Genomic DNA, 144,179 nt, shown 5'->3' with positions numbered 1-144,179 from the left:
TGAGGTGATTTACAAATGCATGATACATTACCTCATTAGCATTTAGATGAACTACCCATGTGGAAGATGTGCCTGAGTAGGTGAAGAAAGAGGTGGGACAGATCAGTAAAGAAGCTATTCCACCAGTTCAGTTGAGAGGAGGAATAAAGTAGAGGAGTACATTTAAAATACATTAAGTTGAACCATATAAAATTGCTGTTATCTCTGATCTACACAAATAGGAAAAGTACCCAGACGTGATATTGGCCAGATGTGGCAGGAGTTAAGAGAGTAAGAGAGAGAGCAACAGGAGTCAAGCATGCATTCCATTTTTTGTGGCTTGGGTGCCTGGCTGAATGGGGTGGTACCAACTATAGGGAGAGATGAGGAGGATTAGTTTGGGAAGGGCTGTGAATGTTGACTTTTACTTTGAATCAGTTGAGGTGGAGATACTTTTAGATACCTACAGAGAAATGTTGAGTCAACTAGGTCTTGTACGGTAGCCACATATGACTATTTAAAACTTAAAAATTCAGTCCCTCAGCCACTCTAGCCACATTTCAAGTGCTCAAGAGGTGCATGTGGCTACCGGTCACCATTTTGGAAGTGCAGATATAGACCATTTCCATCATCACAAAAAGTGCCATTGGTCACGGTGGGCTGCAGAGCCTCATTTGGGAGACTAGCAAATACATCACTGTTAAAACCAGAAATGGGATGAAATGAGTCAAGGAGAATAGTTAGAAAAATAGTGAGAAGGAACAGAAACTTGTGGAGGAGACATGTGAAAGGGCAGGAGAAGGAAGATGACTCCATGAAAGAAACAAGAGGCAGGACAGTGGCAGAGGAGGGTGTCACACACACTAATGCAGGAGACCTTCCAGAGACACAGAGAGGGGGGAGTCAGGCACTGAGACAGGTCTAGTGAGGTAAGGACTACACAAGACCCATTAGATTTGACTGTAATTAGGTCACTGGTGAGTGCAGGTCACAGGCATATGAAGAGAGACACCAAGGCTTCATGCAGTGGACTGAAGTATGAATGGAAAGTGTGGTAACATTTGCCAAAGAACAGGACTTTAAACTGTCTGCTAAACAACTTGTTTATGACAGGTACTTGAGAGGAATATTTATGGAGAGCTATTTTTAAGGACATGAACATACAGCCATTCATACTGACCTCTAGTTAGTCTAAGAATTATCCCTGGATCCAACAGGATAACTCAACTTCTGTTTTACTTATCCGAACACCTGTGTTAACAAAAGCCCTGCTTTGGCAATATGCCCTTTACTTTCAGTGGAATTCTTTTCAGGGTTGTCATTGGAAAGATCTGCACTATCACCTACATGAAGACCAACAAAGACATTTCTCCTGACTTTAATGACTTTAAATTCTATGAGGAATGTCTGGTTTAAGCTTCCACCAACGCAATTCTTTAAACAAATATTGTTTGTCTAACTCTCTGCCATGGCTATCAGAAAGGTCAGAAGAAATATGAAGCTGCACTTTGGAAAATCTGTAATATCAGAGGACCTTTATCTATCCACATGACAACTCTGCTGTGCTATTCATCTGCTTTTCTATTATCTTCCTTGAATAATTCTGATCCGTTTCTATATCTACTTTGCCATGTTAATTAACCATCTATACAATCCATTATAAAAAAAGGTGTTAATGAACAACTCACCTGAGATATGTTCATTTTCTGCTGCTCCTGGGAGAATGCAGAGAACTGTGAAGAATAAGCTGGGGGTAAAGAAAAGAGGGATGGAGTCAGGAAAGGTCTGGTGAGCTTCTGTATTCACTTGCCTAATCTCATCACACCAGTTGGGAAAAAAGTCTCTCTATGGAAAAATGTTCTGTTGATCCTTGAGGAGCAGGAAGCACCACATAGAGACAGCACTCCCTGAATATGTACATTTCTGATATGATCATGTGGATATAACCCTACTGTTTTTCACTGGGTGACTGTAAATTATTTTCCTATTGATTTAAAAAAACGTATGTCCTCTCTGACTAATTCACAGAAAACTAAAACAGAGGATTAATATTAATATCTTTTTATACCTTGAGTTAGAAAATCAACAGAAAACTCTGAACAAAAAGATAATGACAAAATATTTTTAAATCTTTTTGTTCTAATTTGTTGCAATTTCTCAGAAAGACTTTTGATAAGACATGTGACTTACCTGTGACAGAATGAACAGTGCTGTGCTTTGAACAGCACTGAGCTTTGCTCCTAGCTCTGTCCTGGGTGACCAGGGGAAATACATCTCAAGCTCAGTATTTTGTTTTAAGGTTTTAAGAGTCAGAAGTAGAAATCTTTTCCTATATTATCATTTTGTGATTCTATATGTTCAGGATAAAGGAAGCCACAGTCTACCTCTAGATGCCATGTGTGATGAACATGGCGTGAGAGTGGCTCAGAATCTGGAAAGAATGAGAGAAGAATGAAGAAAGTGGGGGGTTATTTAAGGACTGAAGACAGAATTTCCTTGACTCTGGCTGTGGCTTTACCTGTGCAGTCTATCAGTCACCCATCCCTATCCACCCCTGCTCACCACCTTCGGCAAGCTGATCCACAGTTTCCATGGTCACACAGTCTGTGACGGTTTCTGGATGTGGTGACATCACCAAGTCTGGCTCTCTCTGCGCAAGGTGATTAAGACCTAGTTCTTAATCACCTTGGAGCGAATCACAACCTGCTCCTTTCTGGGTTTTTCGGCATCTGTTCTGAAGCTCTGATGAGGGTGGTCCCTCTGAGATGGGACTCCTGTCCCCGCCTTTCTGCCACAAAAGAACTGCTTTGTTCCAGAGATGCTGAGACTTACGCCTAGGAAACAAATGCATTTTAGTTGAAACTTTCATATAGAGCAGTGTTTCTCAACTTCAGCACTAATGATATTGTGGGCTGGATAACTCTTTGTCATGGGGGTGAGGGGTGCTGTCCTGTGCATTGTAGGATGTCAAGCAGCATTTCTGGCTTCTACCCACCAGGTGCCAGTAGCACTTCTCCCAGTTGTGACAACCAAAAGTGTCTCTGGACATTTCCAAAGGTCCTCTGGGGAGCAAAATCACCCTGGTTGGGAACCACTGGTGCAGGGCCTTAAACTTGATTCTCCTGGAATTCATTAGAACTGTTTTATCCATTATGGTAGCCACTAGCCACATCCCACTATCGAGCACTTGAAATGTGGCTCCTGCCACATGTTGAAGTAACATTTTTGATATATTGAGACAGACACAATGTGTTCTTACAATTAATTTCACTTGTTTCTTTTTAGTTTCTAGCGTGGCTATTAGAACATTTAAAATTACATACGTGGCACACCTTCTCTTTCTATTGGACAGCACCGCACTAGAACATCAGACTGTGCTTTCTGAAGACAGAGACAGCCTGGACAGTGCAGAAGTTTCCAGGAGCCTTAGTCTTAACCCAGAGGCTCTGGAAACATTCCACAAATCCCAGAGTAAACACACCTGTCACAGAGTGAGATTCAGTTCACACTGACTTTACAATCACAGTCCTGGGGATTTGGGGACAAGTCACTCTGCTAGTGCTGTGATAGCTGCAACACTGGGTTTTGGGTAGGCAGGATATTAGGAACAGCTTGAATTTGGGAGGAAAGTATACCTTTTTTTACATCCTAGCTTCCTCACCTTTGTGACCTTGGGTCTGTTATTCCACTTCTCTGAGACCATTTTCTTCTTCTTTTTTAATGATAGAGTTATACCTATAAATAGGGTGGCTGTGAGGATTAAATACTAAATGAAAAAAAGTGTCTCCTAACTATGATGCGAGCCAACATTATATGTTGGCTTATTAACTACTACTTATTAGTGCTTATTGCCTAGCACCTGGCTGAATGCTTTACCGGTGAAGATTTACCTCTCTGAACAACGCCACGAAACAGTTATTAATAATCTTATTTTTAGGTGAGAAACCTGACTTACGCCCAAGTAACAGAGAAGGAATTTACTCGATCTGTTTGGCTCCTAAGCTCGGGAGCTCAACGCAGACCCACCGCCCGTGCGCGCTTCGTGGCAGGTTCACGGTCAATATTATAAACGTGCATTGCCCTTCCACTGCTGGCAAGGGACATTCCCGGGTCCGGCTGCGGTCAGCTCCCACACCCGTGCCGCACCGAGCATTTCTGACCAGCACTCAGCCCCACCTACGGCCCCGGAGCCCGCCCCCATTCACCTTTCCCAGGTTTACCCACCGGCCGGGCTCGGAGACAGGCGGTGGGAGTCCCACGTTGGGGCACGAGGGGTTTCCAGGACTTGCTGTTCCTGGACCCTGGGCACAAGCCTACCCTTCCAAGCTGGATGTCCAGACCTAAAACGTCCTCACCTCACGCGCAAAGCCTCCGCGCCCGCCAGTCGGGAAAGGGCGGAAGTAGAAAAGTTGGGTTGTCTCACCAGCACGGAGAAAAGCCCAGGACATCCGTTCCCAGAATGCTGCGCGATAACCGGCAACGTTCAAGACTACGTTTCCCATAAGCACTGCAATCACTCGCAAATTTTGGGGGTGGGTGTGGGTGTGTGTGTAGAGAGGGTGGGAGTTAGGGAGCAATAAGATATTGTTAACAGTCTGTACTGATGAATGGCGCTCAAATTCTACCTAAGCCCCAGAGGTTATGGGTTAAACTCTGATAGTACAGCAAATCCAGTGTGTGGTCCTCGATCAGTGATCCTCTTTGGAGAAAACAGGCCGTTTGGGAACAACTGTGGAAACTTGTATATGGACAGGATATTGGAAACATTAAGGGAAGTTATCATTACCTTTGTTAATTGTTATAATATTGGGATTATGTAAGTTTACTTTTTTTTTTTAGAAATGCATGTTAAAGTACTTAGCATTGTATTATATATTTGTAATAAAAAATAACTAGAAAAGGCAAATATAGTAAAATGTTGAGAATGTCTACCTCTGGATACAAGCAGTGGAACACTATTCTGAGGGGTTTTGGGCAAGAGGCAGCATAGAAACAGGACATCACTGTCTAGGAGGTCGGAGATTTTCGTATAAGGCAGGTCCTATTTTCTAGGTTAAAGTAAGCTAGTCAAAGCTGAGTTGGAGGATTGTGATTGGTGCATGTTAAGTTTCCTCGACTGTGATATGTGTCCCATAAGTGCAGGCCAACTTAGGTTTAGATTTGTAATGTGGGCCCCCATTTTGTGGGTCCTGATAGACAATTAACTTTATCATATATAAACAGATTTTGTAAATAAAACTGAAAATGTAACAAATGCTGGAAAACAGAGCCTATGATTAACATAAAAGAATAGGATCTGTAATCCTCAGAGTTTATTTCTGAGGAAAAAAGAAAAAGCAATACCTGAAAGTACACATAACTCAAATAAGGAAATGATTATCATGCAAATTATGCATCTCCTAGGGATGAACTTGCTTAAAATTTGTGTGCACACTTCTGAAATTAGAACCAAATTAGAAACCTCTGCTTATACTTGTATATAAATACACACACGCACACTTTTCTTGGTTGATATTTTGTAACACTGATTATTTTATATGGCAATGATAAAATGTGGTTAAGTTTTGATTAGCAAGAAAAAAGGATTAATGTTATCAGTAAGTGCAATTTTGTGAATCAAGTTATAAAACTTTAATCTGTTGACACTTCAGAAGCTTTAATAAGTAGTATTTCCCTAGATGAAAATAATAAAATTAAAGTTCCAATCAGAATGCTAAAGAAGTTTTTTTGGTGTGTTTTTCTCTGTGACATTTGTATTTTTTGTTTGTTAAACCTAAAGGAAAAATTGTGACTTTCATCACAATAAAAATATTTAGTAATGATTAGAAAAGAATTGAAAATGCATAACAATGTGTCCATATTAACATGTATGCTACTGCTAAAATATTCAACAACTGATCCTTGTGCAATAAAAGTTCAGGTCCAGGAAGAAAAGAAAGTGAGAACATATTGTGTATCAGAGCTGGTTTCAATAGTGGAAAAAGGACATTCAGTAACCTCGTTAGAACAATGAGGTAGGTGCCAGAACAAAGTAAGTCCATATCCATGGCATTCATATTACAATAAATAACTTTCATAGGGATTCAAGCTATAAGCACTTAAAAGACAATTTTAAAGTTGTTGGTTTTTAAAAAATTAGTTATTTATTTATTTTTTATTTGGCTGTGCCAGGTATTATTTGTGGCACGTGAGATCTTTGTTGCGGCATGTGGGATCTACTTCCCTAACCAGGAATCAAACCCGGACCCCCTGCATTGGGAGCGTGGAGTCTTAACCACTGGACCACCAGGGAAGTCCCAATTTTGAAGTTTTAAAATTTAAATTCTAAATTTCTTAAATTCTTAAGGAATACAAGCATTTAAAAAATATAAGGCCTTTCAGCTCCTTTCCTTGGAAACCCTTGCCCTTCACTCCTATCCCATGCCTAGGACACTGCGCCAGACTTGGGAACACAGCCTTCGTGTCCTGAGAGGGGCCACGGACACGCTCCGTGCTCCACCTCTTCCAAGTCCGGTGCTACCAGTGTAGATGCGGCACCACTACAGTTACTAATAAATATTTGCAGAAGAATATTTTGAGGCTGTAAAACATTCTGTGTCTCCTTATAGTATCATCCACCAATTTAGCATTCATCCATGGATCTTGCCTGCATCAGTGATTACTCTGGTGTTCTAACCTTTGAGAAACTATAAAGCAGCCTCTGACATTAGGGAACTGGCCTGACACTTAGAGCCTGGCTGTCCATTAAAGCTGTCTTGGTGCTCAGAGCTAAACAGAGCTGTTTGCCTGTTGGACATAAACAATCTCACTGAACACCAAGTGGATAAGGTCGTTTTGTGACTATGATGATGTAAGACAAGCAAGACCAGTTTATAATTTTGCATAAGTAGGGACAAAAACAAGGCTGTTCTGCTACTCTCAAAATTAGAAATATCCCTCTCAGCTGATATGAGTGACTGCTGCCTTTTTTTTTTAACAACACCCAATCCAGACTAAATTCAGCTGCCTTTGAACCTCTGCAAAATGAACTAACCAAAGCTCAAATCCAGTAATTCCTTCCTAATACCCTTTTACTAAAACAGTTTATGGTTCCCATATGGTGTGCACTCTGCCTCATTGCAACGACTATTAAAGTCCAAATTGTTCAACTACAAGTGTGTTGCTGGTGATATTTGGCTGAAGTACATTAACGTCTGCTACTGTTATTAATTGGACTTCTGTAAGGAGGATTTGTCCCTTCTCCCAATTTATTTATTCAACCATTTGTTTTTATCTGTATAGACAGGTGAAGATTTATGTCATTCGTTGGGCTATAATCCGTTACTGTGTTTTTTGCTAAATATGTTCTAGCTCTTGCCATTGGGAGATCCTTCAGCTTGCTCTGTGTCCTTTTTCCTCTTTTTTTAATAGGCTTTATTTTTTAAATTATTTTTCTGAAAAATTTATTTATTTTATTTATTTATTTTTGGTTGCGTTGGGTCTTCGTTGCTGCGTGTGGGCTTTCTCTAGTTGCGGCGAGTGGGGGCTACTCTTCGTTGTGGTGCGCGGGCTTCTCATTGCGGTGGCTTCTCTTGTTGCGGAGCACGGGCTCTAGGCGTGCAGGCTTCAGTAGTTGTGGCACACGGGCTTAGTTGCTCCGCGGCATGTGGGATCTTCCCGGACCAGGACTTGAACCCGTGTCCCCTGCATTGGCAGGTGGATTCTTAACCACTGTGCCACCAGGGAAGCCCTAGGCTTTATTTTTTAGAGCAGTTTTAGGTTCACAGCAAAAATGAGAGGAAAATACAGAGAGTTCCTATATACTTCCTGCCCCTTCAGACATACAGCCTTCTGCACTATGAACATCCTGCACCAGAGCCATGCATTTGTTACACTCAATGAACCTGCATTGATGTATCATTATTACCCAAATCCATAGTTTGTATTAGAGTATGCTCTTGGTGTTATACATTCTGTGGGTTTTAACAATGTAGCCACCATTACAGTATCATACAGAATAGTTTCACTGCCTTAAAAATCCTTTGTGCTTCGCCTGTTCATCCATCCCTCCCCTCTAACCTCTGGTAACCATTGATTTTTTACTGTTCCCATAGTTTTGACTTTCTCATAATGTCATTATAGTTTGCATCATACAGTATGTAGCTTTTTCAGATTGGCATTTTTGATTTAGTAATATGCATTTACTAATTCATGTCTTTTAATGGCTTGATAGCTCACTTCTTTTTGATACTGAATAATATTCTATTGTCTGGCTGTACCCCAGTTTATTTACCCATTCACCTACTGAAGGTCATCTTGGTTATTTCCAAGTTTTGGAAATTATAAATAAAGCTGCTATAAACATCCATGTGCAAGTTTTTGTGTGGACATATGTTTTCAACTCCTTTGAGTGTTTACCAAGGAGCATGATTGAAGGATCATATGTATGAGTATGTATAGTTGTGTATGAAATTGCCAACCTAACTTCCAAGTGGCTGAACCATTTTGCATTCTTACCAGCAGTGAATGAGAATTCTCTTCAGCATTTGGTGTTGTCAGTGTCTTTGATTTTGGCCATTTTAATGGGTGTATGGTTGTATCTCATTGTTTTTGTTTGCAATTCCCTAGTGACATATGATGTTGAGCATCTTTTCATATGCTTCTCTTTGGTGAGGTGTCTATTCAGATTTGCCCATTGTTTAATTGGGTTGTTTGTGTTCTTATTGTTTAGTTTTAACAGTCCTTTTTCAGATATGTCTCTTGCAAATATTTTTTCCTAGGCTGTGTCTTGTCTCCTCATCCTCTTGTCAATGCCTTTTGTAGAACAGAAACTTTTAATTTTAATGAAGTGCAGCTTATCAATTATTTCTTGCATGGATCATGCCTTTGGTTTTATATCTAAAAGTCATTACCAAACCCAGGATCATCTAGATTTTTTCCTATGTTATCTTCTAGGAGTTTTATAATTTTGCACTTTACATTTAGGCTTATGATTCATTTAAATTTAATATTTGTAAAGGATGTAATGTCCAGATAAATTTTTTTTGCATGTGGACATCCCATTATTTCAGCATCATTTATTGAAAAATCTGTCATTTCTCCATTGTGTTACTTTTGCTCCTTTGTCAAAGATTAGTTGACTGTATTTGTGTTGGTCATTGTTGGGCTCTGTATCCTGGTGCATTGTCTGTTCTTTCACCAATACCACATTGTCTTGATTACTATAGCTTTATAGTAAGTCTTGAAGTTGTGTAACATCAGCCCTCTGACCTGATTCTTCTCTTCCAATATTGTGTTGGCTAGTCTGGGTCTTTTGCCTCTCTGTAAACTTTAGAATCAGTTTGTTTATATCCACAAAATAACTTGTTGGGATTTTTTATTGGGATTGCATTGAATCTATAGATCAAATTGGGAAGAACTGACATCTTGGCAATATCTAGTCTTCCTATCCATAAACATGGAATACCTTTCCATCTATTTAGTTATTCTTTCATTTCTTTCAGTTTTGTAGTTTTCCTTATACATATTTTGTTAGATTAGTTGCCAAAAGTTCAATTAACAATCAAGTTAAGAAGAAAAAAGGGAATTTTATTTGAGCCAAACAGAATTATAACCTGGGAGACAGAATCTTGGAAAGCTCTGAGTACTTCCTGCCTGTTAGAAGTTGAAGGCACAGTCATATACATTTTTGAGACAAAGGATCATACATGACAATGACATACTGATATTTTATATACAATTCACCAAAGATACATAGTCCAGGTAAGTACATACAAAGCAAGAAGCAAGTCACCATGACCCCTTACAGAGTTGGGAACAAAGGCTATTTTTTTCTTTTTTCTTTATTTCTGGCCACACCATGTGGCTTGTGGGATCTCAGTTCCCTGACCAGGGATTGAACCCAGGCCATGGCAGTGAAAGCCCGGAATTCTAACCACTAGGCCACCAGGGAATTCCCCAAAGGCTATTTTTTAAAAAGTTCCATTGTTAGTGTCAGAAGAAAGAAAACAAAGTTGATCTTTATGGTTGAGCAAGCTCTCCCATCTTTGAGGAGGTTTGGTTAATGTGTAATGCAGATGCACACTACACATTAGGGAGGGAGGGAGGAGGTCCAAACAGACACAGAGAATTTTATGTTTAATTTTTTCTTGTCTGGCCTTAAAATACAAACTTTATTTCACCATTTCCCCCCTTCTGATCATTAATCATTCAATAGAAAACATTAGGTGATTAAATATTTGGTCCTCCAATGCCAGGGTGGTTGCTTACCTGCCCTGAATCCATTATGTCCCCTAATGCCAGGTTTTAATAGTCTGATTCTTTCTTTCCTTTTAGGGGGTTAGGCTAGTAGAATGCTTAGCAAGGACTGATAGTCAATTCTAGGTTGTCCAATAGGATTTATGCCAATTTTACCCTGTATGTGCATTGTGCATGTCCATTATTTTATCTAGAACTATAGATATGATCAATAGTTTCAAGTCATTTAGACACCATTATTTTAGTTGGAGTTTTGAATATACATTGAGAAGCACAAGAGATTACTCTATAAATTATGCAGAACACAGTCAACAGAGCCAACAGCCATAACAAAGTCATAAGCAGAGTATTTAAGCCATAAATCCCCAGAGATGAACCATCTACCCAAGATTTCACCTAGACTAGGAAGGCGATCCTTTAATACAGGAATTTTACTTTATATGTGAGTCATTAGATGAGTTATATTAGAAGATTCATTCAGTATGAAAGCACAACAGTCTGTCTGGATTATAGCACAAGTTTCTCTTTGCAAAGCAGTTTAAAAAACCAAGAGCCATTCAGTTTTGCAAATCACTTTCCTATCATAGAAACTTCAGAATTGAGTAAATTAATCTAAGGTAGTAAAATAACATGGAGGTATACGCTGATGGGGAAACATTTTATAGATTATAGGAATATCTGAAAAATGTCAGTGACAGGAGTTATGAGGGACCTATATTGGCCGTGTATTGACTGAGGAATTTGATGGCAGATCCAACAAGCAGTCAAATTGCCTCCGGTAGCTATATTTTGTGACAACTTTACTAAAGAATTTTTCTTCCATCTTAAACACTGAGGCAAAAGTATAACTTGAAGTAAAACAATAAGTTTCAATTTTGGCAGAGAGATATTTGGTAATCAGTACAATTGAACTAGTAGGATAGGTCTTAAAGTTCTGGTTCAGACTCTTGGGTTAGCTGTCTGCTATTGCTGTCATCTTCTGGTCCTAGCTTGGTGATGCTTGTCTTAGTTAGTTGAAGGCAGGTGTTACAAACAGAGGCCAAAGTCCATTCAGGTCGGGGGGACTTTTTAAAATGAGAGATGTGAATCCAAGAATTTATGTCTTTCAGTTTGGCTGCACATGGATTAGTTAATAATACCTGATACGGTTTTTTCCATCATGGCTGCAAATAATCTTTTATTTGTTGTCCTTTCCAATAAACAAAATCTTTAGTTTGCAATTTAAAATCCTTAAAGTTTTCATCTCTTGGGAACTTGCTGTAAATGGAGTTAGTTACCAACTTTTTATTTTCAGTGCCTCAATAAGACCCTGACAATAATATAATATATTCCTCTTGAACACCATGGGTGAAAGTTTCTAAAAATATTGTTTTCCCCATAAAACCATTTTTTCAGGTAAGAAAATGTGTTAAAGAATACACATGCTGGAGTAATGGCCACAGTGCTCCAAGAGACACTATCAGTTTCGTTTTGTTTTTTAAATCAGGTCTAAACCATGTTTATGTGAAAGGTTAAAAATTCCCCCTTTTTGCTGCTATATTTGTTTCTCTTCTTTGGTGGCAATTTCTTGAGCCTGAAGAAGGAAATCTTTTACTGGGTTAGCAGAGTTAATGGAGAGCAGTGGACGTTCTTGAGGCTGGACAGGATGAGTATTTTTAAAGCTACCTGTTTGGCTGCAGCATCAGCAAGCTGATTTCCTGTAGCTTCCATAATATCAGATTTGGAATGCCCTGCTGTTTTAATATTTGCTAACTGCTTAGGCAGTTGTATAACAATTCATAACTCTGTAACCTGTTTTCCATTTTTAAAATAGGTTGTCTGGAAGAGGTTAGAAACCTCATTATTTTCATAGCATTCCAAAGTTGTGTGCCACTCCAAAGGCATAGTGACTGTTAGTATAAATATTTGTTACCTGGTCTTTAGCTAGCTGACAAGCTCAGGTTAAGGCAATTAATTTGGCTTTTTGTCATGACTTTTTTTATGTCTACTGTGGGAGTTATCGCATATCCAGCTCAGTAAATCCCTACTCATCCTTTAAGGAAGTCCCATCTGTAATTAAATTAGATCAGCATTATCAATAGAAGTTTCTTATAAATCATTCCTGGGAGGAAGAACCTAATCAGGGGGAGGAGAAGATGGCAGAAGAGTAAGATGCGGAGATCACCTTCCTCCCCACAGATATATCAGAAATACATCTACACGTGGAACTGCTCCTATAGAACACCTACTGAACACTGGCAGAAGACGTCAGACCTCCCAAAAGGCAAGAAACTCCCCCACGTACCTGGGTAGGGCAAAAGAAACAAGAAAAAAACAGAGACAAAAGAAGAGGGATGGGACCTGCACCAGTGGGAGGGAGCCATGAAGCAGGAAAGGTTTCCACACACTAGGAAGCCCCTTCGCGGGCGGAGACTGCGGGTGGCGGAGGGGGGAGCTTCGGAACCACAGAGGAGAGCGCAGCAACAGGGGTGTGGAGGGCAAAGCGGAGAGATTTCCGCACCGAGGATCAGTGCCGACCTGCACTCACCAGCCCGAGAGGCTTGTCTGCTCACCTGCTGGGGCGGGCGGGGGCTGGGGCCTGAGGCTCGGGCTTCGGCCGGATCGCAGGAAGAGGACTGGGGTTGGTGGCATGAACACAGCCTGAAGGGAGCTAGTGCACCACAGCTAGCCGGGAGGGAGTCTGGGAAAAAGTCTGGACCTGCCGAAGAGGCAAGAGACTTTTTCTTCCCTCTTTGTTTCCTGGTGCGCGAGGAGAGGGGATTAAGAGCTCCGCTTAAAGGAGCTCCAGAGATGGGCGCAAGCCGTGGCTATCAGCGCAGACCCCAGAGACGGGCATGAGATGCTAAGGCTGCTGCTGCAGCCACCAAGAAGCCTGTGTGCGAGCACAGGTCACTATCCACACCTCCCCTCCCGGGAGCCTGTGCAGCCCGCCACTGCCAGGGTCCCATGATCCAGGGACAACTTCCCCGGGAGAACGCACAGTGCGCCTCAGGTTGCTGCAATGTCATGCCAGCCTCTGCCGCCGCAGGCTCGCCCCACATCCGTACCCCTCCCTCCCCCCGGACTGAGCGAACTAGAGCCCCCGAAGCAGCTGCTCCTTTAACCCCGTCCTCTCTGAGCGAAGAACAGACGCCCTCAGGAGACCTACACGCAGAGGTGGGGCCAAATCCAAAGCTGAACCCCGGGAGCTGTGTGAACAAAGAACAGAAAGGGAAATTTCTCCCAGCAGCCTCAGAAGCAGGGGATTAAAACTCCACAATCAACTTGATGTACCCTGCATCTCTGGAATACCTGAATAGACAATGAATCATCCCAAATTGAGGAGGTGGACTTTGGGAGCAAGAGATATTATTTTTTCCCCTTTTCCTCTTTTTGTGAGTGTGTATGTGTATGCGCTTCTGTGTGAGATTTTGTCTGTATAGCTTTGCTTTCACCATTTGTCCTAGGATTCTGTCTGTCCAATCTTGTTTTCGGTTTTTTTTACTTCTTAAATTTGTTTTTAATAATAATTATTCTTTATTTTTTATTTTAATAACTTTATTTTATTTTATCTTACTTTATTTGATTTTAATTTATGTTATCCTTTTTCTTTCTTTCTTTCTATTTTTTCTCCCTTTTATTCTGAGCCATGTAGATGAAAGGCTCTTGGTGCTCCAGGCAGGAGTCAGTGCTGTGCCTCTGAGGTGGGAGAACCAACTTCAGGACACTGGTCCACAAGAAACCTCCCAGCTCCATGTAATATCAAATGGTGAAAATCTCCCAGAGATCTCCATCTCAACACCAAGACCCAGCTTCACTCAACGACCAGCAAGCTACAGTGCTGGACACCCTATGCCAAACAAATAGCAAGACAGGAACACAGTCCCATCCATTAGCAGTGAGTCTGCCTAAAATCATAATAAGGCCACAGACACCCCAAAACACACCACCAGATGTGGACCTGCCCCCCAGAAAGACAAGATCCAGCCTCATCCACCAGAACACAGGCACTAGTCCCTTCCACCAAGAAGCCTACACAACCCACTGAACCAACCTAAGCCACTGGGGACAGACACCAAAACCAACAGGAACTACAAACCTGCAGCCTGTGAAAAGGAGACCCCAAACACAGTAAGATAAGCAAAATAAGAAGACAGAAAAACACACAGCAGATGAAGGAGCAAGGTAAAAACCCACAAGACCTAACAAATGAAGAGGAAATAGGCAGTCTAACTGAAAAAGATTTCAGAATAATGATAGTAAAGATGATCCAAAATCTTGGAAATATAATAGACAAAATGCAAGAAACATTTAACAAGGACCTAGAAGAACTAAAGAGGAACAAAGCAATGATGAACAACACAATAAATGAAATTTAAAATACTCTAGAAGGGGTCAATAGCAGAATAACTGAGGCAAAAGAACGGATTAGTGACCTGGAAGATAAATTAGTGGAAATAACTACTGCAGAGCAGAATAAAGAAAAAAGAATGAAAAGAACTGAGGACAGTCTCAGAGACCTCTGGGACAACATTAAACGCACCAACATTCGACTTATAGGGGTCCCAGAAGAAGAAGAGAAAAAGAAAGGGATTGAGAAAATATTTGAAGAGATTATAGTTGAAAACTTCCCTAATATGGGAAAGGAAATAGTTAATCAAGTCCTAGAAGCACAGAGAGTACCATACAGGATAAATCCAAGGAGAAACACGCCAAGACACATATTAATCAAACTATCAAAAATTAAATACAAAAAAAAAAACCATATTGAAAGCAGCAAGGGAAAAACAACATATAACACAAGGGAATCCCCATAAGGTTAACAGCTTATCTTTCAGCAGAAACTCTGCAAGCCAGAAGGGAGTGGCAGGACATATTTAAAGTGATGAAGGAGAACAAATCACAACCAAGATTACTCTACCCAGCAAGGATCTCATTCAGATTTGATGGAGAAATTAAAACCTTTACAGACAAGCAAAAGCTGAGAGAGTTCAGCACCACCAAACCAGCTTTACAACAAATGCTAAAGGAACTTCTCTAGGCAAGAAACACAAGAGGAGGAAAACACCTACAATAACAAACCCAAAAAACTTAAGAAAATGGGAATAGGAACATACATATTGATAATTACCTTAAACATAAATGGATTAAATGCTCCCACCAAAAGACACAGACTGGCTGAATGGATACCAAAGCAAGACCTGTATATATGCTGTCTACAAGAGACCCACTTCAGACCTAGGGACACATAGAGACTGAAAGTGAGGGGATGGAAAAAGATATTCCAAGCAAATGGAAATCAAAAGAAAGCTGGAGTAGCAATTCTCATATCAGACAAAATAGACTTTAAAATAAAGACTATTACAAGAGACAAAGAAGGACACTACATAATGATCAAGGGATCGATCCAAGAAGAAGATATAAAAATTGTAAATATTTATTCACCCAACATAGGAGCACCTCAATACATAAGGCAAATAGTAACAGCCAAAAAAGGGGAAATTGACAGTAACACAATCATAGTAGGGGATTTTAACATCCCACTTTCACCAATGGACAGATCATCCAAAATGAAACTAAATAAGGAAACACAAGCTTTAAATGATACATTAAACAAGATGGACTTAATTGATATTTGTAGGACATTCCATCCAAAAACAACAGAATACACATTTTTCTCAAGTGCTCATGGAACATTCTCCAGGGTAAATAATATCTTGGATCACAAATCAAGCCTTCATAAATTTAAGAAAATTGAAATCGTATCAAGTATCTTTTCTGACCACAATGCTATGAGACTAGATATCAATTACAGGAAAAGATCTGTAAAAAATACAAACACATGGAGGCTAAACAATACACTACTTAATAACGAAGTGATCACTGAAGAAATCGAAGAGGAAATCAAAAAATACCTAGAAACAAATGACAATGGAGACACGACGACCCAAAACCTATGGGATGCAGCAAAAGCAGATCTAAGGGGGAAGTTTATAGCAATACAATCCTACCTTAAGAAACAGGAAGCATCTCAAACAACCTAACCTTGCACCTAAAGCAATTAGAGAAAGAAGAACCAAAAAACCCCAAAGTTAGCAGAAGGAAAGAAATCATAAAAATCAGATCAGAAATAAATGAAAAAGAAATGAAGGAAATGATAGCAAAGATCAATAAAACTAAAAGCTGGTTCTTTGAGAAGATAAACAAAATTGATAAACCATTAGCCAGACTCATCAAGAGAAAAAGGGAGAAGACTCAAATCAATAGAATTAGAAATGAAAAAGGAGAAGGAACAACTGACACTGTAGAAATACAAAGAATCATGAGAGATTGATTACTACAAGCAACTCTATGCTAATAAAATGGACAACCTGGAAAAAATGGACAAATTCTTAGAAATGCACAACCTGCCGAGACTGAACTAGGAAGAAATAGAAAATATGAACAGACCAATCACAAGCACTGAAATTGAAACTGTGATTAAAAATCTTCCAACAAACAAAAGCCCAGGACCAGACGGCTTCACAGGCGAATTCTATCAAACATTTAGAGAAGAGCTAACACCTATCCTTCTCAAACTCTTCCAAAATATTGCAGAGTTAGGAAGACTCCCCAACTCATTCTACGAGGCCACCATCACCCTGATACCAAAACCAGACAAAGATCTCCCAAAGAAAGAAAACTACAGGCCAATATCAATGATGAACATAGATGCAAAAATCCTCAACAAAATACTAGCAAACAGAATCCAACAGCACATTAAAAGGATCATACACCATGATCAAGTGGGGTTTATCCCAGGAATGCAAGGATTCTTCAATATACGCAAATCAATCAACGTGATACACCATATTAACAAATTGAAGGAGAAAAACCATATGATCATCTCAATAGGTGCAGAGAAAGCTTTCGACAAAATTCAACACCCATTTATCATAAAAACCCTACAGAAAGTTTGCATAGAGGGAACTTTCCTCAACATAATAAAGGCCGTATATGACAAACCCACAGCCAACACCGTCCTCAATGGTGAAAAACTGAAACCATTTCCACTAAGATCAGGAAAAAGACAAGGTTGCCCACTCTCACCACTATTATTCAACATAGTTTTGGAAGTTTTAGCTGCAGCAATCAGAGAAGAAAAAGAAATAAAAGGAATCCAAATCGGAAAAGAAGAAGTAAAGCTGTCACTGTTTGCAGATGACATGATATTATACATAGAGAATCCTAAAGATGCTACCAGAAAACTACTAGAGCTAATCAATGAATCTGATAAAGTAGCAGGGTACAAAGTTAATGCACAGAAATCTCTTACATTCTTATACACTAATGATGAAAAATCTGAAAGTGAAATTAAGAAAACACTCCCATTTACCATTGCAACAAAAAGAATAAAATATCTAGGAATAAACCTACCTAAGGAGACAAAAGACCTGTATGCAGAAAATTATGACACTGATGAAAGAAATTAAAGATGATACAAATAGATGTTGAGATATACCATGTTCTTGGATTGGAAGAATCAACATTGTGAAAATGACTCTACTACCCAAAGCAATCTACAGATTCAATGCAATCCCTATCCAACTACCACTGGCATTTTCCACAGAACTAGAACAAAAAATTTCACAATTTGTATGGAAACACAAAAGACCCCGAATAGCCAAAGCAATCTTGAGAAGCTCCTAATTTTAGTCAGTCTTGACCATGCATAAAACTCTTGACCATGCATAAAACTCTTTCTCTTTTAAAAATTAATTTCTAGAAATATATGCCATTTCCATAGTACAATCTTTCAATAAAACACAAAATATGTTAATAGTGTCAAACATATTTAGTCTCTCTGTAATAAGAAGTCAAAAGTAGGTAAGCATAGACTTCTTTAGTGATTAATATTTCAGTACTTTATCTTATTAAAATTATCCAGACATTCAATGAATGTCCATCATTTAACTTAATTTAGCAGAACTCTAACGTTTCAAGTTACTAAAAATCTGGAGAAACTGTTTTTAGTTTCTCCATAAATGAAACATAAATTATGTTTTATGTCTGCCATAAAGGAGAGTTGTTTTTAAAGTGTTCACCCAAAACATTTTATCCATTTCTCTCTATTTCATTGTTTATGAAAATATCAACATACCAAGTTAATTTTCTTATTGACGAATTTTATAACAAAAATAACATGAGTGTATTGGCTTTCAGGAAACCTAGGTATGATAAAAATGTTATACCTAGAGTTTAGACTCTGAAGACATGTATATATTAATTAAGTGAATTTAACCTTGTTTTTATTCATTAAAGATTAATCCTAGATCACGTGATACTTTAAAAATTTGGGTTAATTTAAGTTACATTTAGAGATATTTTATTTGTAAGCACTTACTTTTAAGTCAATTAAATAAAACTCTTTTAAAATTAATTTTGATAGTATCATCCAGAGGTAGAGACATATATTTATAACATACACATAGACATACATATCTCCAGATAGACACAGATCTCATAGTTTTCCTTCTTGAGTTTAAAAAGGCTTCCACCTCCCTCTTATTTTTCCTTTCAAGTTTTAGATTCTTCTAATTGAGTCAATGCTGTAGTCACAGGTGACATGGGGTGTGTTTACATTTCAAGAACAAAATACAAGTTATAACTTCAGATTTTCTCCTAGAAATATTTTTGTTCTCTCAGGGTCAGAATTTTGAAAAGATGTTTTATCAAGCTGGCTTTCTCTACAGTTTGGAATGTCAGAGGATCTCCATCCTGGCCATTTAAGAGTTAAGGTCAGTACTTGCAAACATTGCCTTCTTTCCAATTGTACATGAAACCAGCTGGGGTTCCAGTGAGTAGCTGTCCATCAGGGAGCTATTTGGTCTTTGAGGTATGGTTTCCCATTATTAATTTGGTAGCCTAATTCAGATATGATCTGAGCAACTTTCTGAGGGTAGTATGATGGATTGAATGTGTGCTGCTTCTAAGTCTAGCTCCTCAAGGAATTAATCTTGGGTTGATTTGACTTTCTTATATGTCTTAATTTCTCCCTCTGACATTGTAAAACTGCCTTGGGTGCTTGGAGCACTAGGTGGTCGGCCTTGTTGTCCCCTGGTGAGCAGAATTTACTTAATGGTTGTAGTGGGATCCCCTGTGGGAGCACTGCATATCATGAGAATTGATCCTCAGATACTTACACTAGGTTCTAAGTTGCCTGAGAATTCCTGTGGCCAGAAGGAGCAAATGTCCCTTTTCTTTGGAGCTGAGCAGGCTCAGTCTCTCATTTCACTAGCAAACAGTTTGTTCAGACTGTACATCAACTTGTTTTCCAATTTAAGCCAAAATTTTAGAAAAGCCCAACCAACTCCAAAGTTCCCCCTATGTCCCTGCCTAGGAAATGTACCAATACCCCCTTAGGGTTCCAAGTCCTAAGAAAAACAGCTTGACTAAAATTCAGGATGCCATTTATAGCAATTACTTCTGGATATCAGGAGAACTCACATAGCACCTGAGTAATACTGAGAAGTGGGTGGGGCTCAAAGGGCCCATGCTGGTACCAACTGCCAGTTTAGGGTAGACTCCAGGTGTCCTCTGGTGGGTGTCTCTGATATACTGCCAGTTATACCAAGGAAATGTCAACAAAAGTTCAACTAAAGTTCAATTAAAAATCAAGTTAAGAAAAAAAAGGGAATTTTATTTGAGCCAAACTGAGGATTATAACCTAGGAGATAGAAGCTTGGAAAGCTCTGAGAACTGTTCTACCTGCTAGAAGTTGAAGGTACAGTCATATACATTTTTGGGGCAAAGGATTGTACATCAAAATGACATTCCAATATATTATATAAAGTCACCATGACCCCTACAGAGCTGGGAAAGAATGCTATTCTTTTTTACTGTTTTACATTGATTTTTAGATCAGTTTTATTTTATTTATTTATTTTTACATTTTTATAGGAGTATAGTTGATTTATAACGTTGTGTTAGTTTCAGGTGTACAGTAAAGTGAATCACGTACACACTCTTTTTTAGTTTCTTTTCCCATATAGGTTATTACAGAGTATTGAGTAGAGTTCCCTGTGCTATACAATAGGTCCTTATTTGTTATCTATTTTATATACAGTAGTGTATATATGTCAATCATAGTCTCCCAATTTATCCCTCCCCTCCATCCCCCCAATAATCATAAGTTTCTTTTCCACATCTGTGACTCTGTTTTGTAAATAAGTTCATTTGTACTATTTTTTAAGATTCCATATGTAAGAGATATCATATGATATTTGTCTTTCTCGGTCTGACTTACTTCACTCAGTATGACAATCTCTAGGTGCAACCATGTTGCTGTTAATGACATTAATTCGTTCTTCTTTATGGCTGAGTAGTATTTGTTTTTCTCTTTCTGACTTACTTAACTCTGTATGACAGTCTCTAGGTCCATCCACCTCACTACAAATAACTCAGTTTCATTCAATTTTATGGCTGAGTAATATTCCATTGTATATATGTGCCACATCTTCTTTATCCATTCATCTGTTGATGGACACTTAGGTTGCTTCCATGTCCTGGCTATTATAAATAGAGCTGCAATGAACATTTTGGTACATGACTCTTTTTGAATCATGGTTTTCTCAGGATATATGCCCAGTAGTGGGATTGCTGGGTTGTATGGTAGTTCTATTTTTAGTTTTTTAAGGAACCTCCATACTGTTCTCCATAGTGGCTGTATCAATTTACATTCCCACCAACAGTGCAAGAGGGTTCATTTTTCTCCACACCCTCTCCAGCATTTGTTTGTAGATTTTTTGATAATGGCCACTCTGACCGGTGTGAGATGATATCTCATTGTAGTTTTGGTTTGCATTTCTCTAATGATTAATGATGTTGAGAATTCTTTCATGTGTTTGTCGTCAATCTGTATATCTTCTTTGGAGAAATGTCTATTTAGGTCTTCTGCCCATTTTTGGATTTGGTTGATTGTTTTTTTGATATTGAGCTGCATGAGCTGCTTGTAAATTTTGGAGATTAATCCTTTGTCAATTGCTTCATTTGCAAATATTTTCTCCCATTCTGAGGGTTGTCATTTGATCTTGTTTATGGTTTCCTTTGCTGTGCAAAAGCTTTTAAGTTTCATTAGGTCCCATTTGTTTTTATTTCCATTTCTCTAGGAGCTGGGTCAAAAAGGATCTCACTGTGATTTATGTCATAGAGTGTTCTGCCTATGTTTTCCTCTAAGAGTTTGATAGTGTCTGGCCTTACATTTAGGTCTTTAATCCATTTTGAGTTTATTTTTGTGTATGGTGTTAGGGAGTGTTCTAATTTCATACTCTTACATGTACCTGTCCAGTTTTCCCAGCACCACTTATTGAAGAGGCTGTCTTTTCTCCACTGTATATGCTTGCCTCCTTTATCAAAGATAAGGTGACCATATGTGCACGGGTTTATCCCTGGGCTTTCTATCCTGTTCCATTGATCTATGTTTCTGTTTTTGTGCCAGTACCATACTGTCTTGATTACTGTACCTTAGTAGTGTAGTCTGAAATCAGGTAGCCTGATTCCTCCAGCTCCATTTTTCGTTCTCAAGATTGCTTTGGCTATTCGGGGTCTTTTGTGTTGCCATACAAATTGTGAAATTTTTTGTTCTAGTTCTGTGAAAAATGCCAGTGGTAGTTTGATAGGGAGTGCATTGAATCTGTAAATTGCTTTGGGAAGTAGAGTCATTTTCACAATGTTGATTCTTCCAATCCAAGAACATGGTATATCTCTCCAAATATTGGTATCATCTTTAATTTCTTTCATCAGTGTCTTATAATTTTCTGCACACAGGTCTTTTGTCTCCTTAGGTAGGTTTATTCCTAGATATTTTATTCTTTTTGTTGCAATGGTAAATGGGAGTGTTTTCTTAATTTCACTTCAGATTTTTCATCATTAGTGTATAGGATTGTAAGAGATTTCTGTGCATTAACTTTGTATCCTGCTACTTTACCAGGTTCATTGATTAGCTCTAGGAGTTTTCTGGTAGCTTCTTTAGGATTCTCTAAGTTTAGTATCATGTCATCTGCAAACAGTGACAGCTTTACTTCTTCTTTTCCGATTTGGATTCCGTTTATTTCTTTTTCTTCTCTGATTGCTGTGGCTAACACTTCCAAAACTATGTTGAATAATAGTGGTGAGAGTGGGCAACCTTGTCTTGTTCCTGATCTTAGTGGAAGTGGTTTCAGTTTTTCACCATTGAGGACGATGTTGGCTGTGGGTTTGACATATATGGCCTTTATTATGTTGAGGAAAGTTCCCTCTATGCCTACTTTCTGCAGGGTTTTTATCATAAATGGGTGTTGAATTTTGTCAAAGGCTTTCTCTGCATCTATTGAGATGATCATATGGTTTTTCTCCTTCAATTTGTTAATATGGTGTATCACGTTGATTGATTTGCATATATTGAAGAATCCTTGCATTCCTGGGATAAACCCCACTTGATCATGGTGTATGATCCTTTTAATGTGCTATTGGATTCAGCTTGCTAGTGTTTTGTTGAGGATTTTTGCATCTATGTTCATCAGTGATATTGGCCTGTAGTTTTCTTTCTTTGTGACATCTTTGTCTGGTTTTGGTATCAGGGTGATGGTGGCCTTGTAGAATGAGTTGGGGAGTCTTCCTCCCTCTGCAATATTTTAGAAGAGTTTGAGAAGGATAGGTGTTAGCTCTGCTCTAAATGTTTGATAGAATTCGCCTGTGAAACCATCTGGTCCTGGGCTTTTGTATGTTGGAAGATTTTTAATCACAGTTTCAATTTCAGTGCTTGTGATTGGTCTGTTCATATTTTCTATTTCTTCCTGGTTCAGTCTCGGCAGGTTGTGCATTTCTAATAATCTGTCCATTTCTTCCAGGTTGTCCGTTTTATTGGCATAGAGTTGCTTGTAGTAATCTCTCATGATCCTTTCTATTTCTGCAGTGTCAGTTGTTACTTCTAGTTTTTCATTTCTAATTCTATTGATTTGAGTCTTCTCCCTTTTTTTCTTGATGAGTCTGGCTAATGGTTTATCAATTTTGTTTATCTTCTCAAAGAACCAGCTTTTAGTTTTATTGATGTTTGCTATCATTTCCTTCATTTCTTTTTCATTTATTTCTGATCTGATCTTTATGATTTCTTTCCTACTGCTAGCTTTGGGGTTTTTGGGTTCTTCTTTCTCTAATTGCTTCAGGTGCAAGGTTAGGTTGTTTATTCGAGATGTTTCCTGTTTCTTGAGGTAGGCTTGCATTGCTATAAACTTCCCTTTTAGAACTGCTTTTGCTGCATCTCATAGGTTTTGGGTCGTCGTGTCTCCATTGTCATTTGTTTCTAGGTATTTTTTGATTTCCTCTTTGATTTCTTCAGTGATCACTTCGTTATTAAGTAGTGTATTGTTTAGCCTCCAAGTGTTTGTATTTTTTACAGATGTTTTCCTGTAATTGATATCTAGTTTCATAGCGTTGTGGTCAGAAAAGTTACTTGATACGATTTCAATTTACTTAAATTTACCAAGGCTTGTTTTGTGAACCAAGATATGATCTAACCTGGAGAATGTTCCATGAGCACTTGCGAAAAATGTGTATTCTGTTGTTTTGGGTGGAATGTCCTATAAATATCAATTAAGTCCATCTTGTTTAATGTATCATTTAAAGCTCACGTTTCCTTATTTATTTGCATTTTGGATGATCTGTCCATTGATGAAAGTGGGGTGTTAAAGTCCCCTACTATGATTGTGTTACTGTCGATTTCCCCTTTTATGGCTGTTAGTATTTGCCTTATATACTGAGGTGCTCCTATGTTAGGTACGTAAATATTTACAATTGTTTTATCTTCTTCTTGGATCGGTCCCTTGATCATTATATAGTGTCCTTCTTTGTCTCTTGTAATAGTCTTTATTTTAAAGTCTATTTTGTCTGATATGAGAATTGCTACTCCAGTTTTCTTTTGATTTCCATTTGCATGGAATATCTTTTTCCATCCCCTCACTTTCAGTCTGTATGTGTCCCTAGGTCTGAAGTGGGTCTCTTGTAGACAGCATGTATACAGGTCTTGTTTTTGTATCCATTCAGCCACTCTGTGTCTTTTGGTGGGAACATTTAATCCATTTACGTTTAAGGTAATTATCTATATGTATGTTCCTATTCCCATTTTCTTAAGTGTTTTGGGTTTGTTATTGTAGGTGTTTTCCTCCTCTTGTGTTTCTTGCCTAGAGAAGTTCCTTTAGCATTTGTTGTAAAGCTGGTTTGGTGGTGCTGAACTCTCTCAGCTTTTGCTTGTCTGTAAAGGTTTTAATTTCTCCATCAATTCTGAATGAGATCCTTGCTGGGTAGAGTAATCTTGGTTGTAGGTTTTTCTCCTTCATCACTTTAAATGTGTCCTGCCACTCCCTTCTGGCTTGCAGAGTTTCTGCTGAAAGATAAGCTGTTAACCTTATGGGGATTCCCTTGTGTGTTATTTGTTGTTTTTCCCTTGCTGCTTTTAATATGGGGTTTTTTTGTATTTAATTTTTGATAGTTTGATTAATATGTGTCTTGGCATGTTTCTCCTTGGATTTATCCTGTATGGGACACTCTGTGCTTCCAGGACTTGATTAACTATTTTCTTTCCCATATTAGGGAAGTTTTCAACTATAATCTCTTCAAATATTTTCTCAGTCCCTTTCTTTTTCTCTTCTTCTTCTGGGACCCCTATAATTCGAATGTTGGTGCGTTTAATGTTGTCCCAGAGGTCTCTGAGACTGTCCTCAGTTCTTTTCATTCTTTTTTCTTTATTCTGCTCTGCAGTAGTTATTTCCACTATTTTATCTTCCAGGTCACTTATCCGTTCTTCTGCCTCAGTTATTCTGCTATTGATCCCTTCTAGAGTGTTTTAATTTCATTTATTGTGTTGTTCATCATTGCTTGGTTCCTCTTTAGTTCTTCTGTATCCTTGTTATATGTTTCTTGCATGTAGTCTATTCTATTTCCACGATTTTGGATTATCTTTACTATCATTATTCTGGATTCTTTTTCAGGTAGATTGCCTATTTCTTCTTCATTTGTTAGGTCTGGTGTGTTTTTACCTTGCTCTTTCATCTGCTGTGTGTTTTTCTGTCTTCTTATTTTGCTTATCTTACTGTGTTTGGGGTCTCCTTTTTGCAGGCTGCAGGTTCGCAGTTTTTGTTGTTTTTGGTATCTGTCCCCAGTGGCTAAGGCTGGATCAGTGGGTTGTGTAGGCTTCTTGGTGGAGGGGACTAGTGCCTGTTTTCTGGTGGATGAGGCTGGATCTTGTCTTTCTGGTGAGCAGGTCCACGTCTGGTGGTGTGTTTTTGGGTGTCTGTGGCCTTATTATGATTTTAGGCAGCCTCTCTGCTAATGGATGGGGCTGTGTTCCTGTCTTGCAAGTTGTTTGGCATAGGGTGTCCAACACTGTAGCTTGCTGGTTGTTGAGTGAAGCTGGGTCTTGTTGTTGAGAGGGAGGTCTCTGGGAGATTTTCACCGTTTGGTATTACGTGGAGCTGGGAGCTCTCTTGTGTACCAGTGTCCTGAAGTTGGCTCTCCCACCTCAGAGGCACAGCCCTGATGCCTGGCTGGAGCACCAACAGCCTTTCATCCACACGGCTCAGAATAAAAGGGAGAAAAAATAGAAAGAAAAAAGAGGATAAAATAAAATAAAGTAAGATAAAATAAAATAAAGTTATTAAAATAAAAACTAAAAAATAATTATGAAGAAAAAAGATTTTTAAGTAAAAAAAAAAAAAAAGCAACCACAACAAAGAAATGGACGGACAGAACCCTAGGATAAATGGTGAAAGCAAAGCTATACAGACAAAATCTCTCACAGAAGCATACACATACACACTCACAAAAAGAGGAAAAGGGGAAAAAAAAATATCTCTTGCTCCCAAAGTCCACCTCCTCAATTTGGGATAATTCATTGTCTATTCAGGTATTCCACAGATGCAGGGTACATCAAGTTGTTTGTGTAGCTTTAACCCGCTGCTTCTGAGGCTGCTGGGAGAAATTTCCCTTTCTTTTCTTTGTTGGCAGAGCTTCCCGGGTTCAGCTTTGGATTTGGCCCCGCCTCTGCATGTAGGTCGCCTGAGGGCATCTGTTCTTCACTCACACAGGCCTGGGTTAAAGGAGCAGCTGCTTCGGGGGCTCTGTCTCGCTCAGGCCTGGGGGAGGGAGGGGTACAGAAGCGGTGCGAGCCTGTGGTGGCAGAGGCCGTCATGACGTTGCAGCAACCTGAGGCGCACTGTGCGTTCTCCCGGGGAAGTTGTCCCTGGATCATGGGACCCTGGCAGTGGTGGGCTGCACAGGCTCCCGGGAGGGGCGGTGTGGATAGTGACCTGTGCTTGCACACAGGCTTCTTGGTGGTGGCAGCAGCAGCCTTAGCGTCTCATGCCCGTCTCTGCGGTCTGCGCTGATAGCCGTGGCTCACGCCCGTCTTTGGTTCTCCTTTAGGCGGCGCTCTGAATCCCCTCTCCTCACGCACCAGGAAACAAAGAGGGAAGAAAAAGTCTCTTGCCTGTTTGGCAGCTCCAGACCTTTTCCCGGACTCCCTCCTGGCTAGCTGTGGTGCACTAACCCCTTCAGGCTGTGTTCATGCCGCCAACCCCAGTCCTCTCCCTGGGATCTTACCGAAGCCCGAGCCTCAGCCCCCAGTCCCCGCCCGCCCTGGCGGGTGCGCAGACAAGCCTCTTGGGCTGCTGAGTGCTGGTCGGCACCGATCCTCTGTGCGGGAATCTCTCCGCTTTGCCCTCTGCACCCGTGTTGCTGCGCTCTCCTCCGTGGCTCCGAAGCTTTCCCCCTCCACCAGCCGCAGTCTCCGCCCTTGAAAGGGCTTCCTAGTGTGTGGAAATCTTTCCTCCTTCACAGCTCCCTCCCACTGGTGCAGGATCCCTCCCTATTCTTTTGTCTCTGTTATTTCTTTTTTCTTTTGCCCTACCCAGGTACGTGGGGAGTTTCTTGCCTTTTGGGAGGTCTGATGTCTTCTGCCAGCATTCAGTGGGTGTTCTATAGGAGCAGTTCCACGTGTAGATGTATTTCTGATGTATCTGTGGGGAAGAAGGTGATCTCCACGTCTTACTCTTCCACCATCTTCTCCTCTCTCCCCTGTATTTAATTTCAAATTCCACTTGTTCATTGGTAGTGTATAGAAAAACAATTGGTATTTATATATTAACCTTGTATACTGCAACCTTGCTATAATTGTTTGTTAGGTCCAGGAGACTTTTTTGTCAGTTCTTTCAGATTTTCTACATAGACAATCATATCATCTGTGAACAAAGATAGTTTTATTTCTTACTTCCAAATCTGTATCTTTTATTTCCTTTTCTTGTCTTATTGTATTAGTACGACTTCCAGTCGTACAGATGTTGAAAAGATGTGGTGAGACGGGACATCCTTGCCTTGTTCCTGATCTTAAGTAGGATCTTGCTATTAGGTATGATATTATCTATACGTTTTTTTTGGATGGTCTTTATCAAGTTGAGGAAATTCCCCTGTATTTCTAGTTTGCTGAGAGTTTTTATCATAACAGTTATTGGATTTTGTCAAATGCTTTTTCTGCATCTGTTGATATGATCATGTGATTTTTTTCTTCCTCAGCCTGCTGCTGTGATAGATTTTGTTACATTGCATTGATTTTTCAAATGTGGAATCAGCCTTGCATAATTGGGATAAACCTCACTTGGTTGTGGTGTATAATTCTTTTGATCCGTTATATGATTCAATTTGCTGATATTTTGTTGAGAATTTTGGCATTTGTGTCAATGAGAGAGATTGGTCTGTAATTTTCTTGTAATGTCTTTGGTTTTGGTATTAGGGTCATAGAACAAATTAGCAAGTATTCCCTCTGCTTCTATCTTCTGGAAGAGATTGTAGAGGATTGGTATAATCTCTTCCTTAAATGTTTGATGGAATTCATCAAGGAACTCATCTGGGCCTGGTGGTTTATGTTTTGGAAGGTTAGTAATTATTATTTTTAAGAAATTTATTATTTATTTATTTTTATTTTTGGCTGCGTTGGGTCTTCGTTGCTATGCACAGGCTTTCTCTTTGTTGCAGTGCACGGGCTTCTCGTTGCCATGGCTTCTGTTGTTGTGGAGCACGGGCTCTAGGTGCATGGGCTTCAGTAGTTGGGGCTTGTGGGCTCTCGAGCACAGGATCAGTAGTTGTGGCACGTGGGCTTAGTTGCTCTGCGGCAAGTGGGATCTTCCCGGACCAGGGGGAACCCATGTCCCCTGCATTGACAGGCGGATTCTTAACCACTGCACCACCAGGGAAGTCCCGTTTAGTAATTATTGATTTAATTTCTTTAATAGACTTAGGCCTATTCATATTGTCTATTTCTTCTTGTGTGAGTTTTGGGCAGATTGTGTCTTTCAAGGAACTGGTCCATTTCATCTAGGTTATCACATTTGTGGGCATAGAGTTGTTCGTAGTATTCCTTTATTATCCTTTTAATGTACTAGGGATCTGAAGTGATGTATCAACTTTTATTTCTGGTATTAGTAATTTGTGTCTTTTTTTTCCTTAAACTGGTTAGTGGTTAATCAATTTTATTTATCTTTTTAAGGAATCAGCTTTTGGTTTCATTGTTTTTCTCTTTTGACTTCCTATTTTTAACCGCATAGATTTCTATTTCTTTTCTTCTGCTTACTTTGTTGTTGTTTTTTAATTAAAAAAATTTTATTTTGGCTGCACGGCTTGCAGGATCTTCCCCGACTAGGGATCAAACCCTAGTCCCCACAGTGAAAGCACCGAATCCTAACCACTGGACTGCCAGGGAATTTGTTCTTCTGCTTACTTTGGATTTAATTTTTTCTTCTTTTTCTTGTTTCCTAAGGTGGAATCTTAGATGATTAGACTTTTTTTCTTTTCTAATGTATGCATACAAGGCTATAAATTTTCCTCTGAGCACCATTTCCACTGCATTCCATGCAGTGGAAGTTGTATTTTCAATTAGTTCAAAATATTTTGAGCTTTCTCTTGAGATTTCTTCTTTAACTCAGGCGTTATTTAGAAATGTATTGCTTAATCTTCAAGTATTTTGGAATTTTCCAGCTATCTTTCTGTATTGATTTCTATTTTAATTTCATTGTGCTCTTAGAGCATACATTGTTTGATTTCTGTTCTTTTATATTTGTTAAGGTTTTTTTTATGACATAGAATATGGTCTATTTTTTCAATGTTCCATGTGAGCTTCAACGAATGTGTATTCTACTGTTGTTAGATGAAAGAGTCTATAGATGTCAATTACATCCAGCCAATTCATGGTGCTGTTGAGTTTAACTATGTCTTTACTGATTTTCTGCCTGCTAGATATGGTCATTTCTGATAGAGGGCTGTTGAAACCCGCAACTATAATAGTGGATTTATCTATTTCTCCTGGCAGTTCTATCAGTTGTTGCCTCATGAATTTTAATGCTCCTTTGTTAGGCACATGCACATTAAGAATTGTTATGACTTCTTGGAGAATACACCTTTATTGTTATGTAAATCCCCGTTTCATTCCTTATAATTTTCCTTGCTCTGAAGTCTGCTCTGTCTGAATTAATACAGCTACTTCAGTATACTCTTGATTAATATTAGCATGGTATATCTTTCTCCATCTCTTTACTTTTAATCTATATGTATTTTTATATTTTATTTATTTATTTATGGCTTCTTTGGATCTTTGTTGCTGCGTGAGGGCTTTCTCTAGTTGCGGCGAGTGAGGGTTACTCTTCATTGTGGTGCATAGCCTTCTCATTGTGGTGGCTTCTCTTGTTGAAGAGCACAGGCTCTAGGCATGTGGGCTTCAGTAGTTGTGGCTCACTGGCTCTAGAGCACAGGCTTGGTAGTTGTGGGGCACGGGCTTAGTTGCTCCGTGGCATGTGGGTTCTTCTAGGACCAGGGCTCAAAACCATGCCCCCTGCATTGGCAGGCAGATTCTTAACCACTGCGCCACCAGGGAAGTCCATATGTATCTTTATATTTAAATTGTTGTGAACAACATATAGTTGGATCTTATTTTTTGATGTATTCTGACAATCTCTGTCTTTAAAATGGTATATAGGCCATTGACTTTTAAATTGATTATCAATATAGTTGGATTAATATCTACTATATTTGTTACTGTTTTCTATTTATTGCCCTGTTCTTTGTTCCTATTTTTGTCTTCCATTCTTTTTCTGCCTTTTGTGGTTTTAATTGAGCCTTTTATAATTCTCTCCTTGTTAACACATCAATTATACTTCCTTTATAACTTTTCTAAATGGTTGCCCTAGAGTTTGCAACTAATTGACATTTACAGCTAATTTTACTACTACATTTTACAACTAACTCACGTCCACTTTCAAGTAGTGTTGTGTAACATCATGGGTAGTTCAAGTACGTTATAATAACAAAATGTTCCCAATTTCTCCCTCCTGGCCCTTGTAACATTGCTGTCATTCTTTTCACTTATATATAAGTTACAATCATTGAGTATATTGCTGCATTATTATTTTGAACAAACTGCTATCTGTTAGATCAAATAAGAATAAGAAAAAGAAAGGTTTTTATTTTAACATTACCTATTCCTTTTCTAATGTCCTTCCTTTCTTTATGTAGAAATGAGTTTCTAACATATATAATTTTCCTTGTCTTTGAAGAAATTTAACATTTCTTGCAAGACAGGTTTTCTGGCAACAAATTTCCTCAATTTTTGTTTGTTTGGAAAAATCTTTATTTCTCCTTCACTTTCGAAGGATAATTTTGCAGGATACAGAATTCTAGGTTTCTGGTTTTTTTCTCTCAACACTTTAAATATTTCATTTCACTCTTTTCTTGCTTGCATGGTTTCTGAGAAAGCAGATGTAAATCTTATCTTTGCTCCTTTATGGGTAAGGTATTTTTCTCTCTGACTTCTCTCAAGAATTTTTATTTATCTTTTATTTTCAGCAGTTTTAGTATGGTATGCCCAAGTGTAGGTTTTTGGAATTTATCTTGCTTTGTATTCTCTGAGATTTCTGGATCTTTCAGTGTCTGACATTAATTTGAGGAAAGTTTCACTCATTATTACTTCAAATACTTCTTTTGCCTCTTTTTCTCTTTCTCCTCCTTCTGGTATTCCAATTGTTGATATATTATACCTTTTGTAATAGTCCTACACTTCTTGATATTCTATTTCATTTGTTCAGTCTTTTTTTTTTTATCTTGGCTGTTTAGTTCTGGAGGTTTCTATTGATATATCCTCAAGCTCAGAGATTATATCCTGAGCCATGTGTAGTCTATGAATGAGTCCATCAAAGGCATTCTTCATTTCTATTACAGTGTTTTTGATCTCTTGCATTTCTTTTTAAATTCTTTCTTAGAATTTCCACCTCTCTGCTTACATTATTCATATGAGCTTTTATGTTGCACACTTTTCCCATAAGAACCCTTAGTATATTAATTATAGTTAAATTGCTGGTCTAATAGAAAATAAAATTATGGTTACCAAAGGCAAAAGATTGGAGGGAGGGATAAATTAGGAGTTTGGAGTGAACATATACAGACTACTATATATAAAATAGGTAATCAACAGGACCTACTGTATAGCACAGGGAGTTCTACTCAATATTCTGTAATAAACTATATGGGAAAAGATTCTGAAAAAGAATGGATATATATAATTAAATCACTTTGCTGTACACCTGAAACTAAGACAATATTGTAAATCAACTATACTCCAATATAAAATAAGAATTTAAAAAATTGCTGGTCTGATAATTCTAATAGTCCTCCTGTATCTGACTCTACTTCTGATGCTTTCTTTTTCTCTTCAAGCTGTGTTTTTTTGTTTTTTGTTTTTTTCCATTTAGTATGCCTTGTAAATTTTTGTTGAAAGCTAGACATGATGAACTGCGTATAAAGAACTCTGGTACATAGGCCTTTAGTTGTGTTGTAGTGAAGTGTAGGGGAAGGGGAAGTGTTCTAAAGTCCCATGATTAGGTCACCGTCTTTCTGTGAGCCTGTACCCCTGAGCTGAGTGTTTCACAAGTGCTTATTAGTCCCTTTCTCCACCTTAGGTGGGTCAGAATGACTAGAGGAGGCTGGAGTTGGGTATTTCTCTCCCCTCAAGGCAGTTAGATTCTAATAGAACTTCAACAGGTGAGGCTCTGGCAAAATAGTTTCCCTTGAGGGAAGACCTTGTTAAGAAGGACAGAGTGCTCTGGCTTATTTCAAAATGGCTACTTTCTCCCTTTCACTTCCTGAAAGATGAGAGGATTTTTCTCCAATCTTCACTGTGAGGTAAAACTTACAAAAGTTTGGGCACAGTCTCCTAAAACTGAACCCCCTGACCCTGGAAGTTTTTAAACTTGCAGACTTGTCTATCCTTAGCCTCTAGCAATTTATCATTTACAGTTCAGATTTTTCTACCCCAGTGTTGGTTCCCACAGAAGTTTCTGCTCATGGGTCTCTGTTCTAGTAAGTTGTGATTCTCTGTATCCATCTGTCTGTCTCGTCAATTTAGGGGGCAGTGGCTTGTTCTGTGACTTCAATTCTTTGATGTATTCAAGGAGGGTTGTTGTCTTTCAGCTTCTTCATCTTCTTACTTGTTGTTAAGATGGAGTAATAGCTTCCAAGCTCTTTACATTCCGGACTTAGACATATCTCCGTATTTTTTTCTTTCTTTTTTTCTTCCTTTCTTCCTTCCTTCCTTCCTCCCTCCCACCTGCTCTCTTTCTTCCTTTCTTATTCAATTGCTCTCTGGCACTACAAGATGTTCCAGGCTAATCTTATATTTCACCTATATTTCGAACTCTAATCTAGCACCACATGGTCCATTATACCACTTCCCTTCTTGCCAATTTGTAACTTGTTTCTCTGACAGAGAGAAACCTCTTATAACCTACAATATATTACTTATTTGTTAAACTTTCTTATACATATAGCTTCAGAATTACTAATCTGTACTCCTGTTAAAAACAAATTTGCCAACTAAAGTACATTGATGGAATATGGTTCATTTTGTCTTTCACCTTATCTAGACAAAACATTGTTTTCTAGAGTTATATAGATCAGTTCCTTCCTTCCACATCATGTCCATTGTGGTTATGTCATTTGTCATAGTCTACATTCCGTCCTAAGTTCCCTTGACTCCAGGTTCATTTTTAAAATTTGCAAATAGTAAAAAGTCACTCTTAACTTGTGTACAGTTTTTTAAAATTAATTTATTATTTATTTATTTATTTATTTATTTATTTTTGGCTGTGTTGGGTCTTCGTTTTCTATGCAAGGGCTTCCTCTAGTTGCTGTGAGCGGGGGCTACTCTTCATCGTGCGGGCCTCTCACTGTCGTGGTCTCTCTTGTGGCAGAGCACAAGCTCCAGACGCGCAGGCTCAGTAGCTGTGGCTCACGGGCCTAGTTGCTCTGCGGCATGTGGGATCCTCCCAGACCAGGGCTCAAACCCGTGTCCCCTGCATTGGCAGGCAGACTCTCAACCACTGCGCCACCAGGGAAGCCCTTGTGTACAGTTTTATGAGTTTTCAGAGATGCATAGAGTCATGTATCCCCTACCACAGTACCATGCAGAAAAGTGCTATCACACTAAAAATTCCCTTGTGTGACACTTCTCTTGTCAATGACTCTCCATACTGCCAATCCCTGGCAACCACTAATCTATTCTTTATTTCTCTAGTTTGTCCTTTTATAGAATGTCATGTAAATGAAATCATAGAATATATAGACTGCGGTGTCTGGCTTCAATCATTCAGTAAAATTCATTTAAAATTCTCTCATGTTGATAAATCAACTATACTCCAATAAAAATTAAAAAATAAAAAATAAAATAAAATTCTCCCATGTTGGGAATTCCCTGGTAGTCCCGTGGTTAGGACTCTGTGCTTTCATTGCTGAGGGCCCAGGTTCAATCCCTGGTTGGGGAACTAAGGTCCTGCAGGCTGCACAGCCAAAAAAAAAAAATCTCCCATGTTGTATCTATCTGTAACTCATTTTTATTGATGAATAGTATTTCATGGTGTAGATATAACAAAGTTAGTTTGGCTGAAGGACATTTGGTGGTTTCCAACTTTTGACAATTATGAATAAAAACACTGTACTGTAACAGTCACATACAGGTTTTTGTGTGATAATAAGTTTTCAATTCACTTATTAAAATATTTTCTTTTAGTTGCCTTATATGTCTATTCTTTTGCAGATATACTGTTTGGACTACTCTAACTTGAAGTCTTGTAGTGTGAATCTCTCAATTTTGTTCTTCTTTTGCAGAATTGTTTTGCTATTCTAGTTACTTTGCTTTTTCGTGTAAATTTTAGAATCAGCATGTTACAAAATTGACGAGATTTGGGAGAATTGGCATCTTAACATTTTAATCCATGGAAATGGTATATCTCATTTAGATCTTTGATTTCTTTCATCTGTGTTTCGTAGTTTTCAACATACAGATCCTGCACATATTTAGATAGTTTTGCACATAAATATTTTCTTCCTTTCTTTCTTTCTTAATGTTATTGCAGGTAGATTTAAAAAACATCAAATTCCTGTTGTTCATTGCTGGTATATAGGAATAGGATTGACTTTTGTATATTAGCCTATTATTCTGCAAACTTGCTTATGAGTTAGAGCTTTCTTTCCTTCTTTCTTTTATTTTATTATTTATTTACTTATTTTTGGATATGTTGGGTCTCTGTTGCTCGCAGGCTTTCTCTAGTTGCAGCGAGCAGGGGCTACTCTTTGTTGTGGTGCACGGGCTTCTTATTGCGGTGGCGTCTCCTGTTGTGGAGCATGGGCTCTAGGCACACAGGCTTCAGTAGTTGTGGCTCGTGGGCTCTAGAGCACAGGCTCAGTAGTTGTGGTGCATGGGCTTAGTTGCTCTGTGGCATGTGGGGTCTTCCCAGACCAGGGATCGAACCCGTGTCCCCTGCATTGGCAGGTGGTTTCTTAACCACTGTGCCACCAGGGAAGTCCCTCCTTCTTTCTTTCTTGGTAGATTATTTGGCATTTTCTACTGACATTTTCTACATACACAATCATTCCATCTGCAGATAAAGACTTTGTCTCTTCCTTTCCAAACGATATTACTTTTATTTCTTTCTCTTGTCTTCATGGCTAGGACTTGGAAGATAATGTTGAATAAGCGTACTGAGAGATCATTGCCTAATCTCTGATTTTAGAAAATTTTTAATCTCTCACCATTGAGTGTGATGTAAGCTATAGGTTTCTGTAAATACCCCACATTAGAAGTTCCCTTCTATTTTTAGTTTGCTAACAGTTTTTAATCATGAACAATGTTGAATTTTATTAAATACCTGTCCTGCATCTATTGATATAATCATATAGCCATTTTTATTTAGTCTATTCATATTATGAATTACATTCATTGATTTAAAATATATTTTGTTGTTGTGGTGAGGTATACAAAACATATAACATAATTCTAATTACTCAGCCATAAAAAAGAATGAAATAACGCCATTTGCAGCAACATGGATGGACCTACAGATTATCATACTAAGTGGAGTAAATCAGACAAAGACAAATATCATATGATATCACTTATATGTGGAATCTAAAATATGATACAAATGAACTTATTTCCAAAACAGAAACAGACTCACAGACATAGTAAACAAACTTATGGTTACCAAAGGGGAAGGGGTCGGGGGAGGGATAAATTAGAAGTTTGGGATTAGCAGATACAAACTACAATATATAAAATAAACAACAAGGTCCTACTGTATAGCACAGGGAACTATATTCAATATCTTGTAGTAAACTATAATGGAAAAGAATATATATATATATATTCTTTTCCATTATATATATATATATTATATATATATATATAATATATATATATATATAATATATATATATAATATATATATATATATATATCTGTATCTGAATCACTTTGCTGTACACCAGAAGCTAACGCATTGTAAATCAACTGTACTTCAATTTAAAAAACTTGCAATTCTAACCATTTTTAAGTGTACAGTTTAGTACCAATAAATATATTTACACTGTTGTGCAACCATCAGCACTATCCATCTCCAGAACCTTTCATCACCCCAAACTGAAACTCTGTACCCATTAAACAATAACTTCCCATTCCTCTCTTTGCCTAAGTTTTTGTAACCACTATTCTACTTTCTGTCAGTGTAAATTTGACCATTCTAGGACCTCATATGAGTTGAATCATACAATATTTGTCTTCTTATGTCTGGCTTATTTCACTTAGCACAATGTCCTCAAGATTCATCCATATTGTAGCATGTATCAGAATGCCCTCCCTTTTTAAGACAGAATAATATTCCATTATATGTATATGCCACATTTTGTTTATCCATTCATCCATCGATGTATGTTTGGGTTGTTTCCAACTTTTGGCTCTTGTTAATAATGCTACTATGAACATGGGTGAACAAAAATCTGTTTGAGTCCCTTTCAATTATTTCAGGTATATATCTTGAAGTGGCATTGCTGAATCATAGAATAATTCTATGTTTAGGTTTTTGAGGAACTGCCATACTGCTTTCCACAGTGGCTGCAGCATTTTACATTCCTACCAGCAATGTACAAGAGTTTCAGTTTCTCCACATCCTTGCCAGTCCTTGTTATTTTCTTTCTTTCTTTCTTCCTCCCTCCTTCCCTCCCTTCCTTCCTCTCTCTCTTTCTTTTCTTTTCTCTTTCTTTCTTTCTTTCATCTTCTTTCTTTCTCATATCCATCCTGATGAGTGAAAAATTGTATCCCATTGTGGTTTTGATTTGTATTTCCTTAATGATTAGTGATGTTTAAAATATAGTGTATTAAGAGAAAATTTGAAGTATAGTAAGACCAACATATCACAAAACAATTGTCCTTGAAAAGATAGTTTATTACTCAAAGTTCCCAAGAGGAAGGGGCAGGTCATGCCATGGCAGGGGTCACATGGGGAAGCACCAGCGTCAGTCAGAAGGCAGAGGGAAAGGAGTGAAAGTGGGCAAGAGCATTTATTGTGGTTTCCAAAGGAAGGAATGAGAAGACAAGGTAAGCAGGTTTAGGATTGGCTAGTTTGAATAATTTCAGAAAGCTTTGGGGCATAGGGGCTGCCCCTAGTTGTCTGATACCTGGTCCTGGGGTGATTAGTATAGGTAGATAGTGGCTCAGAGTGTGAGAGCCTGTTTAAGGAAGTGGTTGGAGATTGGTTTGTGTTTGCAAAGTGTGCTCCTGAGCAAGTTGTTTACTATCTCAAGGAAACGGCTAACCCTGGAGGGTTAGTCCCTCCAGGGCCAGCAAAGTCCTGGATGCCAAAACATAAAAATACAGAAAATAAAAGACGTGGTTATTATAGATGTTGAGCATCTTTTCATGTGCTTATTAACTATTTGTAAATCTTCTTTGGATTAATGTCTATTCATGCCCTTTGTCCATTTTTAAATTAGATTGTTTTCTATATTGTTGTTGAGTTATAGGAGTTCTCTGTATATTCTGGATATCAATTTGCAAATATTTCTTTCAATTTGTGTATTGTCTTTTTACACTCTTGGTAGGGTTTGATGCACAAACATGTTTAGGTTTTATTGAAATTCAGTTTATCTATTTTCCCTTCTTTTGTCTGTGCTTTTTGTGTCATATTCAGGAAATCATTGCCAAATCCAATGTCATGAAGTTTTTTTTTTTTTATGAGAAGTTTTGAACATCCTCCTCTGAGAACTTAAGATTTTTATTTACATAAGATTTTTTTTTTTTTTTTTTTGGCTTTGCCATGCAGCTTGCTGGATCTTACTTCCCCTACCAGGGATTGAACCCAGGGCCCCTTCAGTGGAAGTGTGGAGTCCTAACCACTGGACCACCAGGGAATTCCCATGGAGGTTTTTCCCTATATTTTCTTCTAAGAGTTTTATAGTTTTAGCTTTATGTTTATATCTTCAATTCATTTTAATATTTGTATGTTATGTAAGGTAAGGGTCCAACTTCATTCTTTTGTATGTGGATATCCAATTTTCCCAGCAACATTGTTGAACATTAATTTTTTTAGTGTTGAACTAGATTGCATTCCTGGGATGAACTCTATGTCATCGTGAAGTATTCAGTTTGCTAATATATTGAGGATTTTGCTCATGAGAGATATTGGTCTATAGTTTCCTTTAAATGTCTTTTACCAATTTTGTTACAGGGTAATGTTGGACTCACAGAATGAATGAGAAGTATTTTCCCTCTTCTGTCTTCTGAAATAGATTGTGTAGGACTGCTTTATTTCTTCATTAAATGTCTATCAGAATTCACCAATCTAGTCTAAAACTATTTGGGTTACCCATTTCTCCTTCAGTGATTTTTGGCAGTTTCTGTCTTGCAAGGAATTCATTCATTTTATCTAAGTTGCTGAATTTTGGGGCATGGAGTTCATGGCATTCTCTTATTATCCTTTTAATTTCTGTGAGGTTAGTCATGATCCCCCTCTTTTATTTTTGATATTGTTAATTTGTGCCATTTCTCTTTAGGTTGTTTCCATGTCTTGGCTATTGTGAATAGTGCTGCTATAAACATAGGGGTGCATGTATCTTTTTGAATTATAGTTTTGTCTGGATATAGTGTGCATCCAGTTTTCACTATTATAAAGTGCACCAAATATATTTGTTATATGAATTTGCTCACAGAATTAGTTCTGTGCTGCAAATTCCAAAATTAGAGAATTGCTTGATTAACATGAGTACATTTAAAAATATGACAGATGTTGCCAAATGGCCTTTGAGAAAACCTGTACCAATGTATGGTCCTACTAACTTTATAGGACTTTCCAGTTTCCTCTCCCCCATTCCAACAGTCATGTTGAGGAAGGAAGATGAGCTAAAAGACTAAAAGAATTAGTCTTTCTGGAAAATATAATTTGACAGTTTTATGCTCCCAAATTGTTTTAGGAAACATCTATTTATAATTGGAAAAGCAAGACTAAATCAGCAAGGAAAATTTTTAAGAAAATTATTTTTACCATTCTAACACAATATTTTCATGTACTTGGCTTTTCTTTAATTCTTCATTCATAAAGCTAGTTGTCAAACTGTATAATTGCTTCTATATAACTTTAAGTTAAAAAATTTTCACATTACTCTTTGGCCTACTTTGTGTAATATTTTCTGCATGTAAAATAAATTTGGATATTTAGTTTTCCATCTTGCCATATTTAAAGCCTTACACTGAATTGAAGTACAAAATTCACCCAATTCGCAGGAGTAGTTAACAAGTAAAAAAACCTGTGAAAAGTATTTCCGTTCATGACATTGTGATTTTATTTTCATAAGAGAAAAACATGCCAGTATCAGGAGGAAATATGAGTGATGACATATTTTGTTTTTAAAGAATGGCAAGCAGTAAGTCAGTGAGCAGTTTTCTGCTTTACGTCCTTTTCTTTTTCCTTTTTCCTACTGTGAGGCTGGTCAGATATTCCTGACCAAATCTGCATATAACAACTAAGTTTTAAAAAGAAGTATATATGTGAATTTTGAGCCTAAATTTCCAATAAGATGCCCTCTTTCCATAATTGGATGTTGCTTCTCATACTTGTTTATGTAGATATTTTCCACCTTAAATATTTGAAAAACTTCAGATGTAGCTGTGGAATCTATGGTAGTGGAATAAAAGGGTAAAAACACAAAAGCTCTTGTTATCAACCAGCATAACCATCCAGTAGAACATTCTAGAAGGAGGTTTTGGCTTTTATAGACCGGGATGTCAAACAAAGTAGGAATGAAGTAGGAACACTTAAAAAAATGCTTCTCATTTTCTGAGAGTGGCCTGAGGTGACCTCTAAAAATGGTTCGCTATTCATTTGACTCAGAAAACCCCACAAAATCATGCAAGTCAAGAGGTTCAAATCTTCATGTTCACTTTAAGAACACTCATGAAACTGCCCAGGCCATTAAGGGTATACGTATCCAAAAGGCCACCAAGTATCTGAAGTATGTCACTTTATTTTATTTATTTATTTATTTTTAACATCATTATTGGAGTATAATTGCTTTGCAATGGTGTGTTAGTTTCTGCTTTATAACAAAGTGAATCAGCTATACATATACATATATCCCCATATCTCATCCCTCTTGCGTCTCCTCCCACCCTTCCTATCCCACCCCTCTAGGTGGTCACAAAGCACCGAGCTGATCTCCCTGTGCTAATGACTGCTTCCCACTAGCTATCTATTTTACGCTTGGTAGTGTATATATGTCCATGGCACTCTCTCACTTAGTCCCAGCTTACCCTTCCCCCTCCCCGTGTCCTCAAGTCCATTCTCTACAACTGCATCTTTATTCCTGTCCTGCCTCTAGGTTCATCAGAACCTTTTTTTTTGGTTTTTTTTTTTTTTTTAGATTCCATATATATGTGTTAGCATACGGTATTTGTTTTTTCTCTTTCTGACTTACTTCACTCTGTATGACACACTCTAACTCCATCCACCTCATTACAAATACCTCAATTTCATTTCTTTTTATGGCTGAGTAATATTCCATCATATATATGTGCCACATCTTCTTTATTCATTCACCTGTCGATAGACACTTAGGTTGCTTCCATGTCCTGACTATTGGAAATAGAGCTGCAATGAACATTGTGGTACATGACTCTTTTTGAATTATGGTTTTCTCAGGGTATATGCCCAGCAGTGGTATTGCTGTGTTGTATGGTAGTTCTATTTTTAGTTTTTTAAGGAACCTCCATACTGTTCTCCATAGTGGCTGTATCAATTTACATTCCCACCAACAGTGCAAGAGAGGTCCCTTTTCTCCACACCCTCTCCAGCATTTATTGTATGTACACTTTTTGATGACAGCCATCCTGACCAGTGTGAGGTGATACCTCATTGTAGTTTTGACTTGCGTTTCTCTAATGATTAGTGATGTTGAACATTCTTTCATGTGTTTGTTGGCAATCTGTATATCATCTTTGAAATGTCTATTTAGGTCTTCTGCCCATTTTTGGATTGGGTTGTTAGCTTTTTTGATATTGAGCTGCATGAGCTGCTTGTATATTTTGGAGATTAATCCTTTGTCTGTTGTTTCATTTGCAAACATTTTCTTCCATTCGGAGGCTTGTCTTTTCATCTTGTTTATGGTTTCCTTTGTTGTGCAAAAGATTTTAAGTTTCATTAGGTCCCATTTATTTATTTTTGTTTTTATTTCCATTTCTCTAGGAGGTGGGTCAAAACGGATATTGCTGTGATTTATGTCATAGAGTGTTCTGCCTATGATTTCCTCTAAGAGTTTGACAATGTCTGGCCTTACATTTAGGTCTTTAATCCATTTTGAGTTTACTTTTGTGTATGGTGTTAGGGAGTGTTCTAATTTCATTCTTTTACATGTAGCTGTCCAGTTTTCCCAGCACCAATTATTGAAGAGGCTGTTTGTTCTCCATTGTATATTCTAGCCTCCTTTATCAAAATAAGTTGACCATATGTGTGTGGGTTTACCTCTAGGATTTCAATCCTGTTCCATTGATCTATATTTCCGTTTTTGTGCCAGTACCATACTGTCTTGATTACTGTAGATTTCTAGTATAGTCTGAAGTCAGGGAGCCTGATTCCTCCAACTCCGTTTTTCTTTCTCAAGATTGCTTTGGCTATGTGGGGTCTTCTGTGTTTCCACACAAACTGTGAAATTTTTTCTTCTGGTTCTGTGAAAAACGCCAGTGGTAATATGATAGGGATTGCATTGTATCTGTAGATTGCTTTGGGTAGTAGAGTCATTTTCACAATGTTTATTCTTCCAATCCAAGAACATGGTATATCTCTCCAAATATTGGTATCATCTTTAATTTCTTTCAACAGTGTCTTATAGTTTTCTGCATATAGGTCTTTTGTCTCCTTAGGTAGGTTTATTCCTAGGTGTTTCATTCTTTTTGTTGCAATGGTAAATGGGAGTGTTTCCTTAATTTCTCTTTCAGATTTTTCATCATTAGTGTATAGGAATGCAAGAGATTTCTGTGCATTAATTTTGTATCCTTCTACTTTACCAAATTCATTGATTAGCTCTAGTAGTGTTCTGGTAGCATCTTTAGGATTCTCTATGTATAGTATCATGTCATCTGCAAACAGTGACAGCTTTACTTCTTCTTTTCTGATTTGGATTCCTTTTATTTCTTTTTCTTCTCTGATTGCTGCAGCTAAAACTTCCAAAACTATGTTGAATAATAGTGGTGAGAGTGGACAACCTTGTCTTGTTCCTGATCTTAGAGGAGATTTTTCACCATTGAGGACAATGTTGGCTGTGGGTTTGTCATATGTGGCCTTTATTATGTTGAGGTAAGTTCCCTCTATGCCACTTTCTGGAGGGCTTTTATCACAAATGGTGTTGAATTTTGTCGAAAGCTTTTTTTGCATCTATTGAGATGATCATATGGTTTTTATCCTTCAATTTGTTAATATGGTTTATCACAGTGATTGACTTGCATATATTGAAGAATCCTTGCATTGTTGGGATAAACCCCACTTTATCGTGGTGTATGATCCTTTTAATGTGGTGTTGGATTCTGCTTGCTAGTATTTTGTTGAGGATTTTTGCATCTATATTCATCAGTGATATTGGCCGGTAGTTTTCTTTCTTTGTGACATCTTTGTCTGGTTTTGGTATCAGGGTGATGGTGGCCTTGTAGAATGAGTTTGGGAGTATTCCTCCTCTGCTATATTTTGGAAGAGTTTGAGAAGGATAGGTGTTAAGTCTTCTCTAAATGTTTGATAGAGTTCACCTGTGAAGCCATCTGGTCCTGGGCTTTTGTTTGTTGGAAGATTTTTAATCACAGTCTCAATTTTAGTGCTTGTGATTGGTCTGTTTATATTTTCTATTTCTTCCTAGTTCAGCCTCAGAAGGTTTTGCTTTTCTAAGAACTTGTCCTTTTCTTCCAGGTTGTCCATTTTATTGGCATATAGTTGCTTGTAATAATCTCTCATGATCCTTTGTATTTCTGCAGTGTCAGGTGTTACTTCTCCTTTTTTATTTCTAATTCTACTGATTTTAGGCTTCTTCCTTTTTTTCTTGATGAGTCTGGCTAATGGTTTATCAATTTTGTTTGTCTTCTCAAAGAACCAGCTATTAGTTTTATTGATGTTTGCTATTGTTTCCTTCATTTCTTTTTCATTTATTTCTGATCTGATCTTTATGATTTCTTCCCTTGTGCTAACTTTGGGGGTTTTTTTGTTCTTCTTTCTCTAAATGCTTTAGGTGTAAAGTTAGGTTGTTTATTTGAGATGTTTCTTGTTTCTTGAGGTAGGATTGTATTGCTATAAACTTCCCTCTTAGAACTGTTTTGCTGCATCCCATAGGTTTTCGGTCATAGTGTTTTCATTGTCATTTGTTTCTAGGTATTTTTTAATTTCCTCAGTGATATCTTGGTTATTTAGTAGTGTATTTTTTTTTTAAATGTATTAAGATGTATGCTTATGATTGTTACATTTCTTTTTTTTTTTTTTTTTTTAATTAATTTATTTATTTATTTTTGGCTGTGTTGGGTCTTCGGTTCGTGCGAGGGCTTTCTCTAGTTATGGCAAGTGGGGGCCACTCTTCATCGCGGTGCGGGGACCGCTCTTCATTGCGGTGCACGGGCCTTTCACTATCGCGGCCCCTCCCGTTGCGGGGCACAGGCTCCAGACGCGCAGGCTCAGTAGTTGTGGCTCACGGGCCCAGCCACTCCGTGGCATGTGGGATCTTCCCAGACCAGGGCTCGAACCCGTGTCCCCTGCATTAGCAGGCGGATTCTCAACCACTGCGCCACCAGGGAAGCCCTAGTAGTGTATTTTTTAACCTCTATGTGTTTGTATTTTTTACAGATTTTTTTCCTGGAATTGATATCTAGTCTTTGTGGTCGGAAATGATACTTGATAAGATTTCAATTTTCTTATTTACCAAGGCTTGATTTGTGACCCAAGATATGATCTACCCTGGAGAGTGTTCCATGAGTACTTGAGAAGAAAGTGTATTCTGGTGTTTTTGGATGGAATGTCCTATAAATATAACTTAAGAACATCTTGTTTAATGTGTCATTTAAAGCTTGTGTTTCCATATTTATTTTCATTTTGGATGATCTCTCCATTGGTGAAAGTGGGGTGTTAAAGTCCCCTACTATTATTGTGCTACTGTCAATTTCCCCTTTTATGGCTGTTAGCATTTGCCTTATATATTTAGGTGCTCCTATGTTGGGTGCATAAATATTTACAGTTGTTACATCTTCTTCTTGGATTGATCCCTTGATCATTATGTAGTGTCCTTGTTTGTCTCTTGTAATCATCTTTATTTTAAAGTCTATTGTGTCTGATATGAGAATTGCTACTCCAGCTTTCTTTTGATTTCCATTTGCATGAAATATCTTTTTCCAACCCCTCACTTTCAATCTGTATGTGTCCCTAGGTCTGAAGTGGGTCTCTTGTAGACAGCATATATATGGGTCTTGTTTTTGTATCCATGCAGCCAGTCTATGTCTTTTGGTTGGAGCATTTAATTCATTTACATTTAATGTAGTTATTGATATGTATGTTCCTATTCCTATTTTCTTAATTGTTTTGGGTTTGTTATGGTAGGTCTTTTCCTTCTCTTGTGTTTCCTGCCTAGAGAAGTTCCTTTAACATTGATGTAAAGCTGGTTTGGTGGTGCTGAATTCTCTTAGCTTTTGCTTGTCTGTAAAGTTTTTAATTTCTCTGTCGAATCTGAATGAGATCCTTCCTGGATAGAGTAATATTGGTTGTAGGTTTTTTGCTTTCATCACTTTAAGTATGTCCTGCCACTCTCTTCTGGCTTGCAGTTTCTGCTGAAAGATCAGCTGTTAACCTTATGGGGATTCCCTTGTATGTTATTTGTTGCTTTTCCCTTGCTGCTTTTAATATTTTTCTTTGTATTTAATTTTTGATAGTTTGATTAATATGTGTCTTGGCGTGTTTCTCCTTGGATTTATCCTGTATGGTACTCTCTGTGCTTCCAGGACTTGATTAACTATTTCCTTTCCCATATTAGGGAAGTTTTCAACTATAATCTCTTCAAATATTTTCTCAGTCTCTTTTTTTTTTCTCTTCTTCTTCTGGGACCCCTATAATTCGAATGTTGGTGTGTTTAATGTTGTCCCAGAGGTCTCTGAGACTGTCCTCAATTCTTTTCATTCTTTTTTCTTTATTCTGCTCTGCAGTAGTTATATCCACTATTTTATCTTTCATGTCACTTATCCGTTCTTCTGCCTCAGTTATTCTGCTATGGATTTCTTCTAGAGAATTTTTAATTTAATTTATTGTGTTGTCCATTGTTGTTTGTTTGCAGTTTAGTTCTTCTAGTTTCTTGTTACATTTCTTGTATTTTCTCCATTCTATTTCCAAGATTTTGGATCTTCTTTCTTATCATTACTCTGAATTATTTTTCAGGTAGACTGCCTATTTCCTCATCCCTTGTTTATTCTGGTGGGTTTTTACCTTGCTCCTTCATCTGTTGTGTGTTTTTCTGTCTTCTCATTTTGCTTAACTTACTGTGTTTGGGGTCTCCTTTTCACAGGCTGCAGGTTTGTACTTCCCGTTGTTTTTGGTGTCTGCACCCAGTGGCTAAGGTTGGTTCAGTGGGTTGTGTAGGCTTCTTAGTGGAGGGGACTGGTGCCTGTGTTCTGGTGGATGAGGCTGGACCTTGTCTTTCTGGTGGGCAGGACCACGTCTGGTGGTGTTTAGGGGTGTGACCTTATTATGATTTTAGGCAGCCTCTCTGCTAATGGGTGGGGTTGTGTTCCTGTCTTGCTAGTTGTTTGGCATAGGGTGTCCAGCACTGCAGCTTGCTGCTCATTGAGTGGAGCTGGGTTTTAACGTTGAGATGGAGATTTATGGGAGAGCTTTCAGCTTTTGATATTATGTGGAGCTGGAAGGTCTCTGGTGGACCAATGTCCTGAACTTGGCTCTCCCACCTCTGATGCTCAGGCCTGACACCTGGCCAGAGCACCAAGAAGACCCTGTCAGCCACACTGCTCAGAAGAAACGTGAGAAAAAAAAACAGAAGGAAAAAATAATAAAATAAAATAATTAAAATAAAAAGTTATTAAAAATAAAAAATTAAAAAGTAATGAAAAAAATAAAGAAAGAAGAGAGCAACCAAACCAAAAAACAGGTCCACCAGTGATAACAAGCACTAAAAACTATGCAAAATGAAAGAAAAAACAGACAGACACAACCCTAGGACGAATGGTAAAAGCAAAACTATGCAGACAAAATTACACAAAGAAGCATACACATACACACTCACAAAAAAAGAGGAAAAAAATAAATATATCTATATATTAGAAAAAAGGAAGAGCGCAACCAAATCAATAAACAAATCCACCAATGGTAATAAACTCTAAATACTAAACTAAGATAAACATAAAACCAGAAACAAATTAGATGCAGAAAGCAAACCCCAACTCTACAGTTGCTCCCAAAGTACACCACCTTAATTTTGGGATGATTCGCTGTCTAATCAGGTATTTGAGAGATGCAGGTACTTCAAGTTGATTGTGGAGATTTAATCTGCTGCTCCTGAGGCTGCTGGGAGAAATTTCCCTTTCTCTTCTTTGTTCACTCAGCTCCTGGGGTTCAGCTTTGGATTAGGCCTCACCTCTGCATGTAGGTTGCCTGAGGGCATCTGTTCTTCACTCAGACAGGACGGGGTTAAAGTAGCAGCTGATTAGGGGGCTCTGGCTCACTTAGTCTGGGGGGAGGGAGGTGTATGGCATGCAGGGCGAGCCTGTGGCAGCAAAGGCTGGCATGACATTGCACCAGGCTGAGGCACGCCATGTGTTCTCATGGGGAAGTTGTCCCTGGATCATGGGACCCTGGCCATGGTGGGCTGCACAGGTTCCCAGGAGGGGAGGTGTGGATGGTGCGTTGTGCTTGCACACAGGCTTCTTGGTGGCTGCAGCAGCAGCATTAGCATTTCTTGCCCATCTCTGGTATCCACGCTGATAGCCGTGGCTTGCGCCCATCTCTGGAGCTCGTTTTGGTGATGCTCTGAAACCCCTCTCCTTGCTCACTCTGAAACAATGGTCTCTTGCCTCTTAGGCAGGTCCAGCCATTTTCCTGGACTCCCTCTTAGCTAGGTATGTTGCACTAGCCACCTTCAGGCTGTGTTCACACAGCCAGCCCCAGTTCTCTCCCTGGGATCTGACCTCTGAAGCCGGAGCCTCAACTCCCAGCCCCCACGCCCCCAGTGGCTGAGCAGACAAGCCTCTCAGGCTGGTGAGTGCTGGTCGGCACCAATCCTCTGTGCAGGAATCTCTCTGCTTTGCCCTCTGCACCCGTATTGCTGTGCTGTCCTCTGTGGCTCCAAAGCTTCCCCCCCGCCACCCCCCGTCTCTGCCAGTGAAGGGGCTTCCTAGTCTGTGTAAAGTTTTCCTCCTTCACAGCTCCCTCCCAGAGGTGCAGGTCCTATCTGTATTCTTTTGTCTCTGTTTTTTTCTTTTTTCTTTTGCCCTACCCAGGTACGTGGGGAGTTTTTTGCCTTTTGGGAAGTCTGAGGTCTTCTGTCAGCATTCAGTAGGTGTTCTGTAGGAGTTTTTCCACATGTAGATGTATTTCTAATGTATTTGTGGGGAGGAAAGTGATCTCCACGTCTTACTCCACCATCTTGCAGGTCTCCTCTGATGTCACTTTAAGGAAGCAATGTGTGCCAGTCCGTTGTTACAGTGGTTGAGTTGGTAGGTGTGCCCAGGCCAAACAGTGGGGCTGAATGCAGGGTGAGTGGCCCAAAAAAGGAGTGCTGAATTTTTATTGCACATGCTCAAAAATGCAGAGAGTAATGCTGACCTTAAGGGCTTAGATGTAGAGTCTCTGGTCATTGAGCACATCCAGGTGAACAAAGCCCCCAAGATGTGGTGCAGGTTTTACAGAGCTCATGGTCAGATCAACCCATACATGAGCTCTCCCTGCCACATTAAGGTGATCCTTACTGAAAAAGAACAGATTGTTCCTAAACCATAAGAGGAGGTTGAACAGAAGAAAAAGATATCCCAGAAGAAACTGAAGAAACAAAAACCTAATGGCTTGGGAATAAATGCTCAAGAAATAAATGCAAATAAAAGTAAAAAAAAATTATCATATAAGATTATTGTCTGATAAAATGATAAAAAGAATGCACACATATAACAAAAATATTTGAAAATATGGAAAGATCTTAATTCAAACACTTAGAGGTAATTACTGACAAGATCTAGGTGTATTTCTCCCTAGATCATGGTCTATGTATAGGGTACACACCAACATTTAGAAATGATAATAAACTTATATTTCATTATAATTTTAATAGCTATATAGTTTTCTATTGATATACATGCAACCCAAATTCTGATGGTATGGAATCTGGTATATTTAACTGTTTGCCTGCTTTGCAATTTTTTAGCTGTTTAAAACTGCAAATCCTTTTTGTTTACTGCTTGGCATTTATTTTAATTATACAACTAATTTATACACACAAAATCTATAAATTTCTCTTTGTATTAACATTTAAATCAGTTTTAAGTGATGGATCTTTAGGTATAGGTGACATGAGGAGTGTGTCCCACCTTTTCCCAACCATGAGAACTATCTGCTCAGGGTCAACATTAAAGAGGTTTGGAAAGCTTGGAGTTAGAAAAAACCCTTTATTCTGAGGACAGGACTTGATGTATGTATATGGAGATTGGCCCAGCATAGGGAGTCAGGGGCTCAGAAGAGGTGTTCTTCTGTCCCTAAGTCCTAGAACACTCATGAACAGCTAAGAGGAAGTGTGTGTGTTTAGAACAGGGACCTCATGCCCATTCCTGGGTGGAGAATAATGTGCAGAGTCAAAAATGGTCCCAATCCAAGGATGGGGTGATGTAGAGGAGGCAGTAGGAAGTCCCTTCTATGACTGTTGGCACTGCCCCATGGATGTATGATCTTACATCAGTCTTTCTACTTTTTTTTATTATTATAATTAGCACAATCCAGGGACTGAGTGGACAGGTAACTTCATCTCATCAAAATGCCTAGGAGTGAAAAATAGGGCTCCTAATCATGGAAACGGAAATCAACCTTTTCTGGGCAAATGCAGAGGAACTCTCAGTACAGATTCCAGAGATGTGAGTATGAATAGATGTGGTGAGATGGAGCCAGAGGCTGGATCCCCCTTCTTGTTCAGACCCCTTGGGGAAGAGTGAAGGGAGAGAAGGGTCTTCCAAGCCTTTGGAAAGTTCCAAGGTTTGTTCTTGGGATGCCTGAATGAGGAGTTGAGTGAAATTTTCACATGTCTATTTTCCATTCCACTCTCAGTCCGTGACATGACCATGAATTGGGTTAGAGAGAGGGCAGTGACTTTTCCCAGGGGCCATCAGGGCTGTGGGGTGAAAAAGCAGTTGTTGGCTCTTCATCTGCCCCCACCACCACTACCAGGGTTACGTTCAAGCACAAGGGTCCTCAGAAGGTGCTCTCAGCCTGCACCTGGGGCTTGGGCACTCCATCTTACCCTTGCTCTCAGCCCAGTCTTCCTTCTGAGGGTGTGCAGAATACCTGTGCACTGAGGAAAGAGAGGCCTCTAACCCCACTACAGCAGATCATTTCAGGGACTCCTGTGAAGAAACAGAATTCTGAAACTGGTTCCTGTAACTTCCATTCCTTCCAGCAAACCTCTAAGCAGATACCTCAGGAAAGCACCTAAGGGGTTCTTGCTATTGAACAAAAATAGGTAGCCAACATTATCTTTTATTGACACTCATTCGTTAGTGATGAATTGATTCTCTCCCAAGGCACTGTCTCAGATGTTGAGGGAGAAACAGAATACACAGGCTTTGGCTTCTTTGAAGTCCCTCTAGGCCGAAAATGGTGATTAGTTTTGTAGTTTCAAATAAGGTGAGGAAAACACAAGATAAAAAGATTGATTTATTTGAATATATACAAATTTACGTATTATATATCCAAAGCATAAATTCTAACTAATTTTTTAAAAAATGATGACCTTGGAAAAAGTTTCAAAACATTTGTCTGAAAAGAGTTTAATATATTTGATATATGAAGACCTCACAAAAATTTGATTTTCTGGTTTTACTGGTAGTCTGTTGAATTTGACCTGATGACAATCCCCTCACTTAGAAAAATTCCTTTCTTGACATCTGTGATACTAACTTTCCTAGTTTTCCATAGATATTTCTGGGAGTTCTGCCAACAAATGTCTCCTGCGTGCCTACTCTGTATCAAATACTGTTCTAGGTCCTGAGGAGATAGCAGTGAGCATAGCTAAGTCTGTTTTTGTGGACAGCACAGTTCAGCAGGAAATAGTTCTTATTGGACTTTCTTGTATATCCTTCTCTGCATCTCCCTTTATTCTTAGATTTGTGACTTTCTGACCTTGACTATTTTTCACCTACTCTCTTTGGGCAAGCGCAGCCACTCTAAATGTGTTATCCAGTGTCTGTATGAAGCTCACTGCAAAACTTGTCTCCAGCCTCAACCATTCTGGAACTAAAGACACAGCTTCAATGTTTTGTTCAGTTGATGTCCAAAGAAAGTGAAGGCCAATTAATTGGTGTCAAATGGGATAAAAGAAATGGAGTTCTGCAGCTTACAGCAGCTGAGAACTTTGGGGAATCACTACTTGGGATGTGGCGGTGAGATACTGGGTGATCTGAGGAGCTGTGTAATTGTGTGCAAGGGACGGACAATGATCATAGTCTCTGCTGAATATTGTCAGTGACCTGTGGGTATAGTGCTGGGACAAATGGGTATTGGAGAGTGCCACAAGGTTCAGTGATATGTGAACAATATGGTCCATTATAGAGGGATATAATGTTGTTTGATGACTCAGACAAATAAAATCTGTGATGGTTAGAGATTCAAGTGAGTGGTCAGAAATTAGTATTTGAAGATCAGGGATATGGGGGTTATGGGAGGCATTATTCAGGGGCTCCCTATGTCAGTGACTGAAATAGTAGGGGAATCTGAGAATTGATCATTGTAGCCTGTGATCAAGAGTAACTAATTGGCTTTAAAACTCAGTGATAGTACAGTGAGGGGAAGGTCAGTTACTGTCAAGAGACAGTTAGGAGCCATTAAGATAAATGACTAAGTGCCTGAAGAACAATGATTGAAAAATAGAATACGTTGCTTCCAGTCAGTTGGAAATATTGCCAAATAAATTATCACATTAAATGTTACTTGATTACGTTTGGATTGTAAAGACATAGGCATCCATTTGCCCAGGTAAACCTGACCAAACTTAATGGTTGAGCATAAATCTAGTGCTGCTCACATGTCCAAGGATGGATGGAGATCATGGCTCATCATGTTTATAAATGTCCAAAAGAAGTAGAATGCCACAAAACAGTGGGTCCATAGCACATCATCATAAAATGAATTAATAGAATAAAATGAACATAGTTAAAGAAGTTTCCATTTGTTATTTATATAGCTTTGTTTTTCAACATTTTCTTGACAAAAAATATCAAAAGATTAGTAAATAATTATACACTCTTACTTGTCTGTATCACCAAAATAAATGAACAACAACAACAACAAAAGACTTTGGCAAAATAAAGAAGGCATCATTAATGTTTGTTTGTGAAAAGTTTACCAATGCAAAGATGTGCTTGATTGATGTGGTGATACTTAGCTATCTCTTCCACCTGACAAGGGCAGGGGAGAGAAAGTGCATAAATAAACTGAAAGGATAAGTCTTTCATTTCCATTTACACTGAACACACGATGGGTTATTTATTAGGTTTATATATGGGGCAAATTAACTTAATACATCTTTGTAGGGTGAAGGTTCTGAATAAGAAGAGCACAGAAAGTGTCAGTATGGTATGGTTTAATACCACTGTGGTCAGAAAAGATACTTGATATGATTTCTATCTTCCTTAATTTGTTGAGACTTGTTTTGTTGCCTTAACATGTGATCTATCCTGGAGAATGTTCCATGTGCACTTTAGAAGAATGTATTCTGCCGTTGTTGGATGGAATGTTCTGTTAGGCCCATTTGGTCTATAGTGTTGTTCAATGAACCCTAGTTCACAAGTGTTGTTGGATGATCTATCCATTGTTGCCAGTGGGGGTATTAAGGCCCCTAATATTATTGTAGTGCTGTTTATCTCTCCTTTTAGTTCTGTTAGTACAAGCTTTACATATTTAGTTGCTCCAATGTAGGGTACATAAATATTAAACAATTGTTATATCTTCTTGAATTGATTCCTTTATCATTATATAATGACCTTCTTTGTCTCTTGTGACCAGTTTCAGCTTAAAGTTTATTTTGTCTGACATAAATATAACTACCCCTGCTCTCTTTTGATTACCATTTGCTTGGAATATCTTTTTTTCTATTTCTCCATTTTCAGCCTGTGTTTTTAAAGTTCAAGTGAGTCTAATGTAGGCAGCATATTATGGGATTTTTTGTTTTTCTTATCCATTCAACCATTCTGTATTTTCATGGAAGACTTTAACCCATTTATGTTTAAAGTAGTTATTAATAGGTAAGGACTTACTATTGCCATTTTGTTAATTGTTTTCTGACTGTTTTGTTGTACTTTTGTTCATTTCTCCCTCTCTTCCTGTCTACCTTTGTGATTTGGTGACTTTTTATGGTTGTATGCTTTGATTCCTTTAATCTTAATCTTCTGTGTATTTACTATAGATTCTTCCTTTGTGGTTACCATGAATCTTACATAAATTATCTCATAGTTATAAGATGTCCTATTTTAAAATCCTATCTTAAGTTGATAATTTTGGTAACATACAGAAACCGTACTTTTAATTCTCCCTTCTCCCTCACATTTTATTATTTTTTAATTTATTTTTTGGTCACGCCTTGCAGCATATGGTATCTTAGTTCCCCGACCAGGGATTGAACCTGTGCCCCCTGCACTGGAAGTGCAGAGTCTAAACCACTGCACTGCCAGGGAAGTCCCTTCCCTCACATTTTAGGTTATTGATGTTTCATGATTTACATCTTTTAAAATATTGTGTATCCAATAAGAAATTATTATAGTCATGGTTATATTTATTATGTTTTTTTTCACTCTAAATCTGGAGTTGAAAGTGATTTATGCACCACCACTATTAAAGTACTAGAGAATCTGACTTTGACTATATATTTACCTTTACTGATGAGTTTTACACATTCATATGCTTTTACATTGTTAATTAGCATTCTTTCATTTTAGCTTGAAGAACTCCCTGTAGCATTTTTTGTAAGGCAGATCTGATGGTGGTTTAGCTTTTGTTAGAGCTAAAGTCTTTATCTCATTTCTCAAGGACAGCTTTGCTGGGTATAGCATTCTTGGTTGACAGCCTTTCTTTTTCCCCAGCATTTTGAATATATCATCCCACTCTCTCCTGGCCTGAGTGGTTTTTGCTTTGAAACCCATTGATAGTTTAAGGGGGGGTTCCCTTGTATGTTGCTTTAAAATTTTTTTGTCTTTGACTTTTGACAATAATTATAGTGTTCTTGGTGTAGCTCTTTTGGGTCTTGAATATGGATGACCAGTTCTCTCCCCAAGTTTGGAAAGTTTTCAGCCATTATTTCTTTAAATAGACTTTTTTTTCCTCTCTGTCTTCTCTTTCTTGGATTCCTATTATGCATATATTATTTCTTTTGATGGTGTCCTACAAGTTCTGTAGGTTTTCTTCATTCTTTTTAATTCCTTTTCCTCTTTCTTCTATGATTGGATAATTTCAAATTATCTGCATTTGAGTTCACTGATTATTTTTTCTGCTTGGTCAAGTCTGCTGTTGAAACTCTCTGTTGAGTTCTTCAGTCACTGTATTCTGAAGCCCTGGGATTTTAGTGTGTGTGTGTGTGTGTGTGTGTGTGTGTGTGTGTGTGTGTTGGTTTCTATTTCTTTGTTGAACTTTTCATTTTGTTCATGTATTGTTTTCCTAATTCTATTTAGTTATTTATCCGTGTGTTCTTATAGTTTGATGAACTTCTTTAAGAGGTTTATTCTGAATTCTTTGTCAGAACGTTCATAGATCTTTAGGGTCTGTTCTTGGAGCTTTAGTAGTTTCCTATGGTGATGTCATGTTTACATGATTCTTTGTGATCCTTGTATCTTGTTTTGGTTTCTATGCAATTGAGGAAGTGGTTTCCTTTTCCAGATTTTACAGGTTTGCTTTGGCAGGGAAAGAACTTCAGTTATCTCAGCTTTGGGTTCTGGCCAGGTCATCTGGTAACACCTGTGGGAAAGTGGGGCTTGTTCTCTAGTTAGGTAAAGTTCCTGCCCATACTCTGAAGTTGGGGGGAGGTGCTGGCTGGACACCCTGGTTACGTGGGGCTGTTAGCTGTGCTCTATGGTCAGGCAGTGCCACTAGCTGGGCTCCATGTTCACCTCTGGTTGGGTAGGGTCAGTCTGTGTTCACTTGTAGAACATTGCTGCTCATTGGACTCTGTGACTGGACAGGGCTGCAGGCACTTTGCAATGCCCCTTAGTCATGTGGGGCTTCAGACTGTGCTCCCCTTCAGGATAGTGCCACTGGCTGAATTCTGTATTCAAGCAGCTGCAGGATGGGGCTTCGGGCTGTGCTCTGTAATCAGGTAGGGCTGCAGGCTGTGCCCTTAAATTGATCAGGGCCACAGGCTGGTTCTGTGATTGGATGCTGCAGGCTGTGTGCCACTGTTGAAAAAATTTGCTGGCTGGGCTCCTTCACCTGGTGGGGCATTCAACTGTACCCTACAGTTGAGTGGGGTGGAGGCTGTGCTCCACAGTTGGGCAGGGTTGCTCTCTGGGCTTCCTGGTCAGGACAGGGCCACAGGCTATGCTCAGGCTATGCTCTGTGATTGGGTGGGGTAACTGGCTGGATGAGGTCGCAGGCTGTGCTCTGCAGCCAGGCAGTTTTGTATGTTGGGCTTCAAGGCTGCCTGGGGTCACTGTTTGGGTTCTGTATTTATGTGGGGCTGGAGGCTATGCTCTTGAGTTGAGAGGGGCTGCTGTCTTGCCTTCCTACCCCAGTGAGGCTATAGGATGGACTCCATAGTTGCCCATGTTTTCTGTCTAGGCTTCCCAGCTGGCTGGGACTAGAGGTTATGCTCAGCAATTGGAGGGGCTGCTGTCTTACTTCTCTGAGTGGCCCCACGAATGGGCTTTATACCCAGTGTAGATGGTTGGCTGGGGACCTAAACCTGACATAACTGACAACTGAGCTCCCTGGGCAGATGAAGCCAGTGGCTTGGCTCTGCAAATGGGCAGAGGCACTGGCTGAGATCTCTGCTCAGGCACAGCCAGCAGCAGGAACGTGGTTTGCCAAGATATTTGTGCTGGTTGCTGTAAACTCTGCCGCCTTCTCCATCTCTGTCTAATCCCTAGTGGTCCAGCTCCACCAATTTCTGTGAGATAAGACCCAAGTGGGCCTCCTGAGAAGTATCTGCAGTGCTAAGGAACCTGCATGCCCACCTTGGGCTATTTCCCACTAGAGAAACTATAGGCCCAGAGATCTCTCTTGATGCAGTGCTGTGTCAGCCTTGGGGAGGGGTGATGTGATCAAAGTGAAACTGCTCCTCTTACCCTTCTAATGTGATCCTTCTTTTTCTCTTTGGTCCAAGGAGAATGCTTCAGGGGTTCTGGGTTCTGGAACTTTCACAAGGTATCTCGTCTCTGGATAGTTGCTAGTCAGTCTTCCTGTAAGGAGGACTGAGGTCAGGGACCACCTACTCTGCCATCTTGCTGATGTCACTCAAAATTATGTTGTGTTTTTTTTTTTGGCTGTACCGTGCGGCCTGAGGGATCTCAGTTCCCCACCAAGGATTGAACCCAGGCCACGGCAGTGAAAACCTGGAATCCCAACCACTAGGCCACCAGGGAACTCCCAAAAGTACATCTTTAATGTAACTAGCCCCTTACTGAAACTTATCTATTCCTTCAATTATGAATGTGGGCAACAAACAGCGGTAGTGCCAGAGTATCCATGACTGTCACCAATAGAAATCCGAATATTCTCATGTATCACATACCAGTTGTTGTAAGGATTTAGAAATAGTACTTGGCTCATCTCTATTTTGAAATTATGACAGTTTATATACTGACACTAGATTTGGATATTTGATGCATTAATAAAGTATCACATTTATTTATATACCACAAATTATTTTTTAAAATGTTTGATTACTTTCTTTTAGTACATTTGGTTTTCATTGTAATCCTATTATACATTATGCATTAAAAAAAGTCATCAAGAAGGATCATGGTCTTCGCCAAACTGCCAGAGTTATCCACTGCACCAAACACATTCAGAAGCTAAGACACAAAGACTTGAATGCTATCGCAATAAACATGTTAAATTTGAATGACATTACTTAATAATATTGCTCTTCACATTTCCCTTCTTTTTTAGTTTAAAATACAACATGCTTATTTAATGCAGTGGGTTAATTTTGATGGCCACATGCCAGTAAGAAACTTGAAGGAACCAACCAATGCTAATTAGCTGTGGTGGTTTTTGAAAAAATAAAAGGTACTAACTTTTCATGATGAATTTGTCTGCCCAGTGATCAACAGGCATTCAGGGGGCCTTTGGTTTACTAGCACTAAACAGTCCTTCCACAGAAATAAAGGCCACCTGAAAGCCGTGTCCGATTAGGGAAATAAAAGATGCCAGGTCTTCCATAATTAAGTTTCACAAATAGTCTTAATGAGACTCACCAGATGGAGTGAAATTAATGTTAATTGACAGCAAGACTGCCAGATAATTGGGTAGGGAGATTTAACTCTCAGAAAACTAACCCCCAAATTAAAAATCTTTCCCATGGGCTTAAAGAATAATCCTGTAGATAAAATAAAACATAAATCATACATCAAACACCTGACCAAACCATTTAACTTCCTAGAAACAATATACTTGGCTTTCCAGTGATTGAGGATAGAGGCTTTAGCTCTGAGAACTTCCAAGCCACAAACTGGAGAACATTCAGAAATAAGCAATAGAACTTAATATGGCTAAAAATGCTGTTATAGATATAAAACAAAACACTGTCCCTTAAGTAAATAATTAACCATTGTAAATTTAAATAATATGAAACGGAGGTGGAGTTAGAGGGAAGATGGTGGGATTAGGAAGGACCAGGAATCTGTCTCCCTACCCAGACAATAATTATGCTGGCAGAATCTGTCTGATGTAACTGTTTGGGAAGTCTGGAGTTATTGAAGATTTGCAATTCCCGGAGAAGGGCTGGTCCTATAAATTGAACTTAATTTTAATCAATTTCAGCTTTTAGCACCATAGCAGTTACTCATCTCACACACCTTTAACCCCGTTGCAGACAACCATAGACGTGTTCTGGAGCAGTTTTCATGCAGCTTGTGGATCCAGGGTGAGCAATAAGGACTCTGACCCCCAAATACTGGGGATCTGTTTTTACTGCTGACTGCTGCTTCTGAACACACAGGTGCAGACACAGAGGCAGGCAGCCGTTCTTGCAAACCTTTCCTTATCTGGCTGAAGCAACTTCTAGAGGATGTATAGGTCCAGCACCTTTTTTCTCCCTTAATTTTTCTTTTTTTTTTTTTTTCATTTTTGGGAGCCAGACATTTAAGGAGTAGGACATTCAAAAGCACTCACATATGTAAGGGAATTTAGAAAGTCATCATAAATATCCAGGGAGATAAGCAGACTCCAAAAACAGAATTAAGAGAAACAAGCATTTATACAGTAAAAGGGAGACTTTAGTACCTCACTATAAATAATGCATAGTACAACCAGACAGAAGATAAATAAGGAAATAGAGAACTTGACCCACGTAATAAACCTCCTAGATCTGACATATACAGAACACTGTATCCAACTCACAACGGGACATTTTCCAGAGAGACCATGAGTTAGGCCACAGATTAAGTTAAAGAGATAGATATCATACAAAATCTCTTCAATTACCACAACAGGATGAATTTATACCAAAATCATGGGATGCAATGAAAACAGTGCTAAGGGGGGGAATTTACAGCTAAATAATATGAAAAGATTGGAAACATTCACCAAAGAGGCTAAGCCAGACTTATTTTAAAAAATTGTATTCATTCTTTTTTCCAAGAAAAAAATATAATAATATGAAAACAAATTACCAGTGTGTTGGTTAGAAATATCATTCATGCGCTCCTTCCTTTGGTAAACTTTTAATAAGTAGGTGTGATGTGCCAAGAAGTCCACACTTAGGGACTTCCCTGGTGGCGCAGTGGATAAGACTCCATGCTTCCCAATGCAGGGGGCCTGGGTTTGATCCCTGGTCAGGGAACTAGATCCCACATGCATGCCACAACTAAGAGTTTGCATGCCACAACTAAGGAGCTGGCAAGCCACAACTAAAGAGCCTGCGAGTCATAACTAAGGAGCTCACCTGCTGCAACTAAGGAGCCCACCTGCCGCAACTAAAACCCAGTGCAACCAAATAAATTAAAAAAATAGTTTTACCTGGAAAAGTCTGGTATCATATAGAGTATTACTGTCTTTAAAAAAAAAGAAGTCCACACTCAGGTATGGTTCAGAGCTAAAGTATTGCTATGTGTCAGCAGCTGCCTTGCACTCTGTCAGGCACAGAGGCTACTCTTGCTCTTGAAGACCGCACAGAAAAGGCAGATGGATGGAAAACGTTGCTTGACAGCCTCAAGTGGTGTACCAAGAAGACCAGCAAAAACACCTGCAATGATCCCCAGGATCCTGAAAGCCCCTGGCACCACAGTGGCAAGACAGTAACCCCCATCAGCATCACATTGTTACTACAATGGATTGTTGCTCTCTGTGAAATCAGGCAGAATCAGAAATCTCAGGGGCTTCTGATCCTCAACAGCCATTACAGATACTGCTCTGGGAAGTTGCTCAAAGCTTGCAGCCTGCCTGTGTTTCCAGTGTGCGACTAGCAGGGCTTTACAGGAGGCCCTGAAGTCTACCAGGTTCACCTGTTTGGAGATATCAACCTCTGTGCTATCTGTGCCAGGAGGGTCACCTTCCTGTCCAGGATCTGCCAGCTGCAAAGGGGCTTCCATGGGACAGACACTTGGCTTGTGGGCTCAGGATAAGACATTGCTCATCCTCTTATGGAGATCAGACATTGGATTTTGCTTTTTCGAAGGATAAGTCACCAAAACATGTGAAGCAAATTGAAAAATAAAGACCTGAAACCCTCAGTTCCATTTTAAATATGTGGATATAAAGCATTAATGCAGGGAATAAAGTTTCACAATTAAAATCGATGGCAACTTAATGGTTTCTGTTGCATACTTACGTACAATGCATTGCATACTTTCACTATAATCTTCTATACTTATTTTCCTATATCTTGTGACTATTGTCTGCTTCTGCACTGTTCCAATAATTTTGATATGAAAATAAATTATACTACCAAATAGAAGACTGCTTTTGTCTCATCACTCCATTTGATTTCATCTCACCTACTGCTGAAGCATTTACAGGTATAGTCATGCCCACACTGCTGATGACCGGAAGTTTCCCTTAGGAATATGGAGGGGCCTCTGAGAATTGAGCTCAATCTTATCTCAAGGTCCTTGTCAAAATTCTCCACTGACCCAGAAGATGGGTTCTCAAACTCTGGCCCAAGTCATGCCCCCACAAACTCTGTACACTGGCAGGAGACCGCCTACTACTTGACATGGTGTCTTTTTAATGTCCTGACGTACCTGTGGTGAAGAATGCAGAATTTCATGCCTTTTGCCCATGATTAGGGCCAAATCATCTGCTGATCTCTAAGTCCTCTTTTCTCATAGAGGTCACCAAATGAAGTGATTCCATTACACGAGAATTCAGGATGCAGTTCCTGTGTTAAAAGGCATTAATGAAATCACCTCAAGTATAGCAGGGAAACAGAACTCAGGGCAGCAGTGGCCATGAAAGGATGTATATGTGTGTGTGCGTGTGCGCATGCGCGAATGCATGTGTGTTGTTAGTACTGTCTTATAGTGTGACTTCTCTCTAGAGTATTTATACATCTGGTATATAATTCCTACCCTGGATGGAAGAATCTGTAACACAGAGCTCCAGTTTAGTTCAGACTTCCATCAGAGAGAAGCTCTGGGGGGAGGGGGGAGAGATAGAGTCACAGGGGGTGTTTTTCCTGCCTTTGTGGAAAAGCAATTTCCAGGGGACTGGACACTCAGAAAATGCTTGGGGCTGAGGCACGTAAGCAGTACACAGGCCTGAGGCTTCCAAAATCTCAGGAAGGGTGTCATCAGATAAAAAGTAATGCCTTGAGAGTGTAAGGAACTCCCACCTACCCATCACATCAAGGCTGAAATCTCCTTTCAGCCTAATTTATTATTTTGCTTTATTATCAGCTATAATCTTGCTTTAAGCTTTTTTAAGGAACACAGACTTTTATTTTGATTTTTAATAATAGTAGTAAAATAGATAATGGTTGGTTATTACTTATTGCTCATTTACTCTGTGCCAGGCGTTGTTTTAAGTGTCTGACTTATTGATAGATTAACTCAGAAAACGCCTTCAAAAAGGATTGTAGGTAATTACCATCATTATGCACTCCTCACAAATGAGGAAACTGAGAGACATAAAGGAGAACTGACTTGCCCAAGGTCGTACAGCCATACGGGAGGGACAAGGGAATAAATACACAAGTATTGAGAGTAAAGCCAATGAGCCATGTGGCAAATTCAGAATCTGGGTCTCATAATATGCTGGGGATCCAAAATTCACTTTTATAGTTTTTAAAATCAACTATATTGATGTGTAATTTATATAAGTATATGAATTTTTGATACCTTTTGATGAGTTTTGAAAATTTATACACCTTTGTAAACACCACCACAATCTATATAGAACTTTCCATCACACTAAAACATTCCCTTGTTCCCCTACCCAATTAATTTTCACCCCCACCCTCTAGATTAGATGTCTTTCCTAGAATTTTGTATAAATAGAATCATACAGCTCTACTTTCTTGTGCCTGGCTTCTTTTGCCCAGCCTAATTTTATTATTAATATTGTTATATGCATTAGTAGTTCCTTCCTTTTCATTGCTGAGTGATATTCCATTGTTAGGCAACATCACTGTTTATACATTTATCTGCTGAAGGACATTTTGGTTCTTTCTAATTTGGGGCGATTATGAATAAAGATTCTATGAACATTTTTATACAATTCTTTTTTAAAAATTTATTTTTTTGATTTTGTTTTTGTATAATTATTTAAGTTTTCCTGGGGGTAAATACCTAGAATTGAAATTGTTGGTTTTAGGTAAGGTGTCATTACCTTTACAAGGAACTATCAAATGGATTTTTAATGCTATCACATTATAGTTTTAATTTGCACTTCCCTGATGACTAAAGCTTTGTTCATCTTTTCTAGTACTTACTGGCTATCTATATATCTTCTATTGTGAAATGCTTGTTTTAATCTTATCCTTTTGTTTTCCCATTTAAACTGAGTTGTTTGTATTATTATTGCATTATGAACATTCTTTACATATTGTGGATTCAAGTCCTTTGACAGACATATTTATTAGACACATTTTCTCCCAATGTGTGATTTTTTTTTGTTTTCATAATAAATCTTGAAAAGCAGACACTTTAAATTTTAATAAACTCCAATTTATCTTTTTTGCTTTTATGTCTCACACAATTCTTTGCATTACATATTAAAAATCTGTGTGCTTCAAATTAGTTTCCATGTTTCCCAACAGAAATTTTGTACTATTAGCTATTTTGTTTAGGTTTATAATTTATTTTGAATAAATCTTTAATTATGGTATAAACATCAAGGTGCATTTAAAATATACGATTATCCAATTATTTTATCACCATTTTTGAAAAAAGTCACCTTTTTCACATCAAATTACCCTGGAACATATGTCAAAAATCAACTAACAACTTTCAGTTACATTTCAGATTAGAGAGCAGGAAAAAGCACTGCTCCTATTCTTAAACAAGAAGACAGCTGGGAAGAGTTTAAATTAACAACTTTTCTTGAATACATCAGATATCTGAGACTGCAGGGCAAAAAACAAGCCCAAAGTCTGGAGAGCTAGGTGGCTGCAGAGAGAAACAAGAACCCAAGCAGTTGCTTAACTGAGACAGAGAATGCCAAACACCATATAAAATGATTGTAAAGAAGCTAAACAACATGCAAGATCAGATACGTTATTTCAGCAGAGAGATATAAACTATAGTAAAATTTAAATGCTCGAAATAAAAAACACATACACTATATGAAGAATACCTTCAAAGGGCTTATCAGTATACTTGATACCACTGAGGAAGGACTCAGTGACATTGAAGAGAGAGACAGAATATATACACACTTTTATATATATTTGTAGAATATATACACATACTTATATATATATTTGTATGTGTGTATGCTTCAATACAGTATTTGTATTAGTGACCCAGAGATGATACAAAAGTACACAGAAAACATGGTTTGGCTTTGTTGAAAAAAGACAGCTTAGTAACAATGGCCTTTCCTATATGCGCATGTCAGGCGGTAGCAGGAGAAAAGGAATGAGGTATAGGATTCTGAATTTTCAGATACTTCCTGTAAAAGGTTTACTTGTTATCAATATATGTGTGGCAAATCATAGCTGATATCAGAATAGTTACTAAGTAAGGGGTACATAATTCTATTACAGTGCAGTTGACTTCCAATATACATACAAAACAGACATCTAAGTGGCATGCACACTCACATAGACACACAATAGAGAACTCAGAAAATATTCACATACATTCAACACTGTGCAGTTTATGCATTTTTAAAAATCTTATTCTAGTGAATGCCTATGAACCAATAGTTATATTTCATTAACTGTCTTAATATTACATATGAAATAGTTTTTATATAACATAAAGGCTATTATTTACCTTTCTCAAATTGATAAATTTTTCCCTTATAACAAACTGAGAGATACTAAACTTTGATGACTCACTGAAAACATTCACACATTCACAGCTCGATTATCAGATATTTAATGAGATATCATTTTTTGGGTAAAGGATTACCTATATATATTGTAATGTTAGATATCTTCCCCTGATATTTACCTGACTGAGGAGGAAGAATTGTGGGTAAAAACTATGGTCATTCAGGATGTTGTCAGGGGTTTTTCCTGTGTGATATTTCTGATACACTACACTGAGTTCACATGTCCACAGAAATCACATTCATAGGCTTTGTTAACTGCGGGTTGGTGAGTAAATATCATCATTAAGTATATCCAAACTGTAGAAGCCCAGCAGAGAACAAGTTTATTTCATCACAGCAAAATGTCTGTGTACATGCAGAAGAAAATTTCATTCAACAGTCACTCTTTGGCCCTGTTTCTTTCTACTTTGTAATCTTTCATCTTCTGTGCACGAGCCCCTTTGGTTTTGCTGGGGGTGATCTCCACTCCATTCTGACAAGGGACAGGAGAAAACATTAAGAATTTGAGAGGTGTATTTAGTAAGACTTGTCGTTGACCTCTAAATTTCACTATCCAGAGGTTAAAAATATGATCTCATTTGGATGACAGAGTAGTTGAGAAATTTAGATGAGGTGTGGCATGAGAAAAAAGGAAATGGTTATTGGTGAACAATTAATAGTCATTATATGTCATATAGTTATTACCTTGTGTTAGTCAAATTGAGGTTTGACTTATAGTAGAAGGATTCCCCACATCCATTACCCTGATTTCTTGTCTGTTCTGATATACTGTGAGGTCTCTATGTATTTTCTGCTTTACTGAGAAAGCTGGCTTTTGGCTAAAGGTTATCTCACATTTATTACATTCTCAATTTTCTGTTTGATTTCTCTGATGATGAATGAATTTTGATTGCTGGGACAAAGTTTTGACATTTTCATTACATTCCCAGGGTTCTTCTGCAGTGTGAGTTTTCCAAGGATTGAATGCACAGAGTATTTCTTATATTCATTATGTTTACAGAGTTTCTTTGCTGGATTGAATTCTCTGATCTACAATGAGGACTGCACTCAAGATGAGACTGCCCGTGTAAAATATATTCCAAGAATTTCTCTATTGTGTAAGTTCTCTGATGTTTAATGAAAGCTGGTATCTTGCAGAGAAACTTCCAAGTGTTCATTATATTCATAGGGGTTCTCTCCTACATGTTTTATTTTGTATTGTGAGACTTGATTTCCAGCTCAGAGCTTTTCCATATTCATTACATTTATATGTTTAGTTCCCTGTGTGGGCTTTCTGATGTTCTCTAAGGCTTGATTTCTGGCTGAAAGTTTTCCCACATTTATCACATTTATAGGGTTTCTCCCCCGTGTGAGTTCTCTGATGTACTCTGAGGTTTGATTTCTGGCTGAAAGCTTCTCCACAGTGATTACAATTATAGGGTTTCTCTCCTGTGTGAGTTCTCTGATGTTTTCTTAGGACTGACTTCTCACTGAAAGCTTTGGCACATTCACTACATTCATAGGGTTTCTCCCCTGTGTGAGTTCTCTGATGTCCTCTGAGATTTGATTTCTGCCTGAAAGTTTTTCCACACTCATCACATTTATAGGGTTTCTCCCCCGTGTGAGTTCTGTGATGTACTCTGAGGTTTGATTTCTGGCTAAAGGCTTCCCCACAATGATTACATGTATAGGGTTTCTCCCCTGTGTGAATTCTATGATGTCCTCTGAGTTGTGATTTCTGACCGAATGCTTTCCCACATTGATTACATTTATAGGGCTTCTCCCCTGTATGAGTTCTATGATGTTTTCTTAGACCTGACTTCAGTTTGAAAGCTTTCCCACATTCATCACATTTATATGGTCTTTCTCCTGTGTGAGTTCTCCGATGATTCCTTAGGCCTGACATATGGCTGAAAGATTTTCCACATTCATTACATTCAAAGGGTTTCTCACCCGTGTGAGTTCTCTGATGTACTATGAGGATTGATTTATAGTTGAAAGATTTCCCACATTCATTACATTCAAAAGGTTTCTCTCCTGTGTGAATTCTCTGATGTATTCTTAGGCCTGACTTTGCACTGAAAGCTTTCTCACATCCATCACATTTATAGGGTTTCTCTCCTGTGTGAGTTCTCTGATGTTTTCTTAGGCGTGACTTCTCACTGAAAGCTTTCCCACATTCATGACATTCATAGGGTTTCTCCTCTGTGTGACTTTTCTGAGGCTGAATCAGGCATGAAGTCATAGTGCAGGATTTTCCACATTCATTACACTCATAGGGTTTCACTGTTATTTGCGTTCTCTTATGTACATTGAAAGTTGACTGGTAAGCCAATGATTCTGTACATGTGCCATAGTCAGAGGACTGGTCTATTGTGTGAATTCTCTGATGCATTGGGAGGGTTGAATTATGGCTGAAATTCTTTCCATATTCAAAGGGTTTCACCCCTATATGAATTTTTTGCTGTTCTCTAATGTGTAATTTTTGGCTAAAAGATTTCCCTTCTGTGTCAGTTCTTTGAGTGATCCTACTGAAATTATTTCTGTTTTTATCAATAGTATATTCATATTTATTAAACTCGTAGTGACTCTTCTCCTCTGGATGATTGCTCTGAGAGATTATCAAGGTTGATTTATCATATTGGTTTTCCCCAAATTTATTGAATTTATAAGATTTCACTTTTGGGTGGGTATTCTTAGATGTAACAAGGGCAGTCTTTTCAAGAATATCTTTTCCACATTCATTATATTCAAAAGTTTGCTGTAAAGTCTGAATTGTCTGATGCTGAATAACTTTGTCTTTATGTCCAAAGGCTTTCACACTTTTACTATAAACAAAAGATTTCTCTCCAGTATTAGTTCTGTGATCCTTAATACTGAGGAGCCAGTTCTCACATACATTAAGCTCATAAGCCTTCTTTCTTGAATATTGACAGTGTGGGGTCAATGAGCTAAGAAGCAAGTAAGTAGACCCTGTAGTGTCAAATTTACAAGGCATTGTTTCTGCAGGGAAAATGTTTATGTCCAGAGTACATAGTTTTCTTGAAATTTCTTGCTCTGTAGTCAATGATTTGTTGACAAATAAAACTTGCCTCAAATGTTTGCCCTGGTTTTCTAGGCTCTCCTGTAAGAGTTCATCAGGTTGGGATTCTTCTAAAAGTGAGAAAATTAAAAATATTTAATGATATTTAACACACTTATTATGGAGTGAAATTTATATACATATCCCCCATTATGTATTTGACTCCTTGGTGTCTGGCTCAGTTTCCCGAAAATAAAGTAATTTCAAGTGTATATTCTCTTATTTTGTTGTTAAAAAAACTTTTTCTAGTGGAAAGATAGGAATCTAGAAATGAAATTACATCTACATTTGGTATCTTAAAGTATAATTTTCAAAACCAGGTAGAGAAGAGAGAAGAGGATATAAAGGAATGGAACAATTAAAAAAGAAGAATATATTTGAGAGAGTTGAATCCTGGGAACAGATAAAACAAAGACTGAAATGAATTCAACAAGGATTTTGCACTAAGTAGATAACAAAAAGTATCAATGGAGAATTGCTTTCAGTGGCTTTATTGAGATAGAGTTTGCATTAGGGAAGAACACCAGAGACTACATTCACAAACACAGATTACATTGATAACCATTAGTCTATATGATTCCAACTGGAGCTTCATTTTTCCATTCTACACATCAACACTAAAATAAACTTATGGGGAATTCCCTGGCAGTCCAGTGGTTAGGACTCAGCAATTTCACTGCCATGGGCCCAGGTTCAATCCCTGGTCAGGGAACTAAGATCCCACAAGCCACGTAGTGTGGCAAAAAAAAAAAATTATCATGGCACCAACTTTCTCATGTTGAAAGAAATAATCAGAAACAGAAACATAAATGTATTGGTGGAAGTGAAAAAACTGATGAGAGTTAAAGTAATTTTTCCACCTATATTGGAGTCACCTCTCTTTCCTGGTTCTGGTGCCTTGGTATTATATCAGGGTTGTTCAATAGTGAGTTCCTCTTAATCATCAAATCTTAACTTTCCTCTTTTCAATTTGTTTACTCATTTCCCGCAAACCAGTCGTGCCCTGTCCAATCCTTAATTCTATTTTCCATTTATTTTTCCATATATCTAGTTTTTATTCACTGTAAGAATCTTAAGGATCATGTTTCAAACTGGCCCTAGAAACCCTAGAAGTATCCTTTATATTTATTTACCATAAATTTCCTGTGCATATTTGACTGCTATTGTCCTCCTGCTACCCACGCTCCATGCAAAAATGTCTGTGACTCACAATTTTTCAAGTAAATAACCATCACCGAAATCAGGAGGCATCATAAAATTGATGGCAAATCCATAGTTAAATGAGCAGCATCTTCTCTCTTGGTTGTACCTAAAATAATGGCTCACCATTTAATCAATAGCACCTTATATAATATAAAATATGTTTATGCAGCTTTGCTCACTTTTCCAAAATAAAACCCTCACTGTGATATTCTTTGCATCCCTCTGTAATATAAATTTAGTGGTCCATAAAAAGCTTCATGCATAGGAATTACCTAGAGAGTTCTTTTACTAATATAAGGGTTCAGATCCAGCAATACCTACATTGGATGATTCAAAAGTCCCAGAAATTTGACTTGGGCATTTACATTTGTGGATTGTGTTTTCTGAGTGAATCAGTATGAAATGCCTCTCTCCACCTGACTTCGGAATCAGCCTACAATGTTATTAAAAAATATTTATCATGTGACAAATACCCAGAAAGGAAGAGTGAAACAGAGACCATTCTTTCTGGGAGATTATAATCCAGGTGAGGAAAGGCGCTCATTCAGTAACTATATGCTATCTGGCACAGAATCTCATTTTCTTTTGACACATCCATCAAATGGGCTAAGAGTTTACAAAAGTAAGAGAAAAAGTATAGGCTAAAGTATTCCAAAATTATATTATAGAAGTAGGAATCTAAGCCCAAACTTAAAATGAGTAACAGTGCTTTCTTCTCTTTTTCTAGCTGAGATTAGCTATTTTATTTGCTTCTATTCCAAGAACCACCTTTTGGCTTTGTAATTATAATGTTTTATAACTATAATGTTTTTTCTTTATTACATTTCTTGCTTTGCTTAGTTTTCTTTTAAAACTTTATTGCTTTTAAAAATAAGTATATGAGGGTAAAATAGTTTCCTCTAAGCACCGTTTCATCTACAGTGCAAAGAGTCTAATAAACATGTTTTTCATTAAAAAATAATTTCTGGATATTGTACAGTTTTAACTTACTCTTTTATAAAATAGGTTTTTAAAGATATATATTCATTATTAATTTTAAGATAGAAGGATTTAAAATTTTCTCATATTGTTTGCAATTTATAGTGTTATTTAACAATAATATCTTTACTTTGTAGAATTTGCCTAAAATACTTCTACATTTTGTCAATGTTCCAAGATCATTTAAAAGGAGGTTTATTCTTTGTTTTCAGAATAGTTATGTAGTGTGTTTGCATAGCTTTGTTTTCAGAACATAATAGATTCATTTTATAAAATATGCTATTTATAATGTCTAGACCAGAGGTTGGTAAACTTCTTCTGTAAGAGGCCAGAGAGTAAATGTCTTAGGCTTTGCTGGTTATTCACTCTCTATTGCAACAATTCAACTCTGCCTTGTAGCTTGAATATGTAAACAAATGGATATTGCTGTGTTCCAATAAATGTTTCTTTACCAAAACAAGCAGTAGGCAGGATTTGACCTGTGGGCCATAGTTTGCCAAGGGCTATTCTAGAGCCCACAGGCTACGGAATGAAATCAGAGAGGCATATTAAGGTTGACTATATCTAATGTGTTCCTATTTCTCCTTATAACTCTTGCAGTTTTTTGTTTTATGAATCCTGATGATAATTTATTTGGTGTACTAATATTTTAAACTTTTATGTATCCTTTAAAAATTATCTTCTTTAGCATTATCAAAATGTCCTTTTTCTCACCTGTTTTTGACCTGAATTGAACTTTGAGATAAATAAACACTGAGTTGTTTTTATGTTTATAGTCTTAACAATTCATGACTGTAATTTCAAACTTTCTAAATTATTTTCTAGGTATATCTCTGATATAATATGATAGCATTTTCTCTTAATAGGTGTATTAAGATTCATTTACATTGGTAGTTGATATGTCAGATATGTTTGTTTTACTCTATGTGTGTTTGCATAGCTTTTGTGCAGAAAATGTTTAACACAGCAGGCCTGAGACTGCTACCCTTAGAAAGGCCTGTTTACAAGATTAGCCCTTAGCTGGCGTCTGGGAACTTAGATTTTGAGATGGTTCCCAAGATTCCCAGAACTGCTAAGAGGGACTCAATGAGCCTAAACTGTTTGTACAAACAATATATTTATGCTGAACACCTAGTTTCCATCTGAAAGCCTACAAGTTTGATACATGCTAGACAGAGGGTGCTTACGTGAGCAGCCCCCAGTGAAAACTCTGGGCACCTCATCTCAAATGAACTTTCCAGGTACATATTTCACATGTGTTGTCACACCTGGTTTTCTCTAGACTTTGCCCCATGCACCTTTTCTCTTTGTTGATTTTAATTTGTATGATTTCACTGTATAAATCTTAGTCATGAGTATGCCTGTATGCTGAGTCCTCCAAGGTGAGTTAATGAACCTGATGATGATCCTGGGGACCCTTGATACAGCTTTATAAGAAACTTTTCTAGTAACAGATCTGTTTTCTTTGCTCTGTCAAATGTAAACAATAAGGAAGGTTGCAGTTTGCTGTAGTTTTTATGCTTTCTAACTATACTATGTAATCATCTATTTCGATTGTATATAGTAATTTATTATTATATAATGATAAAATTTATTGTTTATTTCTCTCTTCTGATCTGTTTACTCCAAATTTTAGTTGTTTTCTTAACTTTTGTTTTTATCTTTTTACTGTTAAATATACAACCATTACTTAATTGTTCAGCTTCAAAGGGTACACTTAGCTCCCATTTTTTAAAGATGAGAATATCAACATGCTTACATTCCATTCCTTTCTTTAGTTGTCCCCCTTCTACTTTTTATTAGATCTATTATTTCTAATGTTTCAAATGTGAAGGTCTCTAATAGGAGAGTGCTGAAAACATTTCAAACTGCTCACTTCTAGCTGATCACTTTGGATCTAATTTTCTTGGATGCCTTCTGCCAGTATTCAATAACTCACCTGGGGAACTTCTGTTTACAAATTCTTTCTCTAATAACCACGGATCTTCTCCTTGTTCCAACATGAAGATCAGTTCTGGTTTTGTAAAGCAGTACCCTGTAAAAGGGAAATACTTTAGCACTTGAGTTAGCTGCATAGGTTTCACTGTTTCTGAATGTGAAGAAAGGTATAGCTTCAGAAGTGGTACATTGAGGGTGCTTGCTAGAATTTTTTTGGGGGGGCAGAAATGACAGCAAAAAACATTTTCTTACACTCATAACGGATCACTCTTCTTAAACCCTTAAGTCACAAGCCTAAATAACATTAAGTTCTAAAATAGTCAATGTCTGTGCTTCAAATGAGATTTCATAAGGACCAATTTCATATCTGGCCATAATGGAGTAAAAGGAACTGATTTACCCTTCATATCAGACATCTAAAAAAACATACAAACTATGTGAAATGGGTTTTAGACTTTAGAAAACAGGTAGTACAGACAGGGATATTTGAGGATAGAGAAACAAATGAGGTGAGCCCTGTGATTATCACAGCTTATTGCTTGGAGAGTTTTCAACCCCTAATGCAAAAAGAGACCACCAAAACAGAGCCTAGCTGATTCAGTAAGTTAAGGCAACAGAACTGGATTTTAAGGAAGTCATGAAAACTAGGATTTGTAAAATAAAATACAAGAGAAGAAAGATACAGCATCTTTCTCTATCTGATATGCAGAAGGATCTCCTGAGTACTAATTTTTGAAAGTGTAAGGAAAACACTTGAGGTTGGGGGGAAGACCAGTGAAAAAAGAGTAGCCTGAAGTATCACCAAAGCACACAGAGAGGTAGGAACTTCTGTTTCTGTTAGTCAGGGTAGAAAAACTTCCTAATCCATGGCCAATTGGGTAGAATAACCAGAAGGGTATTTATTGACTTGGTAGAGGAGCCAAATTAGTCCAAGAGTAAAGTGAGCTCTGAATCCAATATAACAAAGCTTAAAGCAAACCTTGAAGGGATCAAATTAATTCCAAGTAATTTAACTACATCCCAGAAAAGGCCCCAAAAGATTTAAAATAATACAACAAAACTAGCACCTAACAATATAAAATCCACAACATTTAGCCCTCAATAAGAAATTACTAGGTATGAATAAAAGGGATATATGACTGTACTCAAGGAGAAAAATCAATCAGTAAGCCACAGAGTAAGAAATGACACATATAAAATTAATAATCAAGGCCATTAAAACAGTAAATATACTCCATGATGAGAAAAGAAAGGGAATTCATAAAAAAAAGAAGTTCCTAACTGAAATTCTAAATATGAAAAATATCTGAAATGAGAAAACCAACCAAACAACAAACAAAAAAACACTGGATAGGATTAATAATAGTATATATACCACATAAGGAAGGCTAAATGACATAAGGTAGATAGATAACTTTAAGGTATAGAAATAAAAACTATGAAAGAAGAAACCCACAGTGAATAAAAACTGGAAAATAATAAAGAGTTATCTCTGTGACCTGTGGGATAAAGTTATGTAACACATGTAATTAGCATTTCAGAAGGAAAAAAGGAGGATGGAAAAAATAAGGGGCAAAGGTTCAATTTTTGAAGAAGTGTATAAACCACAGATCCAAGATGCTAAATGAATGCCAAGGAGAAGAAACATGAAGAAAACAACACTAAGATACATTAAAATTAAATTGCTAAAACCAGTGATAAAGAGAAAATGTTCAATAGATAGTGAAAGACATAATATGTACAGAGAAAAAAAAGAATGTCTACTTCTTGTCAGAAATTATACAAGCCAGAAGACTATGAAGTGACAATTTTAAAGTACTGAAAGCAAAAAAGTCAACCTAGAATTTTATGCTTGGCAAATATGTCATTTTCAAACAAACAAAAATTGAAAGAATTTATCACCAACTGACATGTGTTACAGGAAAGTTAATTCTCTAAAAGAAATTCTTCAGACAGAAGAAAAATGCTATCGGGTGGAAATTTGGATTAATACATAGAAAAAAGAGCACCATAATCTGGAAACAAGAGGATAAAAATAAAATAAACTTATCTCATTTCAGAACTCTCTTAAAAAATAATAAATTGTGTTTTTTTTTGTTGTTGTTGTTTTTAATTGTTGAAACCTTCCATGTCATGAGGACTTTTTACTTTTAAAAAAATTTTATTTATTTTTGACTGTGTTGGGTCTTCGTTTCTGTGCGAGGGCTTTCTCTAGTTGCGGCAAGCGGGGGCCACTCTTCATCGCAGTGCGCGGGCCTTTCCCTATCGCGGCCTCTCTTGTTGCGGAGCACAGGCTCCAGACGCACAGGCTCAGTAGTTGTGGCTCACGGGCCTAGTTGCTCCGCGGCATGTGGGATCTTCCCAGACCAGGGCTCGAACCCGTGTCCCCTGCATTAGCAGGCAGATTCTCAACCACTGCGCCACCAGGGAAGCCCATAAATTGTGTTTTAAAACAATAATGTACTGCAGGAAATGGGAACTAGCGAGAGCTGGGAATGTTAGGGATTTTAAAACTTATGTAGATCAGGCATGCAGAGCTGCTGAGGAATTTGTCAATATTTACCATGAGACAATGGACAAAAGAAGATGGGCACTAACCAGGCTGCATCTGGACAAGGCCACTTTAATATGTAATGGAAATGTTGTTACAGGACTGGAAGCCCTAATTTTTTTGAGATATTGCCTTCTAGTGAGTTCCAGGTCAATATGTTAGATTGCCAGCCAGTTCATGAGCAAGCTACTCAGGCCCAGACTACAGTTCCTGTTGTGACCAGTGGAACTGTGAAGTCTGATGGAAACAAACACTACTTCAACCAGAACTTCCTGCTGACTGCTTAGTCTACTCCTAACAATACCGTGTGGAAGACTGCAAGTGACTGCTTCCATTTTCAAGACTGGGCTAGTAGTCAAAGGGGGCAAAAGTCCATTGACCTGTGGTCCATTAGTTCCACCAACAGAAATTTATGTGAATTAATTCATTTCATTGTAGAAGCACTAAAAACTAGTATGTGCTGAAACTAAATTTCTTTAATATTTTTTTATTCCTAGCAGCACCTTTTCTAGCAGCTGCCAGTTTGAATTGTTGCCCTTAAGAGCTTTAATGCTAGTTTTCTACATTCCTTATATAAGTTTCACTAATGACATTCTTACAGTAACATTAAAGCTATGATCTCTGTACTAACATACTCACTGTGAGCCCAGCATATCGCAAAAATGAAATCCTTTTATTGTACTGTCTATGGGATATCAGCACAATGTAACCTCTCTGGGAGGAAGTGGAGGTTTTTTTTGATATTTAGTTAATTTTGTAGTACAACATGTACCTATTTTTGGTAAACAGTGGTAATGCAGTTTTAATATAAGGCTTTTTCAATCAGTTCAATGAACATTTTACTAATTTAGGTTTACATAACAACTCTGACATATTAGAATCTCACGTAGAGATGTTCAATAGTCTTTTTATGTTAAGAAATGTGGGTTTTTTAAATGTCGGCTTGTTTTCCTGTGAAGTGAATTGATCTACTAGAGAGGTGTAAAATGTTCTGGATTGATACCTGAGTGCTGAATACACTCAGTGGCTTAAAAGCAAACTTCTTAAAAACATTTTTCTTGGCAGCTCCAGGTTTGTAACTTTAGGTAGTGAATGGTAGGTAGTAGGGCTAATAGCTCTAATGGGAGAATGTGGAGTAAGAACTGTAGAGATCCAAGGTTGGCCAAAAGTAAGGCAGGGTATCAAATGGTATATTTTTGGTACTTGTTTTCTACCTCCTAAAAATGTAGCCTAATTTTAGGATTTAAGTCATTAAGGTAATAAGTATCCTTACCAAATGGTCATGAATGTCACTTTTGTTCTAAGAATTATTTTTAAAGGTTTTTCCAATTCACCTCATACTTATCACCAATAAATGTCTCAATTTATTCAAGAACTTATGAGGGTAAAATGTCAGCAATAAGTCTGACCCTGCAGCAAGGTCTGACAGGAAAGTTGGAAACAAAGCCATCACTCTCTCTTTGGGGCCCTTCTAAGTCTTCCACATGAACTTCAGGCCGAAAGTCTCCTATGTACTACCCACCCCCAAAGTGACTGATTTGTTACCTGTGTTTACACTGTCAACTGCACAATCTTTTTACTAAAGTTAAAATTATCTAATCTCATGATTTCTTCTTCCATATGGCATTGAGCAAATAAATCTGTTATAAAACATGTTCCTGTTATGTGGCTAACACTTTGTCTTTTTAGACAAAATAAAGAACAGCAGATCTTCATAAGCCCACATACTTCAAAAGAACCAACTGATTGATTTTACGTCTCAACATCTAAAGAAAAATAAATCTAGCTTTGTTTTTGGTTAAACTTTGTGTCTTTCCATTTTTGAATTTACTGTTTTCATGTTTTTACACTAGATGTGCCAGCTTTGTTTCTACACTGCAACTCAAAGTTAATATTTCTTGTCACTTAATTTGAAAATCAGTGATTCATTTACTCTTGTCCCAAACTACACATTACATTTCTGAAATATTAACAAAATAGAATTAAGTAGGAGAAGGGGATGGAACTGATTTTAGACCACACCTTCTTTAGTACTGACTAAAACTTACACGTTATATTCTACACAAAGTGAGTTTATTCTAATTTTAGATTGGCTTTTTAAAACCACAGCTTTAGCAGCAACAATCAGATTGCCCAAACACTGCCCCTTCCCTTAAGAAGAACAGTCTCAGGTAAAAGCTGCATATAACTAGCAATAACGGAATTGAGTGGTTGTATACTGTTCATGAATTGAATGTTTTAAGACTTGTATATGAACTGCTTTTTCCAACTCTGGAAAAATTTCAGCCATAAATTTTTTGAAAAATTGTTTAGCCTTTCCTTCTGTGACTCCAAAGACACAAATGTTAAGAGATTTTGTTGTAGACCCATAGTTCCCTGATGTTCTGTTCATCTGTATTGTATTTTGTTTTTCCTCTGTAATGATTGAGCCATTTCTATTATTCCGTTATAAAGTTCAGTGATGTTTTCCCCCTCTTTCCTCTCCATTCTGCTGTGCACATGCACTGAGGTGTTTTTCTTTTTTTAAATAAATGTTTTATTTTAGATAAGCTTTAAATTCACAGAAAAGTTGCAGAGAGAAACGAGAATTCCTGTATAACCTGCACCCAATTTACCCTACTGTTAACATCTTACATTACTAGCAGATTTGTCATACCTATTAATATAATATTGATACATTATTAAATAGAATCTATACTTTATTCAGATTTCCTTGGTTTTTTTTAACCTAATCATTTTTTTTTCCTGTTCCACAATTCCATCCAGGATACCACATTACATTTAGTTATCATGCCTCTTTAGCCTCCTCTAGACTGTAAGTGATAATCTTTTTTGGTAATCTTGACAGTTTAGAAGACACTGTAAAAAGGTCCTTCAGTTTGGGTTTGTCTGATGTTTTTCTCACAGTTAAAAATGGGGCTGTATTTTTGGGAGAAAGACCACAGAGGTAAAATGACTGTCATTCTTACCCCACTTTATCAAGGGCACATGCTATCAATATGACTTATCATTGATGAGAACCTGGTTGAGGTAGTGTGTGCCAGGATTCACCAATGTAAAGTTACTCCCCACCCCCACACCTACCCCCATGCATACTGTACTCTTTATTTTTTTTAACTTTTTAATTTTTGGCCATGCGGCATGCAGGATCTTAGTTCCCCGACCAGGGATTGAACTCATGCCCCCTGCAATGGAAGTGCAGAGTCTTAACCACTGGATCGCCAGGTAAGTCCCCATATTGTACTCTTTAGAAGGAAGTCACTAGGCACAGCCCACTAAAGGGGCGGGGAATTCTGCTCCACCTCCTTGAAGGTGGAGGAATTACATAAATTATTAGTAATTCTGTGACAGAGATGTTTCTGTTCTCTCCCATTTATTTTATTTACTTAATCACATATCAGTATGGACTCATAAGTAATTTATACTTTGTGTTATAAACCAACACTATATTATTTTATTGCTCAAATTGTTGCAGCTTTGGCTATTGGGAGCTCTTTCAGTTTGGCTCCTATGTTCTTTGACATACCCCCATCATTCTGTTTTTTGAGTATTTCCTTAAGTTCCTACATACTCATCTTCTATGTTCCATGCCCCTAGAACCAGCCACTTCTCCATAGTTGCCTCCTTTTATGGGAGAATTATACTAGAAACTACTTATAGATCTATTTCATTTTCTATTTCTTTATAATTTTGTTTTGGAAAACAATGGGTTTCTAGGAATTTGACCATTTCATCTAGGTTGTCCAATTTGCTGGCATATAATTACTCATAGTATTTCCATAATTATTTTATTTATGTGGAATTGGTAATACTGCCTCACTTTCATTTCTGATTTTAGTAATTTGAGTCTTCTTTTTTTCTTATTCAATCTAGCTAAGGTTTGTGCATTTCATTACTTTGTCAAAGAACCAACTTTTGGTTTCACTGATTTCCTCTACTGTTTTTCTATTATTTATCTCTTTTCTAATCTATATTATCTTCTTCCTTCTGCTGGCTTTAGGTTGTTTGCTCTTCTGTCTCTCAGTTCCTTAAGGTGTAAAGTTAGGTTATAGATTTGAGATCTTTTTTCTTGTTCAGTATATGTGTTTACAGCTACAAATTCCCACCTTAAGTGTTACTTTCACCATATCCCATGAGTTTTGATATACTGTGTTAACATTTTTACTCGCTCAAGGTATTTTCTAATTTCCCTTATGATTTCTTCTTTGACTCATTGGTTTTTAAGAGCATCTTATTTTCTATATATTTATGACATTTCGTTTTCTGTCTGTTAATGATTTCTTGGTTTTGTTAATTTTGATTGGAACAGATACTACATATGATTTCAGTCTTTTAAAATGTGTTAAAACTTGTTTTGTGGTCTATTCTAGAGAATGATTCATGTGCACATAAGAAAAAAATGTGTAGTCTACTGACCTTGACCTTGGGTGGAGTCTTCTATATATCTGTTAGGTTCAGTTGGTTTATGATGTTGTTCAAGTCCTTTACTTAATTTTCATCTGGTTGTTTATTCCATTATTGGAAGTGGAATATTGAAGTGTTTACTACTGTAGAATTGTATGCTTTTCTCTTCGATTCTGTCAATGTTTACTTCATATATTTTGAGACTGATGTTTGGTACATATAAGCTTACACATTCTTTTTGGTGGATTGACCCTTTTATCAATATATAATGTCCTTTTTTTTTCTTCTCCCTTGCTGCTTTCAATAATTTTTCTTTGTCTTTAATTTTTGCCAGTTTGATTACTATGTGTCTCAGCGTGTTTCTCCTTGGGTTTATCCTGTATGGGACTCTCTGCGCTTCCTGGACTTGGGTGGCTATTTCCTTTCCCATGTTAGGGAAGTTTTTGACTATCTCTTCAAATATTTTCTTGGGTCCTTTCTCTCTCTCTTCTTCTGGGACCCCTATAACGCAAATGTTGCGTTTAATGTTGTCCCAGAGGTCTCTTAGTCTGTCTTCATTTCTTTTCATTTTTTTTTTCTTTATTCTGTTCCTCAGCAGTGAATTCCGCCATTCTGTCTTCCAGGTCACTTATCCGTTCTTCTGCCTCAGTTATTCTGCTATTGATTCCTTCTAGTGTAGTTTTCATTTCAGTTATTGTATTGTTCATCTCTGTTTGTTTGTTCTTTAATTCTCTAGGTCTTTGTTAAACATTTCTTCCATCTTCTCAATCTTTGCCTCCATTCTTTTTCCAAGGTCCTGGATCATCTTCACTATCATTATTCTGAATTTTTTTCTGGAAGGTTGCCTATCTCCACTTCATTTAGTTGTTTTTCTGGGGTTTTATCTTGTTCCTTCATCTGGTACCTAGCCCTCTGCCTTTTCATCTTGCCTATCTGTGAATGTGGTTTTTGTTCCACAGGCTGCAGGATTGTAGTTCTTCTTGCTTCTGCTGTCTGCCCTCTGGTGGATGAGGCTATCTAAGAGGCTTGTGCAAGTTTCCTGATGGGAAGGACTGGTTCTCTCCTTTCTTTTGGTTACCATTTCTGTGGAATAGCTTTTTCCATCCTTTCACTTTTGGCCTATATTTGTCTTTAAATTTAAAATGAGTCTCTTGTAGATAGCATATCTCTGAATCTTGTTTTTTATCCATTCAGGTAATCTATGCCTTTGAGCATTTAATATATTTACATTTAAAGTCATTATTGATAAGTGAGGACATACTGTTGCCATATTGTTCGTTGTTTTCTGTGTCTCTTGTAATTGTTTTGTCCCTCTCTTCCTGTCTTCCTTTATTTAATAATTTTTGTTGATTTGCTTTGATTCTTTTTCTCAGTATCTTTTGTGTATCTATTGTAGTTATTTTTTCTTTGTTTTTAGTTAGCTTGACTTTTGCAAAAATATTTTGTAGTTATAACCGTCTATTTTAAGTTGATAACATCAGCTGCACACAAAAACTCCACACTTTATGTTCTTGTAGTCAGAGTTTGCTTCTTTTTATATTACAGACCTATTATATAATCTTTATCTAATTTTTATCTTTTAATTTTTATATTATCATTAAAAGTAATTTAACTATTACAGTGCTACATTATTCTGTATTTATTTGCCTTCGTCAGTGAGACTATTTTGTGTTGCTCTTTAATATATTTTCATTTCATTTTGAAGAACTCCCATAATTAAGCATTTCTTATAAGGCAGGTCTAATGGTTACAAACTCCATTGGTTTTTCTTTGTCTGGAAAAGACTTTATTTTTCTTCATTTGTAAAGGATACTTTTGCCAAGTATAGTATTCTAGGTTAGCAGGTTTTTTCTTTTAGTGTTTTGAATGTAACACCCCACTCTGTCCCAGCCTGCAAGGTTTGTGCTGAGAAATCTACTAACAGTCTTATGGGAGTTCCCTTCTATGTACTGAGTCACTTTTCTCTTGTTGCTTTCAAAATTCTCCTTGTCCATGACTTTTGACAATTTGATGATGAGTCTCAATGTACTTTATGTTAATCTTATTTGGGGCCCTTGAGTTTCATGAATCTGGATGTCCATTTCCCTCCCAAGATTTGAGAACTTTTTGCCATAGTTTCTTTTTTATTCTTTTTACTTTTTTATTGAAATATATTTGACATATAACACATTGTATAAATTTAAGGTATTCAACTTGTTAATTTGATACATTTATATATGGTAATATGTTTGCCATTGTAATGATAATTAGCGCCTCTATCACACTATATAATTATCCTTTCTTTTTTGTAGTTGGAGTAATTAAGTTATAGTCTCTTAGCAAATTTATTGATTATAATACAACATTGTTTCCTATTTTAACTATTGTTTCCTACTTGTGCTGTGCATTATATCTCTAGGGCTTATTGACTATTTGTTGCAAGTTTGTACCCTTAAACAACATCTGTCCTGCCCCCTACCCCGCCATCTCCTGGAAACTATGATATTATTCTCTGTTTTTATAAGTTTGACATTTAAAAAGTCCACATATAGGTAACATCATACAGTATTTGTCTTTCTCTGTTTGACTTATCTTACTTAGCATAATGCATAATGTGCTAAAGGTCCATCCATGTTGTCATAAATCAAATGGCAGGATGTCCTCCTTTCTCATGGCTGAATATCCTATTGTATACATGTACCACATTTTCTTTATCCATTCATCTATCAGTGGTCATTTAGGTTGCTTCCATATCTTGACTACTGTAAATAATGCAGCAATGAACATGGGGGTGCACATATCTTTTTGAGTTAGTGTTTTTGCTTCCTTGAGATAAATGCCCAGAAGTGGAATTGCTGGATCATATGGTAGTTCTATTTTTTAATTTTTTGAGGATCTTCCATACTCTTTTCCACAATGGCTGCACCAATTTATATTCCCACCAACAGTGCACCAAGTGTTCCGTTTTCTCCACATCCTCACCAGCAATTGTTATTTCTTGTCTTTTGATAATAGCTATTCTAACAGGTGTGATGTGATACCTCATTGCGGTTTTGATTTGCATTTCCTTCATGATTTATGACATAGAGCATCTTTTCATGCATCTGTTAGCCATCTATATGTCTTATTTAGAAAAATATCTATTCAGGCATTCTGCCCATTTTTTAACTGGATTGTTCTTTTGTTATTGAGTTGTATGAGTTCTTTATATATTTGGGTATTATCAGATATATGTTTTACAAAATTTTTCTTCCATTCTGTATGTTGTCTTCTCATTTTGTTAATTGTTTCTTTTGCTGTTCAAAAGTTTTTAAGTTTAATGTAGTCCCATTTGTTGATTTTTACGGTTGTTTGTGGTTTTGGTGTCCTATTCAAAAACGTATTGCCAGGACCAATGTCGAGGACCTTCTTCCTTGTGTTTTCTTTTTCTTTTTTAAAATTTATTTATTTTACTTATTTATTTTTGGCTACGTTGCATCTTCATTGCTGCATGCAGGCTTTCTCTAGTTGCGGCAAGCAGGGGCTACTCTTTGTTGCAGTGCTCAGGCTTCTCATTGCAGTGGCTTCTCTTGTTGCAGAGCATGGGCTCTAGGCACACGGGCTTCAGTAGTTGTGGTGCACAGGGTTCAGTAGTTGCGGCGTGCGGGCTCTAGAGCGCAGGCTCAGGAGTTGTGGCGCATGGGCTTAGTTGCTCCACGACATGTGGGATCTTCCCGGACCAGGGCTCGAACCCATGTCCCCTGCATTGGCAGGCGGATTCTTAACCACTGCACCACCAGGGAAGCCCTTCCTTGTGTTTTCTTTTAGGAGTATTATAGTATCAAGTCTCATGTTTAAATGTTTGATCCATTTCAAGTTAATTTTTGTGAGCGGTGTAAGTCAGGGCTCCAGTTTTATTGCTTTGCATGTGTTTATCCAGTTTTCCTAGCACCATTTACTGAAAGGACTATCTTTTTCCCATTGGGTGCTCTTGGCTACCTTGTCAAATATTAGTTGACCATATAAGCAGGGGTTTAATTCTGGGATCTCTGTCCTGTTCCATTGGTCTGTCAATTTTTGTGCCAGTACCATACTGTCTTTACTACCGTAGCTTTTTAGTATAGCTTGAAATCAGGAAGTGTGATACCTCCAGCTTTGTTCTTTTCCCTCAAGATTGCTATGGCTATTCCAGGCCATTTGCCAGTCAATACAGATTTTAGGATTTTTTTCTATTTCTGCGAAGAATGCCTTTGGCATTATGATGGGGATTGCGTTGAATCTGTAGATGGCTTTGGGTGGTATGGACATTTTAACAATATTAATTCTTTTTTAAAATTTATTTTATTGAAGTATAGGTGATTTACAATGTTGTGTTAATTTCTGCTGTACAGCAAAGTGGTTCAGCTATACATATATATACATTCTTTATCATGTTCTTTTCCATTATAGTTTATCATAGGGATATTGAATATAGTTCCCTGTGCTATACAGTAGGACCTTGTTGTTTATCCATTCTATATATAATAGCTTGCATCTACTAATCCCAAACTCCCAATCCATCCCTCTCCCTCCTCTCCTCGCCCTTGGCAACCACAAGTCTGTTCTCTTATGATCCATGAACACAGATCCATTTGTTTGTGTCTTCTTCGATTTCTGTCAAAAAAATCTTGTAGTTTTCATTGTAGAGATTTTTTACTTCCTTTGGTTAAATTTATTCCTACGTGTTTTATTGTTTTTGGTGCTATGGTGAATAGAATAGTTTTATTTCTTTTTCAGATGTTTCATTCATTCTTAGTGTAGAGAAATACAACTGATTACTGTATGCTGATTTTGTACCCTGAAACTTTACTGAAATTGTTGATTAGTTCCAACAGTTTTTTGGTTGAGCCTTCAAGATTTTCTAAATGTAGATTATATCATCTGCAAATAGCAAAAGTTTTGCTTCTTCCTTCCCAATTTGGATGCCTTTTATTTCTTTGTCTTGCCTAATTGCTGTAGCTAGAACTTCCAATACTATATTGAATAATAGTGGTGAGAGTGGGCATCCTTGTATTGCTCCTGATATTAGATGAAAAGCTCTTCAGTTTGTTGTATATGGCCTTTGTTATGTTGAGGTATGTTCCTTCTATACCCAATCTGCCAAGGGTTGTTATTATGACAGGATGTGGTATTTTGTCGGATTCTTTTTCAGCATCTATTGAGATGATCCTGTGATTTTTATCTTTCATTTTATTAATGTGATATATTACATTTATTAATTTGCATATGTTGAACCATCCTTATATCTCAGGTATAAATCCCACTTGATCATGGTGTATAATCTTTCTTATGTGTTCTTGAATTTGGTTTACTAATATTTTCTTGAGAATTTTTGCATCTATATTTGTCAGGGATACTGGTGTATAGTTTTCTTCTGGTGTCCATCTCTGGCTTTGGTATCAGGGTAATGCTGGCCTCACAGAATGAGTTTGAAAGTATTCCCTTTTCCTCAATTTTTTGGAACAGTTGGAAAAGAATTGGTATTAATTCTTCTTTAATATTTGGTAGAATTTGTCAAGTGAAGCCACCTGGTCCTGGGATTGTCTGTATAGGGAGGTTTTTGATTACTGATTCAATCTCTTTGCTCATTATTGTTCTGTTCAGATTTTATTTCTTCCTGATTCAGTCTTGGTAGGTTGTATGTTTCTAGAAACAGCCATAATTTCTTTAAATAAACTTTTTTTATTTTTTAATGATTTCTGTATCTTTGTTTAACTTCTCATTTTGTTCATGTAATGTTTTCCTGATTTCATTGAGTTGTCTATCTGTGTTCTCTTCTAGCTTGCTGATCTTCCTTAAGACATTTTTAATTCTTTGTCAGACATTTTGTAGATTTCCATATCTTTGGAGTTTGCTACTGGAAATACATTGTTTTCCTTTGGTCGTGTCATGTTTCCTTTATTTCTCACGTTCCTTGTAACTTTGCATTGATGTTTTTGCATGTGAAGGGATAGTTACCTCTTCCAGACTTTACGGACTAGATTCAGTAGGGAAAGACCTTCCCTGTGGATGATATGAAGGAGGCAGCTGGGTTGGGTGCCAGTTGTGGACTTCAGGCAGCTCTATCAACTGAAGTCAGCATTCGCAAAGACTATGGGGGTCCTGGACAGTGAATGCTGCAGTTATCTGCAGCAAGGGCAAGGACTGCTAGGGTTCTTGCTGGCAAAGGTTGCTTGATTCTTCTTGCTCTCCTTTATTCTTGCAGAGGGATGTCTCAGCAAAGGGGATCACTTTTGGTGTCAGAGTACAGGCATACACAGTGGCAACACTAGAGTCCAGAGCTCAACCATGTGCATGGTGTTGCCAGGGTGGGGTGGGGGGTTGTAGTGGCTCTAGCCGCAAAGGGAGCACAATAGAATCTTCTGCTCTAGAGCATTGTAGCAGCATGGGCTCCAGGCAGCCCCATCAGTTGAGATAACCATAGGCAAAGACCGTAGGTGTCCTCAGTGGAGAAACTTGCAAGTGTCTGTTGCAACAGTGAGATCTCTTGGGGTCCTTGGTGGTAAAGGCTGCAAAGGGGTAACTTGTTTTTTCATCCTCTTCATAAGGTCTTCAGCAGAGCCTAGATTTTTAATTTTGAGAAAGTCCAATTTATCAGGATTTTGTATGTGCGTGTGTACCTAAGAACACTTCACCAAGTCCTTGGTCCAGTGGTTTTCTCCAAATTTTAAAAATTACATCACTTTAAATTATATTTAAATCTGTGGTACATTTTGAGTTAATTTTTTATAGGGAGTGAAGTTTAAGTGGAGATCATTTTTAAAAATATTTATTTACTTATTTATTTATTTGGCTGCGCTGGGGATCTTCGTTGCCGTGTGTGAGATCTTTGTTGCAGCATACGAGATCTTTAGTTGCAGCTTGCAAACTCTTAAGTTGCGGCATACGAACTCTTAGTTGCGGCATGTGGGATCTAGTTCCCTGAGCAGGGATTGAACCCAGGCCCCCTGCATTGGGAGCATGGAGTCTTAGCCACTGTACCACCAGGGAAGTCCCTAAGTTGAGATAATTTTTTAACCTATCCATTTGTTCATGTACCATTATCTTTCTTTCATTGAGTTTCTTTTTCAACTTTGTCAAAAAATCATTTTGGTGTCCTTGGGTGGATCTATTTCTGGGTTCTCTAAATCAGGTAGAGTACTGCTTCCCACGTTATACTTATTTTTCAGTATTGTTTTAGCTATTCTAGTTACTTTGCCTTCACATATAAATTTTGGAATAATGTCATTACGTTTTTTAAATGCTTGCTTGGTTTTTGATAGGAATTATATTAAAAATGTATAAATTATCAATTTTGTAAGCTACCATCTTTGCTGTGTTGCCATTCAAAGTTCCTAATATATTTATTTAGATCTTTGATTTTTTTCATCTGTGTTTTTTAGTGTCCAGCATAAAAGTCCTATACATGTTTTATTAGATTTATACCTCAATATTTTATTTTGAGTAACTGTAAATGTTACTGTATTTTAAATTTCTGTCTCCTTATCACTTGCTAGTTTATAGAAACATTCTTATATGTTGTTCTTTTATGCTGAGACCTTGCTGAACGTAGATTAGAACTTAGAACTTAGATTAGAGACCTAAATGTAAGACCAGACACTATAAAACTCTCAGAGGAAAACATAGGAAGAACACTCTATGACATAAATCACAGCAAGATCTTTTTTGATCCACCTCCTAGAGTAATGGAAATAAAAACGAAAATAAACAAATGGGACATAATGAAACTTCAAAGCTTTTGCACAGCAAAGGAAACCATTAACAAGACGAAAAGACAACTCTCAGAATGGGAGAAAATATTTGCAAACGAATCAACGGGCAAAGGATTAATCTCCAAAATATATAAACAGCTCATTCAGCTCAATATTAAAGAAACAAACAACCCAATCCAAAAATGGGCAGAAGACCTAAATAGACATTTCTCCAAAGAAGACATATGGATGGCCAAGAAGCACATGAAAAGCTGCTCAACATCACTAATTATTAGAGAAATGCAAATCAAAACTACAATGAGGTATCACCTCACACCAGTTAGAATGGGCATCATCAGAAAATCTACAAACAACAAAAGCTGGAGAGGGTGTGGAGAAAAGGGAACCCTCTTGCACTGTTGGTGGGAATGTAAATTGATACAGCCACTATGGAGAACGATATGGAGGTTCCTTAAAAAACTAAAAATAGATTTACCATATGATCCAGCAATCCCACTACTGCGCATATACCCAGAGAAAACCATAATTCAAAAAGACACATGCATCCCAATGTTCATTGCAGCACTATTTACAATAGCCAGGTCATGGAAGCAACCTAAAAGCCCATCAACAAACGAATGGATAAAGAAGTTGTGGTACATATATACAATGGAATATTACTCAGCCATAAAAAGGAAGGAAATTGAGTCATTTGTTGAGACGTGGATGGATCTAGAGATTGTCATACAGAGTGAAGTAAGTCCGAAAGAGAAAAACAAATATCGTATATTAACGCATGTATGTGGAACCTAGAAAAATGGTACAGATGAGCCGGTTTGCAGGGTAGAAGTTGAGACACAGATGTAGAGAACAGACATATGGACACCAAGGGGGGAAAACTGTGGTGCAGTGGGGATGGTGGTGTGCTGAATTGGGCGAATGGGATTGACATGTATACACTGATGTGTATAAAACTGATGACTAATAAGAACCTGCAGTATAAAAAAACAAACAAACAAAACAACTAATACTGAAGTTTCACTGGATTATTTGTAAGGAAATATGTTACTTTAAGTGTTTCAGACATTACATGAAATTTCTAAAAATCTTATATGTTCTGGTATAATGTTATAAGTCATAATTCCAGTTATTACTTTAAAATGTATATCTCAGAAATAACTAAATTTCCTTGTCAACTGCATTATTATGAACTTTCATCAAATCTTTAACCGTGGTCATTTTTAAGTCTTTTATCATTTACAGACAGTTCTGGGTGTACTCTGATGCTTTTGCAAATATGTTCCTATAAAAGGGTTTCATCTTAAAAAAAAAAAAAAGACAAATGACATACAAGGGAATTCCCATAAGCTTAACAGCTGATTTCTCAGCAGAAACTCTACAAGCCAGAAGGGAGTGGCATGATATACTTAAAGTGATGAAAGGGAAGAACCTACAACCAAGATTACTCTACCCGGCAAGGATCTCTTTCAGATTCAATGGAGAAATCAAAAGCTTTACAGACAAGCAAAAGCTAAGAGAATTCAGCACCACCAAACCAGCTCTACAACAAATGCTAAAGGAACTTCTCTAAGTGGGAAACACAAGAGAAGAAAAGGACCTACAAAAACAAACCCAAAACAATTAAGAAAATGGTCATAAAAACATACATATCGATAATTACCTTAAACGTGAATGGATTAAATGCTCCAACCAAAAGACACAGGCTTGCTGAATGGATGCGAAAACAAGACCCATATATATGCTGTCTACAAGAGACCCATTTCAGACCTAGGGACACATACAGACTGAAAGTGAGGGTATGGAAAAAGATATTCCATGCAAATGGAAATCAAAAGAAAGCTGGAGTAGCTATACTCATATCAGATAAAATAGACTTTAAAATACAGAATGTTACAAGAGACAAGGAAGGACACTACATAATGATCAAGGGATCAATCCAAGAAGAAGATATAACAATTATAAATATATATGCATCCAACATGGGAGCACCTCAATACATAAGGCAACTGCTAACAGCTATAAAAGAGGAAATCAATAGTAACACAATAATAGTGGGGGACTTTAACTTACGTCAATGGACAGATCATCCAAAATGAGAATAAATAAGGAAACAGAAGCTTTAAATGACACAATAGACCAGACAGATTTAATTGATATTTATAGGACATTCCATCCAAAAACAGCAGATTACACTTTCTTCTCAAGTGCGCATGGAACATTCTACAGGATAGATCACAGCTTGGGTCACATATCAAGCCACAGTAAATTTAAGAAAATTGAAATCATATCAAGCATCTTTTCTGACCACAACGCTATGAGATTAGAAATGAATTTCAGGGAAAAAAACGTAAAAAACACAAAAACATGGAGGCTAAACGTTACTAAATAACCAAGAGATCACTGAAGAAATCAAAGAGGAAATCAAAAAATACCTAGAGACAAATGACAATGAAAACACGATGATCCAAAACCTATGGGATGCAGCAAAACAGTTCTAAAAGAGGTTTATAGCTATACAAGCCTACCTCAAGAAACAAGAAAAATCTGAAATAAACAATCTAACCTTACACCTAAAGGAACTAGAGAAAGAAGAACAAACAAAACCCAAAGTTAGCAGAAGGAAAGAAATCATAAAGATCAGAGCAGAAATAAATGAAATAGAAACAAAGAAAACAATAGCAAAGATCAATAAAACTAAAAGCTGGCTCTTTGAGAAGATAAACAAAATTGACAGAGCATTAGCCAGACTCATCAAGAAAAGGAGGGAGAGAACTCATATCAATAAAATCAGAAATGAAAAAGGAGAAGTTACAACAGACACCACAGAAATACAAAGCATCCTTAGAGACTACTACAAGCAACTCTATGCCAATAAAATGGACAACCTGGAAGAAATGGACAAATTCTTAGAAAGGTATAACCTTCCAAGACTGAATCAGGAAGAAATAGAAAATATGAACATACCAATCACAAGTAATGAAATTGAAACTGTGATTAAAAATCTTCCAACAAACAAAGTCCAGGACCAGATGGCTTCACAGGTGAATTCTATCAAACATTTAGAGAAGAGCTAACACCCACCCTTCTCAAACTCTTCCAAAAAATTGCGGAGGAAGGCACACTCCCAAACTCATTCTATGAGGCCACCATCACCCTGATACCAAAACCAGACAAAGATACTACAAAAAAAGAAAATTACAGACCAATATCACCGATGAATATAGATGTGAAAATCCTCACGAAAACACTAGCAAACAGAATCCAACAACACATAAAAAAAGAAAAAAAGGAGACGTGGCTATACCTACAGCAGACAAAACACTGTCTCTAGAGACAAACGAGATCATCATATAATGATAAAAAGATAAGTTCCACAGAAGATATAACAATTATAAACATATGCACACCCACTCTAGTGTGTGCGTGTGTGTGTGTGTGTGTGTGTATATATATATATATATATATATATATATATATGTATATATATATATATACACACAACATCACGCAACAGAAAAATACACATTCTTTCAAGCACACGTGGGTCATTCTGCAAGATAGATGTTAGGTCGCAAAACAAGTCTTAACAAATTTAAGAAGAGTGAAATCATTCTAAGTATCTTTTCTGAACTAGAAATCAATGACAGCAAGAAAATTCACAAATATGTGGAAACTAAATAACATACTCTTGCACAAATATTGGGTCAAAAAGGAAATGAAAAGGGAATTTTAAAAGTATCTTAAGAAAAACAAAAACATAACATACTAAAACGTATGAGATGCAGCAAAAGCAGTATAAGAAGAAAGTTTATAGTGATAAACATCTACATTAAAAAAGAAGCATATCAAAGAAACAAGTAACTTTAAATCTCAAGGAACTAGAAAAAAGAATTAAGCCCAAAGTTAGTGGGAAAAAGAAAATAATAAAGATTAGATCAGAAATAGAGAACAGAACAATATAAACTAAGAGTTGTTTTTCTGAGAAGCTAAACAAAATCAACAAACCCTTAGGCTAGACTAAGGGTAAAAAAGAGAAATTCAAATAAACAAAATAAAAAATGAAAAGAGGAGATATTACAACAGATGCCTCAGAAATAAAAAGGATAGGACTATTATGAACAACTATGCCAACAGATTTTTGTTTTAACATCTTTATTGGAGTATAATTGCTTTACAATGGTGTTAGTTTCTGCTTTATAACAAAGTGAATCAGTTATACATATACATATATCTCCATATCTCTTCCTTCTTGCATCTCCCTCCCTCCCACCCTCCCTATCCCACCCCTTTAGGTGGTCACAAAGCACCAAGCTGATCTCCCTGTGCTATGCGGCTGCTTCCCACTAGCAGTCTATTTTACATTTGGTAGTGTATATATGTCCATGCCACTCTCTCACTTTGTCCCAGCTTACCCTTCCCCCTCCCCATATCCTCAAGTCCATTCTCTAGTAGGTCTGTGTCTTTATTCCCGTCTTGCCCCTAGGCCAACAAATTAGATAAATGAGGTGAAATGGATAAATGCCTAGAAACATACAACCTGTAAAAACTGAATCATGAAGAAATAGAAAGCCTGAAGAGACCTATAAAAAAATAAGAAGACTTAACCAGTAATCAAAAACCTCCTGAGAAAGAAAAGTCCAGGGCCAGATGGCTTCATGGTGGAATTCTACCAAACACTCAAAGAATTAATACCAATGCTTCTTAAACTCTTTTAAAAAGTGGAATAGGGCAAGGACCTACTGTATAGCACAGGGAACTCTACTCAATATTCTGTAACAACCTATCCGGGTAAAGAATCTGAAAAAGAATGAATATATGTATATGTATAACTGAATCACTTTGCTGTACATCTGAAACTAACACAACATTGTAAATCAACTATAGTCCAATAAAATTTTTTTTAAAAAGGAACAGGGAACATTTCCAAACTCATTTTATGAGGTCAACATCACCCTGATTCTAAAACCAGAAAAAGACACGGCAAGAAAACTATACACCAATATCCCTAATGAATAGAGATCCAAAAATGCTTAACAAAAGACTAGCAAACTAAATTTAACAGCACATTTAAAAGAACTTAAACCACGAACAAGTGGGATTTATCCTTGGGACACAAGGATGGTTAACTATATGCAAATCAGTCCATGTGTTTCATCACATTAAATAAATGAAAGAAAAAAGATCTCAAACGATGTAGAAAAAGCATTTGGCAAAGTTCATCACCCATTCATGATTAAAATTCTCAATAAAATAGGTATAGAAGACAATCTCCTCAACCTAGTAAAGGCTACATATGAAAAGCCCACAGCCAGTGGGGGAAAATGAAAAGTTTTCCTCTAAGATCTAGTACAAGGCAAGAATGCCCACTCTCACTTGTATTCAACATAGCATTAGAACTCCTACCCAGGGCAATTAGACAAGAAAAAGAAATAAAAGACATCTAAATAAAAAAATAAGAAGTAAAACTATCTCTGTTTGCAGATGACAAAATTCTATATGTAGAAAACCCAAAAGACTCAACTGAAAAAAAAGTTAGAATAAATAAATTTAGTTAAGTCAGAGGATACAAAAATCAACCTACAAAAAACAGTTGTGTTTCTATACCAACAATGAATTATCCAAAAAGGAAATTAAAAAATACTTGTGAAATAACTTAACCGAAGAGGTCAGAGACTTGTATACTGAATATTATAAAATGTTGAAGAGGGAAATTAAAGAAGATTAATGGAAATGGAAAGACACCACATGTTTACAAATTGAAGAAATAAATACTGTTAAAATGTCCATATGATGCAAAGTAATCTATAGATTCAATGCAATCCCCATCAAAATCCCAGTGGCATTCTTTATAGAGATAGAGAAAACTATTCTAAAATTCATATGGAACACAAAAGACCCTAGAAAACCAAAGCAATCTTTTTTTTCTTTTGTTTTCTGAATTTTATTTTACTTATTTTTTATACAGCAGGTTCTTATTAGTCATCAGTTTTATCAACATCAGTGTATACATGTCAATCCCAATCGCCCAATTCATCACACCACTACCCCCACCCCCCTGCCACTTTACCCCGTTAGTGTCCATACATTTGTTCTCTACGTCTGTGTCTCAATTTCTGCCCTGCAAACCAGTTCATCTGTACCATTTTTCTAGGTTCCACATATATGTGTTAATATACGATATTTGTTTTACTCTTTCTAACCTACTTCACTCTGTATGACAGTTTCTAGATCCATCCACGTCTCAACAAATGACCCAGTCTTGTTCCTTTTCATGGCTGAGTAATATTCCATTGTATATATGTACCACAACTTCTTTATCCATTTGTCTGTCGATGGGCACTTAGGTTGCTTCCATGACCTGGCTATTGTAAATAGTGCTGCAATGAACATTGGGATGCATGTGTCTTTTTGAATTATGGTTTTCTCTGGGTATATGCCCAGGAGTGGGATTGCTGGATCATACGGTAATTCTATTTTTAGTTTTTTAAGGAACCTCCATACTGTTCTCCATAGTGGCTGTATCAATTTACATTCCCACCAACAGTGCAAGAGGGTTCTCCTTTCTCCACAACCTCTCCAGCATTTGCTGTTTGTGGATTTTCTGATGATGCCCATTCTAACTGGTGTGAGGTGATACCTCATTGTAGTTTTGATTTGCATTTCTCTAATAATTAGTGATGTTGAGCAGCTTTTCATGTGCTTCTTGGCCATCCATATGTCTTCTTTGGAGAAATGTCTATTTAGGTCTTCTACCCATTTTTGGGTTGGGTTGTTTGTTTTTTTAATATTGAGCTGCAAGAGCTGTTTATATATTTTGGAGATTAATCCTTTGTCCGTTGATTCATTTGCAAATATTTTCTCCCATTCTGAGGGTTGTCTTTTGCCTTATTAATGGTTTCCTTTGCTGTGCAAAAGGTTTGAAGTTTCATTAGGTCCCATTTGTTTATTTTTGTTTTTATTTCCATTACTCTAGGAGGTGGATCAAAAAAGATCTTGCTGTGATTTATGTCAAAGAGTGCTCTTCCTATGTTTTCCTCTGAGAGTTTTATAGTGTCTGGTCTTACATTTAGGTCTCTAATCCATTTTGAGTTTATTTTTGTGTATGGTGTTAGGGAGTGTTCTAATTTCATTCTTTCACGTGTAGCTGTCTAGTTTTCCCAGCACCACTTATTGAAGAGACTGTCTTTTCTCCATTGTATATCCTTGTGTCCTTTGTCATAGATTAGTTGACCATAGGTGTGTGCATTTATCTCTGGGCTTTCTATCTTGTTCCATTGAACTATGTTTCTGTTTTTGTGCCACTACCATGTTGTTTTCATTACTGTAGCTATGTAGTATAGTCTGAAGTCAGGGAGTCTGATTCCTCCAGCTCCGTTTTTTTCCCTCAAGACTGCTTAGCCAAAGCAATCTTAAGAAAGAAGAACACAGAGAGGAGAAGATGGTGGAAGAGTAAGACGTGGAGATCACCTTCCTCCCCACAGATACATCAGAAATACATCTACACGTGGAACTGCTCCTATAGAACACCCACTGAACGCTGGCAGAAGACCTCAGACATCCCGAAAGGGAAGAAACTCCCCACGTACCTGGGTAGGGCAAAAGAAAAAAGAAAAAACAGAGACAAAAGAAGAGGGATGGGACCTTCCCCTCTGGGAGGGAGCTGGGAAGGAGGAAAGGTTTCCACACACTAGGAAGCCCCTTCACAGGCGGAGACTGCGGGTGGCGGAGGGGGGAAGCTTCACAGCCATGGAGGAGAGTGCAGCAACAGGGGTGCGGAGGGCAGAGTGGAGAGGTTCCTGCACCGAGGATCGGCGCCGACCAGCACTCATCAGCCCGAGAGGCTTGTCTGCTCACCCGCCGGGATGGGCGGGGGCTGGGAGCTGAGGCTCGGGCTTTGGAGGTTGGATTGCAGGGAGAGGACTGGGGTTGGCAGCGTGAACACAGTCTGAAGGGGTTAGTGCACCACGGCTAGCCGGCAGGGAGTCCGGGAAAAAGTCTGGACCTGCCGAAGAGGCAAGAGACTTTTTCTTCCCTCTTTATTTCCTGGTGCGCGAGGAGAGGGGATTAAGAGCTCCCCTTAAAGGAGCTCCGGAGACGGATGCGAGCCGCGGCTATCAGCACGGACCCCAGAGACGGGCATGAGACACTAAGGCTGCTACTGCAGCCACCAAGAAGCCTGTGTGCAAGCACAGGTCACTATCCACACCACCCCTCCCGGTAGCCTGTGCAGACCGCCACTGCCAGGGTCCCGTGATCCAGGGACAACTTCCCTGGGAGAACGCACGGCGCGCATCAGGCTGCTGCAATGTCATGCCGGCCTCTGTTGCCGCAGGCTCGCCCCGCATCCGTAGCCCTCCCTCCCCCCCGCCTGAGTGAGCCAGAGCCCCCGAACCAGCTGCTCCTTTAACCCCGTCCTTTCTGAGTGAACAACAGACGCCCTCAGGCGACCTACACGCAGAGGCGGGGCCAAATCCAAACCCGAACCCTGGGAGCTGTGCGAACAAAGAAGAGAAAGGGAAATTTCTCCCAGCAGCCTCAGAAGCAGCGGATTAAAGCTCCACAATCAACTTGATGTACCCTACATCTGTGGAATACCTGAATAGACAACGAATCATCCCAAATTGAGGACGTGGACTTTGGGAGCAAGATATATAATTTTTCCCCTTTTCCTCTTTTTGTGAGTGTGTATGTGTATGCTTCTCTGTGAGATTTTGTCTGTATAGCTTTGCTTTCACCATTTGTCCTAGGGTTCTGTCCATCCATTTTTTTGGTGTTTCTTTTGTGTTTTTTTTACTTAAAAATTTTTTTTTCTTAATAATTATTTTTTATTTTAATAAGTTTATTTTATTTTATCTTACTTTTTAAAATTTTATCATCTTTCTTTCTTTCTTTCTATTTTTTTCTCCCTTTCATTCTGAGCTGTGAGGATGAAAGACTCTTGGTGCTCCAGCCAGGCATCAGGGCTGTGCCTCTGAGATGGGAGACCCAACTTCAGAACACTAATCCACAAGTAACCTCCCAGCTCCACGTAATACCAAATGGCGAAAACCTCCCAGAGATCTCCATCTCAACACCAAGACCCAGCTTCACTCAACGACCAGCAAGCTACAGTGCTGGACACCCTATGCCAATCAACTAGCAAGACAGGGACACAGCCCCATCCATTAACAGAGAGGCTGCCTAAAATTATAAGGCCACAGACAACCCAAAACACACCACCAGATGTGGACCTGCTCACCAGAAAGACAAGATCCAGCCTCATCCACCAGAACACAGGCACTTGTCCCCTCCACCAGAAAGCCTACACAACCCAGTGAACCAACCTAAGCCACTGGGGACAGACACCAAAAACAATGGGAACTATGAACCTGCAGCCTGTGAAAAGGAGACCCCAAACACAGTAAGATAAGCAAAATGAGAAGACAGAAAAACACACAGCAGATGAAGGAGCAGGGTCAAAACACACCAGACCTAACAAATGAAGAGGAAATAGGCAGTCTATCTAAAAAAGAATTCAGAATAATGATAGTAAAGGTGATACAAAATCTTGGAAATAGAATAGACAAAATGCAAGAAACATTTAACAAGGAACTAGAAGAACTAAAGAGGAATGAAGCAACGATGAAAAACACAATAAATGAAATTAAAAATACTCTAGAAGGGATCAATAGCAGAATAACTGAGGCAGAAGAACGGGTAAGTGACCTGGAAGATAAAATAGTGGAAATAACTACTGCAGAGCAGAATAAAGAAAAAAGAATGAAAAGAACTGAGGACAGTCTCAGAGACCTCTGGGACAACATTAAACGCACCAACATTCGAATTATAGGGGTCCCAGAAGAAGAAGAGAAAAAGAAAGGGACTGAGAAAATATTTGAAGAGATTATAGTTGAAAACTTCCCTAATATGGGAAAGGAAATAGTTAATCAAGTCCTGGAAGCACAGAGTGTCCCATATTGGATAAATCCAAGGAGAAACACGCCAAGACACATATTAATCAAACTATCAAAAATTAAATATAAAAAAACATATTAAAAGCAGCAAGGGAAAAACAACAAATAACACACAAGGGAATCCCCATAAGGTTAACAGCTGATCTTTCAGCTGAAACTCTGCAAGCCAAAAGGGAGTGGCAGAATATACTTAAAGTGATGAAGGAGAAAAACCTACAACCAAGATTACTCTACCCAGCAAGGATCTCATTCAGATTTGATGGAGAAATTAAAACCTTTACAGACAAGCAAAAGCTGAGAGAGTTCAGCACCACCAAACCAGCTTTACAACAAATGCTAAAGGAACTTCTCTAGGCAAGAAACACAAGAGAAGGAAAACACCTACAATAACAAACCCAAAACACTTAATGGGAATAGGAACATACATATCGATAATTACCTTAAATGTAAATGGATTAAATGCTCCCACCAAAAGACACAGACTGGCTGAATGGATACAAAAACAAGATCTGTATATATGCTGTCTACAAGAGACCCACTTCAGACGTCGGGGCACATACAGACTGAAAGTGAGGGGATGGAAAAAGATATTCCATGCAAATGGAAATCAAAAGAAAGCTGGAGTAGCAATTCTCATATCAGACAAAATAGACTTTAAAATAAAGACTATTACAAGAGACAAAGAAGGCCACTATATAATGATCAAGGGATCGATCCAAGAGGAAGGTATAACAATTGTAAATATTTATGCACCCAACATAGGAGCACCTCAATACATAAGGCAAATACTAACAGCCATAAAAGGGGAAATCGACAGCAACACAATCATAGTAGGGGACTTTAACACCCCACTTTCATCAATGGACAGATCATCCAAAATGAAAATAAATAAGGAAACACTAGCTTTTAATGATACATTAAACAAGATGAACTTAATTGATATTTATAGGACATTCCATCCAAAAACAACAGAATACACATTTTTCTCAAGTGCTCACGGAACGTTCTCCAGGATAGACCATATCTTGGGTCACAAATCAAGCCTTGGTAAATTTAAGAAAATTGAAATCGTATCAAGTATCTTTTCCGACCACAACGCTATGAGACTAGGTATCAATTACAGGAAAAAAGCTGTAAAAAATACAAACACATGGAGGCTAAACAATACAGCCCTCAATAACGAAGTGATCCCTGAGTAAATCAAAGGGGAAATCAAAAAATACTTAGAAACAAATGACAATGGAGACACGACGACCCAAAACCTATGGGATGCAGCAAAAGCAGTTCTAAGAGGGAAGTTTATAGCAATACAATCCTACCTTAAGAAACAGGAAACATCTCAAATAAACAACCTAACCTTGCACCTAAAGCAATTAGGGAAAGAAGAACAAAAAAACCCCAAAGTTAGCAGAAGGAAAGAAATCATAAAGATCAGTTCAGAAATAAATGAAAAAAAATGAAGGAAACGATAGCAAAGATCAATAAAACTAAAAGCTGGTTCTTTGAGAAGAAGGAGGAAAGGGAACCCTCTTGCACTGTTGGTGGGAATGTAAATTGATACAACCACTATGGAGAACAGTATGGAGGTTCCTTAAAAAACTAAAAACAGAACTACCATACAACCCAGCAATCCCACTCCTGGGTATATACCCTGAGAAAACCGTAATTCAAAAGGAGTCATGTACCAAAATGTTCATTGCAGCTCTGTTTACAGTAGCCAGGACATGGAAGCAACCTATGTGTCCATCATCGGATGAATGGATAAAGAAGATGTGGTACATATATACAATGGAATATTACTCAGCCATAAAAAGAAACGAAATTGAGTTATTTGTAGTGAGGTGGATGGAGTTAGAGTCTGTCATACAGAGTGAAGTAAGTCAGAAAGAGAAAAACAAATACAGTATGCTAACACATATATATGGAATCTAAGGGAAAAAAAAAAAGGTCATGAAGAACCTAGTGGTAGAATGGGAATAAAAACACAGACCTACTAGAGAGTGGACTTGAGTATATGGGGAGGGGGAGGGGGAGGCTGTGACAGAGTGGGAGAGTGGCATGGACATATATACACTGCCAAACGTGAAGTGGATAGCTATTGGGAAGCAGTCGCATAGCACAGGGAGATCAGCTCGGTGCTTTGTGATCACCTAGGTGGGTGGGATAGGGAGGGTGAGGGAATAGATATGGGAACATATGTATATGTATAGAGAGAATAGATATGGGAACATATGTATATGTATAACATATGTATAACTGAATCACTTTGTTATAAAGCAGAAACTAACACACCATTGTAAAGCAATTATACTCCAATAAAGATGTTAAAAAAAAAAAAAAAAAAGAAAGAAGAACAATCCTGGAGGCACCACACTTCCTTACTTCAGTATATATACTATAAGGCTACAGTAATGACAACAGTATGGCACTGGCATAAAGACAGACTTACAGACCAATGGAACAGTACAGAGAGCCCAGAAACATATCCAAACATCTACAGTCAACTGGTCTTCAACAAGAGTGCTAAGAACACAAAATGGGGGAACATTCTCTTCAATAAATCATGCTGGGAAAACTGGACATCAACAAGTAAAAGTCTAATCTGGACTCTTGTCTAACACTGTACATAAAAATCAACTCAAAATGGATTAAAGATATAAATGGAAGACCTAAAATCATAAAACTCCTAGAAGAAAACATAGGTAAAAAGCTCCTTGACGTCAGTCTTGGCAATGGTTGTTATATGACAACAAAAGCACAGACAACAAAGGCAAAAATATACAAATGAGACTGCATCAAACAGAAAAGCTTCTGGACAGAGAAGGAAATAATCAGTAGAATGAAAAAGGTAACTCAAAGAATGGGTTAAAATATTTGCAAATCACAATAATAATTATAAGAAGTAGATATTCAAAATATATAAGGAAGTCATATAACTCAATAGCAAAAAAGCAAATAAAAATGGGCAAAGGACCTGAGCTGACATTTCTCAAAAGAAGCCATACAAATGGCCAACAGGAATATGAAAATGTGCTCAACTTCACTAATCATCAGGAAAATGCAAATCAAAACCACAATGAGGTATCATCTCACAGCTGTTAGAGAGTGGTGATTATCAAAAAGACAAAAGATAAGTGTTGCTGTGGATGTGGAGAAAACAGAACCCTTGTACACTGTTGGTGGGAATGTAAATTGGTACAGCCATTATGCAAAACAATAGAGTTTCTTCAAAAAACTAAAAACAGAAATACCTTATGAGCCAGCCATTCCACTTCTGGGTATATATCCAAAATCAGTGAAATCAGAATCTTGAAGAGATATCTGCACTCCGTTTTTACTGCAGCATTATTCAAAATACCCAAGATATGGAAACAATCTAAAAATGTCTATTGGCAGATGAATGATTAAAGAAGATGTGGTATATCAACACACAATAGAATATTATTCAGCCACATAAGGAAGGAAATCCTGACATTTGCCCCAACATGAATAAAACTAGAGGACATTATGCTAAGTGAAATAAGCCAGAAACAGAAAGAGAAATATTGCATGATCTCAGTGGAATTCAAAACAGTCAAACTCATAGAAATAGAGAGTAGAATGTTAGTTTAAACGGGTTGGGGAGCTAGGGAACAGGAAGATGTTGGTCAAGGAGTACAAAGGTCAATTAACCAGAGATGAATAAGCTATGGAGATCTAATACACAAATGTGACTGTAGTTAACGATACTATACTGTGTACTTGAAATTTGCCGAGAGAGTTGATCCTAAGTGTACTCACAGCCCTACCCCCCACCTCCAAAAAAAGTGAGCTCTGTCAAATGATGGGTATGTCAATTAGTTTGATTGTGGACATTATTTCACAATGTACATATGTAAAAAAAAAAGTCTTATACCTTAGATATATACAATTTTTATTTGTCATTATACCTCAATAAAGATAGAAAGAAGTATGCAAAAGCCATGAACCTTTACTATTTAAGAATATATAGATGGCATATGAACACATGAAAAAATATTTAACATCACTAGCCATTAAGGAAATGCAAGTTAAGACCAAGATGTGATATTACTATACACCTATTACAACCACCAATACAAAAAATAGTAACAATACCAAGTACTAGGAAGGATAGAAAGTATCAATAACTGGACTTCTCACAAACTGTTGGTGGAAATGCAAAATGGTACGGCCATTCTGGGCAGTTTCTGTTTTTTTTTAAATTGAGGTACAGTTGATTTACAGATTATGTAAGTTTCAGGTGTACAACATAGTGATTCACAACTTTTAAAGGTTACACTCCATTTATAGTTATTATAAAATATCGGTTATATTCCCTGTGTTGTACAGTATATCCTTGTAGCTTATTTTATACACAGTAGTCTGTACCTCTTAATCCCCTACCCCTATCTTACCCCTCTCCCCACTGGTGACAACTAGTTCGTTCCCTCTATCTGTGAGTCTGTTTCTTTTTTGTTATCTTCACTAGTTTGTCTTATTTTTTAGATTCCACATATAAGTGATATCATACAGTATTTGTCTTTCTCTGTCTGACTTATTTCACTAAGCATAATACCCTCCAAGTCCATCTATGTTGTTGCAAATAGAAAAATTTCATTCTTTTTTTTATGGCTGAATAAATATTCCATTGTGTATCTATACCACATCTTTATCCATTCATCTGTTGATGGACACTTAGGTAGCTTCCATATCTTGGCTGCTGTAAATAATGCTGCTGTGAACATTGGGGTGCATGTATCTTTTTGAATTAAAGTGTTTTAATTTCCTTTGGATATATATCCAGGAGTGGAATTGCTGGATCATATAGTAGTTCTATCTTAAGCTTTTTGAGGAGTCTCCATACTGTTTTCTAGTATGCAGCTGCACCAATTTATATTCCCACCAATAGCATACAAAGGTTCCCTTTTCTCCACATGCTTGCCAACATTTGTTATTCATGGTCTTTTTGATAATAGAGTTTGACAGTCTCTTAAAGAACAAAACACATACTTACCATACAACTCGAATCACACTCATGGGCATTTATCCCAGAGAAATAATAATTTATTTTACACAAAAATCTGAACATGAATGTTCATAGCATCTTTATTTATAATAGCCAAAAATTAACAACCAAAATGTCCTTTAATAGGTGAATGACTAAACAAATTATAATACATTCATTTATAGACTGGAATACCATTGTAGTAAAACAAGATAAACTATCAACACACTACAACTTGGGCGGATCTCAATCTCAATACATCAAGTACTGTATGATTCCATTTATATAATGTTCTGGAAATTACAAAATTATAGAGATGAATAACAGATTAATATTTGGCAGAGATTAGGCATAGTGTGGGAGAGGGGATGGGTATGAAAATAAAGAGGTAGCATGAGAGAAATCCTTGTGATGATGGAATAGTTAGTTCTGTATCTGGATTGTGGTGGTGGTTACACGAATCTCCACATATGATAAAAGGGCACAGCATACCAAAATCACAACTAACTACTGAATAACCATTGATAAAAAAGACTGGAATCTACAAGAAAATGATATTCTACATCCAAAGACAAAGAAGAAACCATGAGATGGTAGCAGGGGCACGCTCACAATATAATCGAATCCCATATCACCCAGGTGGGTAACTCACAAACGAGAATAATTATATAGCAGAAGTTCTCCCACAGGAGTGAGAGCTCTGAGCCCCATTCCAGGCTCCCCAGCCTAGGGGTCTGGCATCGGGAGGAGGAGCCCACAGATCATTTGGCTATGAAGGCCAGTGGGGCTTGACTGCAAGAGCACCATAGGATTGGGGGAAACAGAGACTCCACTCTTGGAGGGCACACACAAGGTCCTGTACACACCAGGTCCTTAGGCAAAAGTAGTGACTCCATAGGAGCCTGGGCCAGACATATTTGCTGGTCTTGGAGGGTCTCTTAGGAAGGCTGTGGCTCTCTCTGGGGTCATAAAAGCTGGTGGCAGACATACCGGGGACATACATGAACTCTGGCTGGAGGCAGACATTTTGGGTCCTTAGCATCAAGACCTGGCTCTTCCCAACAGCCTGTAAGCTCCAGTGCTGGGACGCCTCAGGCCAAACAACCAACAAGGGGGGAATAAGCCCCATCCATCAGCAGATAGGCTGCCTAAAGAGTTCTTGAGCCCACAGCCACCTCTAGACACAGCCCTTGACATGGCCCTGTCCACCAGAGGGCCAAGACCCAGCTCCCCTCACCAGTGGGCTGCACCAGATGCTCCTGTCAGGAAGCCCACACAAGGTTCTAGACAAACCTCACCTTCCAGGGAGCAGACACCAGAAGCAAGGAAATTATGACCCTGCAGCCTGCAGAACTGAGTCCACAAACACAGGTCAGAACCTACCATGGGACCAGCTGGTCCCAGCCTTTGGGTGATGAGAGGGGAGTGTACTGCTGGGACACAAAGGACATGCCCTACAGAGGCCCACTTATCCAAGGTCGAAAACATAACTAAGCTACTACATTCATAAAAATACAAGTATTAATTTAAACAAAATGAGATGGCAAAGGAATATTTCCCAGATGAAGGAACAAGATAAAACCCCAGAACAACAACTAAGTGAAGTGGAGATAGCCAATTTACCTGCGTAAGAGTTCAGAAGAATGATCATAAAGATGATCCCAGAAGGTAGGAAAAGAATGGACACACAGAGTGAGAAGTTACAAGAAGTTTTTAGCAAACAGTTAGAAAATATAAAGAACAAAGATAGTAGAAGAATATAATAACAAATAAAAAATACACAATTAGGAATTAATAGAATAAGTGAGGCAGAAGAATGAATCAGTGAGCTAGAAGACAGAGTGGTGGAAATCACTGCTGCGGAGCATAAAAAGGAAAAAAGAATGAAAAACAATGAGTTTAAGAGATCTCTGGGACAACGTCAAGCACACAAGCATTCACATTATAGGGGTCCAAGATGCAGAAGAGGGAAAGGAAGGGACTAAGAAAATATTTGAAGAGATAATAGGTGAAAACTTCCCTAACATGGGAAAGGAAACAATCACCCATGTCCAGGAAGCGCAGAGTCCCATACAAGATAAAACCAAGGAGGAAAATGCCAAAACACACAGTAATCAAACTGACAGAAATTAAAGACAAAGAGAAAATATTAAAAACAACAAGGGAAAAGCAACAAATAACATACAAGGGAATCCCCATAAGACTAACAGCTGATTTTTCAGCATAAACTCTGCAGGCCAGAAGGGACTGGAATGATATATTTAAAGTGCTGAGAGGGAAAAACCTATAACCAAGAATACTCTACCCAGCAAGTATCTCGTTCAGATTTGATGGAGAAATCAAAAGCTTTACACACAAGTGAAAGCTAAGAGAATTCAGCATCACCAAACCAGCTTTACAACAAATGCTAAGGAAATTCTCTAGGCAGAAAAGGCCACAACTAGAAACAAGAAAATTACAAAATGGGCAAACATACAGTAAGGTAGGAAATAATCCATGGCACAAATATGATATCAAAGCCAGTAATCGTGAGAGACAGAGAGTAGAAGTGCAGGATATTTGAAATGCACTTGAAATTAAGAGATCAGCAACTTAAAACAATCATGTATATATATATATATATAGACTGCTGTATAAAAACATCATGGTAACTGCAAATGAAAAATCTATAATAGATATACACATGAAAAAGAAAGAGGAATCCAAACCACAAGAGAGAAAAGAAAAGAGGAAAGGAAGAAGAAAGGCCTATAAAAACAAATCCAAAACAATTAATGAAATGGCAATAAGAACGTACATATCGATGATTACCTTAAATGTAAACAGATTAAATGCTCTGACCAAAAGACACAGGCTGGCTTAATAGATACAAAAACAAGACCCGTACGTATATTGTCTACAAGAGAAAACTTCAGATCTTGAAACACATACAGACTGAAAGTGAGGGGATGGAAACAGGTATTCTATGCAAATGGAAATCAAAAGAAAACTGAAATAGCAATACTCATATCGGACAAAATAGACATTAAAATAAAGACTGTTACAGGAGACAAAGAAGGACACCACATAATGATCAAGGGATCAATCCAAGAAGAAGATATAACAAGTGTAAATATACATGCACCCAAAAAAGAAGCACCTCAATATATAAGGCAAACATTAACAGCCATAAAAGGAGAAATCGACAGTAACACAATAACAGTGGGGGACCTTAACACCCCACTTACATCAATGGACAGATTATCCAGACAGAAAATCAATAAGCAAACACAGGCCTTAAATGACACATTAGACCAGATGGACTTAATTGATATTTATAGAGTGTTCCATACGAAAGTAGCAAAATACATATTCTTTTCAAGTGCACATGGAACATTCTCCAGGACAGATCACATGCTGGGCCACAAAGCAAGCCTCAGTAAATTTAAGAAAACTGAAATCACATCAAGCATTTTTTCTGACCACAATGCTATGAGATTCGAAATCAACCACAAGAAAAAAAAACTGCAAAAAACACAAAAACATGGAGGTTAAACAATATGCTACTAAACAACCAATGGATCACCAAAGAAATCAAAGAGGAAATTGAAAAATACCCAGAGACAAATGAAAATGAAAACATGACAATCCAAAACCCATGGCATGCAGCAAAAGCAGTTCCAAGAGGAAGTTTATAGCGATACAAGCTTACCTCAGGAAAGAAGAAAAATCTCAAATAAACAGCCTAACCTTATATCTAAAACAACTGGAAAAAGAAGAACAAACAAAACCCAAATTTAGTAGATGGAAAGAAATAAAGATCAGAGCAGAAATAAATGAAAGAGAGACTAAGAAAACAATAGAAAAGATCAATGAAACTAAAAGCTGGTTCTTTGGAAAGATAAACAAAATTGATAAACCTTCACCCAGACTTATCAAGAAAAAAGAGGAGGGCCCAAATCAATAAAGTTAGAAATGAAAAAGGAGAATTTACAACTGACACCACAGAAATACAAAGGACCATAAGAGTCTACTACAGGCCAACAACATGGACAATATACCAATAAAATGGACAACCTAGAAGAAATGGACAAATTCTTTAAAAAGTACAATTTCCCGAGACTGAACCAGGAGGAAATAGAAAATATGAACAGACCAAAATATGAACAAACAAGTACTGAAATTGAATCTGTGATTTAAAAACTCCCAACAAAAGTCCAGGACCAGATGGCTTCACAGGTGAATTCTATCAAACATTTAGAGAAGAGTTAACACCTATCTTTCTGAAACTATTCCAAAAAATTGCAGAGGGAGGAACACTTCCAAACTCATTCTATGAGACCACCACCACCCTGATATCAAACACCAGACAAAAATACCACAAGAGAAGAAAATTACAAGCCAATATCACTGATGAACATAGATGCAAAAATTCTCAACATAGTCTAGCAAACCAAATCCAACAATACATTAAAAGAATCATACATAATGATCAAGTGGGCTTTATCCCAGGGATGCAAGGATTTTCAATATCCACAAATCAATCAGTGTGATGCACCACATCAACAAACTGAAGAATAAAAAACATACGATCATCACAATAGATGCATAAAGAGCTTTTTATAAAATTCAACATCCATTTATGATAAAAACTCTCCAGAAAGTAGGCATAGAGGGAACCTACCTGAACATAATAAAGGCCATATATGACAAGCCCAGAGCTAATGTCATACTCAATGGTGAAAATCTGAAAGCATTTCCTCTAAGATCAGGAACAAGACAAGGACGTCCACTCTCACCACTTTTATTCAACATAGTTTTGGAAGTCCTAGCCACAAGCAATCAGAGAAGAAAACAAAAAAAAAGGAATCCAAATTGGAAAAGAAGAACTAAGACTGTCACTGTTTGCAGATGACATGATACTTATCCATAGAAAATCCTAAAGGTGCTACCAGAAAACTACTAGAGCTCATCAATGAATTCAGTATAGCTGCAGGATACAAAATTAATACACAGAAATCTACTGCATTTCCATACACTAACAAGGAAAGATCAGAAGAAATTAAGGAAACTATCCCGTTTATCATCTCATCAAAAAGAATAAAGTACCTAGGAAGGAATAAACTAACCTCAGGAGGCAAAAGACCTGTACTCTGATAACTCTAAGATGCTGAGGAAAGAAACTGAAGATGATGTAAACAGATGGAAAGACATACCATGTTCTTCGATTGGAAGAATTTAATATTTTCAAAATGATGATACTACCCAATGCATTTTTCACAGAACTAGAACAAAAAATATTTTAATTTGTATGGAAACACAAAAGACCCCAAATCTTGAGAAAGCAAACTTGAGAAAGAAAAACAGAGCTGAGGAAATCAGGCTCCCTGACTTCAGACTATACTACAAAGCTATAGTCATCAAAACAGTATGGTACTGGCCCAAAACAGACATACAGATTAATTGAACAGGATAGAAAGCCCAGAAATAAACCCACACACCTATGGTCAACTAATCTATGACAAAGGAGGCAAGAATATACAATGGAGAAAGACAGTCCCTTTAACAAGTGGTGCTGGGAAAACTGGACAGCTACATGTAAAATAATGAAATTAGAACATTCTCTAACATCATATACAAAAATAAAATGAATTAAAGATCTAAATGTAAGACCAGATACTATAAAACTCCTAGAGGAAAACACAGGCAGAACACTCTTTGACATAAATCACAGCAATATTTTTCTGGATCTGTCTCCTACAGTAATGGAAATAAAAACAAAAATAAACAAATGGGACCTAACTAAACTTAAGAGCTTTTGCACAGCATAGGAAACCATAAACAAAATGAAAAGACAACCTACAGACTGGGAGAAAATATTTGCAAATGATGCTACTGACAAGGGATTAATTTCCAAAATATACAAACAGCTCATACAACTCAATAACAAAAAAAACCCAAACAACCTAATCAAAAAATGGGCAGAAGACCTAAACAGACATTTCTCCAAAGAAGACATACAGATGGCTAACAGGCATATGAAAAGATGCTCAATATCACTAATTATTAGAGAAATGCAAATCAAAACTACAATGAGGTATCATCAAAACATCTACAAATCACAAATGCTGGAGAGGGAGTGGAGAAAAGGGAATCCTCTTGCACTGTTGGTGGGCATGTAAATTGGTGCAGCCACTGTGGACGTTCCTTAAAAAACTAAAAATAGAGCTACCATATGATCTTGCAATCCCAATCCTGGGCATATATCCAGAGAAAACCATACTTCAAAAAGATACATGCACCCCAGTGTTCACTGCAGCAGATGAATGGATAAAGAAGTTGTGGTATATATATATACCACACACACACACACACACAACACACACACCCCTAATGGAATATTACTGAGTCATAAAAAAGAATGAAATCATGCCTTTGCAGCTACATGGATGGGCCTAGAGATTATCATACTAAGTGAAGCCAGACAGAGAAAAAAAAATATCATGATATTGTTTATATGTGGAATCAAAAAATAAAAGATACAAATGAACGTATTTCAAAACAGAAACAGACTCAAAGACATAGAAAACAAATTTATGGTTACCAAAGGGGAGAGGGATAAATTAGGATTAACATATACACACCCCTATGTATAAAACAGATAACCAGCAAGGACCTACTCTATAGCACTGAGAACTGTACTTGATATTTTGTAATAACCTATCAGGGAAAAGAATCTGAAAAAGAATATATATATATATATATATATATATATATATATATATATATATATACACACACACACACACACACACACTTTGCTGTATACCTGAAACTAACATGATATTCTAAATCAACTATACTTCCATAAAAAAATAAGGTAAAGAAAATGGCACAGAGCTATTCACATACATTGTACCAATGTTTATTTCCTTGTGTTGAGATTGTATTATAGTTACGTAAGATACAACCATTAGGGGAAACTTGTGAAGAATACAATTATGCTAAATCCTGTGAATCTTAATTATGTTATATAAAAAGTTTTTAAAGTATATATTCAAACCAAAAACAACCTGAAAACATTTTCTTCTTAAAAAGGCAAGCCAGAGCTGGAGAATACAACATTTGCAAAACATATATCTGATAAAGATCTAAACTCCTTCAACTCAACAATAAGACCCAAACCAAAAAACTATACAAAAAAATGGGCAAAAGATTTCATGAGACACTTCGTTAAAGAAGATTATGAATGGCTAAAAAGCACATGAAAAGAAGTTCAACACTGTCAATTACCAGAGAAATGCAAATTAAAATCCAGTAAGATGCAACTAGAAATGTTGGTAATCCAAGAGCAATGATAACTCTCAGACATTGCTTACAGGCATGAAAAACAGTAGACCAAACTTGGGAACATTTGGCACTTTCTGAATAAGTTACATATAAACTTACCAGAAGACCCAGTAGTCCCACTCCTAGGTATTTACACAAGAAATGAAAACATATTGACACAAAAACTTATATGTGACTGTTCATAGAAGCTTTTTCATAACAGGCCCAAACTGGAAAAACACCCATGTGTCTATGAACTGAAAAGGATAACAAACTGTGGTATATGCACACAAAGGAATTCTACTAAGGATAAAAAGAATAAACCTGTGATACACACACACACACACACACACACACACGAGTCTCAAAAGCATCATGCTAAATGAAAGAAGCCAGACAAAACACAGTATATACTTAACGAATTCATTTATATAAAATTCGAAAAAAGGAAAAGCTATTGAAATAGAAAACAGATCAGTGATTGCTTGGGGTCTGAGAAGTAGGAATGAAAGGAGGGGACTCACTGCAAAGTGGTACAAGGAATTTTGGGGGGATGATGAAAATATTCCAAATCATGACTTTGATGATGGTAATCTACTGCATAATCTTTTAAAACCTATTGACTTGTACACTGAAAAGTGCTAAATTTTCCATTTAATATTCCTCAACAAAAGTGATTAACATTTCAAAAGAGAAAAAACTGAATTTGCATTCCCGAGGAAGTCACATGGTAAGGTCTGCTCACCCACTGAGACGAGGTGGCTGTAGTTCTCCAACATCACATCTCTGTACAGGGTCCTCTGAGCAGAGTCCATCTGCCACCACTCCTCCTGGGTGAACTCCACAGTCACGTCCTTGAATGATACTGATGCCTGTTAACAACATATTTCTAATCAATCTGAGGGTTCAGAATCAGGACATGGAAAATATTTTTGAAAACTAACTCCTACTATGTTTACTGTTTATTTAATTTTTATTTTTTTAATTTTTATTTTATAGTGGACTATAGTTGATTTACAATGCTGTGTTAGTTTCAGGTGTGCAGCAAAGTGATTCAGTTATGCATATACATATATCTATTCTTTTTCAAATTCCTTTCCCATTTATGTTATTACAGCATATTGAGCAGAGTTCCCTGTGCTACACAGTAGGTTCTTGTTGGTTATCTATTTTAAATATACTAGTGTGTATATGTCAATCCCAAACTCCCAATTTATCCCTCCCTCCCCAGCTTTCCATCCATGTTGCTGCAAATGGCATTATTTCATTCTTTTTAATGGCTGAGTAGTATTCCATTGTATATATATACCACATCTTCTTTATCAGTATATCTGTTGATGGACATTTAGGTTGCTTCCAGGCCTTGGCTATTGTAAACAGTGCTGCAATGAACACTGGGGTGCATGTATACTTTTGAATCATGGTTTTCTCCAGATATATTTTTACTGTTTAGAGTTTAAAACAAAATACTATAAAAGATGACTAACTCTGCCTTTGCTCTATAGCAGGGTTTCTTCAATTTGGCACTACTGACACTCTGGACCAGATAATGCTATTTTTGTGGAAGACTGTCCTGTGTATTTTAGAATATTTACCAGTATCCCTGTTTTCTACTGATTAGATATCAATAGCATTCCCAGTCATGACAATCAAAAATATCTCCAAATACTTCCAAATGCCTCCTGGGAAGCAAAATCACCCCTAGTTAGGAACCATTGCTCTATATGAACAGTGGACAATATCTTCAGCAACAAAACAAAATACCCAGTTTAAGAGATGATCTATACTAAGGCAAAGCAACAGAGATAAAGAATGGGAAATTAATACACAGAGATGCTGCACAAGCAAGTGGGTAGATGCTGATGCCATACACAGAGACTGGAAGAATAAGTAAGAATCAGAGGCTGGGTCACAGTGAGCAGATGTTGTTCAACTGCACTCAAAACACCCGTGGAACATACAGATGGAATTATTTATTTCATCGTTGGCTGCAAGATTCTGGAATGGAGAAGGAAAATCTAAAATGAAAATAAGGATCTAGGAGACAGTCATTAAGATGGTAACTTAAGTCATCAGGGAAAAAGGGCTGGTTCAGAAAGGACACAGAAACTTTAGGAAAGAAAAGGACCAAGTACAAAATTCAAGGGAATAGCAAAATTTAAAAGGCAGGTAGAAAGATAGGCCAGGAAGGCTGAGAAAGAATTTCTAAGTGGTAGAAAGAGAAAACAGAAAGATTAGAGTACCAGAAATTAAGAGACGAGAGAATTACAAGCAAAAATTATTTCTCTAGTTCAAGGGAATAAACTGAACACACATTTACATCCCCTGCCTCCAAAAACACATTCAGGTAAAATAAAAAGCTTTTATAGCTATAAAAGTATGACAAAAGAGGAATTCAGAGAAACGTCCCAGCACAAGGCCTGAATATTGAACAAATTCTGGAAGACAGAGGGTAAGGTAGTATTGATTAAAAAAAATAGAACAATATTGCCCACAATCTAATATAAATGTAGAAGTGGGCAAAAGGAGCAGGGCACTGGTGAGAGCCCAGAAAGATGTCCAAGCTTAAACTGAAGAAACTGTGTAGTAGGAAAAATGATAAACAGAGTCAATTTCCTATTTGAATACAGGTGACATCATTTAAATGAGTGAGAAATGGCTAGATACAAATGTCATCGGAATAACTAGATGGCCATCTGGGAAAAGACTGATCTATACCTCACACCACAGAGAAGGATAAAATTAAAATGTATTCGAGATCTAACTGTAAAAAATAAAATCATACTCTAAAAGACTACACAGAGCAATTCTTTTATAAGGTCAGAGTGGGAAATGCCCAACTATGACTAAAAATCCAAAAAGCGTAAAAGAAAAAACTGCTAAACTTGACAACATAAAAAACAAATGCCTTCGAAAGACCCTGAATAGCCAAAGCAATTTTGAGAAAGAAGAACTGAGCTGGAGGTATCATGTTCCCTGACTTCAAACTATACTACAAAACTACAGTCATCAAAACACTATGATACTGGCACAAAAACAGACATACAGATCAATGGAACAGGATAGAAAGCCCAGAAATAAACCCACACACACACCTATGGTCAACTAACCTATGACAAAGGAGGCAAGAATATACAAGGGAGAAAAGACAGTCCCTTTAACAAGTGGTGCTGGGAAAACTGGACAGCTACAGGTAAAATAATGAAATTAGAACATTCTCGGATTAACCAAGATGGCGGAGTAGAAGGATGTGCTCTCACTCCCTCTTGCGAGAGCACCAGAATCACAACTGGCTGCTGGACAATCATCGACAGGAAGACACTGGACTTCACCAAGGAGGATACCCCACGTCCAAGGACAGAGGAGAAGCCACAGTGAGATGGTAGGAGGGGCGCAATCAGAGTAAAATCAAATCCTATAACTGCTGGGTGGGTGACTCACAGACTGGCGAACACTTATACCACAGAAGTCCACCCACTGGAGTGAAGGTTCTGAGCCCCACGTCAGGCTTCCCAACCTGGGGTTCTGGCAATGGGAGGAGGAATTCCTAGAGAATCAGACTTTGAAGCCTAGTGGGAATTGATTGCAGGACTTCGACAGGACTGGGGGAAAAAGAGACCCCACTCTTGGAGGGCACACACAAAGTAGTGTCCGCATCGGGACCCAGGGGAAGGAGCAGTGACCCTGGGGGAGACTGAACCAGACCTATCTGCTGGTGTTGGGGGGGTCTCCTGCAGAGGCGGGGGGTGGCTCTGTTTCACCGTGGGGAGAAGGACACTGGCAGCAGAGGTTCTGGGAAGTGCTCCTTGGCGTGAGCCCTCCCAGAGTCTGCCATTAACTCCACCAAAGAGCCCAGGTAGGCTCCAGTGTTGGGTTGCCTCAGGCAAAACAACCAACAGGGAGGGAACCCAGCCCCACCCATCAACAGTCAAGTGGATTAAAGTTTTACAGAGCTCTGACTGCCACAGCAACAGTCAGCTCTACCCACCACCAGAGCCTCCCATCAAGCCTCTTAGATAGCCTCAACCACCAGAGGGCAGAGAGCAGAAGCAAGAAAAACTACAATCCTGAAGCCTGTGGACCAAAACCCACAGTTACAGAAAGATAGACAAGATGAAAAGGCAGAGGGCTATATACCAGATGAAGGAACAAGAAAAAACCCCAGAAAAACAACTAAATGAAGTGGAGATAGGCAACCTTCCAGAAAAAGAATTCAGAATAATGATAGTGAAGATGATCCAGGACCTCGGAATAAGAATGGAGGCAAAGACTGAGAAGATGCAAGAAATGATTAACAAAGACCTAGAAGAATTAAAGAACAAACAAACAGAGATGACCAATACAATAACTGAAATAAAAACTACCCTAGAAGGAATCAATAGCAGAATAACTGAGGCAGAAGAAGGGATAAGTGACCTGGAAGACACAATGGTGGAATTCACTGCTGCGGAACAGACTAAAGAAAAAAGAATGAAAAGAAATGAAGACAGCCTAAGAGACCTCTGGGACAACATTAAACGCAACAACATTCGCATTATAGGGGTCCCAGAAGGAGAAGAGAGAGAGAAAGGACCAGAGAAAATATTTGAAGAGATTATAGTCGAAAACTTTCCTAACATGGGAAAGGAATTAGCCACCCAAGTCCAGGAAGCGCAGAGAGTCCCATACAGGATAAACCCAAGGAGAAACACGCCGAGACACATGGTAATCAAAGTGGCAAAAATTAAAGACAAAGAAAAATTATTGAAAGCAGCAAGGGAAAAACGACAAATAACATACAAGGGAACTCCCATAAGGTTAACAGCTGATTTCTCAGCAGAAACTCTACAAGCCAGAAGGGAGTGGCATGATATACTTAAAGTGATGAAAGGGAAGAACCTACAACCAAGATTACTCTACCCGGCAAGGATCTCTTTCAGATTCAATGGAGAAATCAAAAGCTTTACAGACAAGCAAAAGCTACGAGAATTCAGCACCACCAAACCAGCTCTACAACAAATACTAAAGGAACTTCTCTAAGAGAAGAAAAGGACCTACAAAAACAAACCCAAAACAATTAAGAAAATGGTCATAGGAACATACATATCAATAATTACCTTAAATGTGAATGGATTAAATGCTCCAACCAAAAGACACAGGCTTGCTGAATGGATACAAAAACAAGACCCATATATATGCTGTCTACAAGAGACCCACTTTAGACCTAGGGACACATACAGACTGAAAGTGAGGGGATGGAAAAAGATATTCCATGCAAATGGAAATCAAAAGAAAGTTGGAGTAGCTATACTCATATCAGATAAAATAGACTTTAAAATACAGAATGTTACAAGAGACAAGGAAGGACACTACATAATGATCAAGGGATCAATCCAAGAAGAAGATATAACAATTATAAATGTATATGCACCCAACATAGGACACCTCAATACATAAGGCAACTGCTAACAGCTATAAAAGAGGAAATTGACAGTAACACAATAATAGTGGGGGACTTTAACGCCTCACTTACACCAATGGACAGATCATCCAAAATGAAAATAAATAAGGAAACACAAGCTTTAAAAGACACAATACACCAGATAGATTTAATTGATATTTATAGGACATTCCATCCAAAAACAGCAGATTACACGTTCTTCTCAAGTGCGCACGGAACATTCTCCAGGATAGATCACATCTTGGGTCACAAATCAAGCCTCAGTAAATTTAAGAAAATTGAAATCATATCAAGCATCTTTTCTGACCACAACGCTATGAGATTAGAAATGAATTACAGGGAAAAAAACGTCAAAAAGACAAACACATGGAGGCTAAACAATACGTTACTAAATAACCAAGAGATCACTGAAGAAATCAAAGAGGAAATCAAAAAATACCTAGAGACAAATGACAATGAAAACACGATGACCCAAAACCTATGGGATGCAGTGAAAGCAGTTCTAAGAGGGAAGTTTATAGCTATACAAGCCTACCTAAAGAAACAAGAAAAATCTCAAGTAAACAATCTAACCTTACACCTAAAGAAACTAGAGAAAAAAGAACAAACAAAACCCAAAGTTAGCAGAAGGAAAGAAATCATAAAGATCAGAGCAGAAATAAATGAAATAGAAACAAAGGAAACAATAGCAAAGATCAATAAAACTAAAAGCTGGTTCTTTGAGAAGATAAACAAAATTGATAAGCCATTAGCCAGACTCATCAAGAAAAAGAGGGAGAGGACTCAAATCAATAAAATCAGGAATGAAAAAGGAGAAGTTACAACAGACACCGCAGAAATACAAAGCATCCTAAGAGACTACTACAAGCAACTTTATGCCAATAAAATAGACAACCTGGAAGAAATGGACAAATTCTTAGAAAGGTATAAGCTTCCAAGACTGAACCAGGAAGAAACAGAAAATATGAACAGACCAATCACAAGTAATGAAATTGAAACTGTGATTATAAATCTTCCAACAAACAAAAGTCCAGGACCAGATGGCTTCACAGGTGAATTCTATCAAACATTTAGAGAAGAGCTAACACCTATCCTTCTCAAACTCTTCCAAAAAATTGCAGAGGAAGGAACACTCCCAAACTCATTCTATGAGGCCACCATCACCCTGATACCAAAACCAGACAAAGACACTACAAAAAAAGAAAATTACAGACCAATATCACTGATGAATATAGATTCAAAAATCCTCAATAAAATACTAGCAAACAGAATCCAACAACACATTAAAGGATCATACACCACGATCAAGTGGGATTTATCCCAGGGATGCAAGGATTCTTCAACATACGCAAATCAATCAATGTGATACACCATATTAACAAATTGAAGAATAAAAACCATATGATCATCTCAATAGATGCAGAAAAAGCTTTTGACAAAATTCAACACCCATTTATGATAAAAACTCTCCAGACAGTGGGCATAGAGGGAACCTACCTCAACATAATAAAGGCCATATATGACAAACCCACAGCAAACATCATTCTCAATGGTGAAAAACTGAAAGCATTTCCTCTAAGATCAGGAACGAGACAAGGATGTCCACTCTCACCACTATTATTCAACATAGTTCTGGAAGTCCTAGCCACGGCAATCAGAGAAGAAAAAGAAATAAAAGGAATACAAATTGGAAAAGAAGAAATAAAACTGTCACTGTTTGCGGATGACATGATACTATACATAGAGAATCCTAAAACTGCCACCAGAAAACTGCTAGAGCTAATTAATGAATATGGTAAAATTGCAGGATACAAAACTAATGCACAGAAATCTCTTGCATTCCTATACACTAATGATGAAAAATCTGAAAGAGAAATTATGGAAACACTCCCATTTACCATTGCAACAAAAAGAATAAAATACCTAGGAATAAACCTACCTAGGGAGACAACAGACCTGTATGCAGAAAACTATAAGACACTGATGAAAGAAATTAAAGATGATACCAACAGATGGAGAGATATACCATGTTCTTGGATTGGAAGAATCAACATTGTGAAAATGAGTATACTACCCAAAGCAATCTACAGATTCAATGCAATCCCTATCAAATTACCAATGGCATTTTTTACGGAGCTAGAACAAATCATCTTAAAATTTGTATGGAGACACAAAAGACTCCGAATAGCCAAAGCAGTCTTGAGGGAAAAAAATGGAGCTGAAGGAATCAGACTCCCTGACTTCACACTATACTACAAAACTACAGTAATCAAGACAATATGGTACTGGCACAAAAATAGAAACATAGATCAATGGAACAAGATAGAAAGCCCAGAGATAAACCCACGCACCTATGGTCAACTAATCTATGACAAAGGAGGCAAAGATATACAATGGAGAAAAGACAGTCTCTTCAATAAGTGGTGCTGGGAAAACTGGACAGCTACATGTAAAAGAATGAAATTAGAATACTCCCTAACACCATACACAAAAATAAACTCAAAATGGATTTGAGACCTACATATAAGACTGGGTACTATAAAACTCTTAGAGGAAAACATAGGAAGAACACTCTTTGACATAAATCACAGCAAGATCTTTTTTGATCCACCTCCTAGAGTAATGGAAATAAAAACAAAAATAAACAAATGGGACCTAATGAAACTTCAAAGCTTTTGCACAGCAAAGGAAACCATAAACAAGACGAAAAGACAACCCTCAGAATGGGAGAAAATTTTTGCAAATGAATCAACAGACAAAGGATTAATCTCCAAAATATATAAACAGCTCATTCAGCTCAATATTAAAGAAACAAACACCCCAATCCAGAAATGGGCAGAAGACCTAAATAGACATTTCTCTAAAGAAGACATACAGACAGCCATGAAGCACATGAAAAGCTGCTCAACATCACTAATTATTAGAGAAATGCAAATCAAAACTACAATGAGGTAACCTCACACCAGTTAGAATGGGCATCATCAGAAAATCTATAAACAACAAATGCTGGAGAGGGTGTGGAGAAAAGGGAACCCTCTTGCACTGTTGGTGGGAATGTAAATTGATACAGCCACTATGGAGAACAGTATGGAGGTTCCTTAAAAAACTAAAAATAGAATTACCATATGACCCAGCAATCCCACTACTGGGCATATACCCAGAGAAAACCGTAATTCAAAAAGACACATGCACCCGAATGTTCATTGCAGCACTATTTACAATAGCCAGGTCATGGAAGCAACCTAAATGCCCATCAACAGAAGAATGGATAAAGAAGTTGTGGTACATATATACAATGGAATATTACTCAGCCATAAAAAGGAACGAAATTGAGTCATTTGTTGAGACGTGGATGGATCTAGAGACTGTCATACAGAGTGAAGTAAGTCAGAAAGAGAAAAACAAACATCGTATATTAATGCATATATGTGGAACCTAGAAAAATGGTACAGATGAGCCAGTTTGCAGGGCAGAAGTTGAGACACAGATGTAGAGAACGGACATATGGACACCAAGGGGGGGAAACTGCGGTGGGGTGGGGATGGTGGTGTGCTGAATTGGGCGATTGGGATTGACATGTATACACTGATGTGCATAAAATTGATGACTAATAAGAACCTGCAGTATAAAAAAACAAACAAAACAACTAATACTAAACTTTCTTTGGGTTATGTGTATGGAAATATGTTAATATAAATGTTTCAGACATTACATGAAATTTCTAAAAATCTTATATGTTCTCGTATAATGTTATAAGTCATAATCCTAGTTATTACTTTAAAATGTATATCTCAGAAATAACTAATTTTCTTGTCAACTGCATTATTATGAACTTTCATCAAATCTTTAACTGTGGTCATTTTTAAGTCTTTTGTCATTTACAGACAGTTTTGGGTGTACTCTGATGCTTTTGCAAATATGTTCCTATAAAAGGGTTTCATCTTCAAGAAATTCATGGAAAAGTCTCTGACAAGTACAGGTTTCTGGTAACTGACTGTACTGCTGAACTGAATGAATAAGCATTTTCAGAACTCTAATGAACAACTGATGAACTCATAAAAGTGCTAACAAAAGATCAAGATGAAAAAAAAAATTAATTACATGGGACTGAGTGAACTGATGAGGATGAGTATAATTTTTGTGACTTTCTGTCTGAATTAAAAAAAAAAAATCCCACAAGGACTCAGAGGCAAAGAATATACAAATCAATTTTCACTGCAAAGTAAAGGAGCTGTTACAGTGGAGGATTACTGGACTGAATGTCAATATTATGACATAGTATGAGTGTGTTTCATGTTTGGTAATTGCAATCATTGTTGCTTTTGTTGTGGTCATCCAAAAAAAAAAAAGGAGGGGTGGGATAGGGAGGATGGGAGGGAGGCTTGAGAGGGAGGGGATATGGGGACATGTGTAGGCATATGGCTGATTCGCTTCGTTGTGCAACAGAAACTAACAGAGTATTGTGAAGCAATTATACTCCAATAAAGATCTACTAAAAAAAAAAAAGAACATTCTCTAACACCATATACAAAAATAAAATGAATTAAAGATCTAAATGTAAGACCAGATACTATAAAACTCCTAGAGGAAAACACAGGCAGAACACTCTTTGACATAAATCACAGCAATATTTTTCTGGATCTGCCTCCTACAGTAATGGAAATAAAAACAAAAATAAACAAATAGGACCTAACTAAACTTAAGAGCTTTTGCACAGCATAGGAAACCATAAACAAAATGAAAAGACAACCTACAGACTGGGAGAAAATATTTGCAAATGATACTACTGACAAGGGATTAATTTCCAAAATATACAAACAGCTCAAACCAAACAACCTAACCAAAAAATGGGCAGAAGACCTAAACAGACATTTCTCCAAAGAAGACATACAGATGGCTAACAGGCATATGAAAGATGTTCAATATCACTAATTATTAGAGAAATGCAAATCAAAACTACAATGAGGTATCACCTCACACCAGTCAGAATGGCTATCATCAAAATATCTACAAATAACAAATGCTGGAGAGGATGTGGAGAAAAGGGAACCCTCCTACACTGTTGGTGGGAATGTAAATTGGTGCAGCCACTATGGAGAACAGTATGGAGGTTCCTTAAAAAACTAAAAATAGAGCTCCCATATGATCTTGCAATCCCAATCCTGGGCATATATCTGGAGAAAACCATACTTCGAAAAGATACATGCACCCCAATGTTCATTGCAGCATTTTACAATAGCCAAGACATGGAAGCAACCTAAATTTCCATCAACTGATGAATGGATAAAGATGTGGTGTGTATGTATCTATATACATGCAATGGAATATTACTCAGCCACAAAAAAGAATGAAATCATGCCATTTGCAGCAACATGGATGGACCTAGAGATTATCATATTAAGAAAGAGAAAGACAAATATTATATGATATCACTTATATGTGTAATCTAAAAAGATGATACTAATGAACTTACTTACAGAAGAGATATAAACTCAAAGACGTAGAAAACAACTTATGGTTATCAAAGGGCAAAGGGGGGGAGGGATAAATTAGGAATTTGGGATTAACATATACACACCACAATATATAAAACAGATAAACAACAAGGACCTACTGTATAGCACAGGGAGCTATACTCAGTATCGTGTAATAACCTATAATGGAAAAGAATCTGATAAAGAATATATATACCGTATATATATGTATATGTATATACATTTGTATAACTGAATCACTTTGCTGTATACCTGAAACTAACACAACATTGAAAATCAACTATACTTCAATACATTTTTTTTAAATGCCAAAAAAAGTTCACCACAGTTAAAAACAGAAACAAATGCCTTTATGGCAAAAATTAAAAAAACATGAGCAAGGCAAAAATATGAAAAACTAGGAAAATTGTGCAACTTATATCACTGAAAAATAGCTATAAAGATATACTGGATATATTAATTAAAATCAGCACATCAACAGGAAAACAGTAAGAAATAAACAGTTCAATAAAAAAGAAATATAGGTGAATTACAAACAAAAAAGATGTTCCACCTCACTCATGAGAAGAGGCAAGTCTGTAAAACTAAACTTGAGTTATCATTTTTAATCACTTAGTAAAAATTCAAAAAGTTTGATGGCACCCTCTATTTGTAAGGTTGTGGAGAAGAAACACACACTCCTAGACTGTTGGCTCTACCTTAAATTACCTCCAGAATCCGACCACTTGAAAGCAACTAACACCCTTAAATGATCATCATTTATTGCTAGGATTACAGAAATAGCCTCCTATATTGTTCCTGCTTTCACTACTACCCCACTAGAGTTTATCTTCAAAATGTAGAGTTATTCTTTTAGACTGTAAGTCAAAACTATCCTCTTGACTCAAAAGAATAAAAATGAAAACCCTCAAAACCCCCCCATTGAGAGAGATAATGTGTTAATGTATTGGAAGACATTTTGATCAAGATGTTAATTCTCCCCAAATTGATCTATATTACAGATTCTATAGAGTCAGTGCAGTCAAAATCAAAATCTCAGCAGGCTTTCCTGAGATAGACAAGCCAATTTTCAAAACTTTCTATAGAGAAGCAAAGTACCTAGAATCTCCAAAACACTCCCAAAAAAGAACCAAGTTGGAAGACACATATTATCTGATTTCAAGAGTTACTATAAAGAGACACTCATCAAAGCAACGTGGTATTAGCAAAAGGATTAAGGTCATCAGATGTGAACAGAGTCCACATAGATATAGAGAATAGACTTGTGGTTGCCAAGGGAGAGGAGGGGTGGGGGGCGGAAGGATTGGGAATTTGAGATTAGCAGATGCAAGCTTTATATATAGGATGGATAAATAACAAGATCCTACTGTATAGCACAGGGTACTATATTCAATATCCTGTGATAAACCATAATGAAAATACAAAAAAGAATGTATATATATGTTTAACTCTGTCACTTTGCTGTACAGCAGAAATTAACACAACATTGTAAATCAACTATACTTCAAGAAAATTTTTAAAAAAATAAAAAAAAGAAGTGAACAGAATCCAGAAACAGACCCAAACATAGGTTGCTAGTTGATTTCCCTCAGAGGTGCCAATGCAATTCAATGGAGAAAGGATATTCTTGTCAACAAATGGTGCTGACAGGTGGGTATGCAAAGGTAGAAAGCACAAACATGGCAAGTGCATGTTCCTCTACTCCCAATTCCTCTACTCTATTCTGCCAGCACAGAATACTAAGACCCTCAGACACAGAAATTCTTAGTTTTAGATTGGGCCAACGAGAACATACTTTGTCCTTTTCTGATTGGCAAGCTTTATACTGAAATAAAATTTTAAAGTTGATCAAAAAAGGAAATTATTGATATAACAAAGATTTTGAAATCCTAAGAGAATACTATCAACAAGCTCATGAAAATACATTTAAAAACATAAATAGGGACTTCATTGGTGGTCTAGTGGGTAAGACTCTGCGCTCCCAATGCAAGGGGCCCAGGTTCAATCCCTGGTTGGGGAACTAGATCCCGCATGCATGCCACAACTAAGAGTCTGCATGCCACAACTAAAGATCCTGCATGCCACAACAAAGATCCAGCGTGTCACAACTAAGACCCTTCGCAGCCAAAATTAAAAAATAAATAAATAAAAACGAACAATTTTCTATGAAAACGTAATGAGGAAAGTTACACTAAAAAGAAAAATACAAATCCATCATAGACTTATGACCAATAAATTAATCAAAATCTTCAAGCAAAAAGTCTTCATACGGCCCTAATTTATAGGTGAGTTTCACAAAATCTACATGTAACACAATTTTCTCATCTAAATTATTATTAAAGAAAAGGAGCAGGAAAATGTCCCATTTCCTTTTATGAGACTATGACCATGATACTATAATTGGACACAGAAACAAGAAACTATAGTCTAATCCAACTTGTGGATACAAAAATAAAAATCCTAAATACAGTATTAGTAAAAAGTCCTAGGAAGATATGTAAGAAGCAACTTACCACACTTATTAGCAATTAGGGTCTACACAGGGATTTAAGTTAACATTAGAAAATCCATTACACTGTTTACAGTATTTATAGATTAAAGGAAATAAGCTATAGCTTTGCTCCAATAGATACACAAAATGTAATCAATGTAATTTAATGCACATTCATGACTAATGTGAAATCTTAGCAAACTGATACCTGGAGGCAACCTTCTTACCCTGAGAAAGGTAACCTACCAAAAGCTGACAGCAAACATCACAATTAATAGTAAAACAGTGTATATTATCCCTCAAGATTGACTTGGTCTATTTTTATTTCTCCTTTTCCATTTAATGCATGGATGCTTCTTAACCTTGTAAATCCATAAAAATGCAAAATGGGGAAAGAATAAAGAGCTCACCTGAGGTATGTTCATTTTCTGCTCTTGGGAGAGTAGAGAACTGTGGTTCAGCTGAGGGGACAGAAAGATGGGTGTCATGAGACATAACCTGTCTTATAGCTCCTAGATTCACCCCCCAAAATCTCAGCACCCTAGTTGGGGATCAGCTTCCTTATAGGCATAGGGCCCTCTCGGCCTTGAAAAGGCACTAGAGTGATCACATACAGGTGGCACCACCTGTCTTTGTGTGACTCTGAGATGACCATGAGGATTAAATCTGCAGTTTTTAACTGAGTGAATGTAAACTTTTCTCAATCGTTTTAAAAATAATGCATGTGTCCTAACACAAGTAAATAAAAACAACAGAAGATTAGCTGAATTAAATACACCAAAGGATAAGACACTATACTTTCATTAAAATTAACTTAGCAGAACAATACTCAGTATGCATCATTTATCTATTTTTCTTATTAATATTTACCCACTGGTATAAACAAACTACAGAAAGCCTAATAAAAGAGATGGGATGCCTTAAGGCAGGAAATTTTAATTGTTTCAGCCGTGATATATTTGTCAAAAGGCCCTTTTGATCAGATGCTTTTGGTGACCTACCTGTGAGAGGGCGAAGTGCACTGTTTTCCTCCTGATTCTGTCACAAACAAACTGGGTTTCCCTGGACAAGTCACTGAACTTTTCAGGTCCGATGTCTTTAAAGATTTCAAGAGAGTTAGAAATAGATGACCTTGGAAAACCCTTCATATATCATCATTCTGGGATCCTGTGAGGTCAGCATACCACTAGTGTCACATGTGGTGATAGACACATGTGACAGCAACACAGCATCTTTGGGGGGGGGGCATTTAAGGGGAGTGGAGACAGCATTTCCTCCCTCTGCCTAGTTACCCCTTACCCCCGGACCTCACCCTCACAAGCTCTCCAACAAAATGGCCTTTCCTGAACAGCCTGCCCCTGGACCAGTTCAGCTCACCTTGCTCTTCTCAGGCTGGCCCAAACCCCCACTGTCACATAGTCTGGTGGCTTCTGAAGGTGGGGTCATCACCAAGACTGGCTCATTCTGAGCAGGGAGATTAAGAACAGCTTCTGGAAAAAAAAAAAAAGAACGGCTTCTGATCTTGCAAATCTAGGATCTGCTCCTTTCTGGGCTCTTCTGTCTCTGCTCTGAGGCTCTGGAACAAGGTCTAAGGTCATAGGGGTGCTCTCTTCCAGGTAAGACTCCTGTTAACAGAGACTCCCTGCTTCCTACTTCACAAGGGTCACTTTGTTTCAAGGTAACTGGGACGTGGATCCAAGAAACAATTCATTTTAGGAGCAAAAGCCTAATTCTTGGAATTCATTATAATACCAGACTTAAAAGACAGACAGCCTAACAATGCAGAAGGGGCCAGGGACCTCTGTCTGCCCCAAGTGACCTGAAGAGACACTAGAAATCCCAGAATACATTTTGACACATGGTAGGATTCCATCTACATTCACTTTCCCTTATACTTCTGGGAACCAGGGACAGGCCTCTTCGCTAAGTGCCGTGAAGGCTACAATGACGGTATTAGGTAGGTGTGATATTTAGACAAAGCCTGAGGCTGTAAGTAAAGCACACCTGCCCTTGAATCTAAACTCCCTCACTACTAGCTTGTGACCTGACCACACCGTTCCACCAAACTGAGCCTCGGTTTTTGTTAAAGTGGTTGTGAGATAACATAAAGCCGTCCAAGGAAAAGAATAAAGTGTCTTCCAACTATAATAGCAGTTGTCACTTACTCTGTGCTAAGTATCTGGCACTTGTCTAAATGCTTTACAAGTGATGACTTAGATCTAAGTTTCAAAACAACGCCATGAAACAGTCATCATTAGTATCATTTTCATATGAAATACCTCTTACCCAGGTTCCTTCTGTAACCCTGCTTACAGGTGACAGACCTGTAATTTACCCGGGTCCTTCTGCTCCAGAGCTGGGGCGCTCATCGCAGACCCCTGGCCACCGTCAGCACTATAAATTCACTTTCCCCCCTGCCGCCGACATGGGCTTTTTTTCCCCTGTCGGGCTGCAGGCGGGGCCGAGCACACGGTCCCCACACACCCAGGCCTACACTGAGCACCTGCTCTTAACCGGACCAGCCCGACCTGCACCCCGGGAGCCCGAGGGCCGGGGTCACCCCCTACCGGCCTTCCCTAGGCTGAGGGCCCGCCCGGGCGCATACACCGGCGTTGGTGGGAGGGAGTCCCAAAGATTTTCCGCTTCCATCCCTAGGCACAAATGCACCCCTCTCAGCTGGTCCCCCCGCACTCTCACCCCAGGTGCGCACCCTTCACTTTCCGAGCCGACTTCCAGACTCCCAAACCTCTTCCCTGAAGTCCAGAGAAGACGAGGGAGGAGGCGGGGATACAGCCGCGCACGCGCAGAAGCAGCCCAGAAGCCCCTTCCCAGAGTGCCGCGCGGTAAAACAGAAGGATTCAAGACTACATTTCCCATAGACCTCCGCGTCCACTGCTGCGGTCACTCTTTAGGCATTTATGCATTCTAGAAAGCTGAAGGGCGATGTCTTAAAAGTATCCTGCTGAGCCTCTCAAGGATCCTGAAGAGAACGGGTTAAATATCAACTTAAATGCCAGATGCAAAGGGTGGTCCTCTATTGGCTCCCAATTGAAATAGCAGTTTTTTCATAAGTCATTTGGAGACAGTTGGAGAAACTTGAATATGGACTGGATATTGAAAATGTTAAAATTACCATTCCGTAGGTAAAGTGTGAAAAAATTTTGAGTTACGTAAGAAAATTGGTTTTGTAAAAAAAAAAGGCAGGACGATTGAGGTATTTAGGATTGAAATTATATAGCTGTAAAATTATAATTTTGTAATTTTTCAATTGGGACCTCTACACTGTTTCTATACAGCCAACAGACCCATTAACCCCTAAGCCCCGTGCTGGCACCCCTGGAGCCCAGTGTGGAGGTTCTACTGGAGGTCAAGGCAGTGCTGCAGGTATAGATGTATTGATATATAAGGAAGCTGTTAGTTTTTATGAATCAACATTGTTTTCGGATGAATTCTATTATTGTTTCAACAAATTTTGTTAATTAAATTACGTTGATCTTGGATTTCTGTGCACATAACAAGTTTGCTTGCTTTTTGCTAACATACGTAATTCTTTGTCATTCTTTAATAAATTACAAATAACAGCATTAAAATGCTGGTCAAACTGTATTAAATCAATATTACATTAAATCAATCATAATAGACTAACATAAATTTCACTAACAGAAAGAAAGTGGTCACTACATATGTTCATGGAACAAATATTTATTGAAAACTTGCTGTGCGATAGACATCATTCTAGATGCTGGGATAACAACATCAGGTAAAAGATATTAAATTCCCTATCCCCATGGAGTTTATGATCAGGGTTGTTGTCAGGGTCACCTAAAAAAACACGTGTCAGTTGTCAAGAAACAAAAGGACACTTGAGTTTAATAAACGGGGGCTCCAAAAACATGGGTAGGTTTGGTGAAGCATCCTGTAACTGATGATGGTAGGTAACCATTATCACCACCAGGCTTATAGTGAGGGTAAGTAATATTACCAGAGGCTGGCAGAAAAGGCTACACTTATGAGAGCTGTGGCCTTAGGAAGAGAAACATTGTAATGGCCATTACATGGCTCTGCACAGCCAGCCAAAGTTATAAATACACAAACCTCACTTGTTTTCTTCCCTCTAATGTCCTATCCTCTCTTAAGCATTTATAAACCCTATTCAGTACCTATTCCTAGAACTTCATCCACATCTGTCTCATCCAGACATCTTATTCCAGTCTTATTCTTGTCTAGCCCCCTTCTACCCGTCAACTCATTGAGCTTTGGACATGAATCAGTATAAATCTAAACTCAGGACACAGCTCTTCATCACAAAGTGAACTACTAAATATACCTCCTTAAAATTTGCCCCTGGGAAGATTTCTTATCACCACACATTTGAGAACCACTCCTAAGTGAGACTGTAATTGCAGTAGCCATAACTTCCAATGATGCTACCATACATTGTAGATCCAGTTTGAAGGAGATTCAACTGGTAGATGGCACAGGTCTCCCTTAGGGACTTTTGGGGAATGATTAATTGTATATACTTGTGACTAAGTTACAAGAAATTTTGTCAAAAGGACCCAGTCTCTCCTTTACTTGAAGCCTCTTGTCTATAAAGTAGGATGTATCAAGGACTGAGAAAGAGGATCTGAATCCCTGTTATGATGACTTGTGTTTTCTGCCCACAGACACAGAATTTCATATATTATAGGTATATATGTCAAGAAGTATCTTTGTAGGGTGCCCATCTATTCTATTTCACAGACTTCATTATTGAAGAGCCACCACCACAGATGTCTTCAGGTTACCACAAAAGATGGCTGCACGTCAAAAAAACTCAGAGAGTTTTAAAAAATATTTATCAGGATCTCATTAGAGAAATACATATTTCATTGGTATGAAATGCAGCATGGGCTGCTCCTGAGTCCATCGTGGGTATACTCATATTGATAAATTTGCCCCTATCTGAACATAATTCATCCCTCCTGGTTTAATACCCTAAGGATCCACCCAAATATATGCGACCAAGTTTCTGCTTGTACTACTGAGCAAGATCATGTTTTAAACATTGAAGTATAGTTGATTTACAATATTATATTAGTTTCAGGTATACAACATAGTGATTCGATATTTTTATAGATTATACTCCATTTAAAGTTATAAAATATTGGCTATATTCCCTGTGCTATACATTACAACCTTGTATCTTATTTATTTTATATCTAGTAGTTTGTATGTCTTAATCCCCTTCTCCTACATTGCCCCTCTGCTACACCTCTCCCATTAGTAACCACTGGTTAGTTCTCTGTATCTGTGAGTATGTTTCTGTTTTGTTATAGTCATTCGTTTACTTTTTAAAATTCCACGTATAAGTGAAAACACACAGTATTCGTCTTTCTCTGTATGACTTATTTCACTAAGCATAATAGCCTCCAGGTCCGTTCATGTTGTTGCAAATGGCAAAATTTCGTTCTTTTTTATGGCTGAGTAGTATTCCATTGTATATATACCACATCTTCTTTATCCATTCATCTGTTGGTGGACACTTAGGTTGCTTCCATATCTTGGCTATTGTAAATAACGCTGCTATGAACATGGGGGTGCACATATCTTTTCAAATTAGTGCTTTCATTTTTTTTCAGACACATATCCAGGAGCAGAATTGTTGGATCATACAGTAGCTCTGTTTTTATTTTTTTGAGGAACAGCCATACTGTTTTCCATAGTTACTGTACCAATTTACATTCTCATCAACAGTGTATGAGGGTTCCCTTATCTCCATATCCTTGCCAACATTTATTATATGTTATCTTTTTGATGATAGTTATTTAGACAGGTGTGAGGTAATATCTCATGGTGATTGATTTGCATTTATTAGTGATGCTGAGCATTTTTTCATGTGCCTGTTGGCCATCTGTGTCTTCTTTGGAAAAATGTCTATTCAGGTCTTCTTCCCATTTTAAAATAGGGCTTTTCTTTTTATGTTGAGTTGTATGAACTCTATATTAACCCTTTACTAGAAATATAATTTGCAAATACCTTCTCTCATTCAGTAGGTTGCCTTTTTGTTCTGTTGATGGTTTCTTTCTCTGTTCAAAAGCCTTTAAGTTTGATTAGGTCCCATTTTTGCTTTTGTTTCCTTTGCTTTAGGAGACAGATCAAAAAAATATATTGCTAAGACTTATCTTAAAGAGTGTACTTCTGACGTTTTCTTCTAGGAGTGTTATGATTTCCAGTCCTATGTTTAGGTCTTTAATCAATTTTGAGTTTATTTTTGTATATGGTGTGAGAAAATGTTCTAATGTCAATATTTACATGTAGCTGTCCAGTTTTCCCAGCACCACTTATTGAAGAGACTGTCTTTTCCCCATTGTATATTTTTGCCTCCTTTGTCATAGAATAATTGACCTTAAGTGCGTGGGTTTATTTCTGAACACTTCATTTTGTTGCATTGATCTACGTGTCTGTTTTGTGCCAGTACCATACTGTTTTGATGACTGTAGCTTGGTAGTAAAGTCTGAAGTCAGGGAGCATTATTCCTTCAGTTCTGTTCTTCTTTCTCAAGGTTGTTTTGGCCATTCGAGGTCTTTTGTGTTCCACACAAATTTTAGGATTATTTATTCTACTTCTATGAAAAATTTCATGGATATTTTATCTGTAGATTGTTTTAGGTAGTATGGACATTTTAACAATATTAATTCTTCTGATCCACAAATATTGGACATCTTTCCATTTATTTGCTTCCTATTCAGTTTCCTTCATTAATGTCTTATAGTTTCCAGAGTTAGGTCTTTGACCTCCTTGGTTAAGTTTATGCCTAAAAGATATGTTATTCATTTTGATGAAATTGTTAATGGGAATGCTTTTTTGCTTTCTCTTTCTGATAGTTCATTATTAGTGTACAGAAAGCAACAGATTTCTGTACATTGATCCTGTATCCTGCAACTTTTCTAAATTTATTTATTAGTTCTAGTAGTTTTTTTGGTAGAAACTTTAGGGTTTTCTAAATATAGTATCATGTCATCTGCAAATAGTGATAGTTTTCTTCCCTTCTAATTTGGATGCCTTTTATTTCCTTTTCTTGCCTGATTGCTGTGGCTAGGACTTCCAACACTATGTTAAATAGAAGTGTCAAGTGGGCATTCATTCTTATTCCTGATTTTAGAAGAAAAGTTTTCAGTTTTTCACCACTGAGTATTATGCTAGCTGTGAGCTTATCATATATGGCCTTTATTATGTTGAGATATGTTCCCTCTATACCAATTTGTTTAGAGTTTATCATGAATGAGTGTTGAATTTCATCAAATGTTTTTCTCCATCTATTGAGATGATCATGTGATTTATATCCTTTTTTTTTAAATATAGTGTATCACATTGGTTTATTTGCAGATATTGAACCATCTTTGTATCCCTGGAATAAATTCCTCTGATCATGGTGTATGATCCTTTTAATGTATTGTCAAATTTGGTTTGCTAATATTTCATTTTGCATCTATGTTCATCAATGATATTGACCTGTAATTTTCTTTTTTGTCTGGTTTTTGTATCAGAGTAATTGTGGCCTCATAGAATGAGTTTGGGAATGTTCCTTCCTCTTCAACTTTTTGGAATAGTTTGAGAAGGATAGGTATTCACTCTTATTTTTATGTTTGGTAGAAGTCCCCTGTGAAGCTGTTCTGTCCTGGGATTTTGTTTTTTGGGGAGTTTTTTGATTACTGATTTAATTTCAATACTAGTAATCAGTCTGATGAGATTATCTATTTCTTCCTGATTCAGTCTTGGAAGATTGTATGTTTCTACGAATTTATTCATTTCTTCCAGGTTGTCCAATTTGTTGGCATATAACTGTTTGTAGTACTCTAAGGATTTTTTTTGTATTTTTGTGATATTTGTTTCATTTCTTATTTTGTTTATTTGGGTCCTCTCTCTTATTTTCTTAATGAGACTGGATAAAGGCTTATCTATTTTTTTTAGCTTTTTAAAAAACCAAAAACCAATACTTGGTTTCATTGATCTTTTCTGTTGTTGCTGTTGTTATTTTTTTGTCTCTGTTTTATTTATTTCTGCTATGATCGTTATTATTTCCTTCCTTCTCCTAACTTTGGGCTTTGTTCTTCTTCTTCTAATTCGTTTAGATGGTAGCTTAGGTTGTTTATTTGATATTTTTCTTATTTCTTGAGGTAAGCCTATATTGCTATAAACTTCCCTCTTAGAATTGCTTCTGGAAAGTTGCATTTAATTTTCATTTGTCTCAAGATATTTTCTGATTTGCTCTTTGTTTGTTGACCCATTGGTTTTTTAATAGCATGTTGTCTAATCTCCATGTGTTTGTGTTTTTTCCACTTTTCTTCCTGTAATTGATTACTAGTTTCATACCGCTGTAGTCAGAAATGATGTTTGGTAAAATTTCTATCTTCTTTAATTTGTTGAGACTTGTTTTGCAGCCTATCATGTGATCTATCCTGGAGAATGTTCCACATGCATTTGAAAATATTGTGTATTATGTTTTTATTGGGGATGGAATGTCCTGTAGATATCTATTAATTCCGACTGGTCTAATATGTCATTTAAGGCCACTGTTTCTGTATTGACTTTCTGTCTGGATGATCTGTTCAATGATGTAAGTTGGTGTTAAATTCCCCTACTATTATCATATTATTGTAAATTTCTCCCTTTTATGTCTGTTAATATTTGCCTTATATATTTAGGTGTTCCTATATTAGGTGCACATATGTTTACAAATATTATATCCTCTTCTTGTATTGATCCCTGTATCATTAAACATGCCTTTCTGGGCTTCCCTGGTGGTGCAGTGGTTGGGAATCCGCCTGCCAATGCAGGGGACACAGGTTTGATCCCTGGCCCAGGAAGATCCCACATGCCGCGGAGCAACTAAGCCCGGGTGCCACAACTACTGAGCCTGCTCTCTAGAGCCCGTGTGTCACAACAACTGAAGCCCACGTGCCTAGAGCCCATGCCCTGCAACAAGAGAAACCACGACAATGAGAAGCCTGCACACCACTCGCTGCAACTAGAGAAAGCCCGCACACAGCAACAAAGACCCAACACAGCCAAAAATAAAAACAAACAAATAAATAAATTTATTAAAAAAATAATGCCCTTCTTTGTCTTTTGTGATAGACTTTGTTTTAAAGTCTACTTTATCTGATATGAGTATTGCTACTCCTGCTTTCTTGTCATTTCCATTTGCATGAGATAGCTTTTTCCATCCCCTCACTTCCAATCTTTGTGTGTCTTTAGCTCTGAAGTGAGTCTCTTATAGGCAGCATGTAGATGGATTTTGTTTTTTTCATCCAATCCACTACCCTGTGTATTTTGATTGCAGCATTTAGCATTGAGAAAGATCTTGAGTTCCTTTTGTGTGTGTGTGTGTTTGTGTGTTTTCTGGATTACACCTTGCAATTTTCCCTCCAAGCATAGTTGGTTTTTAAATTCCCATTATGCACCTGGAGTCAGTAAGGGAGGTTGTACAGGCAGGCCCTGAAGACAGTGTGCAATCCCCTAAAAGAGGGATGGGTTATATTAGGATCACTCCTTAGTATTAGGTGAGAAAGAAATGAGAGTGCCACTGTTAGAAGTCAGTTAATCACTTCTTTTTCATATCTGCTCACAAGCAGTAACTTTTAGTCAACCTTAGAGGCCTTAAAATTTCAGAGAGCATTTCAGGTACAACAAACCTGAACTGCCTCACAAGCTTCAAGTGTCTAATTTGCCAGGTAAGGTGTACAGAGCAGAGAATATCTGCTCTGACCAACTAGTAGCAGATGCTTGGCCATATCCTTTTCCTCTGATAATAACATTAGGCTTCCTGGATGCTTGGTAAATCCGCCTAAGTGAAGATCTTCACCTTGATCTTGACCTCACATTGAGTCCATCCTAGTAGGGTTTGGGGGAGAAGGTGTATTTATTTGGCATCCATCCTCCTATGTGTAGAATTTTATAAAAGATTCAGAAGTATAATGTCCCTCTTGAAGATATTCTTATATTCAAGCCTTGTCAGAATGAATACTTAAAATAATTTCCATCTATTGAGAGCCCAAATATATTGGATCACTTTTTAAACTGTTCAGTCACTTCCATCTAGGAATTGTCCCCCTCCATTTTGGTCACTATAGGTTAGCTTTGTCTTCTGTAGTGTTTCATGCAAAAGGAATCATATGGTGCATACTCTTCTGTATGTCTTTTTTTTTTTTTCCACTCAGGATAATGATTTTGAGATTCATCTAATAGTTGCGTACCAGCAATGTAAAAACTGTCTCACATGGGGAGAAAAAACTGCTTATGAGATCAAGGTGTACTCATCATGCTCAATGTATTCAGGCTATGTCTGAATCCAAAGACATGTAGTAATTCCAATTTCAAGGTCCCTAGACTTTTGCACTAAATGTATCAAGTTTCAGCTAATATACTTCCTCAAATTGTGAATCCAATAGTTATTGTTATTTTTTGAAGAATAATGGCCCAAACTTCCTAACTTTGATGAAAACTGTTAATTTATTCATCCAAGAAGCTTAATGAATCCTAAGTAGAATAAATACAAAGAGATGTGTACCCAGACACACTGTAGTCAAAATGTTGAAAGCCACACACAAAGAGAAAAGTCTTAAAAGTAGCAAGAGAAAAACAACTTAATACATACTGGAGAGCATCACTATAAAAAAAGCCTAGCTTATCACCAGAGAAAATGGACCCAAGAAGGCAGTGGAATAACATATTCAAAATACTGAAAGAAAAACTGCTAATGAAGAATTTTTTATCCAGCAAAACTATCCACCAGTTATAAAGGTGAAATAAGGACATTTCTGAATTTTAAAAGGCTGGGAGAATTCCTTGCTATCAGAACTGATTTATGACAAATACTAAAGTAAATTCTTTGGGCTAGAAGAAAATGACATTAGATACTAGCACAAATCAACAGGAAAAAATGAAAAGTACCAGGAGTAATAAATATCTAGATTAAGAATAAAAGAATTTATAAATATATATTCTCATTTCTTCTATTAAATTCTTTAAAATGCATAAGATTGTATAAAGAAATAATTATAACACTGTATTGTTGGTTTGTAAGGCATATGGATGTAATATATATTAAAACAATTACTCAAGAAGGGAAAAGAATAGAGTTATATTGTAGAAAACATTCTATGTTTCATGGGAATTCAGTTAACATTATTTTGAAATAGACTGCAATAAGTTAAGATGTATATTGGAATACGAAGTTCAGACACTAGGAAAATAATTCAAAAATGTAGTAAAAATCAATAAAAGAATTAAAATAATGTACTAAAATATTTTACACAAAAGAAGTCATTAAAGGAAAAACAGAGGAACAAAGAAGACTGAAAACAGAAGACAAATAGCAAAATGGCAAATGTAACTCTGACCCTATCAATAACTGCACTAAATGTAAATAGTCGAAACAACTCAATTAGAAAACAGAGATTGACAAAATGGATAATATAGCAAGATCCAACTATACACAAGCTACAAAAGACATATCTTTGATTTAAAGACACATATTCATTGAAAGTAGAAGTTTGGAAAAGATACGTTATGCAAGTAGTAACCTGCTGAAGTGGTTGTATTAATACTAGACAAGGTAGATTTTAAAACAAGAAATATTACTAGAGATAAAGAGGGACAAATCCAAATGATAAAATGTCAATAAAATTATAAATGTATACAAATATAATAACAGAACTTCAAAATACATGAAGCAATATCTGATAGAAACGAAAGGAGAAATAGACAATACAACAATAATAGTTGGGAATTTCAATTTCCTAATGTCCACAAATAATAGAAAAAAAAAGAAACAAAATCAGCCAGGTTATAGAAGAAAGGCCTGGAAAACACTATCAACCAAAGTAACTTAAGTGACATATATAAAATGCTCCATTCAATAAATACAGAATACACATTCTTTTCAACAGCACATGGAACATTCTCTAGGATAGACCATGTATTCAGCCATAAACAAATATCAATAAATTAAACAGGAATGAAATAATATAAATATGTTCTCCAACCACAGTGGAATGTGTAATATCAAGAACAGAGTATATCTGGGATATCCACAAATATTTGGAAATTAAATGACACATATCTGAATAACACATAAGTCAAAAAATAAATTGGAAGGAAAACTAGAAAGTATTTTGAAGTAAATGAAAATTTTAAATAGTATATCAAAATGTATGGGATGTGCCTAAAGCAGTGCTTAGAAAGAAATTTATACTGTTAAACACCTGTAGTGGAAGAGAAGTCTCATATCAATAACCTAGGTTTCTACCCCAAGACACTAAAAAAGAAGAAACCATGCAAAAGAAAGGAAATAATAAAGGTTAGAACACATGTCAACAAAATACAAAACACAAAAATCAATAAAACCAGAATTTTGTCAATCTGGCTCTTTAAAAGATCAAAAAAATTGACAATCCTTTAGCTAGCATTCCAAGCAAGAATTTACCAAAACAAGAAATTTAAATACAGAAATTAAAGGAGTATGAGAAATATTATGAACAACTTTATGCTACAAATTAGATGTTTTATAAGATACAGACAAATACTTAGATCCAAATTTCCAAAACTGACTCAAAAAGAAATAGAAAATCTCAATAGATCTATAACAAATAATAAATTAAATTAGTAATTAAAATCCTTTCAGGAAATAAAAGCCCAGATTCAGATGAATCAACTGGTGAATTCCACTGAATATTAAAGGAAGAAATAATCTCAATCCCTCACCATCTATTCCAGAAAATGTAGAAAAGAGAGAGCATGTCTCACATCATTCTATTAGGCCAGTTTCATCTTGATATCAAAGGCAAATGAAGACATCACATGCAAAGAAAAGACTGATATCCCTCATGAATATAGATGAAAAAATCCTTAACAATATATTATTAAGCCAGAGTAATGTCACCAAGATGGTGGAGTAGGAGACTTCAGCCTCCATCCCCCAACAAAGATCAACAATTAGACATCTCTCCATGAACAAAAAGAGTGCTGGAGTGCACTTAAGAAACTTCAGCAACACAGTGGAACAAAGCAATTGAAAATAACTGCACAAAAAGGGAAAGAAGAACAGCTTCATTTTGCCTACACCACCCTGTCTTCCAAGCTGGCACTGCTCAGTGCCAAGAGAAAACTCCCCAGCTAGAAACCATTCTCCTTGGAGGGAAAGGGAGAGTGGAGTGAGTGACCAGCTTCCCAGCCTTTCAGGACACACAAAAAGCATTTGATTCAGTTTCACCTTCCCAGAGACTGGCAAAGCTGAGATGTACAGAGATGGCTAGGAGCAAGGAAGAAAAGTAAGATTTACTAATATCAACATATATTGAGAGCAACCTCAGTTCTTTGACCTCGGCAGCTTCCATCATAGAAGAAACAGCCACTTCAAACCCCCAGATTTCACTGATTTTTGCCTCACGGGTATTCACTTTAGTAGATGCCAGCCACCTGAGTCCCTCCTTGCTCCCCATCCCCATTTCCACTGGAACCTGGGACCCATGCTGGCAACCAGTCCAGGCCTCTGCAGCTGCGTGAGTACGAAATGCCAGTATAGACCCTGGTGGATGACCCCTACCACTTCAATCTTTGTACTTGCACACCACTGGTCTCCATTGCTGTGTGTGCACCCATAGGAGGATCTTACAGCCAAGGAAGTACACTCCAATAGCCAAGGGCCCCACAGCTACTTGTGGGCCTGGACCCAGCCCTGTCTCCTGTCACTGGCTTACACCACTGGGGTCCTCTGCAGCTAGCCACTTCAGCTGTGCATCTGCACGTCCCCAGTCTGACCCCTGACCCTGGCCTCCACTGCCATGTGTATGCCTGTGAGGAGACTGTGCAGTCACAGAAGTGCATGCCAGAGCCCCTGTAGCTTCTTGTGGGCCTGCATCTGTCCCTCTCTTCTATAATTGACCAGCACCACTCAGCTCACCTGCAGTTAACCCCTTGGGCTGTATATTTGTATGCCCTTGGCCTGACTCCCAACACCGGCCTCCACTGCCATGCACCTGTAGTGAGAACCAGCAGCCATGGTGGTGCATGCCAACAGCCATGGCCCCCAGAGCTTCCAGGGTGCCTGCAGTTGGCCTCGACCCTTACCCTGGCCCCCACTACTATAAGTGTGTTTGTAACTGGCTCTGACACTATGCAGGCACCCACAGCTACCCCTGCAGCTGAGCATGTATACACCACTGGCTCTGGCTACCACCATTGCCTGCCCTGGTCCCTAGCTGTTGGAACTGGAGGTGCCTGTGAGGACCTTAATAGCCTTAGAAGCCTCTGTAGACTCCCTGCAGTGCTCACCAGGGATCACACAGTTGTTGATCATGCCAAGGACTTGGTGGCCTGAAAAATGAGTCAGCACGCCCTGCCAAAACTGGAACCACCACATGCCCTTGCACTTGGCACTCTGCATCACTAGATCAAGGGTCACTACAAGCTCCAGCATATCCCCACCCCTAGGTAAAGGTCTTTTCTTACCAAAGTCAGTCCATAAAGTCAGGAAGAAGTGACTGTTTCTTCAAATGTACAGATACCTACACAAGGCTAGAGGGATCATGAAGAATGAGGGAAACACAACTCCACCAAAAGAACACAGTAAACTTCCATTAACTGACTCCAAAGAGTCAGAAAGACTCTTTGATCTTTCAAAGAGTGATCAAATGGAAATACAGGAATGGAGAAATGGAGATACAGGAATTGAGATGGAGATACAGGAATTGCTTGACAAAGGATTCAAAATAATTCTTTTAAAGATACTCAGAGCTACAAGAGAACATAGATAGGCGATTTTAAAAAATCATGAAAACATTACTAGAACAAAAAGATGTTCAACAAAGAGAGAGAAACATAAAAAAGAACAAAACAGAAATTTTGGAACTGAGGAATACAATGTCTGAACTGAAGAATTCAATATAAAGCTTCAACAGCAGACTGGAGTAAGTAGAAGAAGAAATTAGTCAGCTTGAAGACAGATCAACTGAAATTATCCAATCAGAGGAGCAAAACAAAAAAAGAATAAAAAGGAATGAAGAAAGCCTACAAGATTTATGAGACACAAGAGAAGCAATCTACACATCATTGGAGTCTCAGAAAGAAAAGAGAGGGAGAAAAGGGTAAAAACCTTTTCTAAAGAAAAATGGCTATAAAATAAAATAAAATAAACAAACAAAAGAAATAATGGCTGAGAACTTCCCAAACCTTGGGGAGAGAGTTGGACATCCTAGTTCATGGAGTTAATAAGTCATCTCAAATTTTCAATCCAAAATGAACTTCTCTAAGATGTATTATAATTAAACTGTCTAGAATCAAAGACAAGGAGAGAATTTTGAAAGCAGCAAGAGAAAAGAAATCTCTGTCATACAAGATAACCCCCATAAGGCTATCAGCAAATTTCTCAGCAGATACCTGGTAGGCAAGCAGAGAGTGAGAGGATATACTCAAAGAGCTGAAAGAAAAGAAAAAAAAAAAACGCCAACCAAGAATAGTTTACCCAGCAAAGTTGTCCTTCAGGAATAAAGAAATAAAGAGAAACTGAGGGAGTTCATCAAAACTAGAACTGCCTTACAAGAAATGGTGAAAGAAGTTCTCCAAGCTGAAACAAAAGGTGAACTACTAACATAAAAACATATGAAAAATACATAATATACTGGTAAATGTGAGTATATAGTCATATTCAGAATACTCTAATACTGTAATATGGCAGTGGTAACTACTTAACACTAATATAAAGAGTAAAGGACAAAAAGTATTAAAAATAGCTAAAGCTACAAAAATTTGTCAATGTATACACAATATAAAAAGATATAAATTGTGACATTAAAAACATAAAATGTAAAAGGAGAGGGGAATAAAAGCATAGACTTTTTGTATGTGATCAAAATTAAGTTGTTAACAGCTAAAAATAAGCTGTTTATCTAGAAGATGTTTCAAGTAAGCAACAGAATAACTACAAAACCAAAATCTATAGTAGATACACACAAGATAAAGAGAAAGGAATCAAGTGTACCTCTATGAAATATCAATTCACAAATGAAGAGGAGAAGAGAGGAAAAAAGGAACTTTAAAACAGCCAGAAAACAATAAACAGATGGCAAGAATAAGTCCTTACCTATAAATAATTACTTTAAATGTAAATGGATTAAATTGTCAAATATAAAGGCATAGAGTAGATGAAAGATAAAAAATTAGATCCAATTATATACTGCCTACAAGAGACTCACTTTGACTTCTTGACACACACAGGCTCAAGTGAAGACATAGGAAAAGATTCCATGCAAATGCAAACTAAAAAAAGCCGTACTTGTGTCAGACAAAATAGACTTTTTTCAAAAACTGTCACAAGATATAAAGAAGGTCATTATATAATTTTAAAGAGGTCAATTCATCAAGAGGATATAATAATTATAAATATGATGCATGTATAATTGGAGCACCTAACTATTTTAAGCAAATACTAACAGATATAAAGTGAGTAATAGACAGCAACACAATAATAGTAGGAGACTTCATTACCCCACTTTCCATAATGGATAGATCACACAGAAAGAAAATCAATAAGCACACATTTGAGTTGGACTACATCTTAGACCAAATGAACCTAACAGACATATAGAGAACATTCCATCTAACAGCAATGGAATGAATACATATTCTTCTCAAGCACACATAAAACATTCTCCAAAAGAGATTATATATTAGGTCACAAAACAAATCTCAGCAAATTTATAAAGATTGAAATCCTACCAAGTATTTTTTTCTGACCACAATGGTATGAAACTAGAAATCAATAACATGAAGAAAACTGGAAATTTCACAAATATATGGAAGTCAAATGACACACTCCTGAACACCCAGCGGGTCAAAGATGAAATTAAGGTAAATCAAAAAATATCTTGAGACAAGTGAAAATGGAAACAGATATATCAAGACTTATGGGATGCAGCAAAAGCAGTGTTAAGAGGAAAGTTTATAGTGATAAATGACTACACTAAAAAACAAAAAAACAAAAAGTCTCAAATAAGTCACCTAACTTTACACCTCAAGGAACTATAAAAATACTAAGTATATCCCAAATTAGCAGATGGAAGAAGATAACAAAGATCAGAGCAGATATAAATAAAATAGAGAATAAAAAATCAGTAGAAAAGATCAATAAAACTGAGTTGGTTTTTTAAAAAGATGAACAGTATTGCCAACAAATTGGACAACCTACAAGAAATGAATAAATTCCTCAAAACATAAAACCTACCATATCCACATCACAAAGAAATAGAAAATCTGAACAGACCAGTAATGAGTAAGGAGATTGATTCAGTAATCTAAAACCACCAAACAAAGAAAAGCCCAGGACCACATGGCTTCCCCATTGAATTCTACCAAACATTTAAATAATTAATGGCAATACTTTGCAAACTCTTCCAGAAAAATTGAAAAAAAGGGAACAGTCCCAAACTTGTTTTATGAGGCCAGTGTTACCCTGATACCAAAGCCACATAAGGATAATGCAAGAAAAGAAAACTATAGGCCAATATTCTTGATGAATATTGATGCAAAAGTTCTCAACAAAATACTGGCAAACTGAGTTCAACAGCACATTAAAAAGATCATACACCATGATCAAGTGTCATTTACTTCTGGAATGCAAAGATGGTTCAATATATGCAAATTGATAAATTAATAGAATAAAAGACAAAAATCATATAATGATCTCAATAAATGCAGAAAACACATTTGACAAAATTCAATATCCTTTCATGATAAAAACTTTCAACAAATTGGGTAAAGAAGAATCAAATCTCAACATAATAAAGGCCAAGCCCACAGCTAACATTATACTCAATAGTAAAAGGTTGAAAGCTTTCTTTCTAATATCAGGAACAAAACAAGGGTGCCCACTATCACCACTCCTATTCAACATAGTAATAGAAGTCCTAACAAGAGCAATTAGGCAAGACAAAGAAATAAAAGTCATCCAAATCAGAAATGTAGAAGTAAAATCGACTCTGTGTGCTGATGACATGGTCTTGTATATATAAAATCCTAAAGACTCCACCAAAAAATTGTTAGAACTAATAAATGAATTCAATAAAGTTACAGTATACAAATCAGCATACAAAATGAGTTGCATTTCTATATGCTAATAATGAACTATCTGAAAAAGAAATTAAAAAATTCTGTTTACAATAGTATCAAAAATAACAAAACACTTAGGAATCAATTAATCCAAGGAAATAAATGATCTAGTCTGAAAACTGTAAGAAATTGATGAAAAATTGAAGGCACAAATAAATGTAATGACATCCTGTGTTCATGGATCAGCAGAGTTAATATTGTTAAAATTGTCCATATAACCCAAAGCCATCTAGATGGCCTTACCAAACTCCAGCAGTATTTTCCACAGAAATAGGAAAAACAATCCTACAATTTGTATAGAACCACAAAATTCCTCAAGTAGCCGAGAAATCTTGAGAAAGAACAAAGCTGGAGGTATCACATTCCCTGATTTCAAATTCTATGACAAAGCTATAGTAATTGGTACAGTATGGTACTGGCATAAAAGCAGACACATGGTTCAATGGAACAGAACTGAGAACCCAGAAATAAACCCATGTGTATGTGATTAACTAATCTTTGACAAGGGATCCATGAATAAGTGGGGGAAAGGATAGTCTCTTTGATAAATGGTGCTGGGAAAACTGGATATTCACATGCAAGTGAATGAAACTGGGTCCCTCTTTTATACCACTCACAAATATTAACACAAAATGGATTAAGCATTTAAATGTAAGACCTAGAACCATGAAAATCCTACAAGAAAACATTGGGGAAAGCACCTTGTCATCAGTGTTGGTTGTGATTTTTTGGGTATGACACCAAAAGCATAAGCAACAAAAGCAAAAATCAAGTGGGACTACCTCAGACTAGAAAGCTTCTGCACAAAGAAAGAAACTACAAACAGAGTAAAAAGGCAACGTATGGAGCGGGGAAAAATAGTTGCAAACCATATATCTGATAAGGGGTTACTATTCAAAATATATAAGGAACTCATACAACCCAATGGCAAAAAACCAATCAGATTGAAAAATGGGCAAAGGACTGGAACAGATATTTTTCCAAAGAAGACATACAACTAGCCAACAAGTACATGAAAAGGTGCTCAATATCATTTATTATCAGGGAAATGAAAATCAAAACCACAATGAAATATCACCTCACACCTGTTAGACCAGCCATTATCAAAAAGGAATAGATAACAAATGCTGGCAAGGATGTGGAGAAAAGGGAACGCTGGTGCACTGTTGGGAATATAAATTGGTGCAGCCACTATGGAAAACAGTATGGAAATTCCTCAAAAAATTAAAAATAGAACTAACATATAATCCAATAACCCTATTACTGTGTATATATCCAAAGGAGATGAAATCACTATCTTGAAGAGATATCTGCCCTCCCATGCTCATTGAAGCATTATTCAAAAAAGTCAACACATGGAAACAACCTAAGTGTCTATCAACGGATGAATGGATTAAAGTGAGAGAGTGGCATGGACATATATACACTACCAAATGTAAAATAGATAGCTAGTGGGAAGCAGCCGCATAGCACAGGGAGATCAGCTCGGTGCTTTGTGACCACCTAGAGCGGTGGGATAGGGAGAGTGGGAGGGAGACGCAAGAGGGAGGAGATATGGGGATATACGTATATGTATAGCTGATTCACTTTGTTATAAAGCAGAAACTAACATACAATTGTAAAGCAATTACACTCCAATAAAAATGTTAAAAAATTGTATAAAATTCTATACAAATTCTGTATAAAATAGAATATTATTCAGTCATAAAAAGAAGGAAATTCTGCCATTTGTGACAACGTGGGTTGTCCTTGAGGGCATTATGCCAAGTGTAATGTCATACATGAAAGATAAATGCTGTATGATCCACTTATATGTGGAAGTTAAAACACTGAACTCACAGAAACAGAAAGTAGAATGATGTTTGCCAGGTACAGAGAGTTGGGGGAAATGGGAAGGTGTTGGTCAAAGTGTACAAACGTTCAGTTATGAGATGAATAAGTTCCAGACATCTAATGTGCACATGGTGACTATAGTTAACAATTCTGTATCGTGTATTTGAAAGTTGCTATGAGAGTCGAGCTTTAATGTTCTCACCACCACCACTACAACAACAACAACAACAACGACAACATGGTAATCATTTGAGGTGAAATGTGTTAACTCACCTTATTATGGCAAACATTTGTAATACACACATTTATCAAGTCACCACACTGTACATGCTAAACTTACACATTGTTGTATGTCAATTAGATCTCAATAAAGCTGAAAAAATTAAATCTTCCAATTTTTGTTAAATACCTTGAATGTAAAATTTGAAAATAAATAAAAAATGTGTAAAATGTTCACAAGTTTTCTGTAGTTTGAAATTAATCAAAATAAAACATTAACCCCAAAAAGTAAATAAATAAATAATATTAGCAAACCAATTCCACCAACCTATGGAAATTATTATATAATATAAACAAATGAGAATTAGCACCCAAATGCAAGTTTTGTTAATCATCGGAAAATCAACTTGTATAATGTTTTATATTCATAGAAGAAAGTATAAATATCATAACATCATCTCAGTAGTTGCAGGGAAAAGCATTTGATAAAATGCAACATCAATTCATGATAAAAACTCTCAAAAAACTAAAGGACATCTATGGAAAATCCACAGCTAACATCATACTTAATGATAAAAGGCTTAATGCTTTCCCCTAAGAGAGGAGGCAAGGCAAGAATGTTTGCTCTCACCACTTCTATTTAACTTTGTACTGAAGTTTCCAGGCAGTACATAAGTCAGTAAAAAGAAACTGAAGGTATCCTTATTGGTAAGAAAGCAGTGCAACTGTCTGTATTCACAGATGGACATAATCTTATATGTAGAAAATCTCAAGGAACACACACACACACACACACACACACACACACACACTAGACCTAATAAACAAGTTTACAGAGGTCACAGGATGTAGGATCAATATCCAAAATCAACTACATTTCAACACACTGGCAAAGAAAAATCAGAAAATGGACTAAGAAAATAATTCCATTAATAATAGTATCTAAAAAATATTTAGGAATAAATTTAACCAATAGTGTAAGACTTGTACACTTAAAAATACAAAAAACTGCTGAGAGAAGTTAAAGCAAAACTAAATAAATATAGAGACATTTCATGTTCATGAATTGGAATCTCAATATTGTCAAGATAGAAATTTTGCCAAGTTGATCTATAAATGCAAAGTAATCTCTATCAAAATAACAGTAGGATTTTTTCTTGGTAAAAATTGACAAGCTAATCTTAAACTATAGATGAAACACAAAGAACTTAGAATAGACAGGATAATTTTATAAAAGAACAAAGTTGAGTAACTTACCTCTCCAATTTCCAAACTTACTATGAAGCCATAGTCATCACTATCACGCTGTATTGGCACAAGGATAGGCATGTAGATCAATGGAATACAAATAAACTTTTCATTTATGGTCGAATGATTGTTGTCTAAGGTGCCAAGACCATTCAATGGGGTAAATATAGTATTTTCAGCAATTGGTGCAGGGACAATGGACTATCCACATGCAACCTTCTTGCATCTCCCTGGCACCCCAAGAAACCTCAAACCAACCAAACAAAAACCTTTATATCATAACCAAAAAGCAATACAAAATGGATCATAGACCTAAATATAGAAGCTAAACCTACAAGCTTTTTAAGAAGAAAACATAGGAGAAAATTTTCATGACCTTGGGCTAGGCAAAGAATTCATTGATATCATACCAAATATATAATTTATAAAACAAAAATTGATAAATTGAACTTTATCAAAGTTAAGAGTGTGTGCCCTTCAAAAACATCAGTAAGAAAACAATTAACAAGCCACAGACTAGGAGAAAATATTTGCAAATCCCATATCTGATAAAGAATTTGAATCCAGGATATAAAAAGAACTCCCACAATGCAATAAGAAGGAAAGCAACTCAAATTTTAAAGGACAAAAGGACTTTCAGCTCTGGCCAAGATGGAGTAGCCCCATTCCTCCCAGTCATCCCTCTTAGAACTAAGTGCCCTGGACATAATACAACAAATAAATAAAAGAAGATTCTGAATGGTAGAAAGGAGGAGGACGGGCTAGGGACTTGAGACATGATGCAGCGGTGAGTACCCTGGGTTTTCTTTTTGCCTCTCATATATATTAGATGTGGAGCCGAAGAAGTCTGCAATAGAAGCCTCTTTCAAAAAAAGTCTGCAATAGAAGCCTTTTTCAAAAAAAGCCTTCTTCCTCTAGCTAAAGACCTGGGAAAAGGGTGATCTAACAGAACAGAATACTTACCCTACTCCAATCAAATATGAACAGAAAAACTCCCCCATGTGGTGTCAGTGAGGCCAAATGGGAGTTGCACTTCCACCCCCGCCCAGCAACAGCTAGGGTTATCTACTTTCTTGCAGCTGGTGTGAATGAGACCAGGTAGGGAGCTGAAGTTCCAACCCTCCCCTTACCCCACATAGCAGCAAGGTAAAACTAGGTTGTCCTTGTTGGCCCTCAAATATCTCTACTGAATTATGGTCACTGGGGCCAGTGGGGAGCTAAACATCCTCTCCCATGTAGGTGGCAAGGAGGAGGTATGAGTTACCCTTCTGCTTTCCTACCTCCTACCCAGCTGGGTCCAGCAGGGAGTTGAACCTCTATTCCACTCCACAGCAGCAAAGTGGAATGAGGCAATATGAGGAGGTGCTAGTTGGCACTCCACTTCCCTTCCCCCAGTGAGGGCTTAATGGGTTCAGAAGGGCTCAAAGGGGAATTGCCACTCACATCTGGTAGCAACAAAGCAAAACACCAATTTCCCAAATTTGGCGAAGAGCATAAACCTAACAGATTACCGAAGCTAGTGATCCTCAAACAGGATCAAAGGAAAGAAAATTATGCCAAAGCACATCATAACCAAAGTTCTGAGAACTAAAGAACTTATGTTTGGGATTCCCTGGTGGCGCAGTGGTTAAGAATCCGCCTGTCAAGGCAGGGGACACGGGTTCGAGCCCTGGTCTGGGAAGATCCCACATGCCGCGGAGCAACTAAGCACGTGCGCCACAACTACTGAGCCTGTGCTCTAGAGCCTGCGAGACACAACTACTGAGCCCACGTGCCACAACTACTGAAGCCCGCATGCCTAGAGCCCACACTCCACAACAAGAGAAGCCACTGCAACGAGAAGCCTGCGCACAGCAACGAAGGGTTGTCCCCGCTCGCCACAACTAGAGAAAGCCCGTGCACAGCAATGAAGACCAAAGGCAGCCAAAAATAAATAAATTTATTTTAAAAAATAAATAAAGAATTTATGTTCATACAGACACATACACACACACACATATTTTACACACATATCTTTGCATCAAAATACTGCACAAATCCCCAGCGTCCCTCAATGGGTGAATGGTTAAACAAACTGTGGCACATTCATACAATGGAAATACTACTAGCCCACAAAAATAACAAACTAGTGATACACTTGTATCTTAAGTGCATTATGCTGAGAAACAAAGCAAGCCAATCTCAAAGAGTTACTGTATGACGACTTTATACAATA

At 37.4% G+C, this 144,179-nt stretch overlaps 3 protein-coding genes and 1 pseudogene across 9 annotated transcripts in view; 1 reads left to right on the top strand and 3 right to left on the bottom strand.

The window, feature by feature from the left end:
* The window catches only part of ZNF510 (zinc finger protein 510), a 24,428-nt gene extending 20,048 nt beyond the window's left edge, over positions 1 to 4,380 (bottom strand). For 3 of the 7 annotated variants that reach the window (XM_036856582.1, XM_036856590.1, XM_036856585.1), the window contains exons 1-3: positions 4,204 to 4,369; positions 2,542 to 2,813; positions 1,668 to 1,726 (exon numbers count right to left, since the gene is read on the bottom strand). In XM_036856582.1, coding sequence (XP_036712477.1) covers positions 1,668 to 1,726; positions 2,542 to 2,611 — 129 coding nt within the window. In that variant the 5' untranslated portion in view covers positions 2,612 to 2,813; positions 4,204 to 4,369. Of the gene's footprint in view, positions 1 to 1,667; positions 1,727 to 2,541; positions 2,814 to 3,640; positions 3,715 to 4,203 lie in introns of all 7 variants that reach the window. The other 4 variants (XM_036856583.1, XM_036856584.1, XM_036856591.1 and 1 more) reach the window with 4 other exon arrangements.
* A 58,901-nt stretch (positions 4,381 to 63,281) lies between these two features.
* On the bottom strand, positions 63,282 to 66,043 carry ZNF782 (zinc finger protein 782). Its single transcript, XM_036856469.1, has one exon. It carries the CDS (start codon positions 65,956 to 65,958, stop codon positions 64,234 to 64,236), a length of 1,725 nt encoding a protein of 574 aa, XP_036712364.1. The 5' UTR covers positions 65,959 to 66,043; the 3' UTR covers positions 63,282 to 64,233.
* On the bottom strand, positions 63,282 to 123,305 carry LOC118897346 (zinc finger protein 782-like). Its single transcript, XM_036856470.1, has 7 exons — positions 123,228 to 123,305; positions 121,895 to 122,007; positions 120,928 to 120,978; positions 107,837 to 107,963; positions 70,163 to 70,258; positions 66,053 to 66,113; positions 63,282 to 63,453 (listed from the first exon to the last, which is right to left on the bottom strand). The coding sequence occupies exons 2-7, from the start codon at positions 121,961 to 121,963 to the stop codon at positions 63,399 to 63,401; spliced, it is 459 nt and encodes a 152-aa protein (XP_036712365.1). The 5' UTR covers positions 121,964 to 122,007; positions 123,228 to 123,305; the 3' UTR covers positions 63,282 to 63,398.
* On the top strand, positions 72,620 to 73,176 carry LOC118896903 (annotated as a pseudogene).
* Positions 123,306 to 144,179: the final 20,874 nt, after the last annotated feature.

Source organism: Balaenoptera musculus, chromosome 6, assembly GCF_009873245.2.
Source record: "Balaenoptera musculus isolate JJ_BM4_2016_0621 chromosome 6, mBalMus1.pri.v3, whole genome shotgun sequence".
NCBI lineage: Eukaryota > Metazoa > Chordata > Mammalia > Artiodactyla > Balaenopteridae > Balaenoptera > Balaenoptera musculus.
Note: the sequence above shows the minus strand (reverse complement) of the source record. Positions and strands in the feature narration are given on the sequence as shown.

Bases quoted from the DNA above. Each gene is read 5' to 3' on its own strand.
- ZNF782 (XM_036856469.1), bottom strand. From the start codon at position 65,958: ATGCCTTGTAAATTTGACACTACAGGGTCTACTTACTTGCTTCTTAGC.
- LOC118897346 (XM_036856470.1), bottom strand. From the start codon at position 121,963: ATGACCCCACCTTCAGAAGCCACCAGACTATGTGACAGTGGGGGTTTG. The intron at 120,979-121,894 runs GTGAGCTGAACT...CTGTCCCCTCAG, and splicing joins GCCAGCCTGAGAAGAGCAAG to CTGAACCACAGTTCTCTACT. The intron at 66,114-70,162 runs GTGAGTTATTGA...TCTCACTTTTAG, and splicing joins TGTAAACAGAAGTTCCCCAG to AAGAATCCCAACCTGATGAA.